Raw genomic sequence first — 105,303 nt, 5'->3', positions numbered from 1 at the left:
ATGTGCATCTGGTGAGGGCCTCAAGCCTCCTCCATTCATGGAGGAAGGGGAGCTAGTGTGGGCAGATCACATGGGGAGAGAATGGGGGTGCGGGGTCGGGGGATGCAGGGAGGTACTAGACTCTTTGTAACATAAAAAGACCAATAAACATAATAATGTCTAAATAATTGCTAATGCATACTTTTAAAATTAATAATCATCAATGAAAATTTCAGATTATTTTAATGTAAACATGTTGAAGTTTTCCTCTTAATTTTTTGGACCTGAATTCTATAAACCAATAGAAAATATAAAAGGTATATTAGAAAATTTGATGGTAACTACTAGACAAAAAAAAAATAGCATAATAAAACAACAGCAATAACAGCCAAAGAAATAACGGAAATTCATTCAATCCAAATCAGTAGGAAAAAAAGTAGGGGGAAATGAAAACAGAAATTCTTGTTCTGCTTTGAGCACTTTTGGTCAAGCCATAGGCGCTCACCAGTCAGACACGAAGGGGCCGACCAAGCTCCTGAACTGAGTTTTAAGGCACCCACACTCACAGGAAAGATAGTCAAGAGGATGGATTTGTACATGACATGGGCAGCCTTCAAAATTAACAGGAATTATGTTTGGAAGATTCCTGTCGGTAAAATGGCCTGCCTGTTGCCTACAGAATCAGCATTTTGTTTATTGATATTTGGATTCTAAGGAGAAATGCCATCCCTGAAAACTGGAAAAAATATTTGGCTATGAGTTGATGAAGTTTTCAGAAATGTGTGTAGACTGCTGTAACTTTTAATCGACCTAACCATTCTTTTTCCTGATTACAAATGAGAGAAAAAAAAAGGAGCAAAATAAATAATAATTTCAACAAAGGTATTACTCCCTTTAAAGGTGAGAATCTAAGAACTCAATTATAAGTACCATAATGACTCACACAAAAATAGGTGCTCTTCAGAAGCTCTTGAAAGTAATGTCTTCTGTCAGAAAATTTTCTCCTAGCATCTTAAAAATACACAAATTTTCTTGTGATAACCATATCATAAGCATCTGCCCTACTCCAAAACTGTCCATAGAAACTGAAAGGTCGTTAAGGACTGTGGAAAGTGTTGGTGGTTGCTAAGGTTATTAAGTAAGAAACCCTAATGGGCTGCTGGCATTTCAGGAGGACTCTTTTCTACCAAAACTCATTATCTCAATACAACCTTTTCTGATGATAAAGGAGTTTAAAAACTACGTGTGCTCATATTGGTGGAATAAACATTGATGAATAAGCTAATAAGAATGCAAGACAAGAAAAAATTTTCTTTCTGAGAATTATTGATAATAAACATTTAAAAGCATCTTCACTTTTGAGTAAAGAAATGCAAAAAAGTGCATAATTTGATTTAGAAAAATTATTTTATCCCTTAAAAACGTCTTCATTTTTGCTACTCATTTAGCATCATGTTTTGAATCTTTTCAGAGATAAGTGTACTTGAATCTATGATATCATTTAACGTTTTTAATCAGACTTTAAAAAATAAACATAAGAACTGTATTGGGTTTAAAACTACACATTTAGCAAAATTTTAAGAAATATGAATGATGTATAACCAGGCTAAGCTAGGTGCTAGAGACATAGAAGCAAAGCAGACATTTTCTCCATGTTCCAGGAGTTTATAGTTTAGTGAGATGACAGAAATAGAGTAAGGAATTCATTTGACTGAAATTGCATTTTGTTCATGGTATGAAGTCCATAGGCTAACATGAAAAGGAAGTTTTCAGAAAGGGTAACATGTAAGCCAAGACTCCAAGCAGGAGCGATCTGGTGACCTTCTGAGGAATGATGCCTTTATTGTGATTATCCTTTATGTTAGCTCTTTATTTTATTTCAGCTTAACAAGGTTTATTGGAAAAAGAACTGTGGACACAAATCTAGTTTAGGGATCGCCTGGAGACGATGGGACCCTATAAAATTAAGATTAAGGATATATACATTTTACCTCCTTAAAGTGATGCACTTATCCTGGTTTAAACTTAAATTTAGAAATACTGAGTTCTTTTTAATTGTTGACATAGGTCCATTTCAGAGAGCATTTTTAAAATTAGAGTCATTCATTGTCTTCATTTGTTGTTGTGTTACTATAAAGAAATATCTGAGACTGGGTAATTTATAAAGAAAAGAGGCTTAGGTGGCTCATGATTCTGCAGGCTGTAAAAGCAGCATGGCGCCAGCATGTGCATCTGGTGAGGGCCTCAAGCCTCCTCTCTTCATGGTGGAAGGGGAGCTGGTGTGTGCAGGTCACATGCGGAGAGAAGCAGGGTGCAGGGTGGGATATGCGGGGAGGTGCTAGACTCTTTTTAACAACCAACACTCAGGTGAGCTCTCTCCAAACCTACTAGAGCAGGTCACCCAGGGGAGTGCACTGGTACGATCACGGCTAACTGCAGCGTCAACCTTCTGGGCTAAAGTGATCCTCCTGCCTCTGCCCCCCAAGTAGCTGGGACTACAGACACATGCCACCACACCCAGAACTAGCACAGGAATATAACAGGAAAGCCAAGATCATTCATAGACTATTTGAAGAAGCTGGATCGCCTCTACAGGCTCCCTGAGACGCTGAAAAACTGTGAGTCCGCTTGCTTTCCAAGAGGCGAGGCTGATGGTCTGGGGCAGGTTCTCAGTCCTGGCTACTAGCTGCCTGGAAGTAGACGCGGTACTGTTGGGGGTTCACAGTGAGAGTGAGACCAGCATTTAGGACTGCCGGCTGCGTGGGTGTGGGGTGAGGCCCGTGACTGCTGGCTTTCCCCAACTTCCCTGGTGACTTGTATGACTCAGCAAAGGTAGCCATAATCCCCCTGGGAATATAACTCCATTGGCCTGGGAACCACACTCTCTCATCCCCCACAGTAGCGGCAGCAAGCCCCACCCAAGGAGAGGCTGAGCTCAGACAGGCTTATCCCTGCCCTCACCTGGTGGTCTTTCTCTACCCGCCCTGGTTACTAAGACAAAGGTCATCCTCTCTTAGGAGGTCTATGGCCCTGCCCACTGCATGGGAAACCTGAATACTTAGCCAGGTCCCCCTAGGTCAAGTCTGCATCCTCCCTATAAGACTGCAGCTGATGTGCTCTTGAAAGCACCACCTCCTGGCTAGAGGCCAACCAACACAAAACCAGAACACTCAACAGAAACACAACCAAGGAGCCTCACAGAGTCCTCTTCACTCCTTTGCTACCTCCACCGGAGCAGATGCTGGTATCCGCGGCTGCAAGACCTGAAGATGGATGATGTCACAGGGCTCTTTGCAGATACTCCCAAGTACCAGACTGGAGCCTGGTAGCTCTGCTGCGTGGCTAGACCCAGAAGAGCAAGCACAGTTACTATAGTTCAGCTCGCAGGAAGCCCCATTCCTAGGGGAAGGGGGAGAACACCACATCAAGGGAGTACCGCACGGGACAAAAGAATCTGAACAGCAGCCCTTGAATCCCAGATCTTCCCTCTGACATAGTCTATCCAAATGAGAAGGAACCAGAAAAACAATTCTGGTAATATGACAAAACGAGGTTCTTTAACACCCCCAAAAGATCTCATCGGCTCACCAGTGATGGACCAAAACAAGACAAAACCTGAATTGCCAGAAAGATAATTCAGAAGGTCGATTATTAAGCTAATCAAGGAGGCACCAGAGAAAGGTGAAGTCCATCTTAAAGAAATCACAAACATCATAAAGGATATGAAAGGACAATCCTTCAGTGAGAGAGATAGCATACATAAAAAACAATCACGGCTGAGCACGATGGCTCACACCTGTAATCTCAGCACTTTGTGAGGCCAAGGCAGGCAGATCAGGAGGTCAGGAGTTCGAGACCAGCCTGACCAACATGATGAAACCTCATCTCTACAAAAAATACAAAAATTAGCTGGATGTGGTGGCACACACCTGTAGTTCCAGCTACTCGGGAGGCTGAGGCAGGAGAATCGCTTGAGCCTGGGAAGCAGAGGTTGCAGTGAGCCAAGATTGTGCCACTGCACTCCAGCCTGGGTGACAGAGTGAGACTCTGTCTCAAAAAAAAAAAAAAACAATCACAACTTCTGGAATTCAAGGACACACTTAGAGAAATGCAAAATGCACTAGAGAGTCCCAGTAATAGAATTAAACAAGCAGAAGAAAGAATTTAAAAGCTCAAAGATAAGGCTTTCGAATTAACCCAATTTGTCAAAGACAATGAAAAAAGAATAAAAAATGAACAAAGCCTTCAAGAAGTTTAAGACTATGTTAAATGTCCAAACCTAAGAATAATTGATGTTCCCAAGGAAAAAGAGAAGTCTAAAAGTTTGGAAAACATATTTTGGGGAATAATCAAGGAAAACTTCCCCGGCCTTGCTAGAGATCTCGACATTCCAATACAAGAAGCTCAAAGAACACCTGGGCAAAATTCATCGCAAAAAGATCATTGCCTAGGCACATTGTCATCAGGTTATCTAAAATCAAGACAAAGGAAAGAATCTTAAGAGCTGAGAGGCAAAAGCATCAGGTAACCTATACAGGAAATCTTATCAGATTAACAGCAGATTTCTCAGCAGAAACTCTACAAGCTAGCAAGGATTGGGGTCCTATTTTCAGCCTCCTTAAACAAAACAATTATCAGCCAAGAATTTTGTATCCAGTGAAACTGAGCTTCATAAATGAAGGAAAGATATGGCCTTTTTCAGACAAACAAATGCTGAGAGGATTTGCCACTACCAAGCCAGCACTACAGGAATGCTAAAAGGAGCTCTAAATCTCAAAACAAATCCTCAGAATAAACCAAAATAGAACCTTCTTAAAGCATAAATCTCACAGAACATATATAATGATAACACAATGAAAAAAAAAACAAGGTATTTAGGCAACAAATAGCACAATGAATAGTACCTCACACCTCAATACTAACATTGAATGTAAATGGCCTAAATGCTCCACTTAAAAGATGCAGAATGGCAGAATGGATTAAGAATTCACCAACCAAGTTTCTGCTGCCTTCAGTAGACTCATCTAACACATAAGGACTCATAAACTTAAGGTGAATGGGGTGGAAAAAGATATTCCACACAAATGGACACCAAAAGCAAGCAGGAATAGCTATTCTTATATGAGACAAAACAAACTTTAAAGCAACAGCAGTTAAAAAAGACCAAGAGGGACATTATATAATAAAAGAATTAGTCCAACAGGAAAATATCACAATCCCAAATGTATATTTACCTAACACTGGAGCTCCCAACTTTATAAAACATTTACTACTAGACCTATGAAATGAGATAGACAGCAACAAAATAATAGTAGGGGACTTCAGTACTCCACTGACAGCACTAGACAGGTCATCAAGACAGAAAGTCAACAAAGAAAAATGGACTTAAACTGTACCCTAGAGAAAATGGACTTAACAGATATTTACAGAACATTCTACCCAACAACCGCAGAATAGACATTCTATTCATCAGTACATGGAACATTCTCCAAGATAGATCATATGATAGGCCACAAAACAAGGCTCAGTAAATTTAAGAAAATCAAAATTATGTCAAGTACTCTCTCAGACCGCAGTGGAATAAAACTGGAAATGAACTCCAAAAAGAGTGCTCAAAAGCATGCACGTACATGGAAATTAAATGACCTGCTCCTAAATGATCATTGGGTCAACAATGAAATCAAGATGAAAATTGAAAAATTCTTTGAACCAAACGATAATAGTGACACAACCTATCAAAACCTCTGGGATACAGCAAAAGCGGTGCTAAGAGAAAAGTTCATAACATTAAATGCCTACATCAAAAGGTCTGAAAGAGCACAAATAGACAATCTAAGGTCACACCTCTTGGAACTGGAGAAACAAGAACAATCCAAACCAAAATCCAGCAGTAGAAAAGAAATAATCAAGATCAGAGCAGAACGAAACAAAATTGAAACAAAAAATACAAAAGATAAATGAAATAAAAAGCTAGTTCCTTGAAAAGATAAATAAAATTGATAGACCATTAGTGAGATTAACCAAGAAAAGAAGAGGGAAGATCCATATAAGTTAAATTAGAAATAAAACAGGAAATATTACAACCGATACCACAGAAATACAAAAGATCATTCAAGGCTACCATGAACACCTTTATGCACATAAACTAGAAAACCTGCAAGAGACAGATAAATTCCTGGAAATATACAACCCTCCTAGATTAAACCAGGAATAAATAGAAACTCTGTACAGACCAATAACAAGCAGCAAGATTGAAATGGTAATAAAAAAATTACCAACAAAAAAAGTCCAGGACCAGATGGATTCACAACTGAATTCTATCAGACATTTAAAGAAGAATTGGGGCCAATCCTATTGACACTACTCCACAAGATAGAGAAAGAGGGAATTCCCTAAATCATTCTGTGAAGCCAGTATCACCCTAATACTGAAACCAGGGAAGGACATGACGAAAAGAGAAAACTACAGACAAATATTCCTGATGAACATAGATTCAAAAATCCTCAGCAAAATACTAGTAAATCGAATCCAATGGCATATCAAAAAGATAACCCACCGTGATCAAATGGGTTTCATGCCAGGGTTGCAGGGATGGCTTAACACACGTAAGTCAATAAATGTGATACACCACATAATAGAATTAAAAACGAAAATCACATGATCATCTCAGTAGATGCAGAATAAGCATTTGACAAAATTGAGCATCTCTTTATGATTAAAACCCTCAGCAAAATCAACATAGAGGGGACATATCTTAAGGTAATAAAAGTCATCTACGACAAACCCACAGCCAAAATTATACACGAATTCAAAGATTCTCGCAAAGATGAAGGAGTCAGGAAACAGCACCTTGGAGCTACACTGGAGCGCGATCTATGCTGCAGATTGAGTTCCCCAAGACAGGGAGTCTAGTGTGCAAGAAATCTTCCTAGAACTGTGCTCAGGCTAAACACATCTGGGGACTGTGCATTGAATTCAGTTGCAATGACCTCACACAAAGGCCTTCATTGACCCCACAGGGAGTATTGGAGCAGAAACAGATATTTAGAGTTGTCTCAAATTGTGCCAAGGGGTCCAGGCCTTTATACCCCAGCAGTCATGGGACATGGGCTGCTCTCTCGGGAAGAAGGCATGATCTCAGGTGGTGCAGCAATCCTTAAGCTAGGGCATGGCCTAGAAAAGGACTCAGCTAGGAATTGTTAGCTGTGGATACTCCCAGAAGCTAGGGGATGAGTGCCTTTGTCTTAGAGGAGGGCCTCTCTCCAGCGCGCAACACAATACCCCCTGCAGTCCACCCCTTGCTCCATGCAGACCTGTCTGCCACCGACAGGCTCTGGAAGCAGCTCCTACAGAATTCTGTTGGGCTTCCTTTCTGAGGAAAACTCTAGGATAGCGGGATGAAGTGCATTGACAGCCACTGGAGCTGTTTTTCAGGCAATAATTCACCAACTCCCCCTTCCAAGAGCCATTTCAGACCCCCCTTACCCTAAGCTGGCACTTCTTTTTGTTGCAGTAATTGCTTGATAAGGTGACCCTGAGCCTCCTCCCTGAAGGGTCTGAGCCTCTGGTCACCATGGCCTTCTTGAACCATAGCGGCTGCACTTGTTCATTTACTGTAAAAATGGAATGAGGATGTATAAAAATATGCCCAGGCGGATCATCTCTGTGTCAACTATATTTTCCCTGCCTGCAGTGTAACAGTGGCCCTATGTCTACCTGTGGATCAGAAACAATTGCCCCTGCAAAACCCCCCTCCTTCCCTGGTCGTCTCATCCAGATGTATGTCTGTATGTGTATGTATAGTTGTATTATTGCGGTAAGGTAAACACAACCTAGGATTGACCATTTTAACCATTTATAAGGCACAGTTCTGCAGCATTAAGAAATTCCAGTATTGTGGGACCATCACCACCATCCATCTCCAGAACATTTTTGTCTTCCCCAGCTGAAACTCTGTACCCATTAAACACTTACTACCCCTTCCTGGCACCCCACAACCCTTGGAAATCTCCATCCTGCTTTCCATCTCTGAGTTTGACTACTCTGTATTTTATGTAAGTGGAATCATACAGCATTTGTATTTTCTTGGTGGGCTCTTGACCCCGGAGTCTAAAGGGACACAGGTGGGACCCTGTCTGTGTCCTCTGGCAGAAGTTTCCCATTTGGGAACTAGTACATCTGCAGATCCTAGAGTTACAGGTACAGAAACTACGTATTCCTCAAGTTTTCAGACATAATGGTAAGTGTTGTCATTCTACTTCCACCCTTTGGTTTCTGGACCCATGTATGTAATTTACTAACCCAAATCTAATAAATAATCAATTGTTTAAGAGGATACCATGTCCCAGGGAACGATACCCTATCCATTCAGGTCACCATCTCCACACTGGTGAATCAGTGGCGTCTTCAATAAGCCATTTCATTACTCTCTCAGGCTAGGGGTTTCTGGGTGGCAGGTATGCAACAGGACCAGTGGATTTCATGGTCATATACTGGCACCTTTTTACTGTAAAGTAGGGTTTTTTGCTGCAAAGTAGGGCAATATTATTCCAGATCCTGTGTCAGTGGGAACAAGCATTCCAGAAAGTCCTCAGATGTTAGTGCCAGCTAACTGCCCTTAGGCAAGAAAGGGTGTATCTTGAGCACATACCAATTTTAGTCAAGATGAATTGTGCCTTCCAAGCTCAAAAGACCATCGAGTGGCTGGTTAGAGTCCTCAAGGGATGGCGCCATATCAGGGTCTCAGTATCTGTCTCTCTTGAAGGCAGGCTGGATGTTCAGCAGCAGCAGTAGCTAGATTAGCCTTGGTGCACGGGAGCTCATGCCAGCAGGTCCAGGCATAGCCTCCCACCTTGCCACCACGGCTGCCCATTCATGTGCCTGTTACTCCTGAACATGAATGGCAGATGGCTGAGGCTGGCTGGTGTCAACCGGCCAAGTGATTCTCATTGGTAGTTTGGAACCTCTTCCCAGGTTGGCTCTCTGCTGGTGATAAATATGTGGTGCAAAGATCTGCACACTTTGTGCCCACTCTGAGGGCCTTCCATTTGTCTCTTTCCCGGATCTTCTTATTCTCAATCTGCTGCGTATTTTCTTCCAGCCCAATCAACCAACCAAACCATTTGCCACACAGATAGCCCATGAGCCTACATATATTCCAAATTCCAGTCCCTTCTCTATCCACACAAAGTGGATGACTCATATTGGGAAGATTTCTCTTTATTGCTACAGCGGGGACAAGAATGACTTTATTTTAAATGCTAATCCACGTGACTAACCCTTAGTCTGGGAATGCGTCCCTCCCCCAGAAGGTCTAGTGGATGTGTGACTCTTTAGGTAGGAACACCTCTTCGTTGTAAGTGCCATGATGCCATAGCCACCTACATATTCCTTCTGTGGCGCATACAGTTTTCCCCAAGATATAAGCCCTGGATCTGGGGAATTGTGGTGTGAAGATGTATCTGTCTTGTGGCCACCCAAGATTACACTTCTGTCTGTCATTTCCTTCAATAAACCTCCTGATATTGACAACCTGGATCAGTTACTGTTCAGGACTACCTGTGATGGGGGAACCGTAGTGCAGCTGCAATCCATTTTCTGCTTGCACCCACATATCAAGCCAATCACGTATGAACCAAGCTCAGTCTTTGTTCTCCATGAGCTGGCAGCCTCAAGCAGCCATAGGTGTGAGCTGAAAGGGTGGCACCCTGACTGCAACAGTCATGAATAACACAGAGCTCTGGGCTATCTGCTCTGAGAGTTTCCTTGTACCTTGTGACCAGTTGGTGCCTGATCCTGGAGGTATCACTTCCATGTCGTGATGGAATCCTCCTAGGCCCACCTGACCTATGACTCAGTGAATCTGGCAGAAGCCAGCTTCTATGAGCAATTCTGGGAGCACTGTCATTGTCTCATGGCCAGCTCTCTGTGTTTATCAGGAGCCACTAACATGTTAGGAGTTCTTTTGAAAAAAGCATATAGCTCTACACCGCAGACAGCATGGATGTGCCCTAAACCCTCGGGGTCTATATGTGATTCTCCTACTGGGACTTGCCATAAACTCTACATACTTTCCATCACATCAGAGATATTACCATAGTGATGTGTGCAGGGTTGTATGGCCCTGGAAGCAGAACCACTTATACTAAAGTCTGCAGCTGCCACCCAGCCCGTTTGTGCTCTAGAAACCACACAAAGGTGGCAGGTTGGCTGGTTGGTTGGTTGGTTTTTAATCAACCAATGTATGGGTTAGAGTAGCATTAGTATAAGGTAATTTGCCTCCAGAATCTGAAGAGATCTGCCAGGAATTGTGTTTCCTTCCTAGAAGTGAGAGTTGCAAGATATAAATGTGTCCTCTGTGGTGCAAATGGCCCAGCGTGTCTCAGGCTGCTGGACCGCTGAAATCCTCACTGACATGGTGCCCTGGCATGCATGTGTATGATCAAATCATCCAATGTACTTGCCACTTCTTGCTCATCTAGTCCCATTAACAATATGCTTTTCAAGCATTTACTGGTAATTGGGATTTCCTCATTTGTGAAATGCCTGCCCAAGGGTTTGTCCCATTTTTCTAATGGGTCACTTGCCTTTTCTTATTGATTTGTTGGAGTTGTTTCTACATGAGTCATTTGTCAGTTGTATTTGTTGCAAATAGTTTCTCTATTTTGTGCCTTATCTTTATTTTATTTATGTTATTTTTATTTTTTAAGAGATAGGTTCCTGCCATCTTGCCCAGCCCAGTCTCAAACTCTTGGGTGCAAGTGATCCTCCTTCCTTGGCCTCCCAAAGGGCTGGGATTATAGATATGACCTACTGTGACTGGCCTGTTCCTTATCTTTGTACTCTGTTTATGCTGTGAACAGATGTTCTCAATTTAATATGGTCAAACGTATTAATTTTTTTCTTTATGGTTAGTGACTTTGGTACCTTGTTAAAGAAAAAAACATTTCCCTACAATGAGATTATAATTTCCTACGTTATTTTCATTTAACAGCTTTATTATTTGCCCATTGCATTTATGTATGTAATTCTCCGGAGGTTGCTTTTTGTATAAAGACCCACTTTCTTTTTTGGTATGGATACCTACCCGTCATAGTGCCAATTATTCACGGGACTGTCCTTCCCCCTTTTTCCCAGCACCACCTTATCACAGATCAGATGTTCTGATGTCAAGTGTGAGGCTGTGACTGGGATTTCAATTCTGTTTTAGTCTTGTGCTAATTCCACTCTATCTTAATTATTGCAGTTAATAAGTCTTGATGGCTGCAAGAGATAATTTCTCTACCTTCAAGAGTGTCTTGGTAAGTCTTGGTTCTTTGCATAGAATAAACTTGTCAAGTCCCCTCCCCCCTCAAAAAACTGTTACAATTTTAATTAAATTTTAATTGAATCTGTACACAATTTACATCTTTGCAATATTGAGTCTCTAAGTCCATGAAGAAAGCATGTCTCTTGATTTATGAACTTTTCTTTAATGTCACTCAATAAAGTATAATTTCCTCCCTATCTTTTATTAGGTTATTTCTAATTACATGCTTTTGTTTTTGCTGCTCTTGAGTGTGTCTATTTAACATTTAATTTTTTACTGTTGTGCCTCATCAGGAAATTAAAATTGATCTCTGCATGTTAATTTTGCATCCAGTAAGCTGACTGAACTCTGTGGTTGTTTTTGTTTGCTTGGTTTTTAAAATTTATTGAAGTTTGACAATCATATAGGAACATGTACCACTCATAAGTGTAGTGTTTGGTGACTTTCCCAGAGTGACCCTGCTGTGTAATTGGCATGCACGTCAAGAAACAGAACATTCCTTAACACCCAGAAGCCTTCGTGCGTCTCTGCAGTCATCCCTACCATTTCCCACACATGTAATCAGTCTCGTTACTTCCTTCAGCAGGGATTGGTTTCACCTGTTATTGGCTAGATTTAAATGGAGCCACGCAGTACACACCCTTTTGTGTCTTGTTTCTTTCACTCATGTTGTGTGAACAAAGAGGTGAAAACTTGGGCGTGGTTCATGGATGTTTGGGAGAAGGAAGCTGGCAGGAGCAGATTACTGCTGCGTCACAGCCCCACTCAGGGCACACTGAAGGGCAACGGTGAAGAGAAACGCTCCTGGTAAGCAGAATTCAAACAGTGCACCTGATCACCAACATCATGGGAAAGGAAAAGGGGCCTGAAACAAGGATAAACACGGTATTGGGCAATTTCAAATAGTTTAGCTGGTTAGTTAAGGGCCTGGAAGAATTAAAATTGGAAAAAAAAGCAAGAATGTCCAGGAAGGAGACATATGGATGGACCCATGAGAGTAGGAACACAGAAAGCAAGGAAGCCCCAAACCATCTGGTGGATTGGATGACTTGTTCAGAGGAGGCATCCTGCTTCTCCTCCAGCCGACCCTCGTGGTTGCACAGGGAGCATATGGCGTGAGTGTCTGTAGAGGTGGGAAGAGGGTCTCTGTGTGGGGGAGCCTATGGCGTGAGTGTCTGTAGTGGTGGGAAGAGGGTCTCTGTGTGGGGGAGCCTATGGCGTGGGTGTCTGTTAGAGGTGGGAGAGGGTCTCTGTGTGGGGGAGCATATGGCGTGTGTCTGTAGCGGTGGGAAGAGGGTCTCTGTGTGGGGGAGCGTATGGCGTGTCTGTAGCAGTGGGAAGAGGGTCTCTGTGTGGGGGAGCCTATGGTGCGGTGTCTGTAGAGTGGGAAGAGGGTCTCTGTGTGGGGGAGCCTATGGCGTGGGTATCTGTAGTGGTGGGAAGAGGGTCTCTGTGTGGGGGAGTGTATGGCATGTCTGTAGTGGTGGGAAGAGGGTCTCTGTTTGGGCCTTACAGCATGGGTTCCCTGCCCCCCAGGCTGATCTCGTGACTGCCACTGCGGAATGCTCATCAGCAGCAGAGAGGGATACTGAATCTTCACTGTGTACCAGCCCCCAAGGAGACCAAACCACCATGCCGTGTCGAGCTGATTACATTGGACACTTTTAACTGAGAGGGGGTATTGACACATATTCCAGACATGCCTTCCCTACTGTGGTGCCTTGGCCAGCACTACCCAATTTTCATCGAGTGCCAGAGTTATCATCATGGGACACTGAGTGAGATCTCTTTGCATCAAGGATTTCTCCTTATGCCCAAGGATGTGTGACAGGGGGAATAACATTGTCACATCACCCGGACCCTGCTGCCAAGACAGAATGTTGGAATGACCTCTGCTGTGGCTGAACTGTGTCCTCCCAAGAGTAATATGTTGAAGTCCTAATCTCCAGTAACTCAAAATGTGACTATATTTGGAGACAGAGCCTTTAAAGAGATAATTAAGATAAAATGAGGTCATTTGGGTGGGCCCTAATACCAAATGATTGGTGTTCTTATAAGGAGGCAATTAGGGTACAGACAACACTCCTAGATGGAAGGTGACCATGTGAGGACACAGTGAGAAGGCAGCCACCTGCAAGCCAAGGAGAGAGGAGTCAGAAGAAACGAACCCTGCTTACACCCTGAGGTTGGACTCCAGCCTCCATACTGTGAGAAAATTAACTTCTATTGTTTAAGCCATCCAGCCTGGTATTTTGTTATGACAGCCCTAGCACACTAATACAGCCTCTTAAAAGTGCTGCTGACACACAAGCTTCGAATGATATCCAGTGGAGTTGGGACTCTGACCTTCGAGGTGGGGACTGTACATAGAACCAATAGTCAGGATTTGGGGTTGGATGTTCAGTAGGTAGCAGGCATGGCACAGGACCCAGCAGTGGAAGCAGGGATGTTCCTTCTCATGGTTAGATCCAGAGACCCACTCGGGGAATTGGTGCTCCCCATGCTGAAACTTCAGGCTCAGCTGCACTACAGCCCAGGAGGGAGATGCTTGCCCCAGAAAGAGGTAGAGGTTCTGCCAAACTTAAAGCTATGACTGCTCTCTGGTCATTTGGCGCTCCTCATACCAGTAGACCATTAGGCAAAAAAATGACTTCCTATACATGTAGGGTCTTATTGACTCTGATTATCACATGGAAAAAAAAGTCACCGGTACAAAACTGGGCTGGAAGGAGTATATCTGGAAGTTAGGATATTCACCAGGGAAACTGTTATTGCTGAATATTCATTAATAACCACAAATGTGCAACTGCAGCAACCTTAGTCTCACAAGGACTTGGTAATCAGGGGTGAATATTGGGTTTTTCTGCCAAGTAAGCAACGTAATTAGCACCAATGCTGACCAAAGGTGAGGGGATTTAGGATGAGTGGTGAAGGGCGGAAATGATGAGTATCACCTCTGGCTTTAACACTAGATTGCCACAGTAGGGACTATAGCTAGTCCCACTAACCCACCCACCCACCCACCCACCCTCCCTTCCTTCTTTCTTTCCATCCTTCTCTCCTACCCTCCCTCCTTCCTTCCCTTCTTCCTTCCTTCCCTCCCTCTCTCCTTCCCTCTTTCCTTCCTTCCCTCCCTCTCTCCTTCCCTCTTTCCTTCCTTCCCTCCCTCTCTCCTTCCCTCTTTCCTTCCTTCTCTCCCTCCCTCCTTCCTTCCTTTCTCCTCCTTTCTCCCTCCCTCCCTTCCTCCCTCCCTCCCTCCCTTCCCTTCCTTCTTCCTTCCAAGAAATCACTTCAAAAAACTAAGGATGAGGCAAAATGAACTTACTGGAGAGTGTGTGAATGGACTGAAGTGATGCAAGAGGTGCAGCAGAGGACATCGATGCCTGCCCATAGTTCTTGGACCTTATCATGCCAATTTACAGATGGACACAAAATATGATCAGTGAAAGAAACCAGTCACAAAAGACCACATATTACAGCTAAGCCTTGAACAACAAGGGTTTGAAATGTGCATGTCCACTGATAAGTGGATTTTTTTCTATACGAGTTGCACTGAGTGTGCTGCCTCTCCTGCCTCCCCTCCTCCACTCTCCCGCCTCTGTCACCCCTGAGACAGCAAGACCAGCCCCTCCTCTTCCTCCTCCTCTTCAGCCTACTCACTTTCACTTATGAATGGTAAATGTATTTTCTCTTCCTGATGAGTTTCTTAATAGCATTTTCTTTTCTCTAGTTTATTGTATAATACAGTATCTAATACATACAACATTCCAAGTACATGTTAATCAACTGTTTATGTTATCTGTAAGGCTTCCAGTCAACAGTAGGCTATTAGTAGTTAAGTCTTTGGAGAGTCCAAAGTTATATGAAGATTTTCAACTGTGCGAAAGGTTGGCTTCCCTAACCCCGTGTTGTTCAAGGGCCAGCTGCATATGATTGTATTTCTGTGAAGTGTTCAGAATGGGCAAACACATAGAGACAGAAAGTAGATTAGTGGGACAGGGAAAGGGGAGTGACTGTTTAATGCTTAATTGTTTCTGGGGTGATGAAAATGTTCTGAAATTGATGGTGATGGTTGTAGAACATTGTGGATATATGTGAAAACACTGAGTTGTACACCTTCAAATGGTTAAGACGGTGAATTTTATGTTATGTGAATTTTATCTTAACAAAAATGTCTATCCCATGAGGTTTTGGTAGAATTTGCTCATCTCTTCCTGGAGATTTTTGACATGTTATTTTTAAATTTTTTCAAGGCCTTTGATCTACTGAAGTTCTCTATACTTGAGACAATTTTGGTAACCTGTTTACTTAGATTTCTCCACATAAATGCTTGGTTCCTTTGTCTTATGGAAAACACGAATCTGTTGATGGTTTTCTATTCCATTCCACTGTGTTTTGGGCTACCCACAAACTGGCTAATATTATGGGTTTGTAATATGTCAATGCTTGAATATGATGTTTTGGGTTTTGTAATTTAATCTGTAGTTTTAGGTCCAAATTATTTTAAAAATTGTGTATCTTCTTTAAAGATTTAATATTTACCTTTTATTTTAGAACTAGTTACAATAATTATATATTAGTGTATACATTTTTCATTCCACAGCTTGCCGTTCTTGTTTCATATGTTTCCTGCTGCTAATTGTTCAGTTTGGTTCTCAAGACAGTTTTTAAGGGAGATGTAAGCATTGTTTCATAATTCTCATTTAACTTTGTCTCCAACATTTGCACAGAAGACAGTTATTAAATTCATGGCCTATCAGTCTTCTCCTCTCTAAAAGTCCATAGAAAATATTCTCTGTGCCTTGGCATTTATTGCTATAGGAGGAGGAATATGAGGCCAGCTTAATCCTCTAAAGGAAACTGCTTGTTTTCTGCCTTACTTTCTCAGGGTGCAATCCTTATCATTCTCATTCGGACTCTTCCAGGATGGATGTCTATCTTTACACAATTTTTCCTTTGCATATGGTGCATCATCTTAACTGACGCATAGAGATGTAGCTTCCTATGTGGAAAGTGTTCTTCTAATATCTAGATATCTTGATTTACATCCATATATAATTCCATACACATTATATACATCATTTTTGCTTATTGCTTCTGTCGCATTTCTTCTCGGATTTCTGAAGGAACACCAGTTTTTTCCAAACATTGGCTCTCTTTTCTGTACATCGTCTGTCATTTTCCCACTTGTTTTCATCTTTTCAGTCATTTCATATGCATTCTTGGGAAACTTTATTTTTCACATGACTGATTTGATTTTTTGCAGCATAATTACTTTTTTTAATCTAATATTGCCAAATTTTCATTTAAGTTGCTTCTCTCCTTATGATTTTTCTTCTCTTCTTTAATGGTAATGGCCTGCTCTAGGGTGGAGTCCCAATCCCCACCCTCTGATATTCACATTCTTGTATGATCCCCTCTCCTTGAGTGTGGGTGGGACCTCTGTCTTTTGTATAGCCAACAGAGTATGGCGAAGGGGCTGGGGTTTTGCTCCATGATATGCTATGTTCTAGAAGACTCTGGCTGGCTAGCCGACTTGCTCTAGAAACTCTTCTTGCTGGCTTGATGAAGTAGGTGCCCCGTGTGGCGAACAGCTGTGGGCAGCATCTAGGAACTGTAGGCGTCCTCAAGAGCCACAGGCAGCCTCTAGGAGCTGAAAGTGGCCTCAGGCACACAGTTGGATGAACGCAGGGACCTCCATTCTGCAACCACAGGAAAACGAATGCCACTAACAACCTGAGTGTGGGAGCGAATGCTTCCCCATTTGCGCCTCAAGTGAGAATGCCGCCAGCTGACATCATGATGGCTGTCTAGTGAGTGCTGAAGCAGAGGACCCAGCTAAGCCTGATTCCTGATGCTTCCAAAATGCAAGACAGTAAATGGGTGTTGCTTTAAGCCGTGAATCTGGGAGCAATTTGTTATGGAGCAATGGATAACCAATACATTAATAGAGGATAAAATATCTTTAGGATACCAAGAAATTGTTGATATATTCTTCTGGATCTTGACAGAGATAACTTTCAGAGATACGTTCTTTTCTAGAGATTCCTAGATGATCCCCCATTTATTTTTTTCTGAAATACTAGCTTTTCCATGGATTCCATGTAGGTTACTCTCCACTTTTCCATCCTAGGATTTGTAGGCGCTGTCTAGGTGTTGAAAAGATGGGACTGGAAATGGGAGAAAGGAACCACTGTCTGTCATTTTCACATAGCAATGCAGTACAGAGAGATAACTCTACTTGGTCTGTGCAAGCTCTAAAAATTTGAGGCTGATGGAGGGAGGGCAGGAATAGAATTGGTGTGGAAAGGACAATAATAGGGGCATGGATTGAGGAAGGGGACACAGACATACAGCTGACTTTTTTTTTTTTTTAAGAGATGGGGTCTCATTCTGTTGCCCAGGCTAGAATGCAGTGGCATAATCCTAGCTCATTGCAGACTTGACCTCCTGGGCTGAAGCAATCCTCCTGTCTCAGCCTTCCAAATAGCTAGGACTACTGGTGCACACCACCACACCTGGCTAATATATAGCTGATTTATGCAAGTGTAGACGGTGCTTCAGCTGTGGCTGAGGGAAGTTATTCTGTGCTATCCTACAAGAGATAGACAGCACTGAAAGATGATCAGCAGATAGGAGGCAAATAGAGAACCTGCTCACTGCAGCTTGGCAAGAGTTTAGAATGTTACAGAATGAACGAGGGACCAAACAAAAATGACCCAAAGAATCTGCACAGGGGCCGGGCACAGTGGCTCATGCCTGTAATCCCAGCACTTTGGGAGGCTGAGATGGGCAAATCACGAGGTCAGGAGATCGAGACCATCCTGGCTAACATGGTGAAACCCTGTCTCTACTAAAAATACAAAAAAATTAGCTGGATGTGGTGGCAGGTGCCTGTAGTCCCAGCTACTCGGGAGGCTGAGGCAGGAGAATGGTGTGAACCCGGGAGGTGGAGCTTGCAGTGAGCTGAGATCACGCCACTGCACTCCAGGCTGGGTGACAGAGTGAGACTCCATCTTAAAAAAAAAAAAAAAAAAAATCAGCACAGGTCTATCACCTGTCCACAGGAAAACCATTAATTAGACCTAAGTGCACATTTACAAAAACGTATAAGCAAGTCATTATTGTGTGCAAACCTAAGCTGCATGGCAATAGCGCTTTGGCTTCAGATGAAAAGGCCTGGATATCAGGGGGAGCAGGTTAGATGTGAGGGTCTTGGAGAGTAGAATGAAGCAAAGCCCTCTGCTGACACTCCCAGTGGGCAGGCACCTCCTCCTCTCATTTCTGGGTAAGGTCCTGGATACATATAATTGCACTATGGGGTTCTTTTTTTTTGGGGGGGGGAACAGAGTCTCCCTCTGTCTCCCAGGCTGGAGTGCAGAGGCACAATCTCGGCTCACTGCAACCTCCACCTCCCGGGTTCAAGCAATTCTCCTGCCTCAGCCTCCCAAGTAACTGGGACTACAGGCACACGCCACCATGCCTGATTAATTTTTGTAGTTTTAGTAGAGATGGGATTTCACCATATTGGCCAGGCTGGTCTTGAACTCCTGACCTTGTGATCCGCCTGCCTTGGCTTCCCAAAATGCTGGGATTACAGGCGTAAGCCACTGCGCCCGGCCACACTATGGGGTTCTTAAAGAAACCTAAACTAGCATAAGTTTGATTCCTTCTATTAATTCTATTCTCCAGAACTTGGGCCAGTTGCTACAGGTACTTCAGTTTCAGAAAACAAACACTTTCAGCTTTTCCAAGTGGTCTGTTTCTGATGGACTGTCCTTAGGTAGGATGTGCTGAATTCTGGCCAAGATTTTTCTCAGGCAAGCTTCGTCTTTGTTATTATTATCATGAACACCATGCACAGTCTGACATTAGGTGGCCTGTCTCATGTTGTTAATGTTAACCTTGCCCCCCCCTGATTTTCTCAGCATTTTGGTTAGAAGTTAAAGAAAAATGGTTTGAGGATGTTAGTTGGCTGTCTAGCATCCTCAAACCATTTTCCCTTCTTTATACCCAGCAGCTGAGTTATAGGACTCAGCTGCCTTCTTTATACCATTGATGGTCCTTAAACCAGAACCATCAATGGTATAAAGAAATCAGCTGAGTCCTATTACTGATTCTAATCTGGTTTATTGGAATGATTTAAAGGGATGGGCAGATATATAGATACAGTGTGAACACCGTGATTTCTATCATGTTTGGGTGCTGAATCTTTACAAGCACATACATAGATTCCTCCAGTGTCCTGATAAGAATGCCAGGGTAGCTCAGGGAGATGGATAGGAATGGGCAACAGCTGTTGGAGGCCCAAGCCACTGAGCTCGGAGGAGAAGATACTTGATTGGCCTTTAATAGACTTCTTTTGGAAAAAAGTGAAGGCTACACAGGCAAGGTTTGTATCATATGGCTTCATGGAGCTAGTGAGTGAGATGTTATGAAGAGCAGAAGCCTTTGACAGAATTGCAGCCAAAAAGATAAAAATGTAGGCCATGGTGGTTAATTTTATGTCTTAACTTGGCTGGATCACTGTACCCAGATATTTGGTCAGACATTATTCCAGATGTTTCTGTAAGGATATATTTAAAATGGGACTAACATTTAAATCAGTAGGCTTTGAGGAAGCCAATTCCCCTCCATTATGTGTGCAACCTTCATCCAGTCAGTTGAAGAAGGGCTTAAGAGAAAATCGACCGCCCTCTGAGAAAAGGGAATTCTGTCAGCAGGTGGCCTTCAGACTTGAACTGCAGAATCAGATCTTCCCTTAAAATACATCTCTTTAGGCTGGGCACAGCGGCTCATGCCTATAATCCCAGTACTTTGGGAAGCCATGGTGGGAGGGATTGCTTGAGCCCATCCAAGACCAGTGTGGGCAACACAGTGAGACCCCATCTCTAAAAAAAATTATTAAAAAATAATTAAAAATTACTAAAAAAACTATATGTGAATGTGCATGTGCACACATTGTGTTAAGGCTCTCCAGAGAAACAGAACCGATACGATGTGCAGAGAGATCTATTTTGAGGAATTTGCTCACGAGATTGTGGAGGCTAGCAAGTCCAGCATCTGTAGAGTGGGCCAGCAGGCTGGAGACCAAGAAAGAGGCACTGCTGCAGTTAAAGCCGGCAGCCATCTGCTACAGAAGCGTGTTTTGTTTGGGGGATATCAGCCTTTGTTTCATTCAGGCCTTCAGCTGCTCAGATGAGCACCCCCCTGCCCCGCATTATGGAGAGAAGTCTGCTTTACTCCATGTTCACCCATTGAAACATCAGTCTCATCCAAAAACACCCTCACGGGAATATCCAGAATAACATTTGACCAAATATCTGAGCATCCTGGTCCAGCCAAGCTGACATGTGAAATTATCCACCACATGCATCCCATTGCTCCTGTTTCCCTGGAGACCACTAACACACTGACCAATAGCTTTGGTTTCTGGCAATGGGCTTGAAAGTTTGAATGACAGAATCACTCATCAAAACATGGTTAGTAAGCTTATAAACTAAGAGTGCTAATTAATATAGAATTGCATAGAGGATAAAGTGTGTTCGCTTTGTGCATATGTTTAAGGACCCTGAGTATTTGTCTCCATTATTAATTATACTCACCCCATCACTAGGGACCAACTAACATGCGCCAGGGCCTGGGACTATGATGAGGACAAGGCAAATGCCTGCCTTCATGGAACTCACATTCTTCTTTCTGTTGTGATCTTACATGTTGAAATAGGTGTCTGTTCCTCTTTCCTTCAAGTGTGCTGTGATTTATAATAGTGTTTCCTTCTCCCATCTCAGCTTTATCGAGGTACAAGCAAAGATTGTGTATATTTACAGTGCATAGTGGGAAGTTTTGATATATGCACGCACTGTGAAACGGTTACCACAGTCAAAGTCATTAACATCCATCACCTACATAGTTGTTGGTTTTTCTTGTGGTGAGAACATTTCTGTCTTAACAATTTCAAGTATACAATAATACATTATTATTGACAGCACCGTCTCGTACATAGGTCTCCAGAACACACTCATCTTATCTGACTGAGACTATGCACCCTTTGACCAACCTCTCCCCATGCCCCATGCCTCCGACCCCTGGCGACCACCATTGTACTCTGCACTTTGACCTCTTTGAAACAAGTAATTCTTTCAAAGAACTCCTGCACTGGGCAGCATTGGAAAAGGTGTTGCTAGTTAACTAACTGACGTGTAGCAGAATGAGTTGCATTATCTATTAGGAAATATGGAGATTGTAGACAGGAGGTATTTCTTCTACTTCCTAAGGTCTGAAATGTTCCTAGATATTTACCTCGAATGTCATTTTAATTTTCTGAACATAGTCCAGTTACATGTCGCTGCATAATGCTGGGGACAGCAAGTAGATGGCTAAGACAGGAGAGCCGTTACCCGTGGAAGAGAGATCTCTGTTTTCTGTACTAAAGGGCAACGACATTCCCTCTATTAGATGTGGGCTCTCTTCCTTTCCTTGCTTTGATGTTTCTTTTTCTTTATTCATTCCCCCTTTGGTTAATTTTCAGAAAAACCGTATCTCCAAATATGTAAACTGAATAAACTGGTGTCCTATATTTGAGATGAAAGTTATTTTTCGTCTTGTAAGCTTGTACATTTTCTCCATTGCTGTGTAACTAATGCCCCCTGGATTCAGCGGCTTCAAACAGCACACTTTGATCCATTCACAGTCCCTGTGGCTCAGGAGTCCAGGCGTGGCCTAGCAGCATCCTCTGGCCCACCTTCTCCACAAGGCTGCAGTCAAGGCTGTGGCCAGGGCGGCGGTCATCTCACAGCTGAACGTGGGGGATCGGGGGACGCATTCACGTCCAAGCTCACTCATGGGACTGCTGACAGTTCTCTGGTCCTCTCTGGCTGGTCCAGGGACATCATTTCATTGTCATGCGGGTCTCCCCGGAGGCCACTCACACCCCAGGTGGAAGCCACATTCTTTTGTAAGAGTGACCCCTTACTCTGCCATATTCCGTTCGTTAGAAATGAGTCACTAGGTCTAGCCCACACTGGGGGAAGATCTCCCACAGCAGCGTGGCTCCCAGGAGAAAGGGGAGAGTGGGAGCTCACTGAGAAGCAGCCTACCACGTTTGTTATTATTTTCAATGCCTAACAAACCATCGGTCCCTGTCAATTCTTCAATTTCAAATATTTTCCCTTAATCACCCCTTACTTTCCATTTCACTGCCAACACCTCGATCTCTGTCTTCCTCACAAGGCAGATTAGTAACAACTTCCGTAACTCGCCATGAGCCCCGCAGGGCCCTCGTTCCCCGCTGCTCGTTATTATTCCTGAAACGCCCAGTACCACTTCCTGTTCTTACTCATTTATTTATTTATTTGGAACCCTTCAGGAATTTGCGTGCCATCCTTGCACGGGGGCCCTGCTAATCTTCCCTGTACCGTTCTAATTTTAGTACATGCGCTGCCGAAGCGAGCACGCTTCCTGGTCTTGTTCACGAGCCTTCAACGCTCGTTGTTGCCCGCTTCCAATTGTGGGTCACGTTCCTTCCGGTTTGCGCCTTCGGCCCAGCTGGGCGGGGCTTCGCTGTGTTACCTTCTCAACATGGCGAGCTTGCTGGACGTCACTTCGCCTTTGCCTTTTCCGCTCCGGACTCTGCTCACCGACCTTCTCAGTAGAGCCGGCCCTGCTCACCACCGCACCCACATGTCCTGTTGTGCTTCATTCCCACAGGCTGCATAAGGTAACATTTACATTTGTTCTGGCTGCTTGACTGCTTTTAATTTCCCTGTCGATGCTTTTCTTCAACTAGGCTGAAATCCGTGTAACTTCCTATATTTCTGTGCATATGCGGCATCTAACAATATTGAGCACATAGTTCCTCAAATACTTGTGGCTTCAGGTGAAAATAGAGCTCTGTGCTTCCTAGCTGCCTAAGCCAAAAAAAAAAAAAAAAAAAAAAAAAAGAAAAAAGCTAGGAAGGAGAGATAACATAAAAGCCAAAAGAAGGACTATTTTGAGGCCGGGCAAGGTGGCTCACGCTTGTAATCCCAGCACTTTGGGAGGCCAAGGCAGGTGGATCACCTGAGGTCAGGAGTTCAAGACCAGCCTGGCCAACTTGGCGAAACCCCATCTCTACTAAAAAATACAAAAAATTAGCCGGGCGTGGTGGTGGGTGCCTGTAATACCAGCGACTTGGGAGGCTGAGGCAAGAGAATCGCTTGAACCCAGGAGGCGGAGGTTGCAGTGAGCCGAGATGGTGCCATTGCACTCCAGTCTGGACAGCAGAGAGAGATTCCGTCTCAAAAAAAAAAAAAAAGGACTGTTTTGAGGTATTTCCTAATAATTCTATCTCAAAATGTACAGAGACGGACATACTACGATTGTTTTTAGTAATCCCACGTTTTTCTATTATTTCTTCTTTTTAGTCATTCTGTTTCTATGACAGACATAGAGAATGATATCTCAGTGAGATGATTTTGTCCCCAAAGAGATATTTGGCAGTATCTGAAGACATTTTTGGTTTTCACAGCTAGGGGGAGAGAGGGTTACTCCAGGGACCTAGTGGGTAGAGGCCACGGACACTACAACGTATAGAATAGCCTCCAACAACAAATAATTACTTGGCCCTAAATGTCAATAATGCGGAGACTGGAAACCCAGCTTTATCTCGAGCACAGGAGTGGTGTAGCAAAGTCAGGGCGAACCTGGATTCTGAAGTCACAGTGCTTGTGTTCACATCCCAGCGGTGCCATTCACTAGCTGTGGGACCTTGGACAAGTTACTTAGCATCCAGGTTTCCTCATGTGTAAGTGATCGGAGTAATAGTACTCACCATTAAGTGTTGTTGGGAGGATTAGATGAGTTAATAGTTGTAGAGGCCTTCAAGCAGTGTCTGGAACATAATAAGAGCCATCGCAAGTGTTTGTGGAGTGAAAACCCCTTTGCAGGAGTTCTGTGTGATGTAAATGGAAGAAATCATGCCTTCCAATGATCTCCCCTAGTCGATGGAGTCGAAAACCTGAGCAGAATCTCATGGGCAGAGTGTAGCCTTAATTGGCTGCATCAATCCCTTGTGGCTGAATGACAAATTCATTGTTATTACCTTTGGTCCTCACCACCGTCTGCAAGTTAGAAATTGTAGCTAGTTTTAATTCAGCGTTAGTGTGCCAACTGAACATTCTGGCATTTCTCTAAGGGGATCTAATTTGACGATGTAAAAAAGGAGGTGAACCAGCTCTTTTAAATAAGAGCAGGCTTGCAGGTGACTAACATGCTCATTAGATTTCAGACCAGGAGAGCCACCCATTGTTAGTTACAGCAACCAGGTCCAGCACAATGGAGAGACCACTTAGAGGTGCCCACACCATCAGGACAGGAGCTATGCAGAACAAAGACACTCCGTTCTGAAAGGGACCATGTTATGTGGCTTGCTCCAGATTTTTAATTTACAAAGCAAGTGTGTGTGTGTGTGTGTGTGTGTGTGTGTGTGTGTGTGTGTTCAAATCACTCATTGGGTTAACTTGACATCTGAATTGCAATCCTGCAGTGTGCTTTTGCAAGTAGATGAATTTCCCCTGCATCAGAACAGAATTTTCTTAGGTGTAGGTTTTACGTTATGATTCTTTTTGGGAGTTGCAATCATAGGAAAATTAGGAGGACTAAATCAAAAAGTGTTTTAAAAAGTAGATAACTTTCATCACTTGATAATACATACATCTGGTTACATCTTAGTCTTTCCTAATTCAACTTAAGAATGAAGCTTGTAAAAGTGATTGGCAACTGGCTGCCTCTGCTTTGCATTTAAGTCTCCATGCTAGAAGACAGGATGGGTACATAATTGACAAATAATTAATTTGCTTCTTAATTATTTACGTCAGTTTCCCACTGTCCTGTAGAAACACAGGGAGACTCTGGGAGCAGCTAAAATATGTATTTTTAGGGTCTCCTTATGATTATGCTAACAAGTCGTATGATGTCCAGAGCAAACATTAGCCAGGTGTGGCGGCTCACACCCATAATCCCAGCACTTTGGGAGGTTGAGGTGGGAGGATCGCTTGAGCCCAGCAGTTCGAGACCCTGTCTCACAAAAATTAAAAAAAAACTAAAACCATTAATTGGGATTTCAGATAACAAAACATAATTTAAGGAAAAACAATAGCACAATACTAAAAACCTGTAATATTGTTCTCTAAGAAGTGACATTGGTTGGTTATAAGCAAGTTTGGGTTTGAAGCATGTGAGCTCGTGGTATTAGTTAAAATTTCATGTCCCCTTCAATGCCCTTCCACGCAAGACTCCTTTGAGACCTTCATTGCAGGTTCTATGAAAAGAAAATATTGTTTGCAGCAGAATAGCAAAATGAATGCTGTGCACATAATTTTAGTGCTTGTTTCAGATTTAAATTATAGTTATTTGTGTATTTTATTCATGTTTCTTTATGTGAACAAAAATAAAATTATTCCACACTAGTTCCAATATAATTATATAATTTGTTAATTCCAGTAAAAGTAATGGCCCGTGTTTGAGAATGAAATCTTAGCGAGGTGAAACTATGAGTCTCTCTGATAGTCTAATTTTCTAGTTCATAATTTTTCTCCATGAAAAGCTAAAACTTAAAAAAAATCCAACTCTTTTTTCATGGAAAACATATAAATTTTTAACATTTGAAAAAGAAGAAATACAGGCATATGATTGAAATTTCAAGTGTAATAGGAGTGTTGCCAGGAAAAGGTGTTCCAATCCAGACCCCAAGTAAGGGTTCTTGGATCTTGTGCAGGAAAGAATTCAAGGTGAGTCGCAGAGTGCAGTGAGGAGACAGAGTTTACCGAAACCTACCCAGATACAAAGTAGGGCATCCTCAGAAAGCAAGAGGAGGAACCCCTCATCTTGGTCTTAAGTTTTTCTTATATAGGGGTCTTATCTATGTCCAAGCTAAGCTACATTATGTCTCCACGCCAGCGGGCTGACAGTGTGACAAACTTTATTCCTCGTTGGTTTAAAGAAAGCTGTCCTTGGTATTTTAGTGCACAAGCACACCACAGCATGACTATAATTATCTTTAAAAGCATATATTGTTATGTACTATTGGGATATTGGGACATTTTGCTGTCATAAGAGTTTGTCCTTGCAGGCATTAGGCGTTTTTCTCAGCTATTAACATCCTATGACCACGGGTGGTGACATGGTTTGGCTGTGTCCCACCTATGTATCCCCACCCAAATCTCATCTTGAACTGTAGTTCCCATAATCACCACGTGTCATGGTAGGGACCCAGTGGGAGGTAATCGAATTGTGGGGGCGGTAACCTCCATGCTGTTCTCGTGATAATGAGTGAGTTCTCACGAGATCTGATGGCTTTATGAGGGGTTTTCTCCCACTTCACACTTCTCCTTGCTGCCACCATGTGCAGAAGGACGTGTTTGCTTCCCCTTCTGCCATGATTCTATGTTTTCTGAGGCCTCCCCACCCCTGTGGAACTGGGAGTCAATTAAACCTCTTTCTTTTATGAATTATCCAGTCTAGGGTATGTCTTTATTAACAGCATGAGAAGAGGCTAATACAGGTGGTAACTGGCAAGGAATGTGCCTCATTAGGTTTAAGATGGAGTTGATTTTAAAGTGGTGTCACCCTGACTCTCTCAGGCTCCTGTTTCCCTAACAGGAGGGTATGCATTCATAGGTAATGTTAAATATCCGTTGTGTCACTTGAGCAATCTTGAAGATCTTTCCCTATCAACATAGACAGCTACTGTATTTTCCAGTGAACACCTACCTTTTTCATTATATGGATATTCCATGATTTTAAACCAATCGTCTACAAACAAAAATTTAGATTTTTTCTGGTTTTTACAATGACTAAAAATGACACAGTGACTTTGCTTGTACATATTCCTTTCCTAGTTGCGAGTGTATGTGTAAGATAAATGTGTTGAAGTAAAATGGTATTTGAATTGAAAATGATAGTTTTATTCAACATTATATTCAAGTTTCTAGTTTTACACCTTTGCCCACACATCAATCTTTTCAACTGTTGATGATGCGATCTGCAAAGAGGTATTAATGGCAAAAACCACAATTACTTTTGCACCAACTGAATACATTGTTTTCATTTTTCTAAATTTACACAGAATCCTTCCACATATTAATTAGCCATTTTCATGCCTTTTAATTTTCTGTTGAATTTTACCTCTCTAAATTAACACTTTTCTGTCATGTGTTTCAAATTTGAAAGAAATGTTATGTTTTGCTTTATTTTCTGTCTTGTCTGTCCTCCATATCTTTTCCTTTCAATGTCTTTAATCTTTGTCTTCTTCCTCTTTGCTAGTATTTCAGGTCTTCCCTCACTGACACTGACTTGCTGGCAGCTGATGGTTCTGTTCCTGGATGTTTCTGATGGTGTTTTGTCCTTCCTTTGCTTTCTTTACTCTCCAATTTCTCTTTTGACCTATTTTATCTTTAATTTTTGTTTGATTCCATGTTCTATTTAATTTCTTCTAGAGCACAAAACATGTTGAATATGTAATTCTTTGCCCCTTTGTATGTTTCTTCCTGAATGTTTTTAAGTGCTAATTTGTAGATGATATTCCCTCCTGCAATGTGTTCACATATATACTATAAACAAGGACTGTCTTGTCCTGCTAGTGCTTTAAACCCAGCAGCACAGCAAAATCGCCTTGGAAGAATATTTATTTATTGATTGAGACGAGATCTTGCTATGTTGCTCAGGCTGGTCCCAAACTCCTGGCCTCCAGTCATCTTCCCACTTCATCCTCCCAAAGTGCTGGGATTACAAGCGTGAGCCATCATGCCCAGCCACCTGGGAAGAGTTTTAAAAATGCCAGTATCCAGGGTCCATTCCAAACCTCAACCTGATCGGGCGTCGCCTGTAGCTGAGTTCCCTCTAGGGACTGAAGCACGGAGAGGTTTGAGAAGTTTGCCTTGGCACTGTGGCTATGCTACTACCTTGCCAGCCCCATAGTGCCATGACACCGTGCAGGTAAACCTTGTGTTGTTCATTTGCAGTTTAGTTTTATGGATATGTTTTCATTTTTTGGGGGGAAATACTTAGAAAAGGAGTATCTCTCTGGCTTGTATGATAAGAGTATTTTTAACTTAATAATAAACTGCTTATTTTGCTCCCCCAAATTATTATATCATTTTACACCTCATTTTGTTTAGCACAAGTTTACAAAGATTTTTCTTTTTTCATTCTAGAAGATTTTATAATTTTAGGCGTGATATTATGCCTGGTGTCTATTTTGAGCTAAATTTTGGATATAGTGCAAGGTTAAGTCCGTGTAAATTTTGGAATCATCTTTGCTATTTTCTACCAAAAAAAAGCCTTACTTGGATTTCCATTGAACCTATAGCTCACTTTGGGAAGAACTAAAAGTTTAGCCATATTGAGTCTTCCTATTCATGACATAGTAGTTTGCTTTATTTTTTATGTGTGCTTTAATTTCCATCATCAATATTCTGTAATTTTCACAATATTTTTTACACATTTTTGTTAGATTTATCTCCAAATATTTCATGCTTTTGATACTAGGGTAAATGATGTTTCCTAAAATTTGAATTTCCAATTGTTCATTGCTAGTATATAAAAAGACATTTGATTTTTATATATTGGCCTTAAGTTCTACAACCTTGTTAGATTCACTTACTCCAATAGCATTTAAAAAAGATTATTTGGAATTTTTATGCAGTCAGGTAATGAATGTAGTTTTGTTTTTTTAAGTCTGTGTGCCTTTTTTTTCTGTCTATTGCCTTATTTTACTGTTTAAGATTTTAAATACATTTTACATAGAAGTGATGAGAGTTGATCTTTTTGTCCTGTGCTAATCATGGTTATTTTAAAATTCCTGTTTGATTGTTTTAGCATCTTGTTCATCTCTGGGCCTTATTCTGTTGATTGCTTTATCCCTTGATGGTAACTTGGATGTTTTCTTTCTTTACACATCATACATATATGTATTTTTTTAAATTGACCATCAGACATTGTGTGTAGAAGAACAATAGTAATAAAGGGACTTTTAAAATGTTTTATGTACAGAAACAGGCATACTTCTTCTGCCAGGCCACTTGTGTGGAAGTTTGGTTTGAGTTGGGTTTGGGTTTTGTTGCTGCTATAATTACAGTTAGTTCAAACTTTAAGTTCTTCCAGTTGTGGGCTCTGATACCTTGTATTAGTGAAGGCCCTGGCGTGCTGGAGAGTTTTTCTCAATGTTACTGTTTCACCTTCATCTTTTGGCAGATCCTGAATGCCCGTACTACAAAAGATGTCTCTCTTTTCATTCGATTCCTCCCTCCCAAGAGTAAACAACTGTTGCTGCTTATTTTCCCGTGAAAGACTTGAGGTGTGGAAGAGGCATTTTTTAATTTCCCTGGTCCAGCCTCATTCTTAGGCTATCCCTGTTAGCCTGGACCTCACGTATGGGGTTTTCTCAGTATTTCTGCCTTTGTCTCATAGTCAAACTCTGCTTGTATCTGTGGATCTGTGGGGGTTCTTTGGAGAAAGCTTCCTGCTCTTGGCTCACTGGTAGCAGACCTCTGTTTTATATTGGTGCATGATCCAGGGGCAGATGGCTTTTGCTTTTAACCACCCTACCACAAACAAACAAACAACAGAAGATCTTTTCACAAGCCTTGGGGGACAAAAGGATTGCCTGCCCACCCACAGTGGCCTCATGCTTTTGTGTTGTATGAAAGAAAGTTCCAGAAAGGAGGTGGGGATCTACGTCTGTGTGCTGCCACATGAAGCTCTCTCTCTCTCTGCTTTTCTGCTGTGTACCATTCTTCTCTATGGGCACCCAGTGGAGGCCCATTGGGAAGACCCTGGGAATGCAGACCCCTCATGGGTGTGGCTCTGTCCACACTAATGCAAGGCAACAATTCTAAAGGGGGGTAACATCAGCCCCAGCACTTTGGGAAGCTGAAGAGGATTGTTTGACATCAGGAGCTTGAGGCCAGCCTGCAACAGAGTGAGACCTCGTCTCTACAAAATTAAACAGGTTAGTTGGGCATGATGGTGTGCACCTGTAGTCCTAGCTACTTGGGAGGCTGAAGTGGGAGGATCACTTGAGCCCAGGAGGTTGAGGCTGCACTGAGCAGTGATCAATTGTGCCACTGCATTCCAGCCTGGGCAACAGAGCAAGACTCTGTCTATAAAAATAAATAAATAAAAATAAAAATAGGTGATATTCATTTTGTACTTATGACAGTTACTATTCAAAGGCTTTATCTGTATTGGCTCATTTAATTCTCACAGTAACCATATGGATTAGGCGTTATTGTCATCAATTCCCTGTCTGGAGTTAGGCCAAACCGCAGGTTAAGGGCACAGTTCTTTATAAGACTGCCTTCACGGCAGACACCAGCTGCAAGTTTGGAGGCCTCCGGAGCCACCCTAACTCCTAACCAGCTGGCTACCAATTCAGGGGTCCCTACAGACTCCCTGAGGTTCAACAATTTTCTAGAACAGCTCACAGAACTCAGGAAGGCACTGTACTTATGATGGCAGTTTTATTGCAGTAAAAGGATGTGATTCAAAAGCAGTGAAAGGGAGAGATGCATAGAAGGGGATCTGTGAGGGTTCTAGCTGTGAAGCTGCCCTTGTCCTCAGGACATGCTACCCTTCCGGCACTTCAGTGTATGGCAATGCACAGAGGAAATTGCCAACCAGGGAAGCTCCCCTGAGTTCTTGTGAGTTTTATTGGGGTTTCATTACATAGGCATGATTCATCGAATCATTGCCCATGTGTCTCAGTCTTTGGCCCCTCTCCTTCTCAGAGGTCAGGCCACGAAAATATGGTTCAAAGCCCTTGACCCCTTAATCACATGGTTGGTCTTTCTGTCTTGACCAGCCTCCATTCCAAGTCATCGTGTTCACATAAACTATCAAGTGTGGTCCAAGGAGCCCCCCATGAATAACGAAGATACTCCTAGAGCATGGGAAATGGCAGGGCTTTAGAGGTTACTTTCCAAAACCTGGGGACAAAGGCCAGCCAGATTCTTAATAATGCACTTCCCAGATGAGGAAATGGAGTCACAGAGCTATGCAGTAATTTACCTAAGGCACTCTTCTAGCAAACAGTAGAACTGTGATTCAGTCCACACCATCTGGCTTTAGAGTGTGTGCTCGTAAGTGGCACAGCCTCCAGTGAAGGCGGAGAATAAGTAAAATGGAGAAATATAGGTTCTCAGTTTTCTGACTTGCTCCAAATAGGGAGGTGAAAATTTCATTAACTAGAGTAGGACAGATAATAGGAGAAGGACTGGGAGGAAACATAATGAGCTCAGTTCCCGAGCCTTTTGAGTTTGAGAAGCCCGTCATATAGCTGAGTGTGCAAGAGAACGTCTCCAGGCTGGAGACGGATGTCAGTTTCATCAGGTTTTCAAGCAGTGAACACGCTCAAGGAAGCCTCTAGAAAGAGAAGGGAAGAGGGTGTAAATGACAAAGTCCTGTGGAACACAAATATTTCAAAGATAGTTGGGGAAATGGAGGAGTGAAAAAAACTAAAACTAAGTAGGAGTGATAGGAGAAGTCTCAGGGGAGTGTGGGTCCTACAAGCCACATGGGAGAACAGTATTAAGAACTAAATGCCAAAGAGAGTTGATCTGCCTTAAAGACCTCCCTCCTCTGCACCCATGGTTTCCCATTATTTCTCCATCCTGGCGTTTGTTATGCTGTAATTTAATTGGTTATTATTATTATTATTATTTTATAGACAAGGTCTCACTGTCTCGCCCAGGCTGGAGTGCAGTAGCATGATCATGGCTCACTGCAACCTCAAACTCCCCAGCTCAAATGATCCTCCTGTTTAAGCCTCCCAAATAGCTGGACCACAGACATGCGCCACCACGCCTGGCTAATTTTTTTTTTATTTTGCAGCGTTGAGCTCTCCCTGTGTTACCCAGGTTGATCTGTAATTGATTATCTTCTTGCTTTCTTTACCACAGACTGTGTGCTCCATAAGGGTAAAGGCCATTTGTATCTTGTTCGTTGTCGTATCGCCAATGCCAGCTCGGTGGTGGAAGTGGTGGCTGCTTCCTAACTATAAACCCTCCATAATGAGGGAACGAAAAATGGGTTTAGCTGCTAGAAGATTATTTACAACAGTTGCAAAAGAGCTTCAGGAAACTATGGGGGCTGAAAATATAATTTTATAATAATGCATAAAATAAGCATGTAGGTAAAGATGGTGAATTAAATATTTAAGGAGAAAATGGTTGGAAGTAAACATAGACACAGGATGGAGAAAGAAGGATTTATTAAGAAAGGTTTATGGGGAGGCCTAGGGCAAACAATCCAGAAGAGAGGAGAAAAAGGGTTAATGGGTTGAGTATGATCCTGGAGGATGGTAAGAGCACAGGAGGGTAAACAAGGGCGGGGACCATGGAGACAAAAGAGGGGAAGGAGAGCCTGGGGCAGAAGCAGGAAGGTCTCTCTGACCTTCTCCCACTGTTCTCCTCCAAAGCAGGTCCTAAAATAATGATTTGGCCTCCCTCTAAAATAGGTCATTAGACCCTCATTCCAGAGGTTCCTCCTCCCTATACCTAGAGAAAAGGAACGAAGACCCAGCAACGCCAAGCAGAATCTGAACAAATCGGCCTTGCTAAGTTCTCCCCAGGTTATTCTCATTAGCTCATCTTCCCTTTGTCCAACCATCCTACAGGACTGTCCACTCTTCATCCTTCCTGAGCATAGAAATACAGTGTTCCCTGTTTCTTTGGGCCTTCATTTCTGAAGGCTCCTGGGTCATGTAAAACTTTGGTTAGGTGAATTTGCATGATTTTCTTTTGCTAATCGGTCTTTTGTTATGGGGTCTCAGCCATGAATATTGCAGTGGATAAGAGAAGATATAAGCTGAGCAAGAACAGATAAATGAAGTTAGGGGCGAAGGCCTGGCCAAGGTGAACGTCACAAACGCGGGGGTTTTAAGGACAACTGTGGGTTCCTGGCCTGCTTTGCGCAGCACAGGCAGTAACTCCAGGCTTCATCTCCACTGCGGGGGTCTGAGAAGACGGGGGTCTGTTAGGGCAATAGGGGCTGGGGGCAGTAGCGAAAAAGTGGTTCAAATATGGGGTAGGCAAGACAGTGTAGTCAGACAAAAACTAAAATGTTAGGAACAGTGGAGTAGATTAAAGTTTTTAGAGAAGTAGAAGAGAGAATTAATGGCACGAGAAAACTGTGAGAAAAAAGAGTGTTGCAGTTTTAGATTTCACTAGGGGGCCAGGCGTGGTGGCTCATACCTGTAATCCCAGCACTTTGGGAGGCTGAGGTGGGAGGATCACCTGATCCCAGGAGTTTGAAACCAGCCTGGGCAACATGGCAAGACATTGTCTCTACAAAAAAAAAAAAAAAAAAAAAAAAAAGTAGGAAAATTGTTACTGAAACACCAGGGGTTTGGTCTCAGTCCTGCTGCTCACCGCACAGAAAGCCAATCACTGAGATGATGAGTACTGCCAAGGAAGAAGGCTATTAAAGCCTTCTTTATAGGGGGCTGCAGCTGAGGAGATGCCAGCTGAGTCTCAAATCCATCTCCCTCACTGATCAAAACCAGGAGTTTATATAGCAGGCAAGAAATATAACATGTATAAGAAAACAGGGCCAGGCGCGGAGGCTCAGGCTGGTTGCGGTGGCTTACACATGTAATCTCAGCATTTTGGGAGGCAGAGGTGGGCGGATCACGAGGTCAGGAGTTTGAGACCAGTCTGGATAAGAAATCCCGTCTCTACTAAAAATACAAAAGTTAGCTGGGTGTGGTGGCGTGCACCTGTAGTCCGTCCCAGCTACTCATGAGGCTGAGACAGAAGAATCACTTGAACCCGGGAGGCGGAGGTCGCAGTGAGCTGAGATCGCGCCACTGCACTCCAGCCTGGCAACAGAGCAAGACTCCGTCAAAAAACAAAACAAAACAAAAAGAACACAGGAACTTGGGAGGGGCAAGGAAGCGATCATGGTGAATGAGGGGTCGGGCATCTGGTGTGGTGATCTAGTTTCAGTTCTTTGATACTTTTTGTGAGAGGCCTGAAGGCCATTTCCTGAGGAATTACAAGCTCTCTAAGTGATCTTGATGCCTGCCAGCGGTATGGGAAGCACTGCCTTAGCAGAAGCACATGCAATGCCTTGATCCCAACATATCTGCAGACTGGACCTCGGGCACCTGTGCAGCCTTAGGGCCCTGGGCCTGTGTAGGAAGACTCGGGCCTACGCAGGGAGGCCTGGTCATTCCAGAAGATAAGACCCGTGTGCCGAAGCTACTGGTGACTTGCGGACCACGGCCACCCATAAGCAGGTCACCATCTTTAGGCAGATAGTGCTGGGTTCCCGCTGCCTCTGCCATGGACCAGCTGCACCCTGTGTTTGGTAAAGAACTGACTTCCCCAGTCGGGGGTGGGGAGAGGGATGAAGAGGATAGTCACAGGTTTCACAAGGTTTTCAGGAGGGTATCTAGATATCCAGATCACCCTTTCCATTGCAATAAGCAAAGCTATAGTTGAATCATTACTATTTGTGTAGTTATATTTCATTGGTGATAATCTTAATCAAAGATTACATGATTAATTTATTAATTGAATGTATTTATTCTGAACACAGCATGCTAACAGCTTCCTCCTCTAAAAATAGATGAAGTCCTAAATTCTTTGTGGATAATTTCTACATTTTTTTTAGTAGATTGTAGGGAATATTTGCTTAGCTATAAATTTTGTTAAATATATTTGAAATATATACATTTTTAATCTGTATATATTTCGAGGCAACTTCTCCACCCCTGCTCCCAGCAAAAATACCACCCCATATATTCTGAGACTGTGGCTCCTTTACTGAATGTACCCAAAAGCGAATGCACCAGGTTCAGGGGATGTGGTTGGACCTCGAGGCCACACTGGATAAGACAGGATTTTCTTTGGATTTATCTTGTCAATTTTGCTTTTAGGAAATTTTTAAACATTTCCCTTCATCAAGGATTAAAATCTGAAAGCAGATCTTTTATGAGCTGGCTTTGCTTGTATTTGGGCTCAGAGATCACTTGTCTTTATTAAGCCCCTCCTTGTTAAGCCAACTAGGTCAGAATCCTAGCTCCATCACGTAATAGCTCTCCAACATGGCGCTGGTGCCTTAAATTCTGATTCCTTTCACAAGAACCACAATGAAGATTAAATGAGATCTTATATAAAAGCATTTTTTAAATCACTTAAGGCTGACCTTGTCTAACTCAATTGTCACTGCTTTAAATTGCAAAAACCTACCTTTTGCTGAAAGTCAGCTTTGGGCTGATGTAGAAGCCACTTCTAAGCACAGTCCTGTTGACTCTTCTGAGAGGATTGTGTGTGGCCAAGGATCTGCTTTCTGCTTCCACTGGGAATGCTCATTCTTTAGACTGGGAGGAAATGGGATTTTCTCTCCTCCTCTTCAACACAGAGCTGCTCTCCAGCCTTGTACCATGTCCCCATGGGGTCGATGAGTCCTCCAGGAGATTCTTAAGGGACGGTTCCTCCGTCTTCCAGTGGCTTCAGGTGCAGGGGACGGGGTGAGGGTGGGCCAGGGAGGAGGCATGAGGCTGCCACTGCTCTCTTAGAAGCTCCACTTCTGCTCTCAGTACCTACGGGCTGCCCTTTCTGGAGACAGGCACATCCATCAGTGCAGAGGAACACACACTCGCTCCGGTAGGGGCAGAACACGAGTTTTCCGTCTACCCTCCAACCTTCTTAGCCGAGACTCCCTGTAACAAAGACCGAGTCAGAAGAGAAAAACAAACAGAAGTTTATTAGTATGTGTAGCTCGTGTGTACTTGGGAGGCACCCAGAGAACTGAGTATGTCTCTGGAGTTGATCTCAAACAGGTAGTTTAAACTTCAGGCTTAGAAACCTTCTCCATGGCTTAGGAGTCCAGAGATGTAGTTGTTCTTCTCTCTCTGGTGCAGAGAGGAAGGCACACTTACAAATGGACAGCTCCTTTATGGACGGACATTTCCTTTACAAAATGGTAAGTTTCTGTTTCTAAAGGTTCTCCTGCGTCTGCAGTTTCTCAAAATAACCAGCTCCAAATGATCCTTAAGACGAAGAGGCGTGTGTGGGAGTCATGGTCTGGTTAGTCTCTGACAGTCATATTTTGGGGTGGTATAGTCTGGTCTCCGACAGTCATATTTGGGGTGTATAATCTGGTCTCTGACAGTCATATTTTGGGGTAGTATAGTCTGGTCTCTGACAGTCATATTTTGGGGTAGTATAGTCTTGTCTCCGACAGTCATATTTTGGGGTGATATAGTCTGGTCTCTGACAGTCATATTTTGGGGTGTATAATCTGGTCTCTGACAGTCATATTTTGGGGTGTATAATCTGGTCTCTGACAGTCATATTTTGGGGTAGTATAGTCTGGTCTCCAACAGTCATATTTTGGGGTGATATAGTCTGGTCTCTGACAGTCATATTTTGGGGTGATATAATCTGGTCTCTGACAGTCATATTTTGGGGTGTATAATCTGGTCTCTGACAGTCATATTTTGGGGTGTATAATCTGGTCTCTGACAGTCATATTTTGGGGTAGTATAGTCTGGTCTCCGACAGTCATATTTTGGGGTGTATAATCTGGTCTCTGACAGTCATATTTTGGGGTGGTATAGTCTGGTCTCTGACAGTCATATTTTGGGGTAGTATAGTCTGGTCTCTGACAGTCATATTTTGGGGTAGTATAATCTGGTCTCTGACAGTCATATTTTGGGGTAGTATAGTCTGGTCTCTGACAGTCATATTTTGGGGTAGTATAGTCTGGTCTCTGACAGTCATATTTTGGGGTAGTATAGTCTGGTCTCCGACAGTCATATTTTGGGGTGTATAATCTGGTCTCTGACAGTCATATTTTGGGGTGGTATAGTCTGGTCTCTGACAGTCATATTTTGGGGTGATATAGTCTGGTCTCTGACAGTCATATTTTGGGGTAGTATAATCTGGTCTCTGACAGTCATATTTTGGGGTAGTATAGTCTGGTCTCTGACAGTCATATTTTGGGGTGTATAATCTGGTCTCTGACAGTCATATTTTGGGGTGTATAATCTGGTCTCTGACAGTCATATTTTGGGGGTAGTATAAGTCTGGTCTCCGACAGTCATATTTTGGGGTGTATAATCTGGTCTCTGACAGTCATATTTTGGGGTGATATAGTCTGGTCTCTGACAGTCATATTTTGGGGTGTATAATCTGGTCTCTGACAGTCATATTTTGGGGTGGTATAATCTGGTCTCTGACAGTCATATTTTGGGGGTAGTTATAGTCTGGTCTCTGACAGTCATATTTTGGGGTATATAATCTGGTCTCTGACAGTCATATTTTGGGGTGTATAATCTGGTCTCTGACAGTCATATTTTGGGGTGTTATAGTCTGGTCTCCGACAGTCATATTTTGGGGTGTATAATCTGGTCTCCGACAGTCATATTTTGGGGTGTATAATCTGGTCTCTGACAGTCATATTTTGGAGTGTTATAGTCTGGTCTCTGACAGTCATATTTTGGGGTGGTATAGTCTGTTCTCTGACAGTTATATTTTGGGGTGGTATAGTCTGGTCTCAGACAGTCATATTTTAGGATGGCATATTCAGAGGCCTGTCAGTTTCCTGTTTCCAAGATGCTGCCATCAGCGGATCCAATCTTCATTGCCTCTGGCAGAGTGGAAACTAGCCTGGGCGTGAGGGCACGCAGGCAGGGCAGCACAGTAGTGAGGGGAGGGAAGATCCAGGCGGAACGCACCCTCCTGGGCGTGAGGGCATGCAGGCAGGGCAGCACAGTAGTGAGGGGAGGGAAGATCCGTGCAGAAGGCACCCTCCCCCCGCCCCACCGCGTCCTGCACCGTCCTCACAGCACTTCTAAAACGAACGCTTTCCCTGCCTCCTTCTTCATCCTAAATGACATACTTTGCACTGCTTCGTCTTTATAAAACAGATCTTTCTTTAAGTCTTGTTCATGCTGCAGATACAAAGCAACTTTTATGCGTGACCTACCCTAGTGGCCACCTATGCATAGCCCTGTGCGACTCTGGAGATGGCGTGCACGCCCCCGTGTCTGCTCTGGACGCCTGGCTCACGCCACTCGGCTCAGACCCCGTGCCCTGCTCAGTCCATCCAGGCTAAGCCAATTCTGCGGCAGCCAGCCCTGAAAACGGAACCCTCTCCAGCCTGCGTCTTGCAGGAAGGCTGTTTACTCTTTCTGCAAAAACCCACACAAGTGGCACACTGGCTTTCTTTGTGGTCAGACCCTTCATTGCCAAAATCTTCAGCATTTTTCTGGCTTCCCTTGTATTCTTTATTTCACTTGAAAAGGGGGTGGGAGTGGTGAGACATTAATATCACACTGTAGCCTTTTTCTTAGAGTTTCAAATTGCTAAAAAAGGAAGGAACTCCTGATTGCTTCCTTTCACTTAAAACTTGTGAGCCAGTCCCTGTGTGTGTGAGGCAGTCCCCGTGTGTGTGTGGGAGGCAGTCCCTGTGTGTGTGTGAGGCAGTCCCCGTGTGTGTGTGTGAGGCAGTCCCCGTGTGTGTGTGAGCCAGTCCCTGTGTGTGTGTGAGGCAGTCCCCGTGTGTGTGTGGGAGGCAGTCCCTGTGTGTGTGTGAGCCAGTCCCCGTGTGTGTGTGAGGCAGTCCCCGTGTGTGTGAGCCAGTCCCCGTGTGTGTGTGAGGCAGTCCCTGTGTGTGTGTGAGGCAGTCCCTGTGTGTGTGTGAGGCAGTCCCTGTGTGTGTGTGTGTGTGTGTGTGTGAGGCAGTCCCCCTGTGTGTGTGAGGCAGTCCCTGTGTGTGTGTGAGGCAGTCCCCGTGTGTGTGAGCCAGTCCCCGTGTGTGTGTGAGGCAATCCCCGTGTGTGTCTGAGGCAGTCCCTGTGTGTGTGTGAGGCAGTCCCCCTGTGTGTGTGTGTGTGTGTGTGAGGCAGTCCCCCTGTGTGTGTGAGGCAGTCCCTGTGTGTGTGTGAGGCAGTCCCTGTGTGTGTGTGAGGCAGTCCCCTGTGTGTGTGGTGTGTGTGTGTGTGAGGCAGTCCCCTGTGTGTGTGAGGCAGTCCCTGTGTGTGTGTGAGGCAGTCCCTGTGTGTGTGTGTGTGTGTGAGGCAGTCCCCTGTGTGTGTGTGAGGCAGTCCCCTGTGTGTGTGTGAGGCAGTCCCCGTGTGTGTGTGTGAGGCAGTCCCCGTGTGTGTGTGAGGCAGTCCCCGTGTGTGTGTGAGGCAGTCCCTGTGTGTGTGTGTGAGGCAGTCCCTGTGTGTGTGTGTGTGAGGCAGTCCCTGTGTGTGTGTGTGAGGCAGTCCCTGTGTGTGAGGCAGTCCCCGTGTGTGTGTGTGAGGCAGTCCCCGTGTGTGTGTGAGGCAGTCCCCGTGTGTGTGTGAGGCAGTCCCTGTGGTGTGTGTGTGTGTGTGTGTGAGGCAGTCCCCCTGTGTGTGTGAGGCAGTCCCTGTGTGTGTGTGAGGCAGTCCCTGTGTGTGTGTGTGTGTGTGAGGCAGTCCCCCTGTGTGTGTGAGGCAGTCCCTGTGTGTGTGTGAGGCAGTCCCCGTGTGTGTGTGTGAGGCAGTCCCCGTGTGTGTGTGAGGCAGTCCCCGTGTGTGTGTGAGGCAGTCCCCGTGTGTGTGTGAGGCAGTCCCGTGTGTGTGTGTGAGGCAGTCCCCGTGTGTGTATGAGGCAGTCCCTGTGTGTGTGTGTGTGTGTGTGTGTGTGTGAGGCAGTCCCCGTGTGTGTGTGTGAGGCAGTCCCTGTGTGTGTGTGTGTGTGTGTGTGAGGCAGTCCCTGTGTGTGTGTGTGTGTGTGTGTGAGGCAGTCCCCGTGTGTGTGTGAGGCAGTCCCCGTGTGTGTGTGAGGCAGTCCCTGTGTGTGAGCCAGTCCCCGTGTGTGTGTGTGAGGCAGTCCCCGTGTGTGTGTGTGAGGCAGTCCCCGTGTGTGTGTGTGAGGCAGTCCCCGTGTGTGTGTGTGAGGCAGTCCCTGTGTGTGAGCCAGTCCCCGTGTGTGTGTGTGAGGCAGTCCCCGTGTGTGTGTGTGAGGCAGTCCCCGTGTGTGTGTGTGAGGCAGTCCCCGTGTGTGTGTGTGAGGCAGTCCGTGTAGGGTTTCTCCTGCCATCACCACTTTACAGCTGGTCCCGGGCTGCCCAGGAGCGCGGTGCTGGTCACCTGGTTGACAGTCTCCCCAGCTGGAGCTTCTCTAGGGGCTGGAGGCCGCTGTACCCCCAGGGGGCAGGAAGGTGGCCCTGGATCTTGAAGGTGGAAAGCGTCCACGTGCTTGTGCCTGTCTGGCATCCTGGTGGCTTGTTCCCTATGTGACATTGCCTTCAGAGGCGCTGCGGCCAGGCTCCAGAAGCTGTGGGCAGCCACCCAGGTCTGTGCAGCCTCCCGCGCATCGCACGTAAGAGCTTTTCCTCGCCTCAGAACTTTCTGCTCAAGAAAGTTACCACAATTCTGTCTTTCACTTTCCTGGAGTCTCCTCAAGAAAAGGAAAGAAAAGGAAGGGAAAGGAAAAGAAAGGAAAGGAAGCGGAAGGGAAGGGAAGGGAAGGGGAAGGGAAGGGGAAGGGAAGGGAAAGGGAGGGGAGGGGAGGGGAGGGGAGAAGACAGACGGGAGGGGAGGGGAACGGAGGGGAAGGGAGAAAAGAAAAGAGGGGAGAGGGAGGGAACGGGGGAAGGGAGGGGAGGGGAGGGGAGGGGAGGGGAGGGGAACTTTTGTCTGAGGAATGCAAGTCCTTTGAATTGTCAGACTCAGAGAGATGTTAAAATGAGATGGCAACCGCAGCCTGCTGCCCCTTTTGATCTCGCAATTCATCTCTCGAAACTGCTTGCTGTTGCCATAGAAGCTATACATGTACCTAAGGATGCCATGCCCGGACGCTATGACCCACCATAATCAATGTTATTTCTGTAGACCAGTGAGAATTCCTGAGGAGCCACTTTGTGTCAGCCCGCTCTCCGTCCCCCTTTAACGCCTTTAAAAATCCACCTGGCCAGGAGCAGTGGCTCACGCCTGTAATCCCAGCACTTTGGGAAGCTGAGGTGGGTGGATCACAAAGTCAGGAGATCGAGACCATCCTCGCCAACATGGTGAAACCCCGTCTCTACTGAAAATACAAAAATTAGCTGGGCATGGTGGTGCATGCCTGTAATCCCAGCTACTTGGGAGGGTGAGGCAGGAGAATCACTTGAACCAGGAAGTCGGAGGTTGCAGTGAGCCAAGATGGCACCACTGCACTCCAGCCTGGCAGCAGAACCAGACTTCAAAAAAAAAAAAAAAAAAGAAAGAATCCACCTATGCAGGGCACAGTGGCTCATGCTTATGATCCCGACACTTTGGGAGGCTGAGGAGGATCACTTAAGGCCAGGAGTTTGAGACCACCCTGGGCAAAATAGTGATACCCTGTCTCTACAAAAACATAAAAAAAAAAAATTAGCCAAGCACGGTGGCATGTGTCTGTGGTCCTAGCTACCCGTGAGGCTGAGGCAGGAGGATCACTTAAGCCTAGGAGTTTGAGGCTGCCCTCCAGCCTGGGGGACAGAGCCAGACCCTGTTAAAAAAAAAAAAAAGCCGGGCACAGTGGCTCACACCTGTAATCCTTGCACTTTGGGAGGCCAAGGCAGGTGGATCATGAGGTGAGGAGATCTAGACCATCCTGGCCAACATGGTGAAACCCCGTCTCTACTAAAATTACAAAAATTAGCCAAGTGTGGTGGCACGTGCCTGTAATCCCAGCTACTCGGGAGGCTGAGGCAGGAGAGTTGCTTGAACCCGGGAGGCGGAAGTTGCAGTGAGCTGAGATTGCGCCACTGCACTCCAGCTTGGCAACAAAGCGAGAGTCTGTCAAAAAAAAAAAAAAAAATCCACTTACAACTTCTGCCAATTGGGATGTATATTCAGGGCAACTTGAATCTATGCTCGCAGATTGCAATCCTCAAGCTTAGCCCGAATAAACTCTCTACTACATTAATTTTGTTTCAGCTTCTACCTTTTAGGTTGACATTGCTAGTGGGAAAAACCAAACTCTGTAAAATATTTTAAAGAGTTTATTCTGAGCCAATATGAGTGACCACAGCCCAGGGAAACAGTCTCAAGGGGTCCTGAGCAAGTGCTCCTGAGGTGGCCAGGTTACAGTGTGGTCTTAGCGCTGCTGAGGTGGCCGGTGACAGTGTGGTCTTACACATTTTGAGGAGGCAAAACACAAATCCATACGTGGAAGGTGTGCATTGGCCGGGTGACAGTGTGGTCTTACACATTTTGAGGAGGCAAAACACAAATCCATACGTGGAAGGTGTGCATTGGCCGGGCCAGGAAATGCAGGACATCTTGAAGTGGGGGCTTCCAGGTCACAGGCAGATTCCGAGATTCTTTAATGTGCAGTTAGTGAAAGGAACAAAACTTTGTCTAAAAATTTGGAGTTAGCAGAATGGACTGTTGCAGTTAAGATAAGGATGCTTAGGACTTGCCCTGTGGAGAATAAAAAAAGGAAAAAAAGCTAAGGATGCTGTGTCAGAGTCAGCCACAACACGACCTGTTCAGCAAGACTGCCGGCTTTACATCCTGTTTAGAATCTGGCTTTTTTTTTTTTTTTTTTTTGAGATGGAGTCTCGTTCTGTCGCCCAGGCTGGAGTGCAGTGGCGTGATCTCGGCTCACTGCAACCTCCACCTCCTGGGTTCAAGCAATTCTCCTGCCTCAGCCTCCCAAGTAGCTGGGACTACAGGTGCCCACCACCACGCCCGGCTAATTTTTTGTATTTTTGGTAGAGATGGGGTTTCACCATGTTGGCCAAGATGGTCTCAGTCTCCTGACCTCGTGATCCACCCGCCTCGGCCTCCCAAAGTGCTGTGATTACAGGCTTGAGCCACTGTTCCTGGCCTAGAATTTGGCTTCTTGTTATGACAGAGAGTCTGTTTTGTCAGCCTCCTGATCTCTGTTTTTACAGGAATGCTGGTCAGTTGTCATGTCTAAGCTCCAAGAGAAAGCGGGTATGAGGAGACATGCCTGACCTCTCTTCTGGTGATGGCCTGGAACTCAGTTTTAGGTTTTCTCTGGAGTTCCCTTGGCCAAGAGGGGGTCTGATCAGTGGGGGGCTTAAGATTTTATTTTTAGTTCACCACACGAATGATGCAAATTTTTCTGACAGGGGTAACACTAGTGTTTTAATCCCAAATGTAAGCTGCCTCCTCAGATGCTTTTTAGAGGTTTAGGGTAGGCTTGGAGCTGGCAGGGAAGCTGTGAAAGCCACCATGGGAGGTGCAGGCAGCAACCATGACGTCTGCTTGCTGTAGCCTCTGGCCTGGGGTTGGCTTCGCCTCCAGGAGCTAGGAGAGACGGTTCTGCCAGGAGGACAGGTTTGGGGAGAGTTCAGTACTGGCCACTGAGGGGCTCTCTCCGGTCTGTTCCTTCTCTCTTTCCTTCTCTTCCTGTCGCCTGTCCACTCCTCACACATTCATCCTCCTAGCTCTGCCACCCTCAGTCTTGCCAGCAGCCTCCTTGCTCAAGCCAGATGCTTGTGTCCTTGTTTCTGGAATCCCTGCTGTGACCAAAGCCACTGTAGAGAGACAAAAGAGAGACACAAGAATAATTATAATGATTCTGTACAGAGGGTGGTGCTTCACTCAAAGAATTGTGGAAGAAGTGCATATGGAAGTGTATTCTGGTCTGGTCCTCAGAGCCCTCGGCTGCCTTGGTGGGGTGCAGCGGCTCCACTGCTGCCGGGCAGGAGGCGCTGCAATGGTTTCTGGGGATACTCGCAGCATCCCTACCCCTTTCCCCGCCGTGCCTTCCCCTGCTGCTTCTAATGAGAGAAGGAGCAGGGCTGCATGGGGTTGGGGCAGGCTGAGGCAGCGGCAGCTGGCAGGTGCTTTCACCTCTTCACCAGGGCAACCGTCATGGCTGTCCTTTGTGGTGTGTGTGCTGTATTGAAAAATCTTGAGTTTTGGTGAGGCGCAGAGGCTCACGCCTGCAATCCCAGTACTTTGGGAGGCTGAGGCGGGAAGATCCTTTGACAGCAAGAGTTCAAGACCAGGCTGGGCAACACAGCAAGACCCCATCTCTACAAAAAATCTGAAAACAAAACTAGCTGGGTGTAGTGGTATGCACCTATAGTCCCATCTACTTGGGAGGCTGAGGAGAGAGGATGGCTTGAGCCCAGGAGTTTGAGGTTGCAGTGAGCTATGATCATGCCACCGCACTCCAGCCTGGGTGACAGAGCCAGGCCCTGTCTCGAAAAAATAAAAATAAAAATGAACTAAAATCTTTAGATTTGTTTTGAAAATCTTTTAAAACCCCTCAAACTGAATATTTGCCTTGAGTGGTGCTTTCCAAACCTTTCTGATTATAAACATCACTTGCAGTTCTTTGTAAATACCAGGACTCCAGCCTGCATCTCAGCCTTGCTGAATCAGAATCGGGGGTGGAGTCTTATGAGAAGGGAAGTTGGGAAAAGCTGGCTAAAGAATTGTCAAGTGGCAGCATATTGAATATAAAACCTGTGCTCTGCTAGACTGTCATAAAAGTAAAATCTTAATTATCATAGCTACTCGGATAAGTACCCAGAGTTGATCTGAATATGAATAGGTGGCCCACGCCATTAAATTTTTAATAAGGAAAAAGTGCCAGGACAAATGTACATGCAAAAAGCCTTTCTCACAGGCATTTTTCTGGACCCAATTCCATAGAAAAGAAAAATAACATTTCTTTCTTGTATAGCAGTCGTATTCCTGTATGTCAGCTGCAAGATAGGTTATTAGTTGAAACGCAGAGCTATGTAACTGACAGTCCACTTTCAAAAGAGGGTTCAACTGGTAAGAAAATTGATAGAAAAAGCTTTTCTTGATGTGACTATTCCAAGGATTAAATTAAAGTTTGGAAAAAAAAAGTAATTCAAGAAGACTATGTTTTCAGTGACCTATATTTTTGCCTTCTTGAACAAGTTATAAAATGCTTGTTCAATTTTGTGTATATAGTCTCTGAGAAAAAATGAAATAGAGCTATACTCAAAAAGAACTCAAGTTCTTTTTTGAAAAATACCTTTCTGAGCCTTGAGCCCTGTAGAGGAGAAAAAGTAATCTCTTTTTTTCACCCATTCAGCTCGTGGCTGACACCTCCATAACAGGACAGATTAACAAGAGAAAACCCTAACAGATATATTTAATGAAAGCTTCACATGTCACACAGGGGCCTTCAGGAATGAAGGCCCAAAGAACCAAGGAAAACTGTGTATTTTTATGCTAAGTCTGATGAAAAAACATAGATAGTTGTAGAGAAGCATGACTGGATAAAAGGGAGTGTGATCTAATGATAATAAACTTGGGGGAACTCATTTAGGCCTGTTTGTTCCGATTCTTTCTGTGTCTATGAATTCCTTCCCCCGCCCCAGGTATAGGACACAATACCTGTCACATGAGGGTCTTCACTGGAGTAGCGAGGAGCTCAGAGAGTCAGGTTCCTGAGTTTGATGGCTTGCTTCAGGGGAGGAGAATTCTAGATTCTACGACCTGCTTTAGAGGGGAAAGGGGATTAGGAGAAAGGAGGGCAGGAGAAGATTGGAGAGACCTTGCTTCTGTGACCCTCTCAACCTCCTTCTGCTCAAAACACTCAGCATGCCGAGGTGCCTAGAGTTGCCTGGTGTCAAAAGCGGCTGATGGTGCAGGTGACGTTGTCTACCTGGAGCTGCAGATGGATTGCTTTAGAGTTATTTACAGTTTCTTAGCTAGGGAGGGCTGTGTACTCTAACTCTGGGCGTGACAAAGACTTTCTCCTTAACTGGACCGTGGCCACGCTCTTCCGAACCCTCTTCTCCATCAGGTGTCATCCGTGGGCTTCTGTGTTCATCTTCGCTGAGTTCAGTTTTATCACAAATCCTTCTATGTCAGTTTAGAGAGTGGCAGAGTTCAGGGCGTACTACCTTGGTATATTGAATATTTTAGCTGAAGGAATTGGTGAAACGATTTTCTGACGTTCCCCTGAAGCAGATTATACAACCCGTATGTAAGGGGTGACCTCTTTATACCGAGAGGGAAGGAGCATCCTTAACTTTAAAGATGGAGGGGGCCAGTTGCAGTGGCTCACGCCTGCAATCTCAACACTTTGGGAGGCTGAGGCAGGCAGATCACCTGAGGTTAGGAGTTCGAGACCAGCCTGACCAACATGGAAAAACCCCATCTCTACTAAAAATACAAAATTGGTCGGGCGTGGTGGCGCATGCCTATAATCCCAGCTACTTGGGAGGCTGAGGCAGGAGAATTGCTTGAACCCAGTAGGCAGAGGTTGCAGTGAGCTGAGATCGTGCCATTGCACTCCAGCCTGGGCAACATGAGTGAAACTCCGTCTCACAAAAAAAGATGGAGGGACGCTGAGAGGAATCTGAGTGAATGAGACTTGCTAAATGTCCCCCAGTTGACTATATGGAGCTCCTGCTCTGTCCTCAAACATTTTTTCAGAACTCTCCACTCTTCATCCAATCTAGCATACAAACACTAAGGTTTAACTATTTCTTTGGATCTTTGTTTTCTTATGAAGGCTCCTATGTCTTGTGAAACTTATATTAAATACATTTCTATGCTTTTCTCTGGTTAATCTGTCTTTTATTATGGGGTCCCTAGCCACAAACTCTGAAGGGTAGGAGAAAAGATATTTTTCCTCTCCTACAAAAGAATTCCCAACTCTTGATATCCCATCCTGCCAGCCTGCTCTCAGCAAGGACCCTGTTAAGTCAGTTTCTCAAGAACCTACTATCCTTGATGTTTCCTCTTAGTGACTTTCCATCCACTGACGCTCCCATCCTGCTGGTCAGTGATAAATTCCCACTTATCCTTGTATTCAAATTGAGCTGAGATCTGTGCTGAAGTCTCTTTTCCCCTGTTACAGCAGTTCAGTTTCTCTCTAAAATCCATCTCCGCCACTTCAACTGGTGTCCAGTTCTGGTTCTCATTGACAGGCAGGAATGGTAAAAGTGTGTTACTTGAGTGTCAAACCACATTTGGTGGTGGCTGTCTGGAATGCTACGTTGAGAAGGACTCTGAGACTACACCCAAGCTCAGCAGGAAGGAGAGCTGTCATCAATGAATGGCGGAAGGAGAGCTGTGATCAATGAATGGCGGAAGGAGAGCTGTAATTGATGAATGGTGGAAGGAGAGCTGTGATCAATGAATGGCGGAAGGAGAGCTGTGATCAATGAATGGTGGAAGGAGAGCTGTGATCAATGTATGGTGGAAGGAGAGCTGTGATCACTGAATGGTGGAAGGAGAGCTGTGATCACTGAATGGTGGAAAGAGAGCTGTAATTGATGAATGGTGGAAGGAGAGCTGTGATCAATGAATGGTGGAAGGAGAGCTGTGATCACTGAATGGTGGAAGGAGAGCTGTGATCACTGAATGGTGGAAGGAGAGCTGTGATCACTGAATGGTGGAAGGAGAGCTGTGATCACTGAATGGTGGAAGGAGAGCTGTGATCACTGAATGGTGGAAGGAGAGCTGTGATCCATGAATGGGGGAAGGAGAGCTGTGATCACTGAATGGGGGAAGGAGAGCTGTGATCACTGCATGGTGGAAGGAGAGCTGTGATCACTGAATGGGGAAAGGAGAACTGTGATCCATGAATGGTGGAAGGAGAGCTGTGATCACTGAATGGTGGAAGGAGAGCTGTGATCACTGAATGGTGGAAGGAGAGCTGTGATCACTGAATGGGGAAAGGAGAGCTGTGATCCATGAATGGTGGAAGGAGAGCTGTGATCACTGAATGGGGGAAGGAGAGCTGTGATCCATGAATGGTGGAAGGAGAGCTGTGATCACTGAATGGTGGAAGGAGAGCTGTGATCAATGAATGGTGGAAAGAGAGCTGTTATCAATGAATTGGGGCTGTGGGGGCTGCAGGGGGTAGGTGTATTTGTCACTCCTTCCCTGGGACGAGTTTTGGGCTTACTTCACTCCCAGTGTCAGTCTTGAGAAAGATCACAGCTGGAAGACTGGAAAACCTGAGCATGGAGGTGTTGGTTGCAGAAATGAAGACATGGGACAGGGCATGGTGGCTCACGCCTGTAATCCCAGCACTTTGGGAGGCCGAGGCAGGCAGATCACGGGGTCAGGAGATTGAGACCTTCCTGGCTAATGCGGTAAAACCCCGTCTCTACTAAAAATACAAAAAATTAGCTGGGTGTGGTGGCACACGCCTGTAGTCCCAGCTACTCGGGAGGCTGAGACAAGAGAATTGCTTGAACCCAGGAGGCAGATGTTGCAGTGAGCCGAGATTGCACCACTGCACTCCAGCGAGACTCTGTCTCAAAAAAAAAAGAAAAAAACAGAAATGAAGACATGACAGCAGTGGCCTAGATACGTGCATTCTTTTATCTTTACAGCATGTAGGTGGTGCAACACGGCTTCCTGGACGTACGTGTCTTTGGCCTTGAAAGGCAAAAGGAGACCAGCCTAGTGTGACTGAGCCTATAGTATAAAATCCCTAGGCCGGGTGCTGTGGCTCAAGCCTGTAATCCTAGCACTTTGGGAGGCCAAGGCAGGCAGATCACCTGAGGTCGGGAGTTCAAGACCAGCCTGACCAACATGGAGAAACCCTGTCTCTACCAAAATTACAAAATTAGCTGGGTATGGTGGTGCATGCCTGTAATCCCAGCTACTCAGGAGGCTGAGATAGGAGAATCACTTGAACCTGGGTGTGGGGTTGCGGGGGTTGCGGGGAGTGGGTGGAGGTTGCGGTGAGCCGAGATCGCACCATTGCACTCCAGCCTGGGCAACAAGAGCGAAGCTCTGTCTCAAAAAAAACAAAAACAAACAAACAAAAACCCTAAGGTGTTTGTTTTGCTTATTTTCCTCTCTCTTTGTCCTCTCCTCTCCCCGTGCACACTTGCTGGCATGGAGTCATTTTGGTGGAGGGGATTTGGTAATAATTGATTACCTTCATATCCTAACCCTCCAGGGTCTGCCTGCGAGATTGATGAGCTTGTTTTTCTCCTTCCGTCCTAACTTCTTTCCTTCCTTCCTTCCTTCCTTTTTTTATGGAGTCTCACTCTGTCACCAAGGCTGGAGTGCAGTGGCGCAATCCCAGCTCACTGCAACCTCTGCCTCCTGGGTTCAAGCGATTCTTCTGCTGCAGCCTCCCAAGTAGCTGAGACTACAGGCGCGTGCTACCGCACCTGTCTAATTTTTGTATTTTTAGTAGAGATGGGGTTTCTCTATGTTAGCCAGGCTGGTCTCAAACTCCTGACCTCAAGTGATCTGCCTGCCTTGGCCTCCCAAAATGTTGGGATTACAGGTGTGAGCCACCACGCCAGGCTTTGTTTATTTTTCAAAGAACAAGATCCTTTGGTCAGGTAGACGTCCTTGAAGGCATCCAGAAGTTTCATCTGGCCAAGGGACCGAGGAAGGCAAGCAGCTTTGGTCATGGGATCGCCACTCCCGCATCCCCACCTTCCTCATAAAGCCTCAATTATGTCCACAGGCAGATCAGGATCGCGAGATTTTCTCTCCCACCCTCTGGCCTTGGCCAAATCGAATAAACCTTTCGCTGCTTCAGAGGTTCTACAACCACTAGCACCCTGAAAAAAGTGCCCAGCCAAGCCTAGGTTAGGCCTCGACTAAAAACAAAAGCAAACTTGAAGTTTCACAACTTGGTCCAACTCTACTCACTCTTAGAACTAAGCGTGGCTATTACGTGGCTGTTATGGGTGACTATGGTGCTACTGGTGTCCAGGAACTCAGAAGGGCTGCATATTTACTGTGCACACTACATCTGCTTACCATGGCCTTTCTTACCAAGAAAACTACATCTAAGTAAAAAATAGTAGAATGATAATTAGAATGAATGAGAAGTAGAATGAGAATGAGAATAGCTACCAAACCTAGTCAAAAGCCTGGATTAGAATACCCAGAATGGGCCTGCCAGCCGACAAAGCACCTCCCGTGGCCACCAGGAAAAGAAGAAAGATAAGTTGGGAATGCAAATGAACACGAAACAGGTGTGTCCTCCCAGACATAGAAGAGGTGGAACTTAAGACAGTGTCATAGACAGTCCTGCCCCTAAGGACAGAGTCAGCCCCGCCCTAGCAAAGTGTAGGCAGGCAGAAGGAGAGCCAGGCAGGAGCATACACAACAGGGGAGCTGGAGTTTTTGTCTCTCAAACTCAGTAGTAAGGAGACTTTCAGGGTCAGCTTTTTGTTTTGTTCCCCCTCTCCCCACACCTTTTTTTTTTTTTTGAGACGGAGTCTCGCTGTCGCCCAGGCTGGAGTGCAGTGGCACGATCTTGGCTCACGGCAAACTCCACCTCCCAGGTTCAAGCAATTCTCCTGCCTCAGCCTCCCAAGGAGCTGGGACTGCAGCCGCCCATGCCTGGCTAATTTTTGTATTTTTAGTAGAGACGGGGTTTCGCCATGTTGGCCAGGCTGGTCTCAAACTCCTGGCCTCAAGTGATCTGCCTGTCCTGGCTTCCCAAAGGGCTGGGATTACAGTTGTGAGCCACCATGCCCTGCTATTTCCCCCTTTTTTTTTTTCCAAAATTTAACTGGAACTCGTCCCTTTATCCAATGGTCTCAGGCAGACATCTGTGAATACACCCTTCTCACCTCCAGTTGTAAACAGTCAATTAGTTCTCAACTGATATTGTGTTTTTGAAAGACCCAGGGAGGAATTTTGTCTTCATTTAGCTCTCAGTTTTGCTTTTGTATACTTATTTGTGCAGTATATTAATTTGCTAAATTAATGTTCATTTTAGGGAATTATATCATCAGCTGTTTCACCATAGCCAAATAAAAATTTATCTTAAACTAGTGGTCACTAACTTTTCTTGCAGGAAACTGAGCTTGGCTTTCTGAAACATTCCACATGACCACCCAGCAGGCTAGGAAGGAAACCTGATATCCACTGAAAGGATCAGCCTCCCCAGTGGTAAAACCAGCCCGTTCTGGAAGCCAGGGGGTGCGAATTGTTCATGTGGCCCCACCATTGGCCAACCATGTAACTGCATTAACTCACCCAACCTCTGCCACCTCGGATTCCTTAACACATAAAAATACAAGATTTAAACTCCTGCCTGATCCTATCATTCCCTCAATCTGTTTTTGGGATTTGGACTCAGTTATAGGTGAATTTGTACTCCCTCTACTGGTGGATGAAAGCAAAACAGTAATAAATAAGGTGAATTTACTTCATGATACAATGTATTAATTTGGAGAACCATTGCAATTTTGGATTCTAGAAAGTGAGTTCAACTAATTGTTATCGTCATAAGGAGAGTCTTTGGAATGATGATTAAGGCAGGATCTGGAGTGAGAGGTTGAGCTCCAATCCCACCCCAGCACTTCTGGAACCTAGTGGTTCCTTCATGAACCCTCTCATCTGCTGGTTCCTCAGCACTAATAATACCACTCCACTAATGTAGTGCAGTAATCCCTTAGACACTACGGAAAGTACTCCATTCTTGTTAGCCATTATTGCTGATATTTTGCTGGGGTAATATAAATTGAAGAGTTTCTGTAGAAGTCAGCATCTGTTTTATCATACAGAGTATATTTTATTTTGTAAGAATTGTAATGCTATAATAGTGCATAATACATTTACTAATGCTATAATAGTGCATAAGAAATGAAATAAAATTCAATAATTTCAGGCACAACTCTGACCAAGCCTTACAACTTAGATTGAAAAGCTCTCATGTAGGTACATTGCTTGTTTGAAGTGGCTTATATTGGCTTCTAGCATGTATACACTGATAGTGTCTTTGATAGTCCCTGTATAACATATAATTAAAGCCTGGGCAACATGGCAAAACCACATCTCTACTAAAAAAATAAATAAATAAACACACAAAAACTAGCCAGGTGTGGTGGCGAGCACCTGTGGTTCTAGCTACTTGAAGGCTGAGGTGGGAGGATCACTTGAGCCCAGGAGGTTGAGGCTGCAGAGAGCTATGATTGCACCACTGCGCTCCAGACAGAGCAAGACCCTGTCTCAAAAAAAATAAAATAAAATACATAAAAACCAAAACACCCCAAAACAAAAAACCAAACTATAAAATATATAATTAAGGTGAACTAAAAAAATCTCTATTATTTTCTTTATAGCAATAATTTAGGTTTTTAATAAGTAGCATCCTAGGTTAGAAAAGAACATAATTTACATATTAATTATATTCAATTTTTAGATTAAAAAAATCCTTCAGATGCATAGATTCTAAAAGTTTGCATTTTTATATGAAAACTTCAATTATTTAATTCACTATAACTATAATATTTTTCAGTTTACTTTTAATTACAGTGGAGATTTTTTAACTTCTTCATTGTGGAATTTTAGACACAGCAGGAGAGAAAATAATCTTATGAACCCCCATACATCTGAAAAACACCAGAATATTTCACCCCGAAATATGCTTCTTTAGCAAGTGGAAAGTATAGTTACAGGAAAGGACTGTCTGAGCTGCCCTATCTTACCTAAGGCAGGCCATAAAAATTGCCGTGAAAAAATGCAGAGAAGCTTCTGCCTCCCCTATCTGCCTGAAGACAGAGATGTAAATAGTGACAAACTTACCAGTGCTGGCTGGCGCCAGCAGGGCCAGAGGAATCTGGGAGCAGGCTTTATTACCTTTCCATACTTGTCCCACTCTTGGGAGCCTAGAGCTGCTTGGTCCTTTGTCCTGTCACTTCTGAATATATTGTTCTTTGCTAGATGTGCTATGTAAGCCAGGACCCCAAGCCACCTTTCTATGTAAGCCAGGACCCTAAGCCACCTTACTTTTGAACTCAGCTTTCTCCCCATGGGATAGGCACACACATGTAAATAAAAATGCTTTTTTTTTTCTCTTGTTAATCTGTCTTCTGCTAACAGGAATCTGTCCCACTTATGAACTTACAAGGATTGAGAAAAGCAACTATTTTTTTCTCCTATGAAAGGAAGACAAAATCTTGGGAGCCCAAATTTGCTATATGCCAAAATGGAAGAGTTAAGCTTGAAAACTGAGTCATGAAAAAAACAAAAAACCCTGCCTTTCCTTTTGCTCCTAAACTAATAGCTACAGATAGAAGGTCACATGTTTCCACAGGGGCTTCCCTCACTCTGACCACGTAAATTAGCAGTTTATCTTCAAGAGTACGGGACAAGAGGAGCCTAGAAATTGTCCCCCCACCCACCCTGAGATGAATGCATATTCAATTGCTTCCTCCACTGAAGTTCACCTTGTCTTATGTAAAGTACAGATGTACTGAGCAGGAGATGAATACAGAATTGACGGTTCATCTACCCCCTCCTTTTCATGTGGATTCTAAAGAATGACCAACCCTGCCTCTCCTTTTCCCTCTTTTCCCCTCTTGCCTCCTTTTCCCCTTTTCATATTGAAGCCCTCAAAATCCTCTTTGGAAAAAGGGTGGGCCACAGATCCTACAGTGGCTTATGTCTTTGTTTGCCAGGTGCTTCCTTAACCTTGGCAAAATAAACCTCTAAATGGATTAAAATCACCTCTGTCAGGCCAGGCGAGGTGGCTCACGCCTGTAATCCCAGCACTTTGGGAGACTGAGGTGGGCAGATCATAAGGTCAAGAGATAAAGACCATCCTGGCCAACATGGTGAAACCCCGTCTCTACTAAAAATACAAAAATTAGCTGGGCATGGTGGCACACGTCTGTAGTCCCAACTACTCAGGAGGCCGAGGCAGGAGAATCACTTGAACTCCAGAGGCAGAGGTTGCAGTAAGCCAAGATCACGCCACTACACTCCAGCCTGGGCAAAGAGAGAGACGCTGTCTCAAAAAAAAAAAAATCACCTCCGTCATTTTCTTCAGTTCACGCACCCTGCACAGCCATCACCCACCTTCAACAATCACTGCCATTTGTCTACTTTTATTTCATCTGTTTCTTTTTCCACCCATCCTCCCACCTCCCAAATTATTTAAAGGAAATTCCAGACATCATATCATTTCATCCAGAAACACTCCAACATATATTTCTAAAACATAAGGATTCTTTCTTTAACATAAACACAATATTATTAATATCCCTAAAATCAACAATAATGTTAATATAATCCAATATCTGGTGAGTGTGCAAATTTTCTCAATTCTCAGAAATGTTTGTTTTATATTTGGTTTGTTTGCATTGGGATCTAAGCAAGGACCACATATCACACTTGCTTCCTATGTATCGTCTTGCTTTAATCTGCGATTTCCCTCTGCTTTCTTTTTTCCTTGCTATTTGTTGAAGAAACCTGACAATTTACATCTAGAAATTTCCAATTCTAGATTTTGTTGATTATGTCCCCATGGCATCATTTTCCTTCATCACCTACATGTGTATTTTTTACCAGATGAACTCTCACTATGTTGCCCAGGCTGGCGTGCAGTGACTGTACACAGGCGTGATTGTAGCCCTCTTCCCATCTCAGCTTCCAGAGTAGCTGAGACTACAGACATGGGCTACTGCACCCAGCTCTCATTGGTATTTTTTGAAACCAGTTATTAGATCTAAGTCCTTGATTAGATTCAGATAATTTTTGTCTTTTGGGTACATATACTTCACAGGTAGTGTGTCTCCTTCTAGGGTACCAAGGTTGTCCAGGTCCTGGCTATCTCTGCCGTCCATCTGCGTGTAGTACATGGCCAGTTGTTGCCCACTCTTAGCCCCATCTATGGTGTGTAGGAAAAGAGTTCATTTCCACTTCCCACAATCGAACATTTCAGATAGCAAGATGGTCAGTCAACAAGGCTGCCTCTCTAGAATTTCCTTCTTATTTATCTGAATTCTGTCCTTTGTAAATTATAACTCAGTCAGTACAGCCAAATATTATGTTACAGTTTTTTTTATCCCCACAGTGTCAACAAAAACAGCCAAGCTCTGTATTTGAAGAGGTTTATTTTGAGCCAAATATGAGTGACAGTGGCCAGAGGCATGGCCTCAAGAGATCCTGAGAACATGTGTCCAAGGTGGTTGGGCTGCAGCTTGGTTTTATATGTTCTGGGGAGACATATACAATACACATGAGGTTTAGTCCGAAAAGGCAGAACAGCTGTAAGAGGGAGCTTCCAGGTCGTAGATGGAGTCAAAGATTTTCTGATTGGCAATTGGTTAAAAGAGTTACTATCTAAATAGAATAATAGAGGCAATAGAAAGGAGGGTCTGGGTTAAGATAAGGGGCTGTGGACACTGAGGTTCTTATGAAATCTTATAGGTGGCTGCCCTTAGATACAATAGATGGTGAATGTCTCCTATTGAAACCTTTAAAAGGTGCTGGACTCTTGATTGCCTGAGCCTAGGATGCAGAGGTTGCAGTGAGCTGAGATCCCTCCACTGAACTCCAGCCTGTGGAGTGACAGAGTGAGATCCTATCTCAAAAAACACAAACATAAAAATAAAAAATAGAAAGAGATTCTCAATTAATCTCTTCAGGATTGGGAGGGCTTGGAAGGGGAAGATTTAGTTATGTTAACAGAGATTCTTCACAGACGCAAAATTTCCCCCACAAAAGACTTCGCAGGGCCATTTTAAAATATGGCAAAAACCCTACATATTTGTTGGGGTAAAATATTTTGATTTCTTTCTTTATCTTTCATGTGATGTTATGCCAGTGTTGGGTTGGAAAGTGAGCCACATTATATAGGGTGAAATAAAGCCCACCTGATAAGATGTTTTGATTTGTAGCCATGACTCCCCAGGCCCCTTAGATAGGAATTTGGGCAAGAGAGAAAAAGGGTCAGAGTTTACTTCTCAGTGAGAAACATCTCATAAATACATTAATGTTTACTTTTGTCCAGAAAAATACCTATATTTTCTCAAATATCCTGTCATTTTCTACATTAGATCGTTATTTTTCCCAGCGAGTGTTCACAATCTTATGTTATTATCTTGGCTCATGGTACATATCAAAATTATTTATTTAATATATCCGTCTTCAGATCTCCTGCCTTGCGAGGCCAATAGTGTTTGCTGTTAAAGTTGGCTTTGAAAAGATGAAGTGATAGGAACAGTAAATATTTCCATTTTCTCAATTTTATATTGATATACTTTAAACATTTATTTATATAAGACATCATATAAGAGGAGACTTGGACATACTTGGCCTTGAGAAAAAGAGCACATACCATAGTTAACTGAACGTCTGGAGACTACTGGGGAAGAAGGAGAGTGATGAAGGAGAGGAAGACATGTCAGACCATGAGAATAAGAACACCTGGTTGAGCTCAATGGTGGTTTTTAGTTCTTAATAGGTTAATGAGAAACTTTTCAGTCATGTGACATGTTTTACATGGAAAACAAAATTGCAAGGATAACATGGATGTGTATTTTGTAAGACAATTACAAAATCATTTTCAAGTTCATCGCCTTAATCTTACTTCTTTGCAAGATGTTTTAGCATTGTGATGCGTTGTTCTTCACTGATTTTTATATTTACTTACTTACATGTACACAGACACAAAACAGTTTTCTTAGCAGTCTTGGAGACTGAGATTTGGGTGCAGAAAGTTTACGGGAGAGTGCCCTAGAAATCAATGCCTTTGATGGGGTTCAGGACAACCCCAAAATATGGCACCTTGACATAGTGAATATGTTAAGCTGAAGGAATTCGAGAAATGGCAAGAAGGTCTCTCTGACCTGTCTCTGTCCTTCTTTCCTGAAGCAGGTGATAAGACCCTCATGTGAGAGGTGCCTTCTTAGACCTGGAGGACAACATTCTTATCTCCAAAGACAGAGGGGTATTGAGAGTAATTAGAACAAATGAGCCCTGCCGAGTGTCCCCCAGTTTACCACTCTTAGACCGTACTCTTAGCCCATACTCTTAGCCCATAGCTCTTAGCCCATGCTCTTAGCCCATACTCTTAGCCCATGCTCTTAGCCCATGCTCTTAGCCCATACTCTTAGCCCATACTCTTAGCCCATACTCTTAGCCCATGCTCTTAGCCCGTGCTCTTAGCCTGTACTCTTAGCCCATACTCTTAGCCTGTACTCTTAGCCCATACTCTTAGCCTGTACTCTTAGCCCATACTCTTAGCCTGTACTCTTAGCCCATGCTCTTAGCCCATACTCTGTCCTGTCACATTTCCCCAGGACTTTCCACTCTTCATCAAACAGCAGAAACACACCCCAGTTTAACCCTTTCTTTGTGTCTTCATTTTCTCATGGACATCTCCATGTCATGTAAAACTTATATTAATTAAATTTCTATGCTTTTTCTCTTATTAATCTGTCTTTTGTGAAGGGGTTCCCAGCTGAGAACTTAGAACGGTAGATGGAAGATATTTTTCCTCTCTTGCACCTGAGAGAGGCTGGAGGAAGCAGAATTGAACCCATTGACCCTCCCAGCAGCTGTGGGAATGAGTGCTTGGGGTGCATCTGGGATTCCCTTTTCCAGTTTCACTGTTACTTTTAAGGAAACGAGCTGAGCTTCACTAGTTCTGTTTCTTTTATTTATATATTTGTGATTTCTTTTTTTGTTTGTTTGTTTTTGAGATGGAGGCTTACTCTGTCACTAAGGCTGGAGTGCAGTGGCACCATCTTGGTTCACTGCAACCTCCGCCTCCCAGGTTCAAGTGATCCTCCTGCCTCAGCCTCCTGAATAGCTGGAATTACAGGCATGTGCCACCATGCCTGGCTGATTTTTGTATTTTAGTAGAGATGGGGTTTCGCCATGTTGCCCAGGCTAGTCTCGAACTCCTGACCTCAAGTGATCTGCCAGTCTTGGCCTCCCAAAGGTCTGGGATTACAGGTGGCCTTATTTATATATTTGTAACTAAAATTATTCTTTAAAAAGCACATGTCATGTTTAATTGTGACCTTGAGATAGATGACAATCTTAATTTGATTAGAAATAGTAAATTATATTTGCCATATTGTACTTTGGCCAAAAAAAAAAAAGTGTTGATGTGTCTGAGAAAGTTGATTTAAGAATGAGAATACAAATCAAAATAGATTTCTGTTTATGTTTCACTAATGAAAAACCACAGCCAGTACGTCTTCTAGATCTAGTTTATGATTCAGAATCCCCTCTTCTCATGTGAACCAGAAGAAAAGAGTGAGAGCAGAAAAAGCAGCGAGGTGTAATTTGGTTACCAGGCACTCTTCTCACTGTTTTGGGAGGAGCCGTTTGCTTCAGTTAGACCGAGTAACTTACAGATAGGGCCACCTGCATGACTGGAGCCCGAGGCAGTGGCAATGCTCTCTTTCCTTAGGAAGATATGGCTTCCAGTAGCAAGAGATCATCTGTTGTCTCCAAACTTAGTTTCTCCTAGGTTTGTTTTTCTTTTCTTTAATAGAAGAGACCACTGTTTTTTTTTTATTCTTTTTTTTGTAGGGGGGCAGTTAGGGGAGTGAGGTGGTTGAACTCTGAATCTGTATGAACTTTTCAGATATTAGTATGATACATTGATAGTCACAATGTGAAGATGAAATTCTTTTAAAAAACTGTCTGGCTAGGCACAGTGGCTCATACCTATAATCCCAGAACTTTCGGAGGCTGAGGCAAGAGGATCGCCTGAGGCCAGGAGTTCAAGACCAGCCTGGGCAACAAAACAAGGCCCTGTCTCTACCAAAACACACACATACATATATATATATATGAGAAATGGAATTTAAGTGAAACAAGATGATTTTAAATATATATGTACTAAATATATATAATATAAATTTAATTAAAAATTTTCTTGTTTCACTTAAATTCTATTTCAATGATGATTTTTGTCTTTAGATATCTAAAAATGTGTTTAGGATCATCAGTGTGTCTATTTCAAGCATTATGTAAAGTCCAGTTGCCATCTATCCCTCTTCGTAGTTTTGTATGTGCCCTTTACACTTGAAATTGGGGCACATAAAATGCATAGAAGTAATTTGATCTTTAAAACTTATAAACCTACTTTCAATCTCCTAATGCAAATGTAGAAAATGTGGCCCCTCAGAATGTACTTGATAAAGACTTATTAAAGACTTCCCCTAGAGAGAGAACCTAATGAAAAGGAGTCCCAAAGCACTGACATGGAATTAGATTTTAAATGCTGTATTTACATTTTCCAGTCCTTTGCTTTTTATCAGCACTGACTCTACCATTAAAGAATGTCATCCGACCTAATTAACATGGTCCCATGGTTCATTTCCCAATGAAATAACTAACTTTCAAAAGATTTTATAGACCCTCATGCAGCCTTTCTCCTATCTTCCATGCATAAAAATTTTGGCATATCGAGAATCTTCAATAAATATTTCTGGAGGAATGACTTTCCAATGATACTCTGCCAGACTTAATGCAATAAAGAATAAATTCTATCATACTCTCTCTGATGTCATGCAGAAAAATTGAAATTCTAGGACATGTTGAGGTGAATTACTTCCATTCAAACTCATAAATAAAACCTAAGTTAGATTTAGTAGATACTGGCAATACTTATGGAGTGTTAATTAAGATAATTGATTTTTACCAAATGAATGAATTGGATATCAGTAAGCCACACACTGGGTTGTGTAGAATCTCAGTGGTCAAGACAAAGCTGCCTGTTAACATTTAGAATTCCATTACTTGTCTTTCATTCCATCATTAGAGAAGAGGTTCACCGTGAAACATTCATAACAGCAAATGATTGATTGGTCTCAAATAAGGAACCAAGAGCAGATCCTAATGGTCAAGAGCTGTTGCCCAGCGGGATATGGGGCTCTGAAAGGGAGGATGGAGAAAGGTACCAGAATATGCCACCCCAAAATACGCTTCTTAGGCATAGGGATTCTTTTGACTAAGTAATTGAGAGCCAGCAGATGAAGGAAAAGCTCCTTACCTTCCCTGTCTGCGTGAAAAATCAACCTCCCCTTTTATAAAGGGAATTTATACTTAACGAAGGTAATTTCCATCGGGAAAGGGGCCTCTGTACCTGGAAGACAGCTACTCCTGGAGAAAAGCCCCCTCCTTTTTCTTAAAGACAGGGTCTTGCTCTCTTGCCCAGTCTGGAGTGTAGTGGTGCAATCTCAGCTCACTGCAGCTTTGGCCTCCTGGGATCAAGTGATCCTCCCACCTCAGCCTCTGGAGTAGCTGAGACTACAGGAGCACATCACCACGCCTGGCTAATTTTTTAATTTTAATTTTTGTAGAGACAGAATCTGCTTATGTTGCCCAGGCTGGTCTCAAATTCCTAGGCTCAAGTAATCCTCCCGCCTCAGCCTCCTAAAGTGCTGGAATTACAAATAATTTTTCTTTGTTTATATTTTTATTTTTAGTGAGAAAGTCTTCCTCTGTTACTAAAGAGTGGAGAGGAGTGGCACCCTCCTAGCTCACTGACACCTCCAATTCCTGGTCTCTTGTGGTCTTCCTGCCTTAGCCTCCTGAGTAGCTGGGGCTACAGGCACACACCACCACATCTGGCTAATTTTTTTCTTTTTTGTAGCGACAGTTTCTCACTGTGTTATCCAGGCTGGTCTTGTACTCCTAGGCTCAAGCAGTCCTCCTGCCTTGGCCTCCCAAAGGCTGGATTACTGGCATAGCCACTGCATCTGGCCACAGAGACAACTCTTTCCACCTCAGACACTCACCTGCATAGCAAGACAGGCTGCGTTTACCTGCATTTCCTCATTCTCCTTTCCATAACTTGCCTTCCCTCACTCAGAAGCCCCAAACGTCTTTTGCTTTGTTTGGCCTAAAGCATACATAAACGTCAATTATCTGACCACCTCCTTGAGTTCATTTCTTTGTGAAACATCCATACATATGTGTGTAACTAAAACTTTGTTTTTCTTTTGTTAATCTGTCAGTTTGATTTGCAGGTCTAGCCAGAGAATTTAGGAGAGTAGAAGAATAAAGGTTTTTTTCTCCCTTTCAATGGAAATCTCCAAGATAAATTTTTCTTTATAATTTTAATGTACCTAAATGAAGGGGAAATTTATGTCTAAGCAGGCCAACAATTATATAGATAACAGGCAAATATAAACATCTCTTGACCATAAAGAACTATTTTTGGTGTCTGTCTATGCTAATGAGATTTGCCTTTAGGTAAGAGCACCCTTTTAATTTTTTTTAAATTTTTATTTATTTATTTTTTTGAGACAGAGTTTCACTCTTGTCGCCCAGGCTGGAGCGCAGTGGCACAATCTCGGCTCACGGCAACCTCCGCCTCCCGGGTTCAAGCGATTCTCCTACCTCAGCCTCCCGAGCTGGGATTACAGGTGCCCGCCACCGTGCTTGGCTAATTTTTGTTTTTTTAGTAGAGACAGGGTTTCACCACGTTGGCCAGGCTGGTCTGGCCTGACCTCAGATGATCTTCTGACCTCAGATGATCCACCCGCCTGGGATTATGGGCGTGAGCCACCGTGCCCGGCAAGAGCACCCTTTTATTAATGCCACCCTTATATTATTAAAATATTAATTCATCAGGAACACTCAATTGAACATGTTGTGTGACAGCAGTGCTGATCGAATCATCAGGGAGCCTCTTCTGACGTCCTCATAGAGAAATGATGAGGCCATATGCTTGTCAGGACAGAGATATCACCACATTCCTACTACTTTCTGTGGCTCTGAGACCCTTGAAGATTTTATTTTGCTTTAGGCTTCAGCCAGTCATGTTTTCTGTGAGATTTTTCATTAAGTTAGCTGGCTGTGAATATTCACCCTTCCCACTTGCAGGGGATAAGAGAAAATTTCCCCTTTGTCCTCTTAAGGTTCCCTGAAAAATCAATTGACAAAGGGAAGATCAATTGGAAAAATGGCATACCAATTTATTAACATGTGCACAGGGAGATTCACAGGGTGACTGCCCAGTATCGCAATGGAGTCCAGATACCTGTATGGCCTCATTTCAGGAGATGGGTGGGTGGGGAATAGACATAACTGTTGAGGGGCAATAAATGATTACCAGGAAGAATGAATGGATTGGGCAATGGAGACTAACCTGGAAATGGTTCCCTTTGGAAGCTGAATAAACCCAAGAGACAGATAATAGCTTATGGAGTCAGTTCAGTTGTGGTTTCATTTTTTTTTTTTTTTTTTTTTTGAGACGGAGTCTCGCTCTGTCGCCCAGGCTGGAGTGCAGTGGTGCAGTCTCGGCTCACTGCAAGCTCCGCCTCCCGGGTTCACGCCATTCTCCTGCCTCAGCCTCTCCGAGTAGCTGGGACTACAGGCGCCCACCACCACGCCCGGCTAATTTTTTGTATTTTTAGTAGAGATGGGGTTTCACCGTGGTCTTGATCTCCTGACCTCGTGATCTGCCCGCCTCAGCCTCCCAAAGTGCTGGGATTACAAGCGTGAACCACCGCGCCCAGCCTGTGGTTTCATTCTTAATCTTTTCTGCAGTAAATAATTGAGATAACAGGAGGAGAAGTTAAAAAAAAGGCTCTTCTTGGTAGGTTCATCTGGTCTTTATATAGATGGGAGAAAAGCCTCTTCTAGTGTCTGTTGATCTCTAAGGGGCTTTAATTCAAAATACTTGTGATATCAGGGAGCCATATTTTGGGGTGAGGGTTTACCTTCACACTCTACAGAGGAAAAATTCAGTGGGGGGTGGTTCTTCATATATTTGCAAAAATTGAGAGTGCACGGAAGTCTGTCATGTACATCTCCAAATGGTTGAACTCTAAATGGAACATTGTGGTAGTCACCTTTCCAGAGAATCTGAAATTTCTTGCTTGAGTGTTCACAGAGTCATTTCCTGTAAGTCCAGGCAACCAGTTCTTAACTAATAGCTGTATCAGTTTCTGGTGGAAACCCAAGTCTGATTATCAAAGGGATCGAATTCCTTTGGAATATGAATTATTTCATTGTACTTTACACTCTGAGTCAGGGATTATGTTTTTCTCCCTTGTTTTGAAGGAGTTCAGAATGTGCCACCCCAAAATATGCCACTTTGAAGTAGGATTATTTTGAGCTGAAAGCAATTAAAAAGAACAGATGCAAGAAAAACTCTCTGACCTCCCCCTCTCTACCAGGAAGGGCAGGATAACTCTTAATGGCCAGAGGTAATTCTCTAGAGACCCTTCCCAGCCCAGAGAATCTGTGTAAGAGAGGAATCTACAGCATGAACCGTACTAATAGCCCTTGTCTTCCCTTATTTTACTCCATCGATGTACCTTTCCACAATGTGCTGGCCCTAGAACTGAAGGCCTCTTTCCCCTGTGTTGCTACTTCTCTACAAAATTCTTGTTCTTTTGTTAAGATGGTAAAATATAAACCCAGGTTCTAGCCACCTGTTTGACCTATTCATTACTGAGTACTCCTGTGTGTATGGGCAATGCACTCATTAATGAATTTCTGTTTGTTTTTCTCTTGCTAATCTATCTTTTGTCTGTCTGATTGTCAGTCCCGAGCCCATGAAACTAAGATGGGTAGAAAGTCAGAGAATGTTTTTCTCCCCTACACTTTATGCTGGCAGCCCTGAGAACAGTGCATGCGCAGTACAAGCTTGCTCGAAGAATGGAGAATGTTTTTCAGAAGTACTGTACTCATTAGGACAAAGTTTTGATGAACTTTTATATCTAAATTCATGATAAATACCTTCGTTTTTCAGTTTCCCTGAAGCCCTAACACAAACAATATTATATTAAGGACCATAGACAAAGATGTGCCCCACTCTTCCCTTAATGCTTCTAAAAGTTGGTCACAATCAATTTGTTTTGAAAGAACTACTAAAACAATGAACACCAGATAAAGGAAAAGCTGCCAAGTAGAAGTGAAAAACATTTAAACATAGAAGAAAATAATTCCATGTGAGTGAGAGTGGCAGGAGGCAGTCACATGCCTAGTCAACAGGGGCAGGTCCCCGTGAAACCTCACCTCCAAGCTGAAGACAGTTTAAAGCCTAAAAGCCAAGCACATGTTCAATCCTCAAACTAGACTGAGAACTTGTTTTCCCATTTGGCACGCTTTCCTCTGATTAATCCCCACCCTTCACCTATTTTACCTATACCTACCCTTTCCTAATTGGTTTTCTACACTGTCACGCCCACCTTTGAGTGATGTCTTTGCTTTAACCTTTTTTGCATACTCACAAACCAATCAGCATGCACTCCCCTATTCTGAGTCCATACAAAGCTCTGGACCCAGCCACACAAGAACTACCCAACTGTGGAGGTCGGGGACGACTCCCGCGTCCCCTCTCTGCCGAGAGCTGCTCCATCACTCAGTAAAATTCTTCTCCGCCCTCCTTACACTTCAATGTCCAGCATATCCTCATTTTTCTTGAGCGCAATACAAGAGCTCGGGAACTTGCAGACGCAGGTACAAGCTATAACACAGGTGAGCTGGAGCGTTGCCAGCTGGGGATCCCCAGCTTGCAAAGTGACCGAGAAGAAAAACCCTATATCATGAGGGCTTGAGAATATGCTTTTACGTCCTGTTAATATCTTGGGGCAGTGTAGAGGAGGAGCAAACCATTTCCCTCTGTTCTCCTAGGTTCTCTGGCTGGGGCCCAGGAAATTAAACTGAAAAACGACATCTCAACAAGAGAAAAAAGGTTTAATTATATATGTGTGCATGGGAGTTTCACAAAAAATTGACACTTAAGGAAGTGGTCAGATGACTGAGGTTTCTATACCATTTTAGGCTTAAAAAAAGAACATGGGGCTTTGTGGGGGTGGGAGGAGGAATTCTGGAAGGTAGGGAGAGGAAATTCCTGGTAAATCAGTGTGGTCTTGCTGTGCAGGTAAGTGTTGTTTCCAGGTAATAGGAAGAAACTCTCTCCCTGATACAGCAACACCTTTAGAGACAAAAATGTCCTTTATAAATGGAAATTTCTGTTACAAAAGGGGGAAATGTATACTCTGTTTTCAGGTAGTTGGGAGAAGGTAAAGGGCCTTTCCTTCCTCTGTTGGTTCTCAGTTGCCTTTGGCTCAATATAATCCACATGCCAATGAGGCATATTTTGGGATGGCATATTCTGGTACCTTCCAGCTGCAAGAAATAGGGGTTAAGACTGCAGCTATTGATAGCTATTTTATTTTTGAGAACATTTTAGGACAACCTTTGAAAAGAGGAGTCTGGGTGTAGTGGCTCATGCCTGTAGTCCCAGCACTTTGGGAATCTGAGGTGTGTGGATTGCTTGAGCCCAGGAGTTCAAGACTAGCCTGGGCAACATGGCAAAACCTTATCTCTGCAAATACAAAAGAATTAGCCAGACGTGGTAGTGCACACCTGTAGTCCCAGCTACCTGGGAGGCAGAGGTGGGAGGAGCACTTGAGCCCAAGAGGTCGAGGCTGCAGTGAGCTGAGATTGTACCACTGCACTTTAGCCAGGGTGACGGAGTGAGACCCTGTCAGAAAGAAAGAAAGAAAGAGAGAGAGAGAGAAAGAAAGAAAGAGAGAGAGAAAGAAGAGGAGAGAAGAAAAGGGGAGAGGAAATGTGTTGGCCGAGGATGGGTTATCTCTAGGATCTCTTTGGCCTCCTCAATGTGTTGCAGGACAATAGAAAAGCAGAGTAGGAAGGGAGTCATAAGGGCTGTCCTACCAGGGCAGGCATCCAGAGTGAGCAGCAGATGCTAACAAGGTTTATCTCAGTGTCAGGGCTACGTAATAACTGATATCATAAATATATTACACTTTGAAAAAAGTATTCACAATAACATCAAAGATAGGAATGTCAGAGGCATTGGAACCAGAGTGACTCCATCTTGAACGGGAGCTGGGTAAAATAAGGCTGAGATTTGCTGGGCTGCATTCCCAGGAGGAATAGTCACAGGATGAGAGAGGAGGTTGACACAAGATACAGGTTACAAAGATCCGGCTGATTAAACAGGACACAGTAAAGAAGCCAGCCAAAACCCACCAAAACTAAGATGGCAATGAAAGTGACCTCCGGATTGAGATGACGTCTTTGGAACTGGAGGCTATCATTCTTAGCAAACTAACACAGGAACAGAAACCAAACACTGCATGTTCTCACTTGTAAATGGAGCTAAGTGATAAGAACTTATGAACACACAGAAGGAAACAACAGACACCAGGGTCTACTTGAGGGGGGAGGGAGGGACGAGGGAGAGGAGCAGAAAATATAAGAGGAGTACTGGGTACTCAGCTTAATACTTGAGTGATGTAATATTATGTACAGCAAACCCCCATGTCACAGGTTTATCTATGTAACAAACCTTCACAGGTACCCCCAAACCTAAAACGAAAACTAAAAACCAAGAAGGTCATCTCAGTCATCCTCAGTATATGCTAATGGTAATGAGTTAGCATGCTAAAAGACATTGCCATCAGCACCAGACTGTTGACAAATGCCACGGCTATGTCTGGAAGTTACCTTATATGGTCAAAAAGGGGAGGGACCCTCAGTTCTGGGGTAAATCCCCACCTATTTCCAGGAAAACACATGAATAATTCACCCCTTGTTTGGCATATGATAAAGAAATAACTGTAAGTGTACCCAGTGCAGCTGCGCATGCTGCTGCTCGGCTTATGCAGGAGACAGTCTTCATTTTTTTTTTTTTTTTTTGACACGGAGTCTCACTCTGTCGCCCAGGCTGGAGTGCAGTGGTACGATCTCGGCTCACTGCAACCTCTGCCTCCCAGGTTCAAGCGATTCTCGTGCCTCAGCCTCTGGAGGAGCTGGGATTACAGGCACGCACTGCCACACCCGGCTAATTTTTGTATTTTTAGTAGAGACGGGGTTTCACTATGTTGGTCAGGCTGGTCTCGAACTCCTGACCTGATGATCTGCCCACTTTGGTCTCTTTATTCCTTTACTTTCCTAATAAACTTGCTTTCACTTTCCTCTATGGACTCACTCCTAATTCTTTCCTGGGCAAGATCTAAGAACCCTCTCTTGGAGTCTGGATCGGGACCCCTTTCCGGTAACAGGAATGGTGCCCCAGGCTGACTACTGGATTCCGTGGCATCACGGAGACCAGCATATGCTCTGGCAGGGTCTGTGGCCTTAACAGGTAACCCAGCTAGCAAGGACTTTGTTCTACTTCTTCATTGGCCCCTGGAAACCGACAGGAAATGTTTCCCATCATGAGATTGCCGTGCCAAATTGAGAATGAGAGATAGCTTTCCTCTTCGGTAAAGAGAGTTAGGTCTGCAGATTTTGTGTGTAGGGAATGTGTTTGAAATACTTTCCACTCACTGGTAGAACTTTTGGAAGAAAACGTCTTCTAAAATGGTTTTTCTTTGATCCAGGAACTCTGTTTTTGTTTATGAAAATATTATTGTCATGAAAATTTTAAAACATACAGATAATAATATGATGAACACCCACCAATCTAAGTCATATTTTTTTCTGTATCTAAAAGCCAGATTACTACCTATATGTTGCAATCTACCGTATGTTGCTTCATATGAATAAAATATTACAGATACAGTCAAACTGTCTTTTTTCTTATTCCCAAAATGATTAACCTCCCTTCTGCGCCACAGGTAATGGTAATTGCAGACTGGTGGATATGCTTCCTATTGTTATTTGCTTTTATTTTTATTTTTTTTTAGAGATGGAGTGTCACTCTGTTGCTCCAGCTGGAGTGCAATGGGGCAATCACAGCTCACTGCAGTCTTGAACGCCTGGGATCTTCCCACCTCAGCTTCCTGAGTAGCTGAGACATCAGGCACACACGATCACAATCAGCTAATTTTTTTTTTTTTTTAGGGACAGGGTCTCCCTGTGTTACTCAGGCTGGTCTCGAACTCCTGGGCTCAAGTGACCCTCCCACCTTAGTGTCCTAAAGCACTGGGATTACAGACATGAGCCATCATGCTGGCCCTACTGTTATTTTTATATCTTTACTATTTTTACATATAACCATACATAATATATTTAGTATCTTCAATTTTATGGAAACAAAATCATACCTCTATTATCTGCAACTATGTTTTCATTGAATATTATGTTTTTGAGATTACTCATTTTGACACATAGTGTGCTAATTTATTTATTTAGCTGCTGTGTATTAGTGCATTGTATTATTTTATGATAATTCATTCTTCTACAAGTGGATATTTAAAGTACCTATATTTTTCACTATTACAAAGAATGCTATAATGAACATTGCTGGGGAAATTTAATTTAAACCAAAATCTTCTCCCAACCTAGAAAACCTCTTCACAAAGGTAGCAGAGAAAGAAAACAGTTTTTAAAAATTGAATAGGCATTAAATCAGAATGTGCTATATATCACAGACAACACACAAAGAGATTGCAAAGACAGAAAGAAATCTCACCCCTTTGTATAACCAAGCAGATACTATTCATTACATACATGCTCTCAAGGTATATAATGATTAGCCCTCAAGTGAGAGAATGTGATAGCACTATTTATTACACGCAGTTCATCCTAAATTCACCTGGTAATCACTTTTAAATGAGGGAAAAATAAACATTTATTTTTATGACAAGAGGTAGTTTTGCAACTAGGAGCAAGGCATCCCCCAAAGATAGGCCCCCAGAAACTGGGCCACAGAGGCACTGTCTCACTTGGTGTTTACAAAGAGGTGATTTCCAGGTGCTTGAGAAAGCCATTCCCGGGTCATAAAGCTGGCAAGAGGCTTATTGGGCTTTCAAAAATATTTAGGTACCTTTCAAGGAGACAGAAAAGGAACTTACAATTACAAATTTTCTAAAGTAAATATTCTAAGAAAAGGGAGAGGGAGAAGTTTCTTACCTTATTTTCAACAGGAAGAATTAGGCTATCATTTTTAATCTTTTTTTTTTTTTTTGAGATGGAGTCTTGCTCTGTCACCCAGGCTGGAGTGCAGTGACGTGGTCTCTGCTCACTGCAACCTCTGCCTCCCAGGTGCAAGCAATTCTCCTGCCTCAGCCTCCCAAGTAGCTGGGATTACAGGCACCCGCCACCACGCCCGGCTAATTTTTGTATTTTTAGTAAAGACAGAGTTTCACCATGTTGGCCAGGATGGGCTCGAACTGCTGACCTCGTGATCTGCCTGCCTTGGCCTCCCAAAGTGCTGGGATTACAGGCGTGAACCACTGTGCCAGGCCCATTTTTAATCTTTATTTATCCTTACAAGATTATTTTACGTGTCTCACTGTGCAGATGTGTAAGGTATTAATATAACATACGTAAAAAGTAAAATCGTTCTTTTGTAGAACTTGTACTTCTTGGGGGTCACTTTCATAGACATAATAAAAATACTTTCAGGATGGTTTTTCCAGTTTATACCCACACTAATGATGGATGAGTATTTCCATTTTTCAAAATTTTCACAATACTTGATAATGTTAGATTTTATATTTTTTTTCTTTTTTATCATCAGGTTGGTGAAAAGAGATTTCATAATGTGTACAAAATGGATGGGTAAAAATGGTGTCAGCTTTCGTTTAAATTTTTATTTCCCGGGTTATTAGTGAAGTTTTGGTATCTCTTCACTGGCCACTTGTGTTTTTTTTCTGTGATTTGCCTATTTGTTTTCCTTGAGAATTTTTCTGTTGTCTTTTTAATATCTTTTTCAAACTCTGACAAATCCTGAACATTATCCCTCTATTAATTATATGCTTTGCAAATGGTCTGCTGATCTGTGGTTTGTCTTTTTGAGGAAAGCTTAAATAACTTTCAATGTGATTATTATACTTAATACAATAAGGCTGTCCTGACAGTGTTAACAAGAATTCTGGACAGAAATGTTGTTGTAATTAAGCATTAATCAGGCTGTGCTTTGACCCATTTCCTTGTAACTGAAAGGGCTGTTGCACCCGGCACTGAGCACTCGCATCCCCACTGTTTCTATAGGGAGGATTTCTGACCATAGAATCATAAGGCTTGTGTTTAAGAAGTGCTTAAGCAGATTCTGAATTCCAAGGGAATAGTTGATGCCACCAGTTTGAAGACCCCACAGAGGAGCCAAATCAACATGGGAATACTGTTTCTTCATCTTCTTGTCCCAGTATTTCACCCTGCACTCTTTGACCAATCCATGATCCTCACACTTCAGCCTACTCCAAAATTCTTTAAAAAACCCACCCTCATACTCCCCAGGGAGATGAATTTGGGGTTTCCTCTCATCTCCTCATTCAGCAGCCCTCTGATGAAAACCCTTTCTCTGCTGCAGCCCCATATCTTGGTATGTTGACTTGCGTGTGAATTGGACAACAGACCTATTATGGTTACAAGTGTTACAATAAACTGATAAACTATGCAATATTAAAAATATATACTAGGACTCCTCCAAGCATACTCACACGGTTGTTGGCAAGCATTGAGCCCTTTCTGTGTGGGTCTCTCCAGAGAGCTGCCTCATGGCCTGGCTGCCGACCTCCCCAACAGGAAGCAAACCAAGAGAGAACATCAGAGAGTGCCCACGATGGATGTCACAGCCTTCTTATAGCCTAACATTAGAGCGGAATACTCCATTCGTTAGAAGTAAGTCACTAAGTCCAACTCATACTCTATGGGAGGAGATCCTATAAGGGCATCAATGCTAGGAGGTCAGGACATTTGGGGTCATCTTAGAAGCTGTCTACTGCAGCAGATTTTTGAGCATTTACCTGTCTATGAATGTTATAATCCCATTCTCACGTTGGATTAATAGTTGGGTTAATTATAAAATTGTAGGTTGCAAGTCATTTTTCTTCATAAATGTAAGGAATTTCTCCAAAGTTGTTGAGAAGGTGGTCATCCTCCTGATTTGTGACGTGACTGGTTTTTTAGCAGCATCTCTCTATTTTTGCTGTTTTTACAATGAGGTCCTTCACTTTGGGAACTTTTTCTTGAAATCTTTCTTTGATTATTTTTTCTTCAATTTTCTTATTTTTAAATTTCCTATTGGAGAGATGTTGGCCCTCTTCTTCCTTTCTTCTCATGTCATCTCATTGTAACTTTTTCCTCTTCGTTTTGGTCTATCTTTCATGCTGGGAGATTTTTCACGTGTCTGGTGATTGATCCTTGGCTGTCCATTCATGGTTGAAAATGAACCACTAAAAAGCTGATTGGATGTTCTGTAGGTGAGAGCTGAATTTGAGGGCTTGAGGATTTCATTGAGAAGGCGACAATGTAGTGAACTGGTAGTGTCAGAGTCCTGGTGAAAAAAAAGGCAGTGTTTAAATTAGGACAATTTTTAGGAAAATTGAGTGAAATGAGAACTTACAATGATGTAGACGGAATTGAAACTGCCTTTGCAAGGATTACGACAGCAAAGTAAGTCTAGCATGGCTGATTCCATCTTGCTTCTAGCTTCATAGGCTGGCTGTCCTCACTCATTCCTAGGCATGGGCCAAGATAACTGATATAGTTTAGCTCTGTGTCCCTACTCAAATCTCATCTTGTAGCTCCCATAATTCCCACGTGTTGTGGGAGGGGCCTGGTGTTAGATGATTGAATCATGGGGGTAGATCTTTCCCCTGCTGTTCTCGTGGTAGCAGATAAAATCTCATGAGATCTGACAGTATTTTAAGGGGGAATTTCCCTGCACAAGCTCTCTTTGCCTGCTGTCATCCACATAAGATGTGACTTGCCCTTCCTTACCTTCTGCCATGATTGTGAGGCCTCCCTAGCCCTGTGGAACTGTGAGTCCAATTAAACCTCTTTCTTTTGTAAATTGCCCAGTCTCGGGTATGCCTTTATCAGCAGCATGAAAACGGACTAATACAATAACTATGGGAGGAATTTAGTTTCTGGTTTAACTTTGAAGCAAGAATGATAACAGTTCCCACCTAAAACTGACTCCCTCCTTATTTGGGGACTGAAACTGCCTTTGTAAGACTAATGAAAGGCCACTGTCTGAGAACTGAAGCCACCACTGTAAGATAAAGGAATGGCCACAAGATTAGGATGATGGGAGGGGCCTGAACTCTGCTAACATGTAGGTGTAGTTAAATGATACCCAGCCATTGTCCCCTAGATTTCTTTCCTATGATATCTTGCTGCTCAGTAGTCATGTGGCCAGAGGTCACAAGATTTGTGACTTCTCCAATTACTCCTTTAAATAACATCACTATTGTAGAACCTACAATTGGTGTTTTGAGATGTTTTTTAGACTTTCACATTCTGGTAACAGACTGACCCCAACCAGACCCATGACTCATGACTCAGCTGGTCCTATGACCCCCACCTGGAGGCTGACTCTGCCCACAAGGAGCATTTTCTACACCCCTATGGTTTCCTCCCCAACCAATCAGCAGCACCCATTCCCTAGCCCCCTGCCTGCCAAAGTATCCATAAAAATCCTAGCCTCTGAGTTCTCAGGGAGGCTGACTTGGGTAATTAACTCCCATCATACCACTTGTCTAGCCCTGTGAGCATTAAGCTCTTTCTCTACTGCAATACTGTTGTCTCAGTGAATTGGCTTTATCTGTTCAGCAGGCAAAAAGAACCTGTTGGGCATTTACAGAGTGTTGAAAACACGCAAGGAATTGGGAAATACTCTGAGTTTATTGTCACTCCTGGGCTCAAAGGGATGGAGGGAAGAAGTGATAACCAGAGCTTAGAAAATGAGAGTCTTGGAAGAGAAACCAAGATGCCTGATCAACAGCTCAGTCAGCAGAAAGCAATCCTGCATGTAGGGGAGCCAGTGCATAAGTGCTCATGACATATTCTCCTTCTACCCTTACATCTATTGCTGGGCTCCCTAGTAGCTGAACCCAGTAAAAAGCCAGAGGGCAATGAGGATCACTTATGTAGCCTTTACAGCTCAGAGTCCTAGGGCAGAGAAGAGGGTGCAGAAGACAGAATAAATTTAGAGGAACTTTGGAAATCTGGCATGCTGACATTTCCATTGGGAGCATCTAAATGTCTTTTTTTCTTGAGCTCCTCAGTTTTCTCAAGAGGAGTCTCCCAGTTTCCTGTTGCTGTTGTGGAGGTGGGGTGGGTGGAGGTATGTTAGAAACCTAAGACCAGTATTCTAAGAGCCAAGTAGGAGAAGTGAGCTGGGGAAGGAAGACCTCTCCATTTGGTATGCAAATGTCCACCTAACATCCCTGTTTTCAGTACATCATTTTAACAGACCCTCAGCGGAGATTGGTATCCCTCCAAGGCCAGACCTTCTGTGGTTCCGCCTCTTTAGAAATTAAGCCACTCTTTTCTGGCTTGTGTTTGGGATATAAGGTGCCTGCACTTAGTTTATAAACTTTGTCCCAGCCCCACTCCACACACCATCCTCCAGAAATTCACTGTGACCCACATGTTTTAACTTTTTAGGGTTCTGTCACATGTTGGCTTACTTCTTGTTACTTTCCTTCTTGCACTGTTATATCTCTGCCTTAATAAGTCCATCCACTTTCCAAGTTCAAAAATGTTGATGTATTTCACTATGCCTTTAAAAATTGTTTTTTCATTATTTTAGTGAGCAGAGAATACAGAGGAAGATATATGTTAAATTTACCAGATTTAACTAGAAGTACTGCTTTTTGTGTTTTAAAAAATCCATAAGCAATATTTTCATTTCCAAGAGTTCTAGTTGGTTCTTTTTCTTGCCAACACGTCATGCTTCTTAATTCATAATTTCTATTCTTTTAATAGAATAATCATTTTTGAGTATCCTCATGTACATATTTTAAAGTGTTTTTCTTTCAGCTTGCTTTATTTGTATGGGATGTTGTTTTTTTTCCCCAATTGTTAGTAATTTTGTGTGACATTTCTTTACATGTGTTTTGAAATGTTGGTTTTGAATTTGGTTTGGGAATTATTATTTTTTTTTGAGATAGGGTCTCACTATTTTGCACAAGCTGGAGTATACAGGCAAGATCATAGCTTACTGCAGCCTGGAACTACTGGCCTCAAACAATCCTCCCACCCTAGCCTCCTGAGTAACAAGGACTCCATGTGTGCACCACCATGCCAGGCTGGAATTTTCATTTTTCAGCAGAATAATTCTATCTCTTCTGTCTTCTGCTTAATGTTTTCCTGTATCCTCCTTGTGCTTCCCAAGGCTCAACTCAAGAACCTGTTCATCTGTCCATGGTGACCCAGGACGACTACCCCACTGTGCTGGGAGCTTACTGCACATGGAGTGGGTGCCAGGCTCCAGTGCTGACAGTGAGGCTGTGTGTGAACTCTCACCTTCCCACATGTGCAGTTTCACACAAGTCTGAGGCAGCAGCTTCATCAGGCTGCTTTCCTGGGGCTGGGAGCCCAGCACCTGGCCAGGTCTTAGTGAGCCTAGCTACTGGTCTTTCCCCACGAATAAGATCATGGTGCTTCTATCTGTTTCTGGGCCCAGGGCCTAGCAGTTTTGCAGCTTCAGTTCACTTGCTCTTTTCATTTCTGTTTTCTTTGTCTTTTTTTCAGAGGCACAGAGCTAAATGGATTAACTTGCACATTTGTTCTTGAGAATTTCAGGACTAATTTAAATGGGGGAAATATGTTAGTACATAAGTGATCCCATGGATTTTTTTTTTTTTTTTGAGATGGAGTCTCGCTCTGTCCCCCAGGCTGGAGTGCAGTGGCACGATCTCAGCTCACTGCAAGCTCTGCCTCCCAGGTTCATGCCATTCTCCTGCTTCAGCCTCCCGAGTAGCTGGGACTACAGGCGCCCGACACCATGCCTGGCTAATTTTTTGTATTTTTAGTAGAGATGAGGTTTCACCGTGTTGGCCAGGATGGTCTCGATCTTCTGACCTTGTGATCCACCCTCCTTGGCCTCCCAAAGTGCTGGGATTACAGGCCGTGAGCCACCGCCACTGCGCCCAGCCGATCCCATGGATTTTGCAGTAGCTTCCCCGCTGCACCCCCACAGCGGCCTGTAATATGTGAGGCAGAAAGAAGAGGAAAGCCGTGACCAGGGAGCCATGGTACAGATGATTGGGAGGCAGGAAAGCTGAATGTAATCAGGGCAAGTCTCTTTTTTGGAAGTAACTTTTAAATCAAGACTTAAAGAAACAGAAGGAGCCAACCACACAAGGATGGTTTGGAATTGGGTTCCAGGCAGAGGGAACAACGTCTCAAAGGTTCCAAGTCAGGACAGAGTGAGTTAAGTTCAAGGTACTGAGAAGAGCAGAGTGGCTGGAACACGAAGAGCGAAGGACTGCTTCCAAGTGAGGCTGAGAGGGAGGCAGGACCAGATCCCCTAGGGTGTTGTGGACCATGACCAGCACGGCTTCATTTTTTTTCAACTTTTATTTTAGGTTCAGGGGGTATCAGCGTGCAGTGTAAACTCACTGAAGTGCTTTCTTTAGGCACAGAACGGGGCAAATAGAAAGCAAGTCAGAAGAATACTGTAATATATCGGGGAGAGGTGGTGGTGATTTGGCGGAGGGTAGGATCTGTGGACGTCAAGGAAGGTACTAAATTAGTAAAAAAATAGAAAAGTTAGTATTAAAAGTAGACATTCGGGTTAGACTGTAAAGGAGTTAGTGACGACTGTGATGGCGGGGAAGAAGGAGAGGTTGTGGTTGTGTAATCCACGTGCAGTCTATACAACTGGCTGGTTTGTGATGAAAAATACTGAGAAGGGGAAGACTGGAGAAGGCGTCGGGCTGGGAAAGACAGGCTCAGTGTCGGTTTGGGAAATACACAGTCTAGGTCCATTGTTGGGCGTTCTGGACCTCCTGCAATCTGTTGCTTGCTTTGCTACATACATCCATTACTACATTTCTGAATATTGCGTCCACACCAAAGAAATTGTCCCTTAATACACTGCCTGCTTTTTCAGTTCAGTTCAGTTCTAGTTTATTTATTTTGTAAATGTTGATTTCTTTATTCGAACATATACGCATACAAATGTTGAGGAATTTAAAGAGTCCATAGAGGTTTACATAAAAATGTTAGGTTTCTACTATACTTCATCTTAAGATCCCATAATTATTCCCTGACCTCCCACTATTGACCATTAATACAAAGTTCTTGTATGTTTTTCCAGAAATATTCTGTGTGTTTAAAAGTGTACGGAGAAAACTCTTTGCAAATCACAGAGGATAACATACAGATGCCATTGTGTAGTTTTCTTTTATTTATTTTTATTTATTTATTTATTTTTGAGGCAAAGTCTCGCTCTGTTGCCCAGGCTGTAATGTAGCGGCATGATCTTGGCTCACTGCAACCTCTGGCTCCCAAGTTCAAGCGATTCTCCTTCCTCAGCCTCCCTAGTAGCTGGGATTACGGGGGCATTGGCATTCTTTTACTGTTAAACTTTTAAAATGGAAATAAAACACAGAAGCATACAAATCATAACTGCACATTTCTATGAATTTGTCACAAAGTAGGCACATCATTGTAACTACAATGTTACAGTGTAACTCTTGGCCTAAGAAGGCGAAGAAACAGCACATTTTCAGCACCCTCGTGTCTCTTCTGGATATATCTCTCTCTCTCCTTTACCAAAGCAACCACTTTGGTGAAATGATTTCTAAAACCTTATATTAGTTTAGGAGCTTACCACAAACAAGGAATCATGCCATGAAGGAAAGAACAACCACATACAAAGGGGGAACCTGAGCCTGCCTACCTGAGAAACCTGGGCGCTGCAGCTCTGAATTCTCCAGCTGTCTCTGCTCCAGGGAGCAGGGTTAAGGGATAAATCAGGTGATTACATATGCATCTTGTCACAGTCATCTGTTATTGAGACTTGAAAAGGAGCCCCAGAAATCAGGGACTCTGGGCCTGGTGTGGTGGCTCACACCTGTAATCCTAGAGCTTTAGGAGGCTGAGGCAGGTGGATCACTTGTGCCAGGAGCTTGAGACCAGCCTGGGCAACAAAGCAAGACCCCATCTCTACAAAAAATTAGCAAATTAGCCATGCAAGGTGGTGTGCACCTGTAGTCCTAGCTCCTCAGAAGGCTGAGGCAGGAGGACTGTTTGAGCACAGGAAGTCCAGGTTGCAGTGAGCCATGATTGTGCCACTGTGCTCCAGCCTGGGTGACAGAGTGCAACCCTGTTTCTAAATTAGAAAACAACAACAACAACAAAAAAGCAGAAAAGAAATCAGGGGACTCTGGCTGCCTGGGAAATACAGGATGCTCAAGACTCAAAGAAACTAGGTGGCTAGTGGAGCGCTGATCCTGCTCAAACCATAACCCCAGAGGCTGGGCCTAGCTCAGGGTGAGCAGAGAACAGGGATGCAGCTCTAAATACCAAGAAATACTTCGGGAAAACAAGCATTAATCCATTTAGTGTGACTAATGTTGATCCAGTTTATATTTTTCAGTAATAAATTTCTTTATCTTCTTTCCCACCCATCATCTCTGTGAGGACAAGTTAAAAGTTCCTTTTCTCTTGTAGTTAATTTCTTACCACTAAAGCCTTTCTAGAAGGAAGAATGATGGTCAGCAGATGGTATCTTAAAGTGATAATAGAGCTGTGTGAATTGTTGAATGTACAGTAACATAGTGAATTAATCTGTATCTTTTCTTACTGGCTGAGAATTTCTTTTTAAATTTTGATATTTATCCCCCCAGCATGTTGGCCTAGCAGAGATCAAAGAAGCTTATAAAATTGAAGGCAGTTTTTATACATGGTAAAACTACTGGGAATTATTCAAAAATCCTTTGGGTTTTGTGAGCTTAAAGACTAAAACTATAAAACAAACACCAAGATTTTAATAAGGATGGAAGCAAGATAATGCCTTTTTGCTTGGGTTAGAAGATTCGACCTAATCTAAGTTTACCAGATACAATGTTTTTGGGAAACTCTTCTTTTAATCCTGTGCATTCTGATGTGTTGAGGGAAGTAGCCCCTTGGCGCTCTTGGTTGGAACTGCTATCATCTTTGTGAAACAATCTGTGACACCAAAAACAAAAGGCTGGCCCGAAGAGATTTCCCCCCACTGACCTAAATGGCACCTAAAATATTAAGAAATGCAAATTTTATAATGATTTAAGACTGTTTCCTGAAGGGCTAGCATATTAGCAGAAATGAATTTTTATAGGATTAAACCCTTTACTGCTCCTTTGACACCTAAAAGTGGGGAAGTATTTTGAGAGAGCAGGAGGTGGCAGTCACCTTGTATAAGGCGTGGATTCTGAAGCTGGAATGTCTGTAAGTAGTGAGATGGTAGTTTTGAGGAGGAGTGATACCAAGGTGTATGCAGTAAATGTGAAGTTTAGCCTGTCTGATTTTCAGTTGTGGGCTTTAGACATAATCTTGTACCAAGACATTAGCTTTCATGTCCATCTTCCTTGACCAACGTGGATATATCAAAAGAACATCTGCAACAGATTAATAAAATTAATTTAAAAAGAAATTAAAGAAAAGACTAACCCTCTGGCCTCGAAGATTAAAAATGTGTAATGGAGGATCAGACTTGTCTTCGAGCTTCTTATCAATCAGATTGGCCACTCAGTAATCTGTCAAAAAGCTCGTCCTTTGTAATTTAGCAAATTGGGAAATGACTAAAAATACCACACACTTTTAACAATTTACCAACCCTATCTGTAGACCAAGTTCTCACAGAACAAACAACTGGAACTGAAGTTACCTTCTTGTGGAATATCTTTTGTTGCACAGTTAAAAATAGAGAGGCCAGGGCGGTAGCTCACGCCTGTAATCCCAGCACTTTGGGAGGCCGAGGCGGGCAGATCACCTGAGGTCGGGAGTTCGAGACCAGCCTGGCCAACGTGGAGAAACCCCATCTTTACTAAAAATGCAAAATTAGCTGGGCGTGGTGATGCATGCCTGTAATCCCAGCTACTCGGGAGGCTGAGGCAGGAGAATCACTTGAACCCGGGAGGCGGAGGTTTCGGTGAGCCAAGATCACACTATTGCACTCCAGCCTGGGCAACAAGAGCAAAACTCCGTCTCAGAAAAGAAAGAAAGAAAGAGAGAGAGAGAAAGAAAAGAAAGAAAGAAAGAAAGAAAGAAAAGAAAGAAAGAAAGAAAGAAGAGAGAAAAAGGGAGAGAGAGAGAGGAAGGGAGGGAGGGAGGGGGCAGGCGGAAGGAAGGAAGGAAGGAAGGGAGGGAGGGAGGGAGGGAGGGAAGGAAATAAATTGTGCCAAAAACTGTATGCTAGATCCAGCTGGCATGACTTTGGAAAGGCAGTATTGTAACCATAAAAGGGTTGAATTTTAGGATATTGTTGGTGAAGGGATCAAAGTTGTGCTGGTAGATGCCTCCTGGAGAAAAACACCAACCCCACTGAAGTAAAACTTTGTGTACTGTACAGGGAAATTTTCTCTCACTGCTTTTGAATCTTCACTTTTTTTCTTTTAGGATAGTCTGTGGCGTATTCAAGGTACTAAACAAAGAAATGTTTCAAAATATGTCATCATCATTATGGTTTAACTTATAATTACTGAGTTTGCAAATATTTTGCTACTATAAGTTGTGCATATTTGGAAAAAACTCACCATAAACTCTGATTAGTTGCTTGTTGAAAATGTTTATAGTTTATTGAAGGAAGGTCTCTATATCTTTGATAAGAATAACCAAGTCACTTAACCAAGAAAAATTATTTGCTTTAGCGAATGTGTTTTGCTAATGTAAGAAATCTTTAAAGAATAGAAAGAATGTACGCCAAGACCAAGTTTGGTTTGGTTTCTCAACAACCAAGTGGGAAGCCAGGAAAATAATTAGCAATCTTGGAGTGCTTGAAAAGCAAATCTTTTTTGCTTCCCTAGAATATGGTTGCTCTGAGGGCAGGGACCTGGTCTACCTTATTCCCCACTTCATCCCTGACTCTTAGAAAGGGCCTTATACAGAGGTAGGTTCTAATAAATATTATTATGGATGAGCGAATTATGAAGGAATGAAAGTTGAGAGGCTGATCAGAAACTCTAAATTAGAAGTATTTTTGAAAGTCTTCTAAAAGATTTATTTTTCGCACATACATTTAAAGGGTCATGCATTTATCATCTTCTAAAGAGCAACAGGAGTTCTGGTCTGAATAACAGACCAATTGTTTTCTTAATAGCTGTTATTGCAAACTGTTCTACATGAATTTGGTTGTTCACAACAACTGCAGGATTCTTTTTGGTAAATATTGATCACCTTTTGTATTTAAAGGTAGGCAAGTGTTCCTTCTTTACAATCTTGCTTCCATGCAGTATGTTAGGATGAGAATAAATATATGGAATTCTGCCACTCATACATCCTTGAACTAGCCAAGAGCCATGAAGCTGTCCTGCAACCTGTGCTATGTGCTTCCCTCCAGGCCCTCTTCCGTGGTAAAGTCACTTGAGGCAAATCTGACAGAATTACAGAGACAGTGTGTAAATGAAAACCAGATAAGCCTGCAGATTATATACTGAAGGATTTGAAAACTCATTAAGGACCATGTAACACCTGCAAAATACATTTAACTATTTTATCTTTAAATACATTGAGTGAGTCATGGATGTCGTATTTGAATGCCTTTGCTCATGCTGTTTGTCTTGTTGTCCTCTTCTCCCCACCTTTGGTACCATCAGCAACATCCTTATTTGTCCTCGAGGCACAGTTTAAACTCATCTTCCTACCCCTAATGTTCCTGGGTCCTCTCAGAGCTCATTATTCCTTCCTGAAGTTTGTTTTTCTATTATTGCTCTATTGAAATGGCTTTATAGCAAATGATTTCCGTGATTATCAGGAGAACCAGGGAGTATATTTTATTTTACTAACTTCAAAAACAATCCCTCAGTAACAACTGTCTAAAAGATAGTTTTCTTGGTGGCGCACCGATTCTGAATGGTGACCAGGGAAGCATTGAGAGAGGGAAGCGTTTGTAATCAGTTGGGCTTTGAAGTTCATGTTGGACTTTCTCAAAATGTTGTTAATGAATGAGGGAAAAGAAAAGGGATGTCGTTTAAGGAATAAATGAAAGCAAAGGGTAGTAGAAGACTGGGGAGGGAAAAAAACTGAGCACATTTCTGATGTAAAAGGCTGGGATGTATCCGTGATAGAAAAAGGGGGAAGAACGAGTACAGTGAGCACACAAAAAATCTGATCATGTGATGGAGGCGACACAAAGACGGCTCAGGTTTGGAAAGAAAGTAGTTTGGGCATTTCCTCCTCCCATTTGGGACAGGGAGGGGAGTGAGGATGGACCTAGCTCCACGATTTCCAGTGCTCAGCAGTGACTTGCTGAGTTAAGTGTATGAAGAGCCTCTTTTGATAAGAAGTAGGGCCCAATCAGTGCTGTGATCTGTTTCATTTTGTGACTCAGTAATTCTCCCTCCTACAGCTGTCCACTCAGAATCAAACTCAAAAACATGTCTAGGTTGTACCAGGGTTTCCAAATTACTTACAATTGTAGGGGTAATACATTTTTTAAAATAGGCAATTTAAGAAGAAGTCCTATCAGTTGCATTGATTTTTTTTAGTGTAAAATATGTCAAATAAAGTAAAAGAAATTTCAGCAATTCCATCAATATGCAATTTTGCTCATATATGACGATGTATTTAGCTAAAATGATAGTCACTTTGATGACACACCCTTCAAGAAAAATTAGAGAAATTGAAGAATTAGGTTACTAACAAGAGTAGAAGATTCAATATTACTTTATCTATTCAGATAAATAACTCAACTATACCTTAAAATAAAATACAAAAAAATAAGATATTTGATAAGTGGTGCAGAAAGAGCAATAAGGAATTCTTTAAAGAAAACATTTTTTACTGAATATGATATTTTTTAACATTTAAAAGCATCAGAGTGGATATAGTGTGCTTATTAACCGGTATAAGTTTTTCTATTTGAGGAGAAAACATTACTATAGACATTTTTAGAATATTTATTTGAAATTAATATTTAATTCATGCACACCTCTCCTTACAGACATATTTATTTATTTGCTTATTATTATAAAGGTTTGCTCATTTTCATTGGATCAGGTATTATTTTGAATTATTTTGACATCCATTACAGCTTGAGTGTAATTTTTAACATAAACAGTTTCAGCTGTGGAGTTGAGCACAGCCTGTCGCCTAGTGGAAGGATCCTGGGGCATAACACCAGTACACCTGGCTGCCAGTCCCAGTGCTATTAAACCACGCTCCTGGGAACCCGATTTGAGTGCTCTGGACCTCGGTTTCTTCATCTGTAACACGAAGGGTTTACCGGTCTGAAAATCTCAACCAAGTCCCAATCCTTGAGGGGCTTTTATGAATATCTCAGGATATGTACTGCATATTTCAATGACTTGACTTGCTAATGGTTTATGTTGTTCTAGGGATAGAGATGCTAAAAGTATTACCATGTGTGGGAAAATCTAACAAGAAAATTGCCCTATCCAAAATGCCAATAGCACCCACTCTGAGAAGCAGCAGAGGTGGTTTACAGCACGGTCTGGAGGGGGCATGGACCTTTGTTCCTCACCCTCATCATTGCCACTTTCAGCCAAGATTCTAAATATAATGGAGGAGGGTCAAGGGTGCATCTATCTGAGGGTCTCTGTTTTCTCTGTGAATTTGAGTGTGATGTCCACTGAGAGTGGGTGTGGGCTACAAGGTGTAAGTATAGTATAAAAGACTTGATAGGCCGGGCGCGGTGGCTTACGCCTGTAATCCCAGCACTTTGGGAGGCCGAGGTGGGCGGATTACCTGAGGTCAGGAGTTCCAGACCAGCCTGACCAACATGGAGAAACCCCATCTCTACTAAAAATACAAAATTAGCTGGGCATGGTGGTGTGCACCTGTAATCCCAGCTACTCGGGAGGCTGAGGTGGAAGAATCATTTGAACCCAGGAAGCATAGGTTGCAGTGAGCTGACATCACACCATTGCACTCCAGCCTGGGCAACAAGAGTGAAACTCCATCTCAAAAGAAAAAAATGTTTTATGTTTTATGGTAAACATAAAACAATGTAAGGAAACTAAACTGGCTATAAAATTCATAATTTTTTTTTTGAGACGGAGTCTCGCTCTGTTGCCCAGGCTGGAGTAAGGGAGCCTCCGGATGACCCAGCCCCTAGCTCCAGGCTTCTTCAGCTGATGCTGAGTAAAGCAGAAGTGAGTTATCCCAGCCAGCCAGGTCTGATTCATGAGCAAAATAAAAGTTGGGGTTTCTAAGGACACCACATTTAGGATGTTTAGTTACACAGCAATAACTATCATTATCTTCCTTCAGCTTTTAATGTTTAAAAATGTCTGTTCTCTTTGTAACTGTAAGGAAGCTAAACTGACTATAGAATTCATGATTATAAACTCTAGACATTGCTGACCTGCCTTCTGGCACTTAGTCTTACTGTGCACGTTTTTGAGGCTACCCAGATCTTTTCCCTCAAGAACCTGACTTGTTTTCTGTATCTGGATGCTTATGTAATCCTTTTTTTTATTCCATTTTTGAAAAAAAATGCTTTATTTTTCAGGAACATCACTCAAAATATATTTGAACTCTTCGTTTCACATTTATTACTAATTATTTTTGTAGTTTTTCTTTTACATTTTATTCTATATGACTTCATTACAGCTAACTGTTTCCTCATATTTTAGTTTTTAAATTCTATTTTGTTATTTATGTTGCTTTTTATCTTTATAAAGTTTTTATATTTTGCTTTCCTTTATTATTGGAGTTCTGTCAGTTCATTTAAACTTCTATTATTTTTTAAAATCTTCTATTTTCTTTGTTTCCAAAGGGCCTGCTAGATAATCTTCTACTATATTTTAATATATATTTAAGCCCTTGGCTTTGTGAATTCATAGGGTTGGAGGGGAAGAGTTGTCTCTGAAAGGAAAGAGCTATTAGAATTCTTCTGTTTCCTTGGTTAATTTATCTTGCATCGTATTTTTTTCATCTGCCTTTTGCTTTTATTCTTTTTTCAATTAAAACCCGTCTCTACTAAAAATACAAAAAATTAGCTGGGCGTGGTGGCGGGGGCCTGTAGTCCCAGCTAGTCGGAGAGGCTGAGCCAGGAGAACGGCGTGAACCCGGGAGGCGGAGCTTGCAGTGAGTTGAGATCGCGCCACTGCACTCCAGCCTGGGTGCCTGGGTGCCAGAGCGAGACTCCGTCTCAAAAAAAAAAAAAAAAAAAAAAAAAAAAAAACCTCTGCAGTAGATTCCATGTTGGTTCATTTTCATTATTCGTTTTAATTATTTATCATGCAGGTACTGGATAAATTATTAACTAAACAAAAATGGGAATAACAAAGGCAGGGACAGAGGGGAGGGGAGTAAGGGAGAGGAAGTGATGTGAAGCAGTTCTGTTTGGATTTGCCATCTCCAAAATACTTTTAGTAAATCTGTCATTTCTTTTCTATTGGTAACTTATTTCTCCTTTTCTTTCTTTTTTCTGGTTGTGGTTTGTTTTTGTTTATGTTTTTGTTTTCAGAGACAGGGTCTTACTTTGTTGCCCAGGCTGGAGTGCAGTGGTGTCATCTCAGCTCACTGCAGCCTCGACTTCCTGGGCTCAAGTGATCCTCCTGCCTCAGCCTCCCAAAGTGCTGAGATTACTGTCATGAGCCACTGTGTCCAGCCTTCCCCTCCCTTTCAACACTCAGGAGGTGTACCCGCTTTGCTATAATAGCTCTTAGCCACACCTCCTTAGTGCTGAGGTCTGGAGATCACTGATTCCCTCATTATTTCACCCTGCTTCCCCCTGGGGCTCACTTTCAGCAATGGCCTTTGGGGAATGTGTTTACTGGGCTCTGAAGAGATTATGTTGACCATCAGCATCCCCCGCGTTCAGATTTCCGAGCCTATGAAGGGTATCCTTCAAAAGGCAGGTTCAGGATTGCATTGGTCCCTTTTCATTGATGAGTTTGCCTTTCATCCATTCTTTCTTTAATGGTTGGGGATACAAAGATTTTTAAAAAGGAAACAACCTCTTTCTGCACTATCTTTAACTAGAAGGCCTTTGAAATCGTTTGGTTTTAGGTGTCCTTACACCAAACCAGTTGAGAGTCACACTACTCCAGAACATCAAATTCACCCTCCCTGTGTCCCACAGTGGAATTCCACAGAGCAGAATAGCCCACAAGAGCTTGCAAAATGAGAGGAAAATAGCAATGCTCTGTGCTGCATGTTCCATCCCTTCCAGAAAGCTTGGTTCAAGTCTTGCCTCGACTACCACTTTCTGACCAGATTAAGTTTTTTCACTTATAAAGTGAGAATCAGACCACATAGTCTTGTTGCAAGAATTAATTCACATTATAGGTAAGTTTTAGACTACAAAGCACTCTACAAACGTAGTTCACGATCATAAAAGCAATAGAGAATTCTACTTCTAGCCCAGGAGCTGGGGAAGAGACAGTGTCTGCTGTTTCCCCATTGCTTTTCTCATTAACTTCAACATTTTTGGGTATTCTACCTACTGCAGAGGTATTCTACTTTAGTATTCCTGTCTGTAAAACAGCTACTGTTACACATTTCTAGGGTTCCATTTTGTTTTTAATCCACAAACTATTTTTTTTTAATTTGTGGATACATAGTAGGTGTATGTATTTATGGGGTGCATGAGATCTTGTGATACAGGCATGCAATGTGAAATCAGCATATCATGGAGAAGGGGTATTTATCTTCTTAAGCATTTATCCTTTGATTTACAAGCAATCTAATTACATTCTTTAAGTTATTTTAAAATATATAATTAAGTTATTATTAACTATAGTCACCCTATTATGCTATCAAATAGTAGCTCTTATTCATTCTTTCTATTTTTTTGTGCCTGTTAACTATCCCTATGTCTGGTCAATCCCCCATTACCTTTCCCAGCGTCTGGTAACCATCCTTCTATTCTCTAGGTCCATAAGTTCAATTGATTTGATTTCTAGATCCCACAAGTAAGTGAGAACATGTGATGTCTGTCTTTCTATTCCTGGCTTATTTCACTTAACACAATGATCTCCAGTTACGTCTATGTTGTTGCAAATGACTGGATCTCATTCCTTTTTTATGGCTGAATAGTACTCCATTGTGTATATGTACCACATTTTCTTTATCCATTCATCTGTTGATGGACACATAGGTTGCTTCCAAATCTTAGCTATTGCAAACTGTGCTGCAACGAACATAGGAGTACAGATATCTCTACAATACTGATTTCCTTTGTTTTGGGCACATTCCCAGCAGTGGGATTGATTGCAGGCTCATATGATAGCTCAACTTTTAGTTTTTTGAGGAACCTCCAAACTGTTCTGCATAGTGGTTGTATTAATTTACATTCCCACCAACAGTGTACAAGGGTTCCCTTTTCTCCGCAACCTTATCAGCATTTATTATTACCTGTCTTTCGGATATAAGCCATTTTAACTGGGATTCGATGACATCTCACTGTAGTTTTGATTTGCTCTTCTCTAATGATCAGTGATGTTGAGCACCTTTTCATATGCTTGTTTGCCATTTGTATGTCTTCTTTTGAGAAATGTCTATTCAAATCTTTTGCCCATTTTTTGATTAGATTATTAGATTTTTTTTCCTGTAGAGTTGTTTGAGCTCTTTATATATTCTGGTCATTAATCTCTTGTCAGAGGGGTTGTTTGCTAATATTTTCTCCCATTCTGTGGATTGTCTCTTATACTTTGTTGATTATATCGTTTGCTGTGCAGAAGCCTTTTAACTTAATGTGATTCCGTTTGTCCATTTTTGCTTTGGTTTACTGTGCTTGTGGGGTATTACTCAAGAAGTCTTTGCTCAGACCTGGAGATTCAATGTCCTGGAGATTTTCCCCCAGTGTTTTCTTATAATAGTTTCATAGTTTGAGGTCTTAGATTTAATTATTTAATTTCTTTTTATTTGATTTTTGTGTATGGTGAGAGATAGGGGTCTAGTTTCATTCTTTTGCATATTGACATCCAGTTTTCCTGGCACCATTTATTGAAGAGACTGTCTTTTCCCCAGTGTATGTTCTTGGCACCTTTGTAAAAAATGAGTTCACTGTAGGTGTGTGGATTTATTTCTGGGTTCTCTCTTCTGTTCCATTGGTCTATGTGTCCATTTTTATGCCAGTACTACGCTGTTTTGGTTACTATAGCTCTGTAGTATAATTTGAAGTGAGATAATGTGATTTCTCTAGTTTTGTTCTTTTTGCTTAGGATAGCTTTGGCTATTCTAGACCTTTTGTGGTTCCATATAAATTTTAGGATTGCTTTTTCTATTTCTGTGAAAAACATCATTGGTATTTTGATAGGGATTGCATTGAATCTGTAGATTGCTTTGGATAGTATGAACATTTTTAACAATTTTAATTCTTCCAATCCATGTACATGGAATATTTTTCTATTTTTTGGTGTCCTCTTCAATTTCCTTCATCAGTGTTTTACTGTTTTCATTACAGAGATCTTTTGCTTCTTTGGTTAATTCCTAAGTATTTAATTTTATGTGTGGCTATTGTAAATGGGATCACTTTCTACATTTCTTTTTCACATTATCACTGTTGGCATATAGAAATGCTACTGATTTTTATATGTTGATTTTGTATCCTGCAACTTTACTGAATTTATCAGTTCTAATAGTCTTCTTGTGGGTCTTTAGGTTTTTCTAAATATAAAATTACATCATCAGCAAACAAGGATAATTTGACTTCTTCCTTTCCAATTTGTATGTCCTTTACATCTTTCTCTACTCTGATTGCGCTAGCTAGGACTTCTAGTACTATGTTGAATAACAGTGGTGAAAGTGGTCATCCTTGTCATGTTCCAGATCTTAGAGGAAAGGCTTTCAGTTTTTCCCCATTCAGTATGATACTAATGTGGGTCTGTTGTATATGGCTTTTATTATGTTGAGTTACGTTCCTTCTATACCCAGTTCTTTGAGGGTTTTTATCTTGTTATGATGTTGAATTTTATCAAATGTTTTTTCAGCATCAATTGAAATGATCATATGGTTTTTATCCTTCATTCTGTTGAAACAAATTATTTCTTACAATTTGAATTAAAAAAGCTTTGCAGCCTTCTTAGCTTGGCCTTTTGTCCATTCATACTTTCTTTCCCCTCCTTTGTCTAGAATGCTGGGTCTGAATTCAGTCCAAAAAGTCTCCAGGAATCATAGCTGGGAAGATTGCTGTGTATCTACTATTCATGAACGTTTCCATGTTTAATATATTGGACCCAGCCCACTGTGTTAACATTTAGAAATGCTTTATTTCTTTTCTACAAAAAGGGCACAAAGTAGAGATTTCTAAACTTTATTTTTATGACCAAGTCGAACTAGAAAATGTTTAAAATGATACTGAAACTAGGTGGGAACACTTGCAGTTGTGCTGTGTGTGCAGTGCATTGGGAAGTATGATGGTTATGGGTGGGTAATGCCGTGTGTTCACATTGTTAGGAAGTACGGTGGTTATGGGTGGGTAATACCATGTGTGCATGACATTAGGAAGTATGATGGTTATGGGTGGGTAATGCCATGTGTGTGCGGCGTAAGGAAGTATGATGGTTATGGGTGGGTAATGCCGTGTGTGCGGCGTTAGGAAGTGTGATAGTTGTGCGTGGGTAATGCTGTGTGTGCACAGCATTGGGAAGTATGATGATAGTTATGGGTGGGTCATCACTGACAGTTTAGCTTGACATGTCCTGTCTCCAGAAGTGGGTGCCGAGGCTCCCTTCCCACACTGCCATTGCACTGGCCCAGAGGAAGCTTCTACTGTGTTCAGATTGGCAGGCACACTCTTCCTCGAGAAGGTTTGTCCGCCTTCGCTATCTCAGCCCCCAGGGAATGTCCTTTGAACACTCCCCCACTTGTTCAAGCCACATACATTCTCTAAGACCAAGTATCAGTGCCGCCCTCCCCTTCGGGACCTTATGAAATACGCACGTCCAGATGAACTCTCCTCCTCCCTGATCTAACCAGCTTATTTGCTATTAATGCAGTACTGTCTTATGATGTCTTAAATAGTACCCCCACCACTAGACTTCAAATATTTGAACACAGAGAGACCATTTGACACCTACTGAATAACTGCTGAATCCATGCATGAGTTGTTGATCTATGTATTAGAAATTGATAATGTCATTTGAACAATCATGCCAGTGCTAATGATACTTAATATTAATTTTCTAAGTTAAGTAGCCAGAATATCTGAAGGACTCTCCTTGGAGAGTTACTCGATCAGCGCCTGTCCTTCCTCCCCTCTTCCAGCAGACCTGCCTTTTGCGGCTGATGGAAATATGCATATTAGATTATCTGCAGAAACTGGCTCAGCACTACAAGGAGGTAAGAACATTCAGAACCAATAAATGTTACAATACAAATGGGTATTAGAGTTTCTTACTCCAATTCCTCATTTCAAGATTAGAAAACAAGAGCCCTGGGAGGCAGGCAGTTTTCCTATAGTAACTCGGATGTCAAGGGCTGGCGTGGGCTTCTCCAAGTCCAGTGCTCACTTGTAGAACAGTTTCTGGACTAACTTGAGTAATTGATGCACAGCCTATTTCAATTCTCTCTAGCCAGCATGCATATGTTTTCCTCACTAAGCACATTTTTACAGTAGATATTTTTTAAATATCAAGGCAGGTGGATCACCTGTGGACAGGAGCTCGAGCCTGGCCAACATGGTGAAACCCCATCTCTACTAAAAATACAATAAATAAATAAATAAATTAGCTGGGCATGGTGGCGCCTGTAATCCCAGCTACTCAGGAGGCTGAGACAGGAGAATCACTTGAACCTGGGAGGTGGAGGTTGTGGTGAGCAGAGATTGTGTCACTGCACTCCAGCCTGGGCGACAAGAGCAAAACTCCATCTAAAAAAAAAAAAAAAAAAAAAAGGCCGTGCGTGGTGGCTCACATCTGTAATCCCAGCACTTTGGGAGGCCTAGACGGGCGGATCACCTGAGGTCGGGTGCTCGAGACCAGCCTGACCAACATGAAGAAACCGCGTCTCAACTGAAAAAAAAAAAAGATACAAAATTAGCCAGGCGTGGTGGTGCATGCCTGTAATCCCAGCTACTCGGGAGAGAGAGGCTAGAGAATCGCTTGAACCCGGGAGGCGGAGGTTGCAGTGAGCTAAGATCGCGCCATTGCACTCCAGCCTGAGTAACAAGAGTGAAACTCCTTCTAAAAAGAAAAGAAAAGAAAAAGAAGAAGACAGTTGTTCCAGGCATTCAACCATAGGGTGTCTGAGCGAAGGAGAGACGCAGCACCTGCCAGAGCACACTTCCCTGGGCCAGCGCAGGAGCCTCTCCCTGTTCTTGCGGCTTCCACTCCACTCCGTCAGCCACGGCCTGATCCCGACTGGGCCTCTGATCTGGGGTCTGTATTTTCACTGGCTTATTTTTGTTTTTCCAGTAACTCAGTCTGAGCAGCAAAATTCTAAATACTGTTGACTTAATTGATTATCCAAATAGGGAAAATGCAATAATGATGGAAATAATGTCATTACCTAGGTCATGCTAAGTGCAGAGTTCTTACTGATCAATCGATCCGCCAAGAAAACATAGACTGACTGTAGAAACTCCACATGTTTTTAGATTGGCATTGGTTTCTTTTTTCCTCTGGAAGGAAAACACAAAAACTAAGTATGGGTAAAAGGGCGGATCACGAGGTCAGGAGATCGAGACCATCCTGGCTAACACGGTGAAACCCCGTCTCTACTAAAATACAAAAAAAATAGCCAGGCGTGGTGGCGGGCGCCTGTAGTCCCAGCCACTCAGGAGGCTGAGGCAGGAGAATGGCGTGAACCCAAGAGGCGGAGCTCGCAGTGAGCCGAGATTGCGCCACTGCACTCCAGCCTGGGCGACAGAGCGAGACTCCGCCTCAAAAAAATAGAAAATCCTGTAAAGAAAATAACACCTGATTTATCCACACAAAGTTGACATAGTCAGTGTTACACTGCTTTTTCAACTGTGCCAGACTACTCTTTTTTGTTTTTTTTGAGCCTGTTGCCCAGGCTGCTGGAGTGCAATGTGCAATGGCTCAACCTCGGCTCACTGCAACCTTTGCCTCCCAGGCTCAAGCAATTCTCCTGCCTCAGCCTCCCAAGTAACTGGGATTACAGGCGCATGCCACCCAGCTAATTTTTTTTTGTCTTTTAATAGAGACAGGGTTTAACCGTTTTGCCTAGGCTGGTATTGAACTCCTGAGCTCAGGCAATCCACCTGCCTTGGCCTCCCAAAGTGCTAGGATTACAGGAGTGAGCCACCACTCCCAGCCAGTGCCAGACTACTCTTAGATGTCAGCAACAGGGACAGCAGCTTTTCTGGGACGGCAGTGAACCGCAGTGCCCTTATTCCTTCCACGTGCTCCTTGCAGCATCAAGGAAACCGTGCCTGGGGCAGGGAGGAGTGTGGAGGATGCCTGGAGTCCTAGCTGGGAGCTGGCAGGGCACCTTACAGGGAAAACCAAGAGACGCAGCCTGCATTACACCAGGATCATCAGTCTGTGCTTACTTTAATGCCTTGTTTTATCATCTTCAGGTGTGGGAAAACGAGATTTTTTTTTTTTTTTGTCATAAATTTGAGATAATTTTCTCCATCTCTTCTTATGTGTGTTCATTGATTTTATTTCCCAGAAAAAGCCCAAATGGTCATTATTCTTGGCTCACAGAATATAATAAAGATCAAGGTTTTTTGTTGCCTTACCTTCGATTCTGGTGCACAAGTGTTCGCGGAACCAAGCCGGTTCTTGCTGTGTTTCGGGGCCCAGTAATAAGAAGCGGACAAACTAGGAAAGAAGGGAATTTATTGCTGTAACCGGATACAGGGAGAAGGCCAGAGATAATTCCACCAGACCAACTCAAAGTGTTACAATTTTCTTAGTGCTGATATAGGTTGGGGTTATGTGCCCGCATGCAGTATAGCATTGCCTCAGTCTATTGGTAACGAATTTTGTTTCAACTAGAAGGTCAGAAGGAAAGAAATGCTTCCTAAGTCCGATTGAGCAAAGAAATGCTTCCTAAGTCCAATTGAGCAAAGAAATGCTTCCTAAGTCCGACTGAGCTGTGAGGCCCCAGTGCCTTCAAGGCCCGTCTACTGTGGCACCGGAGTGATCATTTCTACTTCATCTCCTTTACAGCTTGGCCCGGATTGCTGCCCTAGGCCCTCCAGTGAATCTAGTCAAACAGCTGCCTCTGTTACCTTGACTCATCTCCGATTTTGTGGACCCGAGACGGGTCCCAGCACTAGGAATGTGAAACTGTCTATTATTTCAGCTTGCTCCAGGTTAGGGAGAAGCCCATGTAAGGCTCCTACTGACCGTATGTTTCATTTCTAGCTTTGATGTCTGGGCACTGCTTTCCCTAGGTTTAACTAATTGCTCCACGTGACGGCTGTGCTGTGGAAATCTGTCTGTGTAACTGCAGCGCTCTGCAGGCCTGTCTGTGTGACCGTCAGGAGGCCTGTCTCTGTGACCGTCAGGAGGCCTGTCTCTGTGACCGTCAGGAGGCCTGTCTGTGCGACCGTCAGGAGGCCTGTCTGTGCGACCGTCACGGAGGCCTGTCTGTGCGACCGTCACGGAGGCCTGTCTCTGTGACCGTCACGGAGGCCTGTCTGGACCGTCAGGAGGCCTGTCTGTGCGACCGTCAGGAGGCCTGTCTGTGCGACCGTCATGGAGGCCTGTCTGTGTGACCCTCAGGAGGCCTGTCTGTGTGACCCTCAGGAGGCCTGTCTGTGTGACCGTCATGGAGGCCTGTCTGTGCGACCGTCAGGAGGACTGTCTGTGTGATTGTCAGGAGGCCTGTCTGTGTGATTGTCAGGAGGCCTGTCTGTGTGACCGTCATGGAGGCCGTCTGTGCGACCGTCAGGGGCCCGTCTGTGCGACCGTCATGGAGGCCCGTCTGTGCGACCGTCATGGAGGCCCGTCTGTGCGACCTCAGGAGGCCCGTCTGTGCGACCGTCATGGAGGCCCGTCTGTGCGACCGTCATGGAGGCCTGTCTGTGCGACCGTCATGGAGGCCTGTCTGTGCGACCGTCATGGAGGCCTGTCTGTGCGACCGTCAGGAGGCCTGTCTGTGCGACCGTCATGGAGGCCTGTCTGTGCGACCGTCATGGAGGCCTGTCTGTGCGACCGTCATGGAGGCCTGTCTGTGCGACCGTCATGGAGGCCTGTCTGTGCGACCGTCATGGAGGCCTGTCTGTGCGACCGTCATGGAGGCCTGTCTGTGCGACCCTCAGGAGGCCTGTCTGTGCGACCGTCATGGAGGCCTGTCTGTGCGACCCTCAGGAGGCCTGTCTGTGCGACCCTCAGGAGGCCTGTCTGTGCGACCCTCAGGAGGCCTGTCTGTGCGACCGTCATGGAGGCCTGTCTGTTCGACCGTCATGGAGGCCTGTCTGTGCGACCCTCAGGAGGCCTGTCTGTGCGACCGTCATGGAGGCCTGTCTGTGCGACCGTCATGGAGGCCTGTCTGTGCGACCGTCAGGAGGCCTGTCTGTGCGACCGTCATGGAGGCCTGTCTGTGCGACCGTCATGGAGGCCTGTCTGTGCGACCGTCATGGAGGCCTGTCTGTGCGACCGTCATGGAGGCCTGTCTGTTGGACCGTCATGGAGGCCTGTCTGTGCGACCGTCAGGAGGCCTGTCTGTGCGATCGTCATGGAGGCCTGTGTGACCGTCAGGAGGCCTGTGTGTGTGACCGTCATGGAGGCCTGTCTGTGCGACCGTCATGGAGGCCTGTCTGTGCGACCGTCATGGAGGCCTGTCTGTGTGACCGTCAGGAGGCCTGTCTGTGCGACTATCAGGAGGCCTGTCTGTGATCGTCAAGGAGAATTGGCCTGCCACACAAGGGCCAGTGTGAGTTTACCTCTGAGAAAGAGCGGGAAATGCCGAGTCATGTCACACATCTCGCAGAGATAGCACACTAGGCTGCGGCTGGGTATTCAGTCCCTGCAGGACAGTGAGCCTGGGAGAGGCCTGGCTGGATCTAGGGGTCCTGGTACCACATTTGACCCACACAAACCCCATCTAGAGTGATCCCTGACATCGCATAATTGGAGGGACATATTTTCCCCCAACAAATGCCTGGCATCTCGCTAGAGATGCATGTGTTTGGATTATTTTCCATGCTTTTTCTTGCGGAGTGGCTGTGTGATTTGGATCTTGCAAATTGGGGGTCCGGGGTGTGCTGTCACCTCCGTAACTTAGCTCACGGAGAGATTCCTCGCCTGTCAACTTAGGATACTGAAGTTGAAAACTTCAAAGTTTCCTTCCAGCTCTGAAATTGCAAGATTTTATTTTTTAAAAGAAAGTGTTCACTACACTAAAAGGTTTTCTAGGAAAAATAATGCTGAACTTGCTCTCTGGGAGGGTGAGGCAGAGGAGAGGAAATAAACCCCTCATTTGCAGTGTTTGCCGATTACCATGGTATAAATGCCCCTCTGGTCAATTTCAGGCTGCCAACATGAGGACACTGGATGCGGAATCAGGAAGAGATGTATACAGCTCAGTCTCCAAAGCCAGGACAAGCCAGTTCCAACACACTATTGGCTAAATCTCACCAATCGTTATAGTTTTGTTTTTTGTTTTTTTAAATGTATTTAAGCATTTTTAGGTGTTTTAAATTTTATGTGTGTATTCTAGGAATTTGTACTCAGATTCTTTCATTAGGCATGTGTTATTAACAATATTCATCTTCTTAAAGGCTGAACTGAGTTTGCACATTTTATCAACAGATATTTACTGAGCACCTAATATTGCCAGGCAGTGTCCAAGGTAGTGGGATTCATCAGTGGACAATACAGACAAAAATCACTGACCTAAATAGAGCTTGAAGTTTATATCTAAATCCGTCAAAGATTCTGTGGTGAAAAAGAACTTAGAAATCTTTTAGCTACAAAACATAACCAAAATACAACTCATCTTTGGAATAGGAGAACTTATAGGTTCATAAAATTGCGAAGCCCAGATGTACACCTGAGGTGAGGCTTTGTCCAGCTTGTGTCTGTGTCACTAATCTTTCCTGCTTTCAGCTGCATCCCTTGCAGGCCCATGATGTTCCCACCTGGCAGCAAACTGGTGACTGTAGTTTCAGATCTCCAACATCACACTCAGGAGAAGAAAGAGATTCCTTTTCAGGAGCTCCTGCAAGCCAGAGAATAAAAGCTCTTATTTATCCAGAAGCCCTAAAACATACCACCTTGGCTGTAGACTATTTGGACATTTCTAAGCAAATCTGTCTGCAAAGGTGTTGAGATTTGTTGATCAAATGAAGCCCGTGACATCTCATATTTGCAGTTGGAGGTGGGTCTTCTGTCCACCCAAATCAGATGGATGAAATAGGGGAGGCTGTTCTCCTCAAGGAGAAGCTAGTTTGAAAAACGCAATAAACAGGCCGGGCGCAGTGGCTCACGCCTGTAATCCCAGCACTTTGTGGGGCCGAGGCAGGCGGATCACCTGTCAGGAGATCGAGACCATCCTGGCTAACACGGTGAAACCCGTCTCTACTAAAAAAAATGCAAAAAAAATTAGCCGGGCGTGGTGGCGGGCGCCTGTAGTCCCAGCCTCTCGGGAGGCTGAGGCAGGAGAATGGCGTGAACCCAGGAAGCAGAGCTTGCAGTGAGCCGAGATCACGCCACTGCACTCCAGCCTGAGCAACAGAGTGAGACTCTGTCTCAAAAAAAAAAAAAAAAGAAAAAGAAAAAAGCAATAAACAGATGCTAGATGGTAAAAATAGCAAATGTCAATCACTGGCACCTTCAGCACACCTGAAATGTGAGTTATCACATCCCCCAAAGTGAACAGAGATTTACTGTTTCTCCGTCTCTGGTCAATGACAGGAAACGCATGGCCTCTGGGTCTCAGGGAAGCTTATAATCTAATAGGCCATCTTGGACTGGCCAAAATAGTCAACACTTTAAAAATACTAACTGGAGGTTAGCACATTTGGAATCCATTATAATTAACCTGCTTTTCTTAATTAGTCTGAGGGAAAAATAGACAACGCATTGAGCAAGGATCGGAGATTCTTCTTTTCACATTTAATTTTTTTAACAATCCATGGAAATTTCTTGGTGGCATTCAGGTTTTTTTTTCTGTGAATCAACAAGCTAAACTGAGAGTCAATGGTTATGAAGGCAAATCAGAATAAACCCGACAGTAAACACACTATATGGATGCTCGTGGTGGTTTCTGGAGAAATATGTAAAGGCTGAAATGTTTCATGTTTGAGAAAAAATCATTGTCTTTAAGGAAGGGCATGAAATATGAGAAATATATCAGTATGATCTGTTTTGAGTTAATAATGACTGTGTAACTGGTTTCTAAGTTTTAAGGTTTTTTTCTCCAAAAATGTCTACGCATAACTGATTTTGCGTAATATTTTTCACTTTTAAGTGAGTATCTACAAAATACATGTAGGCTAAGTTTCATCATTAAAATGTATTAATTTCTCTGCTTCAGCTGATCATGAAAACATGAGATTGACGAAGATAGTCCTTGGCTTTGAGATGTAATTATCCTTAAGTTACCAAGTACAAATCTTGTTTGAATATGATTACCTGCTTCTTAATGTGATTAAGTTTCAGTCTGGCTCGTGACGTCACTAGTCTCATCTAGCATCTAGATGTACTTTTATATTTTTAATCTAAATCCCACCAGAGTCTAGCTGTAACTTAATACTGTTTCTCCTTGTTATATCCTCAAGGGAAATTTAGGATAGGAATTAACTTAGAGATTTCAATTATGATTCCTGATGGCGTGCAGTCTTTTCTGTAAGGAAACTTCCACCCACTGTCCTTGCTGGCGTAGACGTAGGTTGCTTGGTTTGCGTCCCTTTGAGTCTCAGCCGCTGTGAACAGAGGCGTTGCATCTGCTGCTGCATCACAAACTACCCTAAAACTTAGTGGCTTAAAACAACTATTGTATGAAATTTCATAGTTCTGTGGGTCAGAGTTTTGGGTAGTGCTCCTGTGGCTGATGCTGCTGCACGTGGCATTGACTCAGGATGGTGGATGGTATTCAGCTGATAGCTGATCTGGTCTGAAGGGTCCAAGATAGCTTCACTCCTGTAGCTGACACCTTGGCGGGGGCATCGGAAGGCAAGACTCAGCTGGACTCCTCTCCTATCCGTGTTGTCCAAGAGCCTTTTCACAAGGTCTTTCTAGCAAAGTGGCAGCTCATGGTTCCCAGGGCAAGAGTGTAGTTATACCAGAGACCCAGATAGAAGTTGCAAGGCTCCTTCTGACCTAACCTTGGAAGTTCTTCTGAGTTACTTCTCTTGTATTCTATGCATCAAGCAAATCTCAAAGGCAAAGCCAGTCTTAAGGAGAGGGGAATCAGACTTCATCTTTCGATGGGAGAAGAAAAGAGTTTGCAACCGTCTGTATTCTGCCACAGGCAGCGAATCCACGGGTTTGTTAAGGATACAGAGCCACATTGAAAAGGTAAACTGTGAAAATCCCATTCATCTGTCCATAATCTGGGACTGAGAAAATGGGAAGGGGGCCAGTGAGCTATGATAAAGTGGGGCACAAGTGACCATGTGAGGCCAGCACAAGTGGCTGTGGTGAAGAATCCACTCTGAGGGAAGGGAGAGAGCAGTCATAGGTGGGGAGCAGATAATCTTGCACGAGGGAGAGCGGGACAGAGGGGGTGGCTGCCTAATTCTCGAGGGCCTTTTGATCCTTTTTTATCTTTAAGATAAACCTTGCTATCCTGGAGGTTATTTAGGTGGGCCAGGGTTTCTTGAAACCAAAACTTTACTGAATCACCTCTTCACCATCTCTATGCCATGCATTTGCTGAGTAAGTTTTGACTTTTAAAACAAAATACTACATATTACTGCATCTTTTGCAATAATAAAATTTACTTTTACTTCTCAAAGTATTCCCGAGGTGGAATAATAGCTCATGAACTCTACAACCGTAACATGCTGAAAAATCACAGATTTAGTTTATTCTATGCCAAAATATATGGGTAAACATTGAAAAACTCAGCTGATGTGTAAGGATTTTTCTACTCAATATCGAACATCTAGCTATTTGAGCACACGTTGGCTGATTGTCACCCGCTTCATCCTTCCATGCTAAGAGTGGGTAGCAAGAGAACAAGCTGGATGGTCTAAGCCCACACTCACAGGAAATTGACCCATGACCTCATGAGTCCAGTTACACCTTGTTTCAATTGTATGATGGTTATAAAACATGTTAGAAACTGGGCCGGGCACGGTGGCTCACGCCTGTAATCTCAACACTTTGGGAGGCAGAGGTGGGCAGATCATGAGGTCAGGAGTTCGAGACCATCTTGGCCAACATGATGAAACCCCATCTCTACTAAAAATACAAAAATTAGCCAGACGTGGTGGTGGGCACCTGTACTCCCAGCTACTCAGGAGGCTGAGGCAGGAGAATCGCTTGAACCCAGGAGGTGGAGCTTGCAGTGGGCCGAGATTGCGCCACTACACTCCAGCCTGGGCGACAGAATGAGACTCTGTCTCAAAAAAAAAACAAAAAACTTTGAAACTGATTCTTGAAGACATAAACTATAAAACATTAGCATTCCCTACATTTCATAATCAAACGTTCCACTTTGCTTTCTTTAAAAGCATAATGCCATTTAGATTTTTTAAGAAGCTAAAACTTTAGGGAACTATATGATCAATGGGAAAAATTTAAGTATTTTCTAAAAACACTGGATCTATTTCTAAAACAGAGTTTAGTCTCCAACTAAAAATTCATATACACATCAATATCATATCATTCCACAAATTTGCTGTCACCCTGTACAATTCTATAGAATAATTTGATTTTAAAGTCACCTGAGTGGTTAGACCTGAGTCTTTGAAATTGGATTTTTTTTTTCCTTGTGAGAAGCACAGAAGTTTGTATCCCACATATAGCCAGGCTAGTGAAGAGGGAAAACAGTTATGGATCTTGTTAAAGCTGATATAAACGTAAGCTGATCGTTCTGGCCAGAATCAAAGTTGGCTTACGTAGTAGCGATAAAATAAACATAGCGCGGCCCTAAACCTAACGTCTTCTACTGAGTGAGAAGTGATGATTTTCCCATGTTTTAAAATGAGAGAAACTTATAGGAGGGTCAATCACCATTGCTGAAAGTGTTTGTTCCTTTTTTGGAGTCTGATGTAGGCACAGAACAAGTGGCCACCTCTGGGTCTTTTTAAGTAGTTGTTTGGGGAATTGTCTGAGCAAATTTTCAACACTGAATACCCCATTTTTGTTACAAGGAGAAATGAAGACATAGACCTGTATTTATATATTGTTGCTTCCTTTCACATCAGAAGGAACCATTGATTTTTCTCCAGCTCAACGTTGATGTCCAATTTCAACCATTTAATGTGCTTATAATTTTGAAATTTTTCAATCTAAAAAAAGCATACAAAAAGTTAAGGAATACATTGTTCTGTGAGGGCGTGGTGGCTCACACCTGTAATCCCAGCACTTTGAGAGGCCGAGGCAGGAGGATCACTTGAGGTCAGGAGTTCAAGACCAGCCTGGACAATATGGCAAAACTGTGTCTTTACTAAAATACAAAAAATAGCCAGGTGTAGTGGTGGGCACCTGTAATCCCAGCTAGCTACTCGGGAGACTGAGGCAGAATAATCACTTGAACCCAGGAGGCGGAGATTGCAGTGAGCTAAGATCACATCACTGCACTCCAGCCTGGGTGACAAAGCCAGACTCCATCTCAAAAAAAAAAAAAAAAAAAAAAAAAAAGAATAATTGGCAGAGATTTTTATGGGATGAATAAAATGCATTCTAAATCAATACCTAAATCATAGATTGGAAGGTCAGAACAAATCACAAATGGCTTGGATATCATCTTCTACTTTATTTTATTTGTTTGTTTGAGACAGGGTGTCGCTCTGTTGCCCAGGCTAGAGCGCAGTGGCGTGATCCCGGCTCACTGCAACCTCTGCCTCCTGGACTCCAGTGATCCTCCCACCTCAGCTTCTCAGGTAGCTGGGACTACAGGCAAGCATCACCATGTCTGGCTAATTTTTTGTTTGTTTGTTTGTTTGTTTTTGGGTAGAGGCTAGGTCTCACTATGTTGCCCAGGCTGGCCTCAAACTCCTGGGCTCAAGCAGTCCTCCCACCTTGGCTTCCCAAAGTGCTGGGATTACAGGTGTGAGCCCTGCCTCAGCTCCTACCTTGAAGGACAGCATGTTCAAGTAGTAACAATGTATTCAGAGCCCTTCCTTGAAGACAAATCACTGCTTTTACGAAAGCCGAGTTTTCATTCTGATTTATTAGATACCACCTCAACTTAACATTGAAAGAAATGCTTATCTTTTCCTACACAAGAGCAAACTTAGAGATGAAATTAGGTCATGTGTTGTTTTATTTGCCCCATGCTTAGTTTATCACTTCCTGGAAATTTTTTTCCATGCATTTGTATGTTGAGCATTGGCCCATGCAGAAGAGGATGGTGTGTTTTTTGCTTCAAGAAGGTCCTTTTCTGCAAGTGTAAAAGTATTTAAAGCAGAGGTGTGCAGCCACCATGGAGGCCTGGCCCTCAGAAGACGGGGCCAGTCCCTGCAGCAACAGCAAAAACAGGAGAAATCTGTTGGGGAGGCTGAAGCCCTGGAACAATACTTAACAGATAACGGCTTCGAGCCGCTGGGTAGCAAATGAAATGGAAAATTTCTGTGGATTATGCTGCTTCTGCATCTGCTTTTTGGACAAAGTTACTGTCATTTTCCATCCTATGATTTGACATTTAATTAAACTGAATGTTACCCTAATATTTGCACCATGCTGGGAGCACTGCAATTAGTTCTTCAAGAATTGTCCTACAGCTAGACAGATGTTCCCTGACTTACAATGGTTTGACTTAATTTTTTGACTTTAGGGTGCTGCAAAAGTGATACACATTCAGTAGAAACCATACTTCCACTTTTGACTTTTGATCTTTTCCAGGGCTGGGGACGTGCTGTCCAATATTCCCTCCTGCTGCTGGGCAGGGGCAGCCAGCCGCAGCCCCATGACCATCAGGGTAACAGCCAATACTGCACAGTGGACTGTGTTGCCTGCAGTTTTTTGGATATCATGTTTTCCCATCTCTTCATTTCTACAGACACTCCTCTGTGTTTCCTGCTTCTGATGAGAAGAAGGCAATTATTCTTGAGATGAAACTCGAGATTACTTCCCAGCATGAAGCTGCAAACCAGTAGTGGCCATTGCACATGAGTCAGGACTTCTGCATTTCACCATCTTGACCATCTTATTCTTTAAAGGCATTTTCAACTTATCATATTTTCAACCTACAATGGATTTATTGGGATGTAACCCCATTGTAAGTCGAGGAGCATCTCTGTATAGTATATTAACCAAAAGCTGATTCCCACAGAAAATATTTCCAATAAATCAAACTAAAACATTTCTAAGTAGATTTACACTATGAGCATTGCTGCATACATCATCATCTCTCCCTTTCTCCTCTTGGAAATCGTAAAAGGAAAACCTCCATTTTGAGCAAAACTAGGAGATAGATGTATTCCCTCTAGTACAAAATGTATGCACAGGATACTAGAAACAGCTAAGATCTTGCAGAAGCATGCAAGCAAGATTGAAGAGTAAAATAATGAAGAGCTGAAGGTGAGCTAAATTGTAGCAGATCTTTGGAAAAGTTCGGAAAAACACATTTCCCGAAAATGATGGAAACATACAGCTGAACTGAAACATACAGCTAAATTCCTTGTTAGTAACAATGGATGGAGACACAGAGTATAAGGGAGAAGCCTTCTTGAACTTGGCTTAGCTCAAAGAGTTAGAGGAAATGAGATATCAAAAAAGAAGGAGAGAGAGGGAAATACAATAACTGGCCACACTTGCAGGAATCTAACTGTTTCTATGGCAGCAGAGGGCAGAATCTTTCACGGTAAAAATCTGAGGGTTCCCTTGACCCTTCCTTTATATACGAAATTTCCACAAATTCTAAGTCATTCAATGATGGGGAAAAAAACAATAGCAGGTAGGAAGGAGCTGGGGCATCAAAGAAAAGCAACAAAACTTCAGTAGAGGAATAACACTCACCAGAAACATGTTGCCACAGCATAGATTTTTAAAGTGAAAAAAAATCTTAATAAATAACCTCTATGCAGGAGAATCACAAATCAGATATTTGAGAACTTAAGGAAATGATGACTAAATAACAGTAGAGAAAACATGACCGTAGAGAACTCAGAATTATTATTTAAGAAAAAGGAAAAGAAAATGAAATCGAAAGGAGCACTAGGAAGAATAGAAATTGAAGATGCACAAATGGATAAAGACGCCAGATGAGAAAAGCGAATTCAATGAAATGGGAACAAAGGAAGAATTAAAAGGACTAGGGAGAAGAGAGAGATCAGAAATCTGATGAGAGTTGTGATACACAACAAATTAAAATCCTACAGAAAAAATAACAATGATTATTTACATGTTAATTCAAAAAATGTTCCTGAAATTAGAAACAAGCAACATACTGAAAGGCATACTATGCCCTAGGAAAACAGAACTAGAATCGTAAACACTGAAATGGATTCTAGTAAAATCACTGTGCTTTGAAGATAAAGAGTTTTGAAGTCAGCACGGCCAAAACAACAACATAAAAAAACAAAAAAAAGAAAAGAAAATTACTTGCAAGGCAGGTAAAAGATTAGCCTCTAGTTTCCTCCTGGCAAAATTTAACTAAAAGGTAACAAAGCAACACTAGCAAAATACTGAAAAGAGGAAAGTTGAAGGCAAACTGTCCTTTTGTGTAAAAATGTCAGTAAAACACTGGGCGCGGTGGCTCACACCTGTAATCCCAGCACTTTGGAAGGTTGAGGCAGTTAGATCACCTGAGGTCAGGAGTTTGAGACCAGCCTGACCAACATGGTGAAACCCCATTTCTACTAAAAATACAAAAAAATTAGCCAGGCGAGGTGGGAGGCAACTGTAATCCCATCTACTAGGGAGGCTGAGGGAGGAGAATCGCTTGAACCCGGGAGATGGAGGTTGCAGTGAGCTGAGATCATGCCATTGCATTCCCGCCTGGGCAACAAGAGTGAAACTCTGTCTCAAAAAAAAAAAAAAAAAAATGGCTGGGCGTGGTGGCTCATGCCTGTAATCCCAGCATTTTGGGAGGCCGAGGTGGGCGGATCACGAGGTCAGGAGATCGAGACCATCCTGGCTAATACGGTGAAACCCCGTCTCTACTAAAAATACAAAAAATTAGCCAGGTGGGGTGGCGGGCGCCTGTAGTCCCAGCTACTTGGGAGGCTGAGGCAGGAGAATGGCATGAACCTGGGAGGCAGAGTTTGCAGTGAGCTGAGATCACCCCCCAGGCACTCCAGCCTGGGCGACAGAGCGAGACTCTGTCTCCAGAAAAAAAAAAAAAAGTCAGTAAAACATCATTAAACATGCATTAAGATAGAAAATACCATTCTCATGGGCTCTTCCTTTAGGAAACCATTGGAGAATAAATTTCAGTCAACCAAGAGACAACAAAGGAAACTATGACAAAAGGATTTGTGAAAATCATTAAATATATTCTTGGTAGAAATAAGACAAACAAATGCCACTCATAAAGCAAAACCCTGAGCTATGTAAAAGACACACGTGTAAAATAAAGTAATTCAGAAATGTTGAAAATGAAAGGATAGCTAAGGGTAGGCAAGGCTCTGCAGAAGGAAAGCGGGGAACACAGTATTAACACCTGGCTAGGCAGAACTCATGCCAAAAGCCATTGTCATTTTTTATTGAATCTAAAATGCCATTGATTGTATGATTTATCATTACTTTGTTCCATTAAAGCACTGTAGGTGGTCAACTAAATTGTGATAAAGTGCTTTCTTATCACCCAAGATTTTTACTTTATACTTACCAAAATAGGTAGACTTATTAAGACAAAGATTTTAAAAAATGATGTATCACTATTATACATTCATGAAGAGGAATATATCAGTAAAACACATTGGTTTATGGCTTCCAGAAATTCTCCACTTCAGTGACAGTTCATTTGAGTCTATTGTTAAATTCATTAATGTCCATAATTTTCTGCATGATGTCAGCCTCTGTGCTACCAAGAGCATGGGCAGCATGATGTCAGCCTCTGTGCCACCAAGAGCACGGGCAGGGCAGCAGTTCCTAAGCCCCCCATGATTGATTTCAGAATCTTCTTCCAAGCCATTGATTCCTGTACAAATCAGCGAATCGTTGGCACATGTGGATGGGGTAATGTTAGGAGAGTTTCATAAGGGAGCTATCTGCATAGGAATGGACAGGGTATAGAGTTCACTAGCTCAGGTGGTGGGGAGCCGCTACCACTCCTAGCCTGAAGGGTCCAGAGGGAAGCTGGGGCCTCCCCCTGTTCTTCTGTCCCCGTGGTGCTGCCACCAGGAAAGAGTCCCGCTGTCAGGAGCTTCCCTACTCAGCCCCCCTTGACACACGCCACCCCGTGGCAGGAGCCACGGGGAGAACACCCAGGCTCCTTCTCTGTCTCCTGTGGGGGTGCCCTGCTGGCTGAACAGAACTCAAAGTCAGAAAGTGAAGGAGCCCATTAATCAATGCAGTCCTTCCAGGATCCTCCGGGTCTGAGACGTGACTGCCAGAACCAGCCCCTGTGAAACCGGCGATTGGCTTCCTCCGCCCATTTCCCATCCTCCTGCTGTCATAGCCCTCCCACTGTGCTAGAATTTATTTGCCTACTTGTGTGTTTCCTCTTCAAGACTGTGGACAGGGCCCATTTCTACCTTAATTCTGCATCCCGAGGGCACAGCAAGGGCTCCACAAAGCCTTTGGCATTATGGGCTGGCTCTCAGTGCCTGGGTTTCCTGCTGGCAGATTTTGATTTAGTAATACTGGGTGAAACTCAAACACCTGAGTGCTATTACAGTCACTCCACAATGGTGCCAAGGTTCTGTAAAAATTTGAGGACCACTGGAATAAATAATCCATTTACAGGTAAAGGATGCCAGAATGTGCACCCCAAAATATGTCACTTTGGCATAAGGATTATTTTGAGTTAGAAACACTTGAAGAACAGCCGATACAAGAAGTGCATGCCATTCTCCCCTTTTCTCCTCAAAAGCAGGAGATAAAAACATTCATGTGAAAGATGCCCTTCCCTGTACCGGGAGAAAAGAAGCCTTCTGCGGCCAGGAGCCATAGCGAAGTGAATTCTATAGAAACAGACCATGGTGAAATAATGTTTATCTTCCTGCAGCCTCCCCACATAATTTAGTTACTTTTCCACAGCTGCTTTTTGCTCAACCTAATATAAAAGCATTTAGGTATTGCCATTTCTTTGGGTCTTCATTTTCTTATTCAGGCTCATGTGTCAGGTAAAACCTCTATTAAATTTGTATGATTTTCTCCTGATAATCTACCTATGTCAACTTCACTCTCAGATCCAGCCAGGACCTAACAAGGCAGAGGTAAAGTTTCACTTCTCTACAGGTGGTTGTAATATTATTATTATAGGCTGCTTGGGCTCTCAAACCGCTAAATACTAAATCTAGAAGTATTGTTATTTTTTAGACAGATTCTCGCTCTGTTGCCCAGGCTGGAGTGCAGTGGTGCAATCGCAGCTCGCTGCAACCTCTGCCTCCCAGTTT

At 43.2% G+C, this 105,303-nt stretch overlaps 1 long non-coding RNA gene and 1 other non-coding gene across 2 annotated transcripts; one reads left to right on the top strand and one right to left on the bottom strand.

Annotated features, from left to right (window-relative positions):
- Nucleotides 1-22,635: 22,635 nt before the first annotated feature.
- Nucleotides 22,636-22,742, bottom strand: LOC115836118. The gene has a single exon (XR_004031118.1). It is a non-coding gene; the product is annotated as a U6 spliceosomal RNA (small nuclear RNA).
- A 50-nt stretch (nucleotides 22,743-22,792) lies between these two features.
- LOC105740072 lies at nucleotides 22,793-104,988 on the top strand. The gene is made up of 7 exons (XR_001116065.2): nucleotides 22,793-23,006; nucleotides 88,422-88,519; nucleotides 88,900-89,051; nucleotides 94,159-95,006; nucleotides 97,001-97,147; nucleotides 97,404-97,507; nucleotides 104,781-104,988. It is a non-coding gene; the product is annotated as an uncharacterized LOC105740072 (long non-coding RNA).
- The last annotated feature ends 315 nt before the right edge of the window (nucleotides 104,989-105,303 follow it).

This window comes from Nomascus leucogenys, chromosome 7b (genome assembly GCF_006542625.1).
Source record: "Nomascus leucogenys isolate Asia chromosome 7b, Asia_NLE_v1, whole genome shotgun sequence".
In the NCBI taxonomy this organism is placed as follows: Eukaryota; Metazoa; Chordata; class Mammalia; order Primates; family Hylobatidae; genus Nomascus; species Nomascus leucogenys.
Note: the sequence above shows the minus strand (reverse complement) of the source record. Positions and strands in the feature narration are given on the sequence as shown.